Source organism: Cydia strobilella, chromosome 2, assembly GCF_947568885.1.
Source record: "Cydia strobilella chromosome 2, ilCydStro3.1, whole genome shotgun sequence".
NCBI lineage: Eukaryota > Metazoa > Arthropoda > Insecta > Lepidoptera > Tortricidae > Cydia > Cydia strobilella.
The window spans coordinates 17,919,583-18,054,966 of NC_086042.1; the positions used below are offsets into that span (position 1 = coordinate 17,919,583).

The 135,384-nt window shown below is 36.2% G+C and overlaps 4 protein-coding genes and 1 long non-coding RNA gene across 6 annotated transcripts; 1 reads left to right on the forward strand and 4 right to left on the reverse strand.

Annotated features, from left to right (window-relative positions):
- Window positions 1–28,720: 28,720 nt before the first annotated feature.
- Window positions 28,721–34,805, reverse strand: LOC134753126 (uncharacterized). The gene is made up of 3 exons (XM_063688900.1): window positions 34,669–34,805; window positions 33,901–34,113; window positions 28,721–29,360 (listed from the first exon to the last, which is right to left on the reverse strand). The coding sequence occupies exons 1-3, from the start codon at window positions 34,724–34,726 to the stop codon at window positions 29,173–29,175; spliced, it is 459 nt and encodes a 152-aa protein (XP_063544970.1). The 5' UTR covers window positions 34,727–34,805; the 3' UTR covers window positions 28,721–29,172.
- Window positions 34,806–51,908: 17,103 nt separating this feature from the next.
- On the forward strand, window positions 51,909–62,800 carry LOC134755463 (uncharacterized). The gene is made up of 3 exons (XM_063692018.1): window positions 51,909–51,967; window positions 57,314–57,436; window positions 62,231–62,800. The coding sequence occupies exons 1-3, from the start codon at window positions 51,947–51,949 to the stop codon at window positions 62,741–62,743; spliced, it is 657 nt and encodes a 218-aa protein (XP_063548088.1). The 5' UTR covers window positions 51,909–51,946; the 3' UTR covers window positions 62,744–62,800.
- Window positions 62,801–64,374: 1,574 nt separating this feature from the next.
- LOC134753024 (nose resistant to fluoxetine protein 6-like) lies at window positions 64,375–88,994 on the reverse strand. Of its 2 annotated transcripts, XM_063688786.1 has the most exons (14): window positions 88,887–88,994; window positions 84,241–84,402; window positions 83,208–83,425; window positions 82,896–83,104; window positions 82,445–82,533; window positions 82,185–82,366; window positions 78,908–79,071; window positions 78,289–78,457; window positions 75,188–75,381; window positions 73,441–73,588; window positions 69,410–69,593; window positions 68,873–69,012; window positions 68,330–68,439; window positions 64,375–64,504 (listed from the first exon to the last, which is right to left on the reverse strand). In XM_063688786.1, the coding sequence occupies exons 1-14, from the start codon at window positions 88,921–88,923 to the stop codon at window positions 64,426–64,428; spliced, it is 2,085 nt and encodes a 694-aa protein (XP_063544856.1). In that variant the 5' UTR covers window positions 88,924–88,994; the 3' UTR covers window positions 64,375–64,425. The 2 variants fall into 2 exon arrangements, with proteins under 2 accessions (XP_063544856.1, XP_063544860.1); XM_063688790.1 differs by lacking the exon at window positions 88,887–88,994 and having other exon boundaries at window positions 83,208–83,458; window positions 84,241–84,417.
- On the reverse strand, window positions 81,612–82,103 carry LOC134755464 (uncharacterized). Its single transcript, XR_010129048.1, has 2 exons — window positions 81,902–82,103; window positions 81,612–81,835 (listed from the first exon to the last, which is right to left on the reverse strand). It is a non-coding gene; the product is annotated as an uncharacterized LOC134755464 (long non-coding RNA).
- Window positions 88,995–98,298: 9,304 nt separating the features above from the next.
- Window positions 98,299–120,339, reverse strand: LOC134753036 (nose resistant to fluoxetine protein 6-like). The gene is made up of 14 exons (XM_063688800.1): window positions 120,288–120,339; window positions 118,784–118,945; window positions 108,703–108,920; window positions 108,410–108,618; window positions 106,280–106,368; window positions 105,966–106,147; window positions 104,696–104,859; window positions 104,146–104,314; window positions 102,286–102,479; window positions 101,586–101,733; window positions 100,791–100,974; window positions 99,641–99,780; window positions 99,396–99,505; window positions 98,299–98,454 (listed from the first exon to the last, which is right to left on the reverse strand). Exons 1-14 carry the CDS (start codon window positions 120,322–120,324, stop codon window positions 98,376–98,378), a joined length of 2,085 nt encoding a protein of 694 aa, XP_063544870.1. The 5' UTR covers window positions 120,325–120,339; the 3' UTR covers window positions 98,299–98,375.
- Window positions 120,340–135,384: the final 15,045 nt, after the last annotated feature.

Here is a 135,384-nt window from a genome sequence, read left to right on the forward strand (position 1 = left end):
TTTATATTTTTTATATACTAACTTATTTTGTTTATTTGTAGTGTCCTTTAAATGTATTTTTAACAGTTCTTTCTTTTTATCACACATGCTTAATAATTTATCAGTCATCCAGCTACTTTGTTGTCTTTTATTAACATGTATTTTTGTAATATTGTCTTCGGTTACCGCGATAGTTACTCATGAAATAAAACTATGAAAACGGATTATATCGCGTATATTGAATTTATAATACATCCCGACGTTTCGAACTCTTTACAGCGTTCGTGGTCAACGGGTCACCCGCGCGCGATATAATCCGTTTTCATAGTTTTATTTCATGTATTTTTGTCTTATAGGTACAGTTTTTATAAATTGTCTGGAATTTGCCAATAATGAAATCAATTATTTCATTTGGGTCGCTAGAACGAAATGCCGGGCTCCAATCTATTTGACTTATATACCTGGCGTGTCAAATAACTAGTGGCTCTATGAGGCTGTAGACCTCGCGAGCATAGCTTAAGATGGATGTGTGATTGTGCACAGTTTGCGAATTATCACCATCGTTTACAAAACTCGAACATTTTCTAAGACGTGTTGATATTCAACAGTGATATTTTTTACATGCCGATCGTAGCGTATCGTAGTCATATCTCTCTATCACTCTTTCACACTAGTGCGAGAGAGACAGTTGTGTTTCGTTCGCTACGATTGCACGTTGGCTACTCATCCAGAGGGCCTATCGCGAACCACGTTCGACGTGTTGCCTCCCTGTTACCCTTAAATACGAATTTGCAAGTGCGACAGAGAGGCAACACGTCGAACGTGGTTCGCGGTTGGCCCTCAGGAACGTACACGCTCAACGTTGATATGACGGCACAGTGTGCACTGTGTGCAGTGACAGTGCTGTGACGCTCTGTGCGTGCGTTCAGAGGCCGAGGCACAATGCATGCGATACAACAATATTTATTTTTTCCTAAGAGATTGTGTTATCTATTTACATTTTATCTATGATATCTGGAAATTTTCTTTGTTACTATTTACGCCTGTATTCGCATGATGTATCGTCGGTCGTCTCGTTCTCGTTCCCGTAACGATACACCAAAATGTCCCTATTTAAGGGTTGAAAACCTTTCACCCGCAGTCGTAACTTCCGGTCCCACTATTGTTGGGGGTATATTTTACACAACACACAATTTTATGGATATTCTCATACATGAGTCCTGATTTTTTAGGGTTCCGTACAGAAAGGGTAAAAACGGGACCCTATTACTAAGACTCCGCTGTCCGTCCGTCTGTCACCAGGCTGTATCTCATGAACCGTGATAGCTAGACAGTTGAAATTTTCACACGTGATTTATTTCTGTTGCCGCTATATCAAAAAATACCTACTAAAAACAGAATAATAAATGCGATGAATAATATATTTAAGTGGGGCCCCCATAAAACAAACGTGATTATTTTGCCGTTTTTTGCGTAATTTTTTTTTTTTTTTTTTTTACTTTATTTAGAACACAAACAGTCACATATACAAATGGGTTTGAAGTACAAATGTACTTAACATACTTAAGAAAACAGACCTGGAGGTTCATTAGTAAGTACATAATGTTAACATACACACTAAACAGCAAAGATAAAAAGGAGATAAAAGAAAAAGAAAAACATGAGCCTACGGTTGTCCTACCGGAAAGCCGGAAAGTTACATTTATACATTTACTTATTTATATTTATACTTGACATATTAAAACAACTTATGTCTAAGTTTCATTCTAAGACTAGACAGGGAAGTGTGAAAAGGATCAATGTCATGTAGGTGCTTATTATAATAATTTGGGACTCGTCTGAAAAATGTGTGCCGAGCGTAATTCTTGCGGGCAAAGCTGATATGAAATAGAGGTCTAGAACGTAGGGGTTGGTGCGGACAACTGAAAGTGACTAATTCTAAGAGATTCGGACATTTTATCACACCTTTAAGAATTTTAAACAAGAACATTACATCTAAGTAGTGTCTTCGGTTATAGAGGGAAGGAACACAAAAATGCTTCGCTGCTGACGAAGTGCGTTCGAAGTAATTACCTGTCCTGTAACAAAGTGATTTTAAAAAAATATTTTGGATCCTTTCCAGGCGATCAATATGGACTTGGTACTGAGGTGTCCAAACAACACAACCAAATTCTAGTATACTCCTAACAAAGGAATAGAAAAGTAGTTTATAGGTATTGGGGCGCCTGAAGGGCTGTCCAATTCTGAGAATCATCCCCAACTTCTTATAAGCTCGCTTACATATATTATCAATATGTAGACTAAAATTCAATTGCGAGTCTAAGGTAACACCTAAGTCCCTAATGGAATATACCCGGGCTATATTTCTTCCAGCTAAAGTGTAATTGAAAATTAACGGGTCATTTCTACGATTAAAACTGATTATGAAACATTTATCAGTATTTAAGAAAAGCTGATTATCTGAACAGTAGAGTAAAAAGTTATCTAAGTCATGCTGTAATGCACGGCAATCTGCTAATGGTACGGAACCCTTCGTGCGCGAGGCCGACTCGCACTTGGTCGGTTTTTTACTGATTACGTGTTTTCTTGGGAAATGGTCTGTGTGTCCTTTTTTACTGCTGCTCTAAACGGAGTAGTTTACTTTTTTAGAGCAGTACATAAAAAAAGGGGCTAAGTTTGTAAACTTCTTACGAAATATTAGCATATTGTAAGTATATTTGAGATAAAATGATATTTCTAAAATATTCTGCCTAAGCATAGAAGTAAATAAAATGCCGAGCAATAAATAATTATAAGTACGAGTAGTGTAGTGTCACACAAATGATTAAGTTTCCTTGCAGACTAAGTTCAAGATTGCTTTACGCACATTCAAGTCAATGGCCGTTAGTGCCAATAGTCCGGGGTAACGTAGCGGAAGTGACGTCATAAATTCAATATGGCTCCCAAGACAGCCCAGACGTTTCATTTGTTACAGAACCTTCCATGTTCCATAATAACGTTATAAAGCGATTAATGTTGGACTTAGTTGTTTGAGGAGTGTTAGGGTCGGCAACGCGCATGTAACTCCTCTGGAGTTGCAGGCGTACATAGGCTATGGAGACTGCTTAACATCAGGCGGGCCGTATACTGTTTGCCACCGACGTAGTATAAAAAAAAATAGGCACATTGAATAATATCTAACATCTCAATAAGTTGTCACTTGTCAGTATTTTATAAAGTAAAGTACCTATATTAATATTAGACCCAAAATATATTTCGTATTACAAAGCAAATGTAGTTATTTTTAATTTACAAAATTACACTGCTGATTTTTTGCGCTTTGGGGAGTTAGGGGAGAACAGCGAGTACGAGTAGTTTGCCCTACTGTCAACCTCACCTCCATGTGCCCGATGGCGACGGAGGTGAATCTGCTAGATAACAAACGAGTCTCTGGCGACTGTTCCAGTTCCAGTTCGCTGGAAGCGGTATTCATCAGCCTTTTGGTCTAAATAACCAAAAAATGAATGAGAGGAAAGTGAACTCTGGTTTAAATCAAGCGTGGCGGTACGCTTTGTGGCAGCACCCCTGCCATCAGCCTAGGGCACAAAGACTGGCAAAGACGGGTAGGTATATCAACATGTGCGGCATGGCCTTATATGTCATCATGCCATTTTAGCGCAGGCGCAGGTTAGATGGCGCTGACGTCACCGCAAAGTGGATGCGTTCGGCGTGTTGTACGGTTGCGTTCGTAGCCCACAAATGGTGTCGCCGGAAGACCAGCGCTGACTTTAGGGTTAGCATTATGCTGAGGTGGGACCATTTCGTGGTAAACTAGGTATATACTTTTTGTTTTAAATATAATTTTTCTTTGTAATACGTTTGTATGAAATGTAGTTTACCATGAATAAAAGAATTCTATTCTATTCTATTCTAACGTCTTTAAGCTTTACGTGTTAATGGAGCTTTTCGCATGTCATAGAGTCGGTACAACCTAACTCTGCATGGCATTTGCAATGACAAAGTGTGGCAATGTCATCATTAATGTCAAATTTCTATGAAATTAGCTTAAATGGACACTACTCTAGCTAGATTAGGTGTTCACTTAAATAGTTCTAAGTATGCTATGGCTGTCCCTAGTTGAAACACAGCAGCAGCACTCGCAGGGCCCAAATTGGTTTAAAGGTAGGTAAATATATTACACATATACATTTGCTGATAACGGTATTTTACACTCTGTTTAGTTTAAAATACGTACTTAGTCAGGTCATAAGTTCTGTCACAAAGATTATGAGTGTTATGATTGATAAAATGTGATACAAAGCTTTTAAAAAAAAAGTTTGCCTCGATCGCGAAGCTTGTTTTATACTGATCAAAACGTAATATAATTGGTTTAAAATTTAGATTGCGACTTTATTTACTACTTGTTTACTTTGGGATTGTCGCTGTCGTTAGACGCGAATACGCGGTTGGATTGTGAAAAATTATACTTCACAAAAGGGAGTAAAAATCAGTGTCACATTAATAAAATAGGTGCAATTGTTTATTTGTATGAACCTACTTTATTAGAACGTTGTTTTATCACCATCATTTAGTTCTCCGACAAGTCTGTACTTCAGCTAATAAATACCCTTTCTACTTACTTATTTAGGGTAATTTTAGTAACACGCTTATTTTTGACTACCATCCAACGAGTAGGCTTGGTGAGGCATGTACAGTTGCAATTTTGGCAACCAAATACACATGAATTATATATCTAAAGAAATATAAGAGACCCAGGTTTTGTTTTATGTATGGCTCAACCATTTTAAAAATAAAAATAAATAAATGTGGTATTTTCTATAAAAAGGGACCTTATTGTCGATGGCGCCATTATATACGATGCTCCGATATAAATACAATGTCGCGCGACGCTGTGCGGCGTAAGCGCCATCGACAATAAGGTCCCTTTTCATAGAAAATGCCTCAAATAAGTATCAAAATCACCTTGAACAGGCCGCGTATTTTTTGCATGTTTTCTTATATCTTTTTTCCAAACTACATAGACTTATGCAAAACTGAGAAAGTAAATTACGTTAAATTACATTGTACAGTGATTCAGCATTAAATAAGCTTTCAACCCATATACAGGGTGGAAAAAAATAATGGGCCCTGGAGGGAAAGTGCCTTACAACCTTAAGTTAGCTCATTTTATTTAAAGGCAACATTCTTTTATTTAAAAAAAAACCAAACTGCGTTCAGATTTTTCTTTTTTTTTTTCAATTTTGCTTGTCTAAAAATATTCTTGAGTACTAAATATTCGATTTTATGCATATTTTATACAACAGACGAGTGTAAGACCTAATGTTTCATGGAAAAATACTAGTATAATAAAATAGCGATTGTTTATTTTTTCTAATTTTGAGTCGATACGATTCCTGGACGAGACAAGCGAATTTAAAAAAATCTTTGAATGCAGTTTTGTTTCTTTCAAAAAATTAAAAAAATGTTTTCTTTAAGTAAAATGAGCTAACTTAACGTTTTAAGGCACTTTTCCTCCAGGGCCCATATATTTTTCCACACTGTACATGAATATTAAGAGATCTGTACCTATAACTTCTTTATCAGTACCCTATGCCCTATAAATGACACCCTGCTGCTACTTTACTGTAAATTAATTGATTTACTTAAATTTAAAGGTAACATGTTCTGGGATAGCAGTCAGACTGGACGTCTTCCTTCTTTCAATTTCATCTTCTTATTGACCGAAGCGTAGTGAAGGTCTACGGTTTGACTCGGGCATTTTGCTTTTGTATGTCCGGATGTTCTCCTCTACAGGTCGCAATTCTCAAACGATTCTCGTGATATTTTGTGACCAAATTCTATGATAAAATAGAATTTTTTTGTCGACCCGGTTTTTGGAAATTTTTCAAAGTGGCGGAGTCGTGATAGCTCGCGCCTAAACGAATAGTCGTATAGATATCATAACAGTATTTTCTTTTTGAGATATGTTTACAGATTAAATGGCGAAAAATGGAGAAATTTTGTATTGCTGGTTTTGGCGGTATTTAGATGTTTAGTTTTTACTCGAGAATGAGTAGCCGAATTTCGTCAGCTTAGATAAGTACTAGCATGGCGTATTTTGCAAACAGTCGCTTTTTTCGTTTGCAACGGGTGGTCCCTGGTTCGATCCCCAGTAATTGTATGCTCCTACATAACTTTTTGTATTTTTTTTTTCACTTAAATTTCGTATTTTTTTTATTTTTTATTTTTCTATTTTGATTGATCAAGCGCGGGCTAAGCGTATTCGTTTCATTTTTACAAGCATTTATTTAACTAAACCTAAAAATATGTTCTTTTTTTGTTATTTTAATTTTCTAAAGTGTTCTAAACGGTAGAGCTATACATTTATTTAGATTGAAGTAGTCCTCCTTATTCCGAATTTCATACAATTTCATTTAGAGTTTTTCTCTTAAAATACGTAGATTTTTTTCACCATAAACTTTGAGGTTTAGGTAGTATGGATTCGTATGTCTGAGCGGGTTTATGGAGCCAATATTCAATAATATTATTGAAAAATTCAATAAAAATTGAGAAAATTTTGCTCAACGCCTGTCCGTGTGAATGACCTTTACACTATCCATGTCAAACAAGATGGCGATGTTTAATAATTAATAACTAACAATGATGTCACTTTAGCACAGGTGACCTAGCTAAGTAGTGCCTGATTTGCTCGATATGTGGTGACATCGTGAGGTCGAAACGGCCCGATTTTTAGGGTTCCTTATCCAAAGGGTAAAAACGGGACCCTATTACTAAGACTCCTCTGTCCGTCTCTCCGTCTGCATATCACCAGGCTGTATCTAATGAAGCGTGATAGCTAGACAGGTGTTACAAATGGTGTATTTCTGTTGCCGCTATAGCAACAAATACTAAAACGTAAGGAACTCTCGGTGGGCGAGTCCGATCCGCACTTGTGCGGTTTTTAGAGTATCGTGCGCTTGATTTCGTGTGGCTCCCTTCAATATATCTCCACTACTAAGTATTTCAATACTTTTAGAAATTCAAAAATCAGCCAGGTATACAGGTTCGTTTGGGTCAGTGAGGGCAGCTACCAGATCCCGTGCTGCTACGTCAAAATGGCCTTAGAAAACCTTCCCTCAATTCCAAATGAATTAAGATTGGGGTTTACAGATTTTGGAAAAAACATCGCCAATCGATCCCATTCCTATCCACGATCAAAAGCTTGTATGGGAGCATAAAAAACTTCCGCCTAGAAAAGCCACAAATCGAGGAAAACTTTTCCCATACAATTTGATTATGAAAATGAAAAATGTAATTGTTCACATGCTATTTTTTATGGCAATCGATTCCATTCCTATCCAGTATCAATAGTTTCATAGGGTTCAACTAATGGTAATGTACCTACTAAAAAGCCACAATTAGCCACAATTATTTTTAAAGCGAAATTTATAAACCTAGAATATATTATGCTGAAGCGATCAACATAAAAATCTGTGATTTGTTAAAATGGAAATTGTATGAAAAAAGTACCTATTGTCTGTAGCTATTCTACCTTCTTAAACCATCCTAGACACATCCATCTTAAGCTATGCTCGCGAGGTCTACAGCTCACAGAGCCACTAGTAGTTAAGTTAATTCAGGTCAGTTGCAACAAATTTATAACTATAATCTATTACGTTTTCGGCACTGTATTGTCAATATTATATGTAATACTTTTCAATGTCACTTTTCTGTAATGACTGTTTGTGCCAAAATAAAGAGAAAAAAAAACAGTATATAAATATCTTTGTGACAGAATTAACTTATGACCTGACTAAGTAGTAAAGCGAAAATTTTGTAAATACTTTTTTTAGTCTTACAAGTTAAATTGAATCAATATTGCTAAAACTAAAAATTACTAATAATGTATCTTTACGAATAAAATACTTTATTTTAATAATCAATATTCTGAAAATACGGACCCAACTCTATATATACCAAAACGCTCACTAAGGTCTGTTTTTTTATTCCGTACACTAAAATGACGTTTCATGTGTAAGAAGTAGTAAGAACCACATGAAATGTCATTTTAGTCTACGGAATAAAAAAAAGTTCGCCCGATCTTGACTTTACAAGCACGAGCTATAATAATATTATGTAAGCAAGATCCCTCGAGTTTAACATTCATAAATGGATATCTGGATTGATGAATTCGACAATATGACAACAACCGGCATAATTTATGAAAATACAGATTTAAATTAGGCCAAATTATTAACAAGGAACCATCTGTAAGTATATGAAAGAGTAAGTAATACATAACTTTAAAGTTTCGGTTTCACTTTCGGCAAGGCCGAACCTTACGGCCGCGCCGAAACTTACAAAATTATACTTTTGGATTGCGTTCGGCTAGTTTTTTATAATGGTAATTGAAAAGTCTATGACTAATTAATAGACAAGAGATCCTGTAAATAAATGAGGAATTCTTTTTTAGCTCAAGGTTTAGCTCTCCTCGCCTCCCCGGTCTATAGTTAAGCCGAAACTAACATATAAATATCCAAAAAAAAAAAACTCCTAAGTTAGGTATTTATAAGTAAAAATACAAATCTGTTTATATATTGAACCGAGTAATTCCTCCGTCCAAAATTATTTTACCAAATAAGTTATTTGTATGTGATACTAGAAAAAATCTACAACTTTTGTCAAACATGAGAATATTTTTTTTATGATAATTCCTTTTTTTACTCTAATTTTCATCGGAAAATTGCTCTGTCATTTTTTTCTTCTTATATGATCTTAGAATGTAATTTGGCGTAGTGGGTAAGAAAATCCAAAAAAAATGCATACACAAATTTATGTAATTTAGAACTATTAAAACCTGAGAGTGGAAAATTTCTCAGCCTGATTTATTTTTAAATATATACTAAGTAGTCACGTTTACACATAAATCCAAAATATCCAAAAGATATATCATCCAGAACACCGAAATTTTGGAAGCGAAGATAAATCCATCCCGCGGTTACCCTATAATGTACCGTCTTCCTTTAGCAGTTAAGTGCAGATTAGCGTCCCGACCCGACCGCGTGACCCGCAGCCCGCACTTAAGAAGGGAGTTCTGTTGTCCTTGTCACTGGTGCGTGATTCTTTACACTACATTTAGTGATTTTTACAAGCTTTCATTTAACTTGCAATGTACCTATGTATGTAGTTATGTAATGTCTCTCTCCCCACTCTTATTCACAAGATGGAGAGGGCTGGCATAAGAGGTACTCCACTAAATTTGCTAAGTGACTATTTACAGGGGCGAACCCAGAGAGTTAAGATAGGTGACTTTATAAGCCAGGAGGCAGACATAACATTCGGCGTCCCCCAGGGTTCTGTCCTTGGGCCTACATTATTTCTACTCTATATTAATGACCTGACAAACCTCGGAATACAATGTGGGCACATCTTGTCTTACGCCGATGACACTGCCATAGTATTTGAAGGTCCATCCTGGGAGTCTGTGTTTGAAAGGGCTGAGATAGGACTCAGTAAAGTGGCTTCTTGGCTAAAAACGAACCTTCTAACTCTTAATGTTAATAAAACAAATTATATATGTTTTACTAAATATATCAGCTCACAACCTAATAATAATCTTAACTTAAAAATTCATACTTGTAATAATTCTAATCTACCTTCATGTAACTGTATGGGAATTGATAAAGTAAACTCCACGAAATATCTAGGTGTAATGCTGGACCAGCGCATGTCGTGGTATACTCATACTGAATATGTAAATATGAGAATACGAAAACTGATATGGCTATTCAAAAAGTTAAGATACATTATAACAAAAAATCTATTAAATCAGTTATATATAACTTTAGCTCAATCAGTAATGTCTTACTGCATATCAGTGTGGGGTGGCTCAGCAAAAACCAAGTTTCTGGAAGTTGAAAGGGGGCAACGTTGTTTACTAAAGGTTATGTACTCTAAGCCATACAGATTCCCAACGAAAGACCTCTACCACCTAAGTGACTTACTAACAATGAGGAAGCTGTATGTACTGAGTCTAACAACGAGACTTCATAAAACATTACCATTTAACCCACAGCTGCTAAATCGTAGAAGAAAACATAATGTTGCCCCCGTATCAACTACAAAATCTGTATTTGCTAAGAGACAATTTGGAGCGCAATCTGCATATAAAATACTAAATATATACAATTTACAACTATATAAATGTAAAAAAATATTAACCGAGTGGCTTAACTTAAACTCTAAAGTACCTACTTATCAGTTTTAATATAATAAGTAAGAAAATATGACATTTTACTTTACAGTACCTATTGTATAAGAAAATACCTATTGTGTAAGAAAAGTACGATACATAGTTCTATGCTTTACAGTACCTATATATAAGAAGTGCCGATTAGTACATCACCTCACCACCTGCACTCACACGATCTCATACACCTACACACACACATACACACTCACTCACTCACACTCACACACACACACACACACACACACACACACACACACACACACACACACACACCCACATACACATACACACACACACACACACACACACACACACACACACACACACACACACACACACACACACACACACACACACACACACACACACACACACACACACACACACATTTAATGTAGATAAAAGTGTATTAGCTTAAGTTTTCTTTTCTGCTTTTGTTAAACTAAAAACTACTTGTTGCTACGGAGGAGCGGGGCTTCCTGATACAGGTATAATATACTTAAAAGGAAGTCCCAACCTACTACCTTGTAATGTAACTTTTTATTAATGAAATAAAATATTTTCATTTTCATTTCATTTTTCATTTCATTTTCATGTAACTATGTTTGTACGGGTCAAAGTTAAATTTGACCCACTTTCCGGTTTCCGATGAAACTGAAAATTTGCACACATATGTAAGTCGGGTGACAATGCAATATTATGGTAACATCGAGCTGATCTGATGATGGATACAGGAGGTGGCCATAGGAACTCTGTGATAAAACAACGCAACCTAATTGTGTTTGGGGTTTTTAGAATTGTCTCATGGAGTATTAGTTGCCTGTGGAAAGACTAATTTGCGTTTTCTTTGTACCGAATAATATATACTTACGTAGTTATATATACATATAGGCCACCAAACGAAGCCCAAAGATTGCCATTCAGGGGAAATAATTCGTGTGTAAGCGTATTTTGGCATAGTTGTAGATAAAGGTGCCTAAAACAACATACTAAAAGTACTGATGGATGGGGGTGACGCTAGCGGATAGAGGGGGGTGTAAAGGTCCCTTTTTTTAGTTTTTCGTAAATAACTCGTAAACTGTGGCCCATAACAAAAAAATGACCTGTTACATATTTATGTGTTTTAGATTATTTAATCTACATAAAATTGCCTACAAGAAAGATTTCATACACTTTTTCGCTAGGATCAATATTTAAAAAGATATTAAACGAGAAAGTTAATTAAAATCAATTCTATGGTTTTTTTTTATATTTTCGTAAATAACTCATAAGCGATGGCCAATAGCAAAAAAATGTTGTTGGACGTAAATAATCTACACAAAATTTACTACAAAAAAGACTGCATACTTTTTGCTGGGATTAATATGTAAAAATATATTAAAGGGGATGTTAATTATAATCAATTCTTAGGTTCCTTTTTTTTCAGTTTTTCGTAAATAATTTGTAAAGTATAGCAAAAAAATTCTTATACACAAATAATTTACATAAAATTTTCTACAAGGAACATGTGAAACACTTTTAGCTAGGATCAATATTTTAAAAAGATATCAAAGCGGGAAAGTTAATTTTATCAATTTTAAAGTCCTTTTTTAATTTTTCGTAAATAGCTCGTAAACGGTGGTCTATAGCAGAAAAGGTGTCATATCTTTAGAGGATATGGTGGTGTAAATCGAATGCCCAAATACATGCAAAATTACTTTAATAAGAAAAGGATGTTGATTGTACAGAGATCGAATTGGAAGTGAACGATGACATTTAAAAATGTTCCAAGCACTGTCAGCGCCTACTGTTATAGATAACGCAAAGTTTACCACACGCACTTGTATGTTTTTCAACATAGGCTCCAAAGCCTGTACAAAAGGTTCTGGTAAATAAATAATGTACATAAAATTTTCTACAAAACACGTTCCGAAAACTTTTCTCTAGGATCAATATTTAAAACGAAATTAAAGGAATAAAGTTAATTACAATTAATTCACAGTTCCCTTTTTTTAAGTTTTTCGTAAAAATCTCGTAAACGGTGGTCCATTGCAAAAAATGTTATACATAAATATTTTACATAACATTTTCTACAAAAAAGGTTTATTACACTTTTTCGCTAGGATCAATATTTAATGAGGTATTAAAAGGGGAATTTAAATTATAATCAATTCTACACATTATTTAACTTTCCCACTTTAATAGTTTTATAAATATTGATCTTAGGGAAAATTGTTCCACATGTTTCTTGTAGGAAATTGTATGCCAATTACTTGTGGTATTTTCTATAAAAAGGGACCTTATTGTCGATGGCGCTTACGCCAATATAAACGATGCTCCAATATAAATACAATGCCGCGGGACACTGTGCGGCGTAAGCGCCATCGACAATAAGGTCCCTTTTTATAGAAAATGCCCCATTTATGCTTAAGAAGTTTTTTTTGCTATCGGTCATACTTCACAAATTATTTGCGAAAATCTAAAAAAGGGACCTGAAAATTGATTATAATTAACTTTCCCTCTTTAATATCTCATTAAATATTGATCGTAGCTAAAAAGTGTAAAATACCTTTTTTGTAGAAAATTTTGTGTAAAATTTTTTTTTGCAATGGACCACCGTTTACGAAATATTTACGAAAAACTAAAAAAAGCGACCTCCGAATTGATTGTAATTAACTTTATTCCTTTAATTTCGTTTTAAATATTAAATAATAAACAAATAAATATTATAGGACATTCTTACACAGATTCACTAAATCCCACAGTAAGCTCAAGAAAGCTTGTGTTATGGATACTCAAACAACGATATATATAATGTACAAATACATAAATACAAAGAAAACACCTAAGACTCAGGAACAAATATCTGTGTTCATCACATAAATAAATGCCCTTACCGGGATTCGAACCCAGCACCATCGTCTTCACAGGCAGGGTCACTACCCACTAGGCCAGACCGGTCGTCAATATTGATCCTAGAGAAATGTTTTTTGTAGAAAATTTTATGTAGATTATTTATTTACCAGAACCTTTTCTGCTATGGGCCACCGTTTACGAGCTAATTACGAAAAACTAAAAAAAGGACTTTAAAATTGATAATAATTAACTTTCCCGCTTTAATATCTTTTTAAAATATTGATGCTAGCGAAAAGTGTATTACATTTTTCTTGTAGGAAATTATATGTAAACCAATTATTTACGAAAAACTGAAAAAAAGGAACCTTAAAATTGATTTAAATTAACATTTCCTCTTTAATATCTTTTTAAATATTAATCCTAGCAAAAAGGCTGCATAGTCTTTTTTGTAGTAAATTTTGTGTAGATTATTTACGTTCAACAACATTTTTTGCTATTGGCCACCGTTTAAGAGTTATTTAGGAAAATATAAAAAAACACCATAGAATTGATTTTAATTAACTTTCTCGTTTAGTATCTTTTTAAATATTGATCCTAGCGAAAAAGTGTATGAAATATTTCTTGTAGGAAATTTTATGTAGATTATTTATGTAATAGGACATATCTTTGCTATGGGCCACCGTTTACCTAGCAGTAGCGAAGCTCGCCCTAGGCGTTATTCATAATAGGGTGGATTGTGTAGATCTGGTGCGTGAGGTGGTAAGACTGTATGCACCAGATGCGCGCGGGCGCAGGCGACTGCGCAGCGCGCGGCTGCTGGTGCTGGCAGCGCCGCCCACGCGTATCGGGCTGCTGCGCCAAGCGCCGCTACGCAACGCACTCACGCTGCTCAACTCTGTGCTTAATGTGGCACCGCACATTGACGTGTTCGCATCCAAGTGGTCGCAGTTTATACTTATACAACAATGTAAACGAATATTTGAATCGCTGTATTAATTTACGTATTAGGTTAAGTAATATTGGTTAGTATTAAGATTGTAATGTATTGGCGAACGCTATAATTACAATGTTTTTGAATAATAAACAATAACAACCGACATCAAACACAACTTCTAAAATTTTTGCCACGTAATAAAGATTACTTATCGTATGCTTATCATTAATAAATTGCGATATATTAAACATAATAATAATGAGTCACTCACGTATTTTAAGTCGAAAAACGCTCGACATGTTTCACTCCGTACCGAGGAGCGTCATCAGGAGGAGTTTTTAATACGCTCGTTATTTTTTGGATTTTTTTATAATTGAATGGTAAGAAAACTGTGAACTTAATTCAATAAATAAAATGGATAGAGAAATTTTCCACAGGGAGTAAAAAGGCAATTTCTGAAAATAGTATAATAGTTACATGGTAATTTTTTTAGATTTTCATTTTGTAGGTATAAAACGGCAATAAAATTGCATTCCAGTGAAAAAATTAGACGGAGCAATTTTCCGGTACAAGACACGCCCACAAAATTATATTTTATTAATATTGGTATTTCTGTTGGGATATTTTTTTTTATATTTCATATATTGTTGCAATACGTTACATGAATATGTCCGGTGAAGAAAGTTTGAATGGAGCATTTTTCCGTAAAAAGATATTAACGATTTAAGACTTTAGGTATTTACTTAAATCCTATTATTATTATTCTTTGGATATTTATACAATACTCTTTATTTATTGATACTTTATCATACTGTAAAGTTTTTTCTGGCAGAGGAATTACTGCGGGGTCCACTACCTTTATTTCCTACACTGAACGCTACGCTGGAACACGCACCACAAAGTTACCTACTCAATGTTTAAAACAGGACCCTTTCTTTTGGCCTTGCAAAAATAAATAAAAATAAGCATATATTATCTATGTAGCTACAAATAGCAGGCTAAAGAAGTGTTACTACCCAGCTCAGGAAAATCTCATTTAATTTTCTCGACAAAAAAGTTAAGTGGCAGCCACTCCGCAAATTTAAAATTCAAATTGAAAACATTTGTAAGCGGTATATAGACACAAAAAATACACGTCCGAAAAAATAAGTTTTGTTTTGTTGTTAGGTATCTTTCACAAAATGTGGAATTACTCATAAACGCTGCTGGTACCGGGCAATGTATAACAAAACGAGGAGGATAATTATTAAAATTGCACTCAATAATGTAGTCCATGAAATTATCTGATACAGTAAATTCATGCAATCAATTAGACGGATTATACTCTTTGGTAAGTAATACCTATGCCAAATGGCTAGAGTAATATACGGCACGGCACACTCACGATTTTGTAAATCAAATTTAACGAAAATTTTGTCGTTACTTCGCTATTTGCCGAATATTTTGAAGGAGTCGCATGAGAACTTTAAAAATCTCTTATCGATACTGTATGATATTCAAATCACATAAAAATTTAAAAACCTTTTTTAATATAAATATTTCAGCAAAAAGAAACCAAACAGAGCTTAAAATATCGCTCATGACAAAGTCTGACATCTTTTTCAGCAGTAGGGAGTATCCGGACGGGTTCGTAATCTCGCGTAATGGGGCAAGTTGAATCGTTAATGTCAAATAGCAGCGATTGTTATGTGGCCGGCCCGCGCGCGCTACCACTACCAGATGCTCGGGACAAGAGTAAGCGATCATTGAGCGGTTACACACAGTTCGGTTACTCTGGGCTCAGTGTAACTCTATGCTATAATGCAATGAAGAGATATTATCTCCCATGTGCTTGAAACTAGTTGAAACCCACCCAAACGTTCAGTGCAAGTATGTAAGTACTTTGAAAGTCGTATTTAAGTAACGAACATTAGAAATTTCTATTTAGTTGCCGTGGATATTTAGTAGTCGCCATGTAGGTACAAGAAATATGTAAAATCTTTTTTGAGTGATAACGTACGTGGAAATTTAATTCCTGATACATTCAGTGTTTGTATCGTATGTAGTGTCTTATATCGTTTCCCTTAAAAAAACATACAATCCCTTTTGAACATGCTAAAGGGATGAATTTTCCAAAACGATGAAATTACTTTTCTTGTTTTCTATTCATGCGTCTTGCTACGAAGTTTGTCCCTCACTCCAAAAATCATTGAAATCTACGTATGTAGTAGTCTTTCTACAAAGATTCAAGCCCTCTACATAAAAAAGATGTTCCCGATACAAACTTCAACTTTCTACCAAGATTCAAGCCCTCTACTTAAAAAAATTGTTCCCGATACAAACTTCAACTCACTTTTCACCACCTTAGTGGATAAATTTTCAAAAATAGGTTTCTTGTATTTTAATATAATGCCTTTTTAACCAAGTTTCAAGTTCCGAGCTGAAAATAAAACTTGTACCACATACTTACAAACTTTCATCCCCTTTTTCCCTTAGAGGTTTCAAAGTCGCTTCTAATTTCTTGTACACATTATAAATCTAACCTAGTGTGCCAATTTCAACTTTCTAGCTTTTGTAGTTTCGGCTCTGCATTGATGAGTCAGTCAGTCAGTCAGTCAGTCAGTACATAATACGCATTTATATAGATAGTAAAATTTGGTTTTGTTTAGTTATAGTAAAATTGGTTGTTACATATTTTACTTTAACAACAAATTCATCCGCAACATTCTGTATTCTGCACCGAACTTCAAGCTCTTCCGTTTCGTGTGGTTTTGTCAGATTAAAATCCGAAGTTCAGAAGATAAACCTATCGTGCTGCCATTAATAGCAAAAAGTTCTTAGCTGACTCCGGCCGCCGGCCGGACTACGCCCCACTATTAGTTAATGATCTTTTCTACTTTCGCACTATACTAGGGGTGACTATTTCAAACTTCAAATTTATGCTTTCTGATAAAGGTCAAATTTTATAAAGCACTAGAAATATAATGGAAAATGTGCGATCTTTTACCAGTAAATCGAAAATGTTCAGGAACTATACTCTTGAAAAACAACATGTGCCGTCATTGTCACTTCTGTCAACATTAACTAGTGGCTCTGTGCGCTGTAAACCTCGCGAGCATAAAGCTGAATAAATGTATGGCTCCGCCGTTTAGAATAATTTATAAAATTAAAATGACAAAAAGAAAACATTTTATTTAGGGCTAAATAGTTAAATAAAGCTTGTAAAAACGAAACGAATACGCTTAGCCCGCGCTTGATTAATTAACAATAAGAAATTTTTAATTATTAATAAAAATATTAAAGGTAAAAAAATTAATAAAAAAAACTCAGCATACAATTAGGTACTGGGGATCGAACCAGGGACCTGCCTACTTCAAAGCGAATGTTTTCACACTACGCTACTTATTCTCGAGAAAAAACTAAATATCTAAATACCGCCAAAACCTGCATTTTTTGCCATTTACTCTGCAAACATGTCTCAAAAAGGAAAAACCCTTATGATATCGATACGGCTGTTTTGAAAATTTTCTAAAAACCGGATTGACAAAAAACTATATTATATCATACAATCTGTCACAAAATTTCACGAAAATCGGTTGAAAAACATCCGGACATACGAAAGCAAAATGCCCGAGTCAAAACATAGAACTTCGCTAGGCTTCGGTCAACCGGTGGGGATAGAATTATCATTATAATATCAGGATGTTAAAACATTACAGCCACGGTGGCAGACAATAAAAGTGCAACCATAGTTGTACCGCTAGAGAGAGCTCTCAATTTTGACTTACTTTATTGATTCATTATGAGGGTGCCAGGCCAGGCATGGCATACTTTCAATTTCAGAATCCATCCCCTAAACAGGTGAATGAGTTGAATGTGCTAAGTGGGCGAGGGAGGGGGAATTTTACCGAATACCTATACATAAATGATGTCACGGGAAAAGGCTAGTATAAAATAGCAACAATCTATATATATATATGTCGACGCGCAGGTGATATAATTAGTAAATTCAAATAATGGTCGCTTATATGACGTACTTGCGATTTATCATAAAAGCTTGTAAGCGATGTGGATAATAAAGATCGATTAAGTAGAATTACTTCAGGTGCCCTGTAAACGGGACATGTGCGAGTCCGAACTTTGTTATTATGGTTTGATACAAAAAAACTCGAAGGCGCCGGCGTCCCGCTGCGCGACTCTCCATTAAGACTTCCAACAAATAGAGTGTGAACTTGACACCACTTGATTTGGCGGCAATTGGCGCACTTAAAATGCCGATTGGATGTGTTCTCACGGGTCGTGTTTGGTCATTAATTACGTTAGTGATTTTTGTGGCGAAGCTTATCCTATGAGGCGCCAAGCCAGGCAAACCGATGAAGGGATGACATTCTATTCTGCGACTGAGCGCATGAAACACGCATCCGTGAGACTACATCTCGCCCAGTAGTCCTAACTTAGTATTTAACTCCTTTCGGAATACGCATTATGTTGTTGAGTGATCTCGCGTTATACCTAGTTTCGCGTTGAATACCTACGCCTTAAGATGTATTATCTAGTGCATTTAGCCATTCCTGAATAACCTAATACCTAAATTATGCTCCGATATCAGATCGTGGGATCGTTACGTGAAGGGTTCGCGAGGTTTTTGCCTAAAGAGGTTTCGAACGTTGTGATTTATTTTGTGATATCGTGAAATTATGGACTGAAAGGTGAATACATAGTTCAATTTGTGCAAAGACTTGCAAAGAAGGTGAAACTGGTGGTTTCCTGTAAATCCTGTCTGGAGTTTGGACGTCGAATCTGAATCTGGTCAGTTCGTTCCTTTATGTTTGATACCTATGATTTACCATTGTTAATTTGCCCACATGAGATGATCCATAAAAAAGTGGATTGTTCTGGTTTGTTGGTTTTATTTAAAATAAAACCTTAGATATTATTCTTGAGTATTTATTATAAAATTGAATTGAGGATTTTGTCACTATATAGTTAAAGAATATTGTGGCGTTTGTCCGATGGTGATATGGTATGTAGCCTGTTTGGAGAATTTGTAATGGTTTTCCAAGATAATAAGTCGATGTTTTTATTTGATGATAAATGGATCATAATATCTATGAGTGAACTTAAAATTAAAATTGAGATGCTTTGCGATAGAAGTTTAAGATAGTAATCGAAGAGTAATCAACTTACGTCATTCATTTCACTATAATAATAAATAAGGGCTCAAGAGGCCGCTGTTTGGCGATAAGTCCGTCTGCTGTTACGTACCGGTTTCTTTTTGTGCTCGATTGTGTACCAGTTTTTATAGTGTATCTACGGTGAAGCATTTTATTGTTTTTATTATAAACTCGTAGATGGGCTAACACGATTGAGATAATTTGAGATTCTCGATTACCTACTAACATTTTGTCTGTTTCTAGACTAGAGTTTTGAATGAGGTATTTAAAACCGAATATTTTCAAATTATGAAATTGTCGCTTTTATAACCTGTCATGGAGTCCATTGTTAGGATACCTACCCAAAAGGCTAAAAGAAACATTGAAGTTGGTTTCTTGTTTAATCCGCTAATTCATAATGCAATAAATTTCAATGCTTAGTTTTGAGCGAGTAATTAAATTATACGAAAATTGAAAAGAGACTTTTCGTAACAAACTAACGAATTATTTAGTTGTGTCATTTGAACTGACGGATATTGGATGAAAATTGATTTTGAGAGGAACAAGAACTTACATGATTTTGTAACGAATGTTTTGACTGAGTAAAACACTCTTATTTCATCATTAATTAGTATGGGCTTTAAACTGCAGTTATTTACATGATTGAAATTGGGATCGTTAAGGGGAGTTTAGTCAATTATTAAGTGTGACCGGTGTTTTGGTTTTGATATACCCGAATAATATGTTAAATCAGAAAGAATGCTAAGATCAATGAACATGATACAAGAGCAATGAATTTTGTAATGTCAATGGATTGATTACAAGAAAGTTATCCGATTAGTAACATTTTGTAAGGTAATCGTTTTTGTGGCGACTGGAGAGGTCATAGATAATAATCTTTTACATAGTCACCCAGTTTTCAATTAAAGATGTAAGCTCGTGGACCTAAATTAAGATTGAGGCTTTCAATCGGATTATTTTGGTCTAGGTATGGCTTACAACACATTACTTATCGTATAGTCAAAGTATTACAACCGACAAATTACGAGACGTAAGATGTACGCCCATTTCTGTGAAGAATACAAACCTTATTATCGATTGAAATAGAGTCTAAAGTATGTTGGCAATGAATCAGTGTACCTTGTAGGGAGTAGTTGGGTCATGTTGGTACCTGCTGTTTTTTTGTTTGTGGCCGTAAGTTGTTTGGCTTTTTGGAGTACCCAATGATTTGGGTCGTTTTTTTTTGGGTCGTAAAGTTGACGACACTTGACGTTTCTTTGATAAAGTTGTTTAGCAATAAAAAATATTGCAGATATGCTTTGGGAAGACGGCAAAAACATGACCAAAAAAAAAAAAAAAAAAAAACTGAAATCGAGTTAATTTGAATGATGATTAGCCAGTAGTACATTGATGAAGTACAGTGATGTAATATGATATTTGGGAGAGTATTGGCTCTTTTTCACTGTTAGTTTTTTAATTATTTGGAAGCAATAATCAGCGCAATTATTGCAAATTCTGTTTGGATTAACTATTGATATTTTTTTGGAGACATTAATCAATTTGTCCTCACGTAAGGATGTACGTATGTAATGATATAGGTGCCTACCTAACTGAATGAAGGATACCTGGTATGTAGATGCTTATTGTATGACTTGCAGCTCGAATAATAAAAGGGCGGAGTTATAATTTTGAGTTATTAAAACGATTTTAATTTCCGTTATTTTCGGCTTTAAAATTATAGTATTTTCGGCGCGTAAGAAAATTAGAAACTTGCATTGATAGTTTTGTAAGTTGTAGTAGTAGTAAAACCAAGTTTTAAACATAACAGTGATACTAAGTATAGGTACACGAAATCTAAATCGGAATTACAAGTTAAATTGTAGTATGTGCGTATGTTTGTGTACGATAAAGACACGTTTTTGCTTATGAAGTGAAAACAAAGTTTCTGAAATCCGCTCTCGGATTTTTCTCTTTAGACTGATGAAGTCGAAATGCGTAGAAAAAAACCGTTTACTTCAGATCAATCAATAACGTTGCTAGTATAAAAATCTGAAAACATCATCCGTGATAGGTACATTTATAATCGATACCTAACTATAAAAGATATCTGAAAACTGTGAATTTTAAAAACGAATGAAATGCTGTGAATTTTCTTTGTTTAGGTACTAAATCAGCGCTTTCCAGTCATATGAAACTGCTCAATTTTTTTAGAGAATTAACTTTTTGCATTTTCTGGTTTAATTTTTAGTGGAATGGAAATAAAGTTTTCGAGACACTGAAATGCTAATCTAGATAAAGTGAATATTAAAGGTTCGATTCCTGGTTTGGGGCTGCTAGTAAATGCTCTATTTTTTTTTGTTGAGATCAAGTAAGCCAAGTTGCAAAGAACAGTCAGTTATAGCCGTTGTCGACGCATAAGAATGTTTACCTATTCTTTGAATAATTTGGATGGTTGAATATTGGAACTGATATTCAGTTGGTTTATGTGACTTCAATGACTTCAAAGTTATTTTAGAAAGTGAGAGTTAAGTAATTTGAGTACTGATGACTAGTGACCTAGGTGCATCACTTTGTGTCTAATCCGCTGGGCGATCGTAGGTCACATACCCGAATCAGATATATTGTCACGCATACGTAGTGAAAATGTGTTTGGTAAAGGAGGCTGCGCGGCGCCCACAGATGATGATACATTGTGTTAGGGATGATGACACCCGTGGTGGTGTTTATGCCTGGTGTGGCATGGTTTGGGTTCCTGTGTGACACCCGTGGTGGTGTTTATGCCTGGTGTGGCATAGTTTGGGTTCCTGTGTGGAACCGTTGGAGTGATTGGTGTATCACTTTGGAAGTGGCCTGAGTGCTGCTGGATGTGATGGTGGTCAGTGGACCATATGTGTTGTGGCCGGTGTGTCACAGGTGTTGAGATGTGACAAGGTATGTCGCATGCTCATATGTGTTGTGGCCGGTGTGTCACAGGTGTTGAGATGTGACAAGGTATGTCGCATGCTCGCATGTGTTGTGGCATTTGTGCTACAGGTATTAAGACTTTCGAGAGTTGAGATTTGATAGTTGAGACATGACATCTTTGTGACTTGTGATGGATGTGGTCGGTGTACCACACGTGCTGTGACGTGACAAGGTATGTCACAGGTATTGAGACAATTGAGACATGACAGCTTTGTGACGGACGTGGCCGGTGGACCATGTGGTTACGGTGGGCGTGCCGTGTGAGAATGACTATAATAGAGCAGGAGACAGTGACATTTAGTACAAGCCGTAGTGCCTGTTGACTAGTAGACACTATAGCGGAAAATATTCCGTGATGACAAAAGTGTCATATTTTTATGTGGTGGCCGAATGTGGTAAGGGGCATAGTACTATTTTAGAAGTCACATAAATGTTTTAACAACGAGGTGTTGTTTTGATCAACGTAAATTTTAATGAAATTGATGATGTTCTTATAAGAAAATAAACTGAAACTGTTAATTGTTGCTTGTTACTTTGTACGTATGCTAGAGTTCATTCGATTGTAGCATTTCATTGATCATTTATCGTTGTACTCTGAATGATATTCATGGCAGAATAAACTTCGTTAGTTAGGTAGGATCTTCGCCGATCGTTCGTCGAAAGTTAGGTCGGATCTGTAGTGATATTAATAGCCGAATGGATCTTAGTGATCTGTAGTGATGTTAATAGCAGAATGGATGTTAGTGATCTGTAGTGATATTAGTGGCAGAATAGCCGAACGGTAAAGTTAAATTAAAATTTGCTGAGTTGTCATATGTGATGACAATTTAATAGCTCATTGCACACGAGGACGTGTGACAGTCAGGATCGCCGTGTCGACGCGCAGGTGATATAATTAGTAAATTCAAATAATGGTCGCTTATATGACGTACTTGCGATTTATCATAAAAGCTTGTAAGCGATGTGGATAATAAAGATCGATTAAGTAGAATTACTTCAGGTGCCCTGTAAACGGGACATGTGCGAGTCCGAACTTTGTTATTATGGTTTGATACAAAAAACTCGAAGGCGCCGGCGTCCCGCTGCGCGACTCTCCATTAAGACTTCCAACAAATAGAGTGTGAACTTGACACCACTTGATTTGGCGGCAATTGGCGCACTTAAAATGCCGATTGGATGTGTTCTCACGGGTCGTGTTTGGTCATTAATTACGTTAGTGATTTTTGTGGCGAAGCTTATCCTATGAGGCGCCAAGCCAGGCAAACCGATGAAGGGATGACATTCTATTCTGCGACTGAGCGCATGAAACACGCATCCGTGAGACTACATCTCGCCCAGTAGTCCTAACTTAGTATTTAACTCCTTTCGGAATACGCATTATGTTGTTGAGTGATCTCGCGTTATACCTAGTTTCGCGTTGAATACCTACGCCTTAAGATGTATTATCTAGTGCATTTAGCCATTCCTGAATAACCTAATACCTAAATTATGCTCCGATATATATATATATTATATGTCGTGGCCAGATCGTAGAATTGATAATTTCATGATGTGGCAATCATTTCATGAAATAATCGATTGGCCACATCATGAAAAAGTCAAACCTAACCTAACCTAACCATATCATGAAGTGATGAATGGCATTTCTTAAAATGATCAAATTCTATGAACTGGCCACGACATATAGAATGGACGCCTCACTATACTATGTACACAAATCCAACTTACTTATCTCTTTAAAAGTAACTACAAAACCCCCAACCTCTCATTTAATAAAAGCAAAGTCATATTATCTAAACTTCTGACCATTACTACGCTACTGTATTATCATGAAGAGCAACTTCTAAAGAACTTTGCGTAAAACTGACCTTTATGATGTTAAAATGGACTTTGAAAGTACAACTTAAACGTATAATTTTAAACAGGAAATCGCATCGTAAGAACAAGAAACGGAAGACGTCTAGTCCCCTGGAATTACTGGAAGTGCTAAAAGTGTCGCAGAAACTATAATAATATTCTCTCCGTGCTCTGCGAAGACAGGTGTGGTTTTATGCATGTATTCGTGAGAACGATCGTGGTGCGAACCGTTAGAATACGAAATTCGCCACACCGTAGAGGTTTCACTGCATAAAATTACGTGACCGGTAGTTTTTTTTTTTTTGCTTTAACATATTTTTACCTTGTATCTCCCTCTCGAATGTACGTGTACCTCGATATTATATCGGCCAAAGATTTATTGGTTGTAAGTATAAATTGTGTAAAATGTTTTGCTTGCTTATGTTAAATGCTTCAAATATGACACACTACTTCAGGGGGCTGCCATCCCCTTAGCTTAGCTTGCAAGCTCTGGTGCTGTCAGGCGACCCCATTTTTTAAGGTAATATTATATACATACTTTTTATTTTAGTATATTTATTTTACTTAATATCCCATTGATACCTTAACCATCTATGTCTGTCTCCTTGTTGGCGTGAATATCCACACGTGCCGCAAAACTTTGGAGACTTAAAATTGTTCTCTAAACGGCAGCAGAATTTGCATGTAGAGCGGATAGGATGCCGTGCGTAAAATCTTATCATAAAAGTTAGTTTGATAAGAAAAGTTTCCGAGTTCTTGATGTTTATTAACCCGGTTATCCATTTTCATCGCCTTCTTGACCACACAGACTTACCTTTTAAAATAAAGGATGACTCACGTTAGACCGGGCCGTGTCCGGGCCGGAGCTTCCGGCGCTTCGTTTTCTATGGAAAGCATCACGTGATCACCTGTCATGTCATAGAAAAGTAAGCGCCGGAAGCTCCGGCCCGGACACGGCCCGGTCTAACGTGAGTCATCCTTAACGCGTCGAAGAAAGGTAAATTGTACGTAACATAGGTTAGGTAGTTAGTAGTTACATATGTATACCTAATCCTAGTTTCTATCCGATATTTTAAATATGTATATCACAGATACATGATACTGAAAACGTTACTTTAGTGAAATCTGCAGTAATTTTCATAAATAAAAAATGCCGTTATAAGAGTTTTCTTTTTTTAATAAATAAATAATTAAGGAAATCCTTAAGGAAATCGCGGTCCGTTGCATCGCTTAAGGGGCAGTTAAGGAAACTGTGGCTATCGGACCAGAATTAACTGTTTGTGACTATGGATGTATATTTATTATATATAACGTAGGTATTATATATATTTGTTATACTGTTACTTCAAATTTTTATCTTATTTTATTTATTTTCGCCCTCTTTTATAAATTTATTGACTTTCCTCTAGTCTATTGTACGCAGTGCTATATTTGTCTACCGTTCTTCATCAATTCTCATCTACTCAAAGGTTAACTGGAAGAAATCCCTTAAAGGGATAAGTTCGCCTTTGTACTGCCTATTTCTGTGCCATATTTGTGTTGTATGTCTTTGTACAATAAAGAGTTTATACATACATACATACATAATCGTACTTATACGTTGATAATAAACATTCCAATTTCGGTCGGTGGGGGGTGTGGTGGGGGGAGAGGGTAAAAGGTAACTTTTTCATACTTCTAGGAGTCTGTCAGTAATATCGAAAAGTCCTGTATGTACAAACTAAAGTAGATAATATTTCCTACAAAAAAAGGTTATATAAATTTTTGTCATAAAACTAACTATATTTGACTTGTGAGCTTCCGAAGTTGTTTTAGAGGAACGTGGTTGGGTGAGTAAAAGGTACCGTTGACGGGTAGACTTAGACTGATTTATTAAACCATAATCAAGTTTAGTGTTTTATACATCTCTAATCTACGGCGGTACAGACATTATCTTAATCAAATCAGCGCGTGCTCTAACCTATACTAAGTTATCGACACGCGCCGATAATATTTTGCTGACCGCCATAGGAGGGAGCCCTTAGTCAACCGGTAGGGTTGACGACCAGGTCCTTCGCAGAAGTTGATTATTGTTTACGATTACGATAAGATTATTTCACTTCCACGACGTTATAACTTCAATCACGGCCCCGCGCCCGTGAACTTGAAAATGAATCGCTGCGGCATGCCTCGACGCGTGCTGACAACAATTTCCTCGCGCGTGTCGCGTATTGTGCTTGCTTGAATTTTTGAGTGCGGCTTCAAAACAATTATAATATGTAGCTGGCATGACTTCATTTAATTAATTTGCAATTTGGCGCGATTTTCCTTGAATATATTCCTGATGCGTTGTGACAGTCCTTCCCGTTGTATCCTTTCCTTAAACTTGTCGTTCTTGGAAGAAACGGAGACGTGCCGATGTCTTCTAATACGTCTGGGCGGACGTATGAAGAGTGCAGCCAGGGTGCACAGAGCCAGCGTGGCGAGCGGAAATGCTCGAGCCAGGGTGGCGAGCGGAGAATCTCGAGCTATTGTGGCGAGCGGGGTGCTCGGAGCCGACAAGGCGAGCGTTGAGGGCGACGACTAGTAGTGGAGCGTTGAGTAGAGTAGTCGGGTCGCTAGGTTTGCTGCGTGCCACATCAGGATTAATTAGGATCCTCTTGCCATAAAGCGTTGGTGGATAACTGATGTCATAGGTCATGTCATGCTCGTTGTAATTATCTCTTCTTCCTTCTGAAGATATTCTGTGGTCCAAGAATCCGGAAACCGGAATATAATGGGAGTAGCCGCTGTTTTCCCGCGATGTGACTTGACAGTGCCGGTGATGTCATTTGATGGAAGGGTGGCGAAATCAAATTGAGACGAGATCACTTTGTCAGTCCTTCTCGACCAGCAATTGAGTGTCGCAGTCACTTACTTCCGAGGCTTCTTCACTGGAGCTCTTCGTGTAGACATCTCAGTAGGTGCGTGTTCCTTCGGCGGGTTACCACTGTAGCGAAGTGGCAACCGTGCACGTCGGTCCCCGTGGGAACCCCACTCGGTCCAAAAATAGCGTGGCCTTCTTGTTCTTCAGTCGGGGTCACCACTTTAGAGGAACGTGGTTGGGTGAGTAAAAGGTACCGTTGACGGGTAGATTTAGACTGATTTATTAAACCATAATCAAGTGTTTTATACATCTCTAATCTACGGCGGTACAGACATTATCTTAATCAAATCAGCGCGTGCTCTAACCTATACTAAGTTATCGACACGCGCCGATAATATTTTGCTGACCGCCATGGTTGTGATACCACACAATTTTTTTTAAATTTCCTTTCAGTAGTTGTCTTTATTTTCATCTTTCTAATGTATATTAAAAGCATTTTAAAGCATTTCCGGAGGTCAGGGAAAAATGTTACACGATTTTCATAATTATATCCATGCATGAATTTTTTTTAATTTTTGTAATCATAATTTATATCGTTTGAACACTGGAAAAAATAAAAATACTTTTTTACAAAAACCTTCACATTATTTTATTAAAAAATATTTAAAATGTTGAAAATTTTTGAGCGATTGAAACGCTCATAATTTTTGGCGCGAATTCGACAGACCGTGATGACGTCACACGTTTGACGGTCCAACTGACGTTTGCTACTAATGACACTTACCTATATGTGAACTAATCTGTCTAAATTAATTCGCTCCCTAGCTTTTCGCGGGCAAATTTTTGTACTCTTTATTTATTATTTTAAGCAATTAAATGATAATTTAATAATGGAAATGCATTTGTAACATGATATAACGGTAACAAACATCCGAATAAAAAATACTTTGTTCAAATATAAACTTCAGGCATGAGGGTAATTGGCCTGATATGCTAAAATCAAACTTCACCTCATAACAAATTTTCGTTATTAATTTTAATTTAAAACATTATATACTTATGTGTTGAGGAAGTTTATCGTACCTCCACGTGTCGTAAAGATTAGTACAACGTGAAAGCCTACAGTTTCGCACATATATACCTATAGGTAGAAAAGTTAATGATATAAAGGACAGTTCTATTATTACAGTTACATGTACCTATATATCGTCAGGTGATAACCAAAACTCACTTATTACTAAAAAATAATTAAACAAAAATCGACCTTATTTTAGTATTAATATGGTTCACTATGGCTATATAATAAATAAAATAAAATAAAAATTATTTAATTCAGACTTTCAAAAAATCCATATTTTGTTAGTGATACTTAAACTAGGGAACCTATAAACTAAGTGTTAGTCTAATTATTATTGACTTGACTATGGGCTATGAACTTGTGGTGGTAAATAGTGAGTTTTGGGTGTCATCTGACGATATTATAGTTATTCATTCATAGTTACAGTAGGTATTAATTACAGTTTATACAGTCCAATACCGCTCTTGCATGATAGATATTTCATGAGTAGCGACAATCGCTGTTTGCCCTCCAGATCCAAAATCAAATAGGACTGCACTTTCTCGAAACTATTAAAAAATAAGTAGGGTACACAAAAAATACATTAATTTAGCATGATTACGTACTTTTCGCTACTAATGAATCTTTGATAAAAAACTACCTGTTTATCGAGATTTAAAAAAGCGCAAGCTCCGACCCAGCCAATTCCGACTAAACTGTGTAAACAAACTTTCCCGTCCAAGTCAGGTTACGAGTAAAAAGCTTACGAAGCTAACTTTCAACAAATTTCTCATTAGTAACATTTTCAATGTAATCTTTTCGAAATTATAGACTTATATTGACCGGGATCTTTCCGGGGGGGGGGGTAGACCTTGATCACCTTTTCAATTATTCTGGCGGCGAAGCTCAAAAGATACGAAATCTAAAAAGGTAGGCATGAAATTGTTTACATAAGTGCCTAATGTAAATATAATGTACGTCAGCTGCAGAGAAAAGGTACCCCCCCTGCATAGAAGTTTTTATGCAAAGGTACTAAGCGCGTTTTTTATATACTATTTTTTATATATTATTTTAGCGTACTACCTCCCTATGTTCCTTTAAAATGTTCTAAGCAAGAGAGCCAGATTTCTCTGTGACCAACTAACTAGACATGGGTTTTATCTTTTTAGGGTTTCGTAGTCACCTAGAATATCTTATAGTTTCACCATGTCCTTTCCGTCTGTCTGTCTGTCCGAGGCTTTGTTACGTGATCGTTATTAAATAATTTACTACAGTTTGTACTTGCTTTCTTTAGTTTTGTTTAGTAACTGAGGATTATTGGAGAGTATCATAGCATATTTATAGCAGTTCATTTAACACAAAGGTAATAATAGGTGTAAACAGCATGGTAATTGGGCTGAGGGTTGTGGCCGCGTTGCAGCCGTCTTCGTAGCAGGCTGTGCTGTCGCAGGTGCCACGGCCATTCGAACACTCCTTAGAAAACTCACCGTAAGAGCATCCGCGATGAACGATGGTTATCCCATATACTATAAATAAAACATTCTAGATTATAAACATATAACAGATTATTGTACCGTATTGCCAAAATATATAAATGTAATCTATAATTATGAGCTACAATGGACATGTGACATAGGTAATTATTTTTAAGGAACACATACAAATACGAATAGTTTATTTCCAGAAACATTAGAGCATTTACAGTTTATACTGACCCCCACACTAGGCAAAGCCTGTCCCGTGAGGGAAATCATACGATTTACTTAAAGATATTCATAAGCGGCTATAGCAACCATGTAGAACAGAAAAATTAAAAGTAGAATAAGGTAATTCAAACTAGTAAAGCTTAGTAATAAATAATACAACTATAGCTAACATAAAAGAGAAACATGTCGCTGCGCGTACAAAAGTCGCTATGTGATTTTTAACGATTTTTCGGTTTTAATGCCATTTTGAACCTTATTTCTATACGCATATGCTCCAAAAACAGCGTGGCGCTTATTTCAATATTTAAGGATTTATCAAATGTAGGTATGTGACGCCCATACAATGAATGCTCTTTCTATAATCGCTAACTGGAATAAATCACATAACTACATTAGCTTATTTGAACAGCAATTACAGACGTGTGCTCGCTATGTGATGCTTGACACATAGCGATATTTTCTACAAGTTTATTTTAAAATGCTTGCTCCCGATATGTAGTTTCTCGCACATAGCGATATTTTTATACTAGTTGTAGTCGATGTTATGTTTCTAGACTGTGCGTTTTACTATACATAGCGGGATTTTCTTATAACAATCGAGTCTACCGTATATTAAACTATTATCTACCCTCAAGTTGTATACAGGTACCTATATACTAAACATGATTATTTCATGTAAAGCGCTAGTGGCCTAGCTGTAAGAGCGTGCGACGTTCAATCCGGAGGTCGCGGGTTCAAACCCACGCTCGTACCAATGAGTTTTTCGGAACTTATGTACGAAATATCATTTGATATTTACCAGTCACTTTTCGGTGAAGGAAAACATAGTGAGGAAACCGGACTAATCCCAATAAGGCCTAGTTTCCCCTCTGAGTTGGAAGGTCAGATGGCAGTCGCTTTCGTAAAAACTAGGGATTAGTTGTCAAGCAGACCATAGGGTCCCGTATGAACCGTGGCAAAATGCCTGGATAAAGCGAGGAAGAAGAGTTGACCTTAATATTTTTGCCTATATTTTCAAAAGCCCGACTTTTAATTGATTGCAGGTTTATTTCGGAAATTATTTAAAGCTCAACTTTTTGAAATTCCTTAATAATCTTTTTTTGTCACTCCGGCGCTCACCCTTCTGGCCGTTTTCAAGGAGGTGCGGGATACCTGAGATTCTACTCCTTCCGGCGGCCCTGGCTTATCTTACTCCGGAGTACCCACACCGCTGGAAAGGAGTCATTGACGCTTGACCCACGGCCAATCGTGTAGCGCCGTGTAGTGCGGGCCCCCACAGCCCGCTGGCCCTGCTAGGTGTTTAGGCGGACAGCAAATTGTGCCCATCTTCTTCACCGCCGTCTGCGCCGGTTCGGGTGCGCGTCGTCAGCTCCTACTCTCACGCTCCGTTTCCGCGGCCTCCTTCCTTGACATGACGGTTTCGCAGAAGAAGGCAACTGCGTTCTATTTCCTTTCGCTGCCCAACATAGTCATTAATACGTTGCGCAGCGAAACGTTCCCTAATCCAAGAGCCGCCGTCATGGTGCGACACTCTACGGCCCAACGATTGCATTCTTGACTGCAGTGTGCCTCTATGGTATGAGATCCATAGCGAAAGTCCTCCAGGTCGTCCTTCTAGCTTTGCTGCATCCGTTCGTGCCCTTGTTGACGCGTCCTCGGCAGTTCTTCGGGTGCAGGGAATTCATTTAGGGCCCTGCACCTGACCCTCTCCCTGTGCGCATCGGCGAGTACCAGAGCCTCTAACTGTCACCCATTTTTTGACGACTTGAATAATGAAAACAACCTAACTTCACTGTGATTACTTACTTAATAAAGGAATCCAGGAGAAAACCAATGACAGTCCATTATAAGACTGTCATGTGATATTTGACTGTTGAATAAGTATATAAGGGGAAGTTTGAAACTAGCACCGGTAACGGAGAAGATGAGGAGTAAATAGTAGGTTAGCGCCGTGGTATGGGCATGTAATGAGGAAAGATGAATGTCACATAGGCAAAACAATGTTGGGGATGAATGCTGATGGACGGAGAGCGGATGGTAGACCCAAAAAACGATGGATGGATTGTGTGAAAGAGGATATGAGAAGAAAGGAGTGAGTGCTGAGGTGAGCAAAGATAGAGGAGAATGGAAGAAAAAAACATGTTGTGCCGACCCCACACAACGTGGGATAAGGGCAGGAAGAAGAGAGTCCTTAAAGAGATGAGACTTTTTACATTTCAAGTTTTTAAAGGCAACATTTTGATTACAAAACTAGAAAAAAAAGATTTTTATCGTTTTTCTCCTTGCTTCGTATATATGTATATTATTTGATTACTTATTGGGCTGGCAAATAATTATCAAACCAATTTAAATGAGTTTACCTAGGTAAACATATTTAGTTGAAAGATATTGACTGAAACAAATTGATCATAAATGGGTTTAAAGTAATAGTTATAATAAAAAAAGTACGTAGATTATTAATTCACGATTAAAATTCAATTATATTGACTTAAACAGCATTCTTTTCTGTTTTATTGAACGCTCACATCATATTATTAAATAGCCATGTGACGATAAAGAACAAAAAAAATTTAAGGTCCTTAACAATTAAATCTAACCATGTAATGGTAAGACACTTAGAGGTTATTTATGACACAAAAAAAACTCGCTATGTGACATATTTTTGAAAAAGTTTTTTTTTCATATTATTAAAACTAAAATATTTTTTCATGTTATTCCTTAATGTATGTAAAAGTGCAAATACTTTTGTCACAAAAATATTGATTCATTTATGTCCAATAATTATCGAAATAAACAGTTTTTTGTGTCTCCTGTAAAGTAGATTAAAAACACATGGCGACTTTTGTACGCGCAGCGACGTATACTTAGAGCCTAATTCTGATTGAGTGTCAATGCGTTGTGTGTGTGTGTGTGTGTGTGTGTGTGTGTGTGTGTGTGTGTGTGTGTGTGTGTGTGTGTGTGTGTGTGTGTGTGTGTGTGTGTGTGTGTGTGTGTGTGTGTGTGTGTAGAACGTCTGATTTCAAAACTGCCGTGGCTGCTTATTATGGATATGTCTAATCAATTATCAGATATGGACTCATGATCTGGAGTAATGGGATAGATATTATAAGAGTATTGCGATGCCATTAAAAATATGATATTCGTGCAATCTGTGATATTGGACCTCTCGAGCCATCTCAACCGATGTTTCTTAAGCTCAAATCAAAGCTTCTGAAATAGTCAAGTTTGTAAAACAACACCCTGAATTATTTATTACAGCGCGAAACGGTGGAAGACTTGTAGTTTGAAAGAAAAAAAACTGCTATTTTCAACAAAAATACACCATGATGTGTGTGAAAATATTAAATATAAGTTGCCACCTGACATTAATAAATGCTTGACATTTCATGAATTTAAGAAAACACTACATGGATGACTGTTGGATAAAATGTTTTATTAACTCGATGATAATTTTTTTATAATTCATTAATATAATGTAATATATACCTATAATGTGTATAATCTAATAATTAGGTACTTAAAAGTAGTTTTAGAATCAGATCTAATATTTACATACCTACTGTTTGTGGACTGTTGAAGGGGACGGCCGCTTCTCTACTTTGACTTTATTCGATTTTTTGATTAATGTAAAAATTAGGAGCAAAGAACAGATTTCATACAAATTTATAAATGCTCCTAACTCTTATAATAATTAAAATTTCGAAAAAACAACAAACATAGGTTCATAGCTGTGGTTAATATACATTATACAGCAAATTAATTGCGATAAAATATTTTCAATAATGTTAATATCCAGAGAAGAAAATGAGGACTACGTTTGTATAAAAAGGCGATTTCACGCGAGTCCTCCACTTCAATATTACACAACTGTCATCTGACCCTATTCACAAATAAATAATTTACTTACGATTTACGATTGAATGGATCATGTACTTTTCGTTCGCACCTATCATATTATCGATACATTTTAACTTTTAGATTGTCAGCTTGGCTACAACCTCTGGGCGGCGGCAAGGCACCAGAGACGGACTAATCTAAAAAGAGTATTTGACTACTACTCAAATCAGTTTCTTTTTTCGAACTGTCAAAACAATTTTTGCTACTATGAAATTTATATGAAACACTAGCATGTGACGTCACAATCAAATTACCTACTCTTTATAGTTTTATACGGGTTTTAAAATAGAAATTGTGTCTAAAAATAAATGCTGACTACGTTTCTCTATTAATCTTCTAGTGCTTTATTTCGTCCATGGTGTAAAATAATTTATTTTAAATACAGACAAATACTCTATAGGAAGCTCACTCCAGTTTGGTTTCTGAGACATTCTTTACTGTGAGTGGACAGGGTTAAGCTTACCTTGACGAACTGTTTTTCTGCAATAAGGTTTTGCGTCAGGGCCGAATACATGCTCCATGAGGTGTTGGTCCTCCATACTTCCATTAACTATATAATTGTGGTTGCAGTCGACAAGAAAATACTCTGCTCCCGCCGTAAGATCGTTGGGCTTGAACGGATCCTCACAGCCCGGCTCATAGATAGAAGAGCAGGACCAACATTGGAGGGATTCACCTGAAAGTCAATTTATAACTATTTATTATAAGCCTAAAGCGGAAGTCGTGCATGGGGTTCTACCCCATCCCGTACGACTACCTCGAAGGCCAATAAAAGTAATATTTAGGAATATTTTATTTTTTCATTATTTATTTAGTGAGGTCTTACGCAAAAAATAATATTACGCTTTAAATATACTTTTGTGACTAAACTGCGGTTAATTAAGTTTTATTTTACGTTTTGAAATTACAAAAGTACGCATATTTTATACACATATACATATACATATTGAAGTTTTTATACGCATATACATGTCACAGCAACAAAACGGCCAAGCTGTATTGTTTGACCAAGATGATGCATGATGGCTTTATAACTAGCTTATAGAGTTAAAGGCACAGCAGGCGACGTTTTCTTGCGCTTACGTAACGCTTACAATAACTAAAATGTAAAAATACATGAAAAAAATGAGCATTGTATCTAGGTTGTCAGTCTTCTTTATTTACTTACTAGACTGTGGCGGTACTGATATTGTTTAAGGACTATAGTAATATACGCTACTCATACGTTTACCTTCTCTGGCCAGAATAATTATTAAACAAATAATACTTCTACACAAGTTCGCAATCATTGTTGTTAAATCACGTCACTAAATAATTACGCTATACATGTTTTAATGCTTATTACTATGCTTGACTAGTGACATCCAGTCTTTAAATCATTTTTATGAAGGTTATAATATTATTATCAGTCATCCGCTCAGCAGCGGATGGGTGACACAATAATATTTTATGATAAACAATTGGTCATATTTAACCTGTGTTTGTATAATCTATCGTTGCATTGCATCGTTCAGTAAGAGTATGAAAAAGGAGATACCAACAAATTAATTTAGGTACCTCGAAAGAAGAAGAAGGTGAGAAGGAAGAAGCTCCAAAAGTGCGGAAGTAGTCTGGATCCTTACTGAAGATTTTCAACTTGATGAAACACGATATGTATATAAATATTCCCTTCCAGAAAAATCTATGGTAAGTACTCGCACGTTATAAGAAAAACCTTTTGTCCTATTTCTATTCTAGGACATTTCGTGTGGATGATTGGGTGTGGTGTCGCTCATATGTTAATAGGAAACCCGTGTGGCACAAAGGTAAAATAATAGAGAAAATAGGAAACCGAATGTATTTAGTTAAGTTAGATATAAATAATTTAGTTTGTAAACGACATATTGACCAATTGAGGCGTTGCGTTAGTAGCCCAGATGTAAACCTAGAGCGCGAGAAAGCAAAGTCGTCACCCGTCTCGTCTACGCCATTCCAATTGATAGACGACGACCCCGTGGACAACTGGCAAGACGCGACGGATGGGGAAGCGCAGGTAGATGTAGGAGAGCTGCCGCAGCAGCTAGTGAAGAGGGAAGTACCGCCGGCAGAAGTCGGAGAGCCCACACCTCCAGTGACGGTGGAAGCAACAGAATTGCCAGCAGAACCGGCAGTTGAGGTCGAAGGCTTAGGGGATAGAATTCCGAGACCCCGAAAGATTGTTAATTATAAAGTCTAATTTATGTTTACGATTGTTGTTATTTATGTACAACTTAGGTGGAATTGCAATGTATTGATTTTAGTTAAATATGTTTATTTATGGCTCCCGGTTCTTCAGCTAAAGGTGGAGGTGCTGGTATGTATCCTCCCGCATGATTTTCTATGTTGATTCTATGATGCTGAGAATGTCATGTGTCAGAAAATATAGTCTTTTGTACTGACTAGAATCTAGTTTTATTCATATTTATTTACGAATAATTTCCATACATTTCAGTTTCACTTTGACAATTCGGCTGTCACCGATATGAAATCGCCAAAGATTTTTTTTCTATTTAAAATACGAAACGATTTCCTCAATAGGTTATTATTCAAAGAACGTACTTACATAATTCTACAACGTGATACAATACTTATGCTCCAAAATCTAAGGTTAAAATTTGCAGACCATTTATTCAAAATCAAACTAAGACACTAAGTGCTGTTTTGACAACTTTATTGAATCACGTCATCTTCACGTCACATGGAGTGGTAAAGATGTTACCATGACAACCGAAACAAAAGCGCTTACACAATAACTGTTAGCAAAGATAGATATAACTCCGTAATAGATGAATACAGTCTAAGGAAAAAACGTGCCTCGAAAATCACGAAAATTTGATTCCCGATCAGATGGCGCCACTAGTTTTGGCCTACTCTCGTATAGAGGGCGTTGACGGTTTCGTTTGTTATTTATAATTTTAAAGCATATCAGTGAAAGAATAACATGGGTCAAAATTATATAAATATAATTAATGCAAATAAAAAAAATCATTTATCCTAACAGCAACAACTTATTATATCCCTCTTTGCTGTTAGTTAAAGCAAAGAGAATATAATAAGATAGAGCGGTACTGTCATAGTAAATTTTGTAACCACTAATTAATTAATTAATTAGTTAATTCACTGCCATCTATCGACATACTTTAAAACTAAAAATGAAGATTTATAAAAATACGTTAAAATGTATTTAAATATGGATCTGTTTTTTTTTATTTGCATTAATTATTTTTATATAATTTTGACCCATGATCTTTCACTAATATGCGTTAAAATTATAAATAACAAACGAAACCGTCAACGCCCTCTATACGAGAGTAGGCCAAAGCTAGTGGCGACATCTGATCGAGAATCAAATTTTCGTGATTTTCGAGGCACGTTTTTTCCTTAGACTGTATCCATCTACTACGTAGTTATATCTGTCGTTGGTTAAAGGAAGTATTCATTCCTTATTAAGGTTAATTCATCATATGCGATTCACAAACGATTAATTGGCGATAGGTTTAATTAATGAATGACTTAATTTTAAAGAGGGGTTTTCCGGTCCCTGCATCGACTGGAGTGCGAATTGCCACTTCAAACATCAACATGGTTGAAAAATAAAACGCTGCCGTTTTCACGACAATTCGAACGTACACTGACATCAAAATGATGTCAATTAGTTATCGTGCATTTCGCTCGTACTAGTTCGTACATGTATTGGCACGAGTGAGACGCACGATACGTAAATGACATCATACAGATATCGTTCTGATGTCATATTACTTTCGAATTAGCCTCTTTGTTACGATGCAATATTACCGAGTGGCTACGTTTTTAACCCCCGATGCAAAAAGAGAGGGGTGTTATAAGTTTAACGTGTCTGTCTGTGTATCTGTGTATCTGTCTGTGGTATCATAGCTCCAAAACGGATGAACCGATTTTCGTTTAGTTTTTTTTTTGTGTCATAGATAATTTTACCTAACATGGTTTATAAATTGTAGTCAGCTCCCAAAATTTAAATTAGTATCAGGTTGACATCAGGTATCATGTAATTCATGTATAATGTTAATGTATCTACTGTGTTATCGAATTCACTATACTACAGTTTCAAACTAATTTTCCTCACTGATCTGCTTCACAGAGCATGGAGTTCACAACTTTCACTAGTTACTATCTTATCACCTTTTCATGCGCAATATAGGGAAGATACTGAAGAAGACGAAAATTTAGTTGCCGAGCATTCAAAAGGCACGGCCTGATTCGAACTTTAAGATTCGTCAAAAATTTGCTAAAGATACGACATGGATCGGATAATTATATCATATCGTCATGTCCATATCGTATCTTTTGCAAATTTTTGACGAATCTGAAAGTTCTAATCAGGCCGAATAAGAAAACAGGCAATACGATACCAGTCTGAATAATTATACAGATTTGACATACATATTATAAATTGATGTCATAAAAAAACTATTTAATTTTGCAACACAAATACCATCTGAATTGTAAGTATGATATATTTTATTAATGGGATACCTTAAAAATAACAAAACTTGCGTGATACACAGACATATTAACTATAATTAAAACGGGTCACGCACGTATTAAGTCGAAAATTGCTCGACATGTTTCAGCTCCTTACCGAGGAGCATCGGTCCGCCAACCCGTGCTCCCGCTGATGCTCCTCAGTAAGGAGTGAAACATGTCAAGCTATTATTTATTCGTAGATTGTGGTTCGACATCACAAGGTGTTTTGTCAACTACATAAATATAGGTATAACAATTAACATCCTAAATCTTGTTGAAATACTTGAACATAACTTTAATACATTTTTGTTTCAACTAGTTTTGAAGTGTGAATGAATGCACTTAAATTAAACATCATCGTGTTTATTATGTTTGGCAATTTCTTAACTTCCGGCATTTAATTTTTTAGGGTTCCGTACCCTAAGGGTGAAAACGGGACCCTATTACTATGACTCCTCTGTCCAGACAGTTGTAATTTTCACAGATGATGTATTTCTATTAACCCTATATTAACAAATAATAACAAGTACGGAACCCTTGGGGGGCGAGTCCGACTCGCACTTTTCTACTTTCATCTTTACTTATCTGCTTATTCTAAAACAAATATGGGTTCAGGAAACGTGGTTCAGGTTCGTAACGATGTAGCAGTAAAATTTGATTATAAATTTTATTGCTAAAATTTTAAATTTTAAAACAAGTAAAACGACGCAAAGTATCTTCAAATAGTGATCTTGGCTTCGTGATCCGAGTTCAGAATAGTCCAGAATTATCGGTGAGGTCGCGACCAAAGCGCACAAGTTTTAATTCCACTTTTTTCTCGAGCCTTATCGTGTGTCGGCCTGAAACGACTTCGGTCTGCCTTAAGAAAAGCTTAACGCCACAAGTCCGATAACTATACGGGAGAAAAACCAGTAGGTTGGAAATACGTTATTTTAATGTTACTTAACATATTGGTTAATGATACATCATCACAGATCACAATTGTATTTAAAAAAATCTCGACCGAATTTTCATATGATATACCTACATTAATCGTTCCAGTGCAGGCGAGAATAAATACCAACTTTAATCAAAGTTTGCTGTGCCTAATTGGAGTAACAAAGTTATTTAACGCGTATATCAACGTGAAAACCGCTAAGCAAAATATTCCAAAATTCAAAAGTCAAAAATCTTTGCTAATTCGTATACCGTAGCGCGATTTAACTAGCTTTTTGACTTGGCACGGACTTGTTATGAGTGGCGCAGTATTCTGCAGGACTCTTCACTTCAATAACGCACGAAAAGTATGTAGTTGTTCATAAAATATTATGAGCCCGCTTTATATATGTATGTATATGCTGTAGGTCAAGTGATAAGTGGCAATACTTACGCTCAATCCATTCGGAACAGCTCTCATGATTTAACCTACAAGTGTCATGATTTTTTAGTAATTATATCACAAAGTGCAATTTTACTTGGCAACATTCTTAAAATACCTGAATTTAATGTTAGGGTGATGGGTAATATTTAATGAATTACCTGGCAACACTAAGCGGGAGTTAAAGAGACGGGTGTTCAGTCTCGTGCCCTTGTATTGGGGAAGTCAAGCCGACGAGTCGACAACATCTTGATGGTAACGGGCGAGCAAAGTTAAAGAGGTACCTCTATTTTATAATAAGAGCAATCATACAGATGATTATAATACAAGTTAGGTGTTCCATGAAGGACGAATAAAACAAGAAGACTGACAGTTGCTATACAAAGTCGCGTTCCTCCAATATTCATCTATTGAACCGTAAAGCCACCCAACTAAAGTCCAAAGCTCCCAAAAATAAACTTTTTTTTTCATTCAGGTGTGTCTTTTACTATATTTTTGTATTTCTAAGGCAAAGTACCTATGTTTATAAACTGATGGAAAAACTCGGACTACACCAAAAGGAACATTGGTATTGGTGGTGGTGATTTTACGGAACGGAAGTTGAGTTATTTTGACAAGCGGGCTAAACGTCGAATGAAATGGACGGAACCTGAGAATGACTTCAAAATAACTCAACTTCCGTTCATTAGATGGCGCTGAGCGCGAAAGCAGAGTTCTAAGCGCCGAAAAAAGTGATGGAACTGAGACCTGCTGTTAGTGACGCCATATAGCAATAAACTGAATATTGGAGGAACGCGATTTCGTGTTTACGTCGGTCTTATTTTTTATTCGTCCATGGTGTTATACAGCTGTCATACAAAATACGCGCAAGCGCAAACACGCAGTTCAAGAAGACTAAGTCTATTAGGTTTTTTTGAGGGCGCGTATTGTATCCATATTGTCACTATGGCTCCTAAGCCACAAGTCCAGCTTTACCTACCACCAGCTAGAAACTTGCAAGGTAAATGAGACAATAACTTTTCCGTTAAACTGGTTTTAAACTTCTTATTAGGTTACAAATGTAAGTGCACCTACCCACTTCTACTACCTACTGTAAGTAATAGTTTAAACAGGTTGGCTGGCAGCAGAACTGCCTTTTAAGATAAAATAAATAATTATCATTGTTTTAAAGCATGTAGGTATACAAATTAAAGTACAGATTTTAGGTTTTTAAGATAATGTCATTGGAATGTCTTGCATCAAGTTGTCGAGACTGATCGAAACGATCTGGTGACAACATATCCCGCTGCTGCCATGTTGCGCCAGCAATGACGCTGCTGTAGTTGTAAATGTAACCTTTAAGGATCACTTACGCCACAACGGTCCGGGCCCGGGCCGGGGCACCCGTTACTTCAGTATTCTATGATAGCATTAAGGGATAACCGATCTCCTGTCATATAACAATAAGTATCGGAACGACGAGTAACGAGTCCCGGGCCCGGACCATTCTAGCGTGAGTCATCCTTTACGCGAGTTGACACGTAAAACGTCAGTTTTGGAAATCTGCCTAGCGTTTCACGTTCGATCGGAAAATTTTCAATTTTACTCCTCTCGTCAGTTTTCGAGACCGCCATATGGGACGAAGCTGTGCGAAGGTTTCTTGGCTTTGGCCATTCTAGGAGCGATGTCCTCTTCAGTTCCTCCGGTTTTTTACACAACGCTGCCCAGGTAGGCCGCTTTTTAAACGACATTGTTGCTTTGGCACGCGCTCAGACACGGTAGCCCACCACTCGCTTAAAAGAAACAATGGCTTTTGTTTAACAGATTAGGGTCTTAGGTGTTAAAATCATTTGAGAATAATCATACTATAGGTAGGCTTTTTTCTAAAAACAACTTCAATTTCAATTAAATTTAAGCATTGTGAGAATATAGACCCAACATTTATGATTACCCTGGCGGAAATTCAGCGCGCTAAACAATAGCAAACATGGATCTCTATGGGTAGCGCTTTGATGCGCAAATTGGATTAATTTGCTAACGCTATTGTGCGAAAAACAATTTTCCTTGTTCTGTTAATTGGCGGGTTGTTCCCGTTGGGTATTTTTCAATTGGCTAACTTGCAAATATTAGTAAAAGTGAGCAATTCAAATATTTCAGTGAAGTCAATCTAAAATTTTGTCTCGGATTTTTTTTCAGGATTGAATTTACAATTTTCAATATATGTACCTCAAAGGTACATACCCAGTAATCAAACACGCCCAGTATAAAAAAAGGAGATGTATAGTTACGAAAAGGAATAAATAAATAAGTCAATATCATTTGATAGCGTGACGAGACGTACGCGTTTGCGTCGCGCTATCGAATGAAATTTACACTAGCGGTTCAGGATTTATTTAATCGTACATACAGGGTTCCATGGAAAGCATAATTCCTTATCACTTTCACTTATTTATTCATTTTGAATATAATAATTTTATGTGTGTAATATTATCGAGCTGCCTGGCTAGGAACAAAATAAATCGAAAGTCGAAACATCATCATCTGAAGATTCTGAAGCACTACAGCCGCGGGTGTGGGCCTTAGCCTGGTCAAGCAAATCTCTCCAGTCCGATCTATTTGTGGCTTTCCTTCTCCAACTTTTCACTCCTAAGGTCCTTATGTCTTGGTATACGACGTCCAGCCACCTAAGCTTGGGCTTACGTTTACCTCTGCGGCCCTCCGGTCGGCCTTCTAGAAGGCGTTTGGGTACTCTGACCTCGTCCATTCGTAACACGTGCCACGTGAAAATGAAAATAAAAAATGAATATTCCTCATTTATTTGTTTATCAAATAAAATTTTGTACCTAAGGACCGTATCGTTTATTATAAATACAACATTACAGTTTGTTTGGTATTACATTTTTATTTAAAAATTAGACTTGTATTTAATTAGTGCTTAATAAGGTACACATTTCGTCCTGGGAGCTCGACGTAAAGCAAAAAATTAAGACAAAATTTACTTAATTCTCCCGACTAACAATAACGATTTCGGACAAATACTACAAGGAAATTTACGGTGTGCGAACAAAACCATATTACACAAAAAAACGTACTATGCGAACCGCAATTACACATGATTCGTAAAGCGAAACATCTGGGCGTAGTGTAATCATATCTTTATCATGGAGCGTTTCTATCGACCCGCTCTAGTGATAGTTCAACGCCATGAATGTCCGTGAAAAATCGTTTTTATGTAAAAATAAAAATTCACCACATTTATTCCGCAGCTGCTCAATTGAGCAATCATGAGACAATATACAATCCTCAGTTAACTAAAAGGTTATTTACTTTACAAGTTTACAAATCAAATACGACAAGAAACGGTATAAACCCTTATTAAATTCGCTGGACAGGGGTGGCCAAATCGGGCTTATGTGATTTGTGGCGAGGCGGAGTCGGCAACATTTCTCTTTGATATCAAAGATAATATTATTGGTTAAGCAGTCATTTAATTAGCTTCAGAATAGAATCTTACCGTACAAAAATATGTGTACTCTCAGACAATAAAGTCGTGTTCACATATTTTTGAGCCATTTGTCTGGATCGATATTTTTGCCTTCGACTGTACCTATAGTTTTCTTTGTTCTTACTTATTGACAGATTGTGTTTGCCAGACTATAGTATAATACTAAAAACCGGTCAAGCGCGGGTCGGACGCGCGCACCAAGGGTTCCGTACTTTTTAGTATTTGCTGTTATAGCGGCAACAGAAATACATCATCTGTGAAAATTTCAACTGTCTAGCTATCACGGTTCATGAGATACAGCCTGGTGACAGACAGACGGACAGCGAAGTCTTAGTAATAGGGTCCCGTTTTTACCCTTTGGGTACGGAACCCTAATAAAAAAGACATTAATGATCATTAATGGATGTTCCTTTTATTAATATTGTTGGTTTACCTATCTCACAAAACTCGACTTTTTATTTCAAATTTCCAAAGGACGAGGAATAGGGGATATTACTGCAATGTTCTGCCACCAGAGTGCAGCACTAGCTTTTTAGTGCACCGTAGAGTAACTTATTCATTTTTTGACAAGTTTTCAGGGGACCTACCTTATCTAGCTGCCTCTTTGTCGCTCGAATACGCAAGAGTGACAGAGATGTTAGATAACGAAAGTTCGATTTTCTTGTTTCGCGATAGACCCTCAGATTGTGGTAGTGGCGCCACCTACGCCGAGTTTCGCGTAATATTCCCTATTATTAAATAAAATAAAATATTACACAAACGTTTTTTTTTTAATTTCTTATTTGGTACATGACTAGAAACTATAAGTACTTAGTCTTTAAGCATTATAAAAAAAGGTAAACCATTTCCACGTGTCTTATTATTGACAATTTTTTTAAATAAATATAGCAATATTTTACATATGAAAGCAAAAGTATGTAAATGATCGTATATTATATTTGTTGTGACTTATTTTCAAAGTGTTTTTCGATAAAACGACACGTTAAGATCGCTCGCCTTCTTTCTAATGATAAAAAAACGAGAGGTATAGTTAGACGGTTCTGAGTGGTAGACTGCAAATGAGATAATAGTCATTTGTTATACAAGGGTGCAAAGTTGTATTTTACCTGCGAGTGTGGAATTGAAACACGAGCAAGCGAAAGGATTCTATAGTTGAACCACGAGCGAAGCGAGTGGTTCTAAAATAGAATCCTGAGCGTAGCAAGTGTTTCAACACACGAGATGTAAAATACATTTGCACCCGTGTATAACACAAAACTTTTCACCTCACTATAGCGAGGAAAGTGCAACATCCACAGGCGTTAGATCATCTTCATCACTAAAATCACTCTTTTTTTTACGATATTATAACAAAAAACTGGAAATTCTGTATTTTTACGTGAGAAGTTTTTAAGTAAAAATTTTGTTGACAATGTTGACATTTCTGAAGTATGAAATGTCAATGATGCGTTTTGAAATTGCATCGACTCAACTTGTGCGTTCAGAATTATATTTAACATCATTATTAAAAAACAAACTATATTAGGTACATGCATTAATCCTCATATCAGGCGGCTCTTTGATTACAAGGATTGCATAATTTTTATACTTTTTATGATTGTTAGAATATGAAAATTATAAAAAGTATAAAATTTATGCAATCCTTGTATTTAACGAGACGCCTGCTACGATTTTCTTGAAATTGCCGCGTTTTTTCAGGTTCAACTTTCATTAGCCAGATTATTATCAATTTGCCAATTTCGTGATTATTTTTTTACACGGCACATAAACTTGTGCATAATTTATCGATATAAAAATTCGACACAGTTACATCCCTAGCAAATTATCAAACTTGTGACACCCCACAAAAATGAGGAATAACAAGCATATATGCATCTCTTTTCGACACATCTAATTCGTAAGGAAGTAAAGGACGGGTATACATATTTGCGAAGCATTTTTGCCCGGCTTCCATGCTTTAGTTATTATTCTGAGGTTTTCTATCGGAGATATTTTGTGCGTTGACACCTGGTGTCATCTCCATACAATGGGGTTGGCCGGTCGAAATAATTAGCAGATGGCGCCAGCATAGCCCTGCCCTGCCCTGTGAATCCCTCAGAATAATGACTAAAGCAAAGAAGCCGGGCAAAAATAAAAGCTTGGTAAAAGATATCGTATTCACAACACGTTATTACTTTTTGTCTATGAGTGAGTGAGACAACAATCCGCAAGTTCTTTCGTTTTTTTCAGTATTGTCATAAGATAAACTGAGGGAAATGTCAAATGGTCCTATGTGGTTCTATAATATTATCCAGCCAAATAAAATATATGTTCGTTATTTCACAGGTAGGTGTCAACTGTAACAACTTGACATAGTCGTATTATTTTAGTTGAAATATTTCGGGATGTTTCAGCGGTCATCTTGGTTTATTTTAATTATATTTTTGCTATTCCTGAAAGATTGTTGGAAAACGTGCTGAGTTTTTATTTGTAATGGTTTGAAGTTCCCTTTGTGATAATGTCTTGTGTGATCGAGGGCTGTAAATCGCATACAGGAAGAAAATAAAATACGCACGAACCGATAACCTTTAATTGGTGAGTTTTGTTCAATTTTAAAGAAATTTATTTATAGGACCTGACCCTAAACATAGAAATCGATATGTTGTTTATGTAATTATTACTTGCATTCAAGTCTATATAGATTTTTGCATATATTTTCGAACTTTTCTGCTAAGTATGAAAGGTTATATTTTTGGCATAGTGATGTATCGACCTCAGATCAATAACCTATCGACATTTACAGCTTTCTTATAGTTTGGCCCAGGACTGTCTCATTTTCAGTCAAGGGCATAAATATATATACATTCCCAAAGTCTCAAAAATATGTGTACGCTCAGACAATAAAATCGTGTTTGCCAGACTATAGTTTAATACTAAAAACCGGTCAAGTGCGGATCGGACGCGCGCACCAAGGGGACCGTACTTTTTAGTATTTGTTGTTATAGCGGCAACAGAAATACATCATCTGTGAAAATTTCAACTGTCTAGCTATCACGGTTCATGAGATACATCCTGGTGACAGACAGACGGACAGCGAAGTATTAGTAATAGGGTCCCGTTTTTACCCTTTGGGTACGGAACCCTAATAAAAAAGACATTAATGATCATTGATGAATGTTCCTTTTATTAATATTGTTGGTCACAAAACTCAACTTTTTATTTCAGATTTCCAAAGGACGAGGAATAGGGGATATTACAGCAATGTTCTGCCACCAGAGTGCAGCACTAGCTTTTTTAGTGCACCGTAGAGTAACTTATTCATACTGTACCTTTAACAGGTTTTTGACAAGTTTTCAGGGGACCTACCGGAAAACTCGAATCCGAAATTTCGTTATCTAGCTGCCTCTTTATCGCTCGAATACGCAAGAGTGACAGAGATGTTAGATAACGAAAGTTCGATTTTCTTGTTTCGCGATAGACCCTCAGATTGTGATAGTGGCGCCACCTACGCCGAGTTTCGCGTAATATTCCCTATTATTAAATAATAAAAAAATATTACACGAACGTTTTTTTTTATTATTTCCTATTTGGTACAGTCAGCTGCAGAGAAAAGGTACCCCACGTCCATACTAATTTACAGAACTTTGTATGCAGGGGGGTGCCTTTTCTCTGCTGCTGACTGTACATGACTAGAAACTATACTTAGTCTTTTAGCATTAGAAAAAACGGTAAACCATTTCCACGTGTCTTTTTATTGACAAGTTTTTGTATAAATATAACAATATTTTACTTATGAAAGCAAAAGTATGTAAATGATCGTATATTATATTTGTTGTGACTTATTTTTAAAGTGTTTTTCGATAAAACGACACGTTAAGATCGCTCGCCTTCTTTCTAATGATAAAAAAACGAGAGGTATAGTTAGACGGTTCTGAGTGGTAGACTGCAAATGAGATAAAAGCTATATTAGGTACATGCATTAATCCTCATATCAGGCGGCATTTTGATTCCAAGGATTGCATAATTTTTATACTTTTTAATGATTTTTAGAATATGAAAATTATGAAAAGTGTAAAAGTTATGCAATCCTTGTATTCCACGCATTTCATTTCATTTCATTTCAACGAGCCGCCTGCTACAGATTTCTTGAAATTGCCGCGTTTTTTCAGGTTCAACTTTCATTAGCCAGACTATTATCAATTTGCCAATTTCGTGATTATTACTTTACACGGCACATAAACTTATGCATAATTTATCGATATAAAAAGTCGACACAGTTACATCCCTAGCAAATTATCAAACTTATAACACCGTACGTAAATGAGAAATAACAAGCATATATGCATCTCTTTTCGGCACATTATCTAATTCGTAAGGAAGTAAAGTACGGGTATACATATTTGCGAAGCATTTTTGCCCGACTTCTATGCTTTAGTCATTATTCTGAGGTGAATCCCTAGAATTGTGTCAAATTTTTGTTTTTTTAATGCCCTGGATGCCAGCCCTTTAAGCCAAATCTCATAGAAAAAGGGGCAAGCTATGATGGCGCTATCTCTGCAAACCTTTGACAGTTGCCAACCCCATTAAATTAAAACCTACCAAATCAACCCCTACCTTAAAATGCCAAATCTCTAAAAATTACATTGTGATTGTGAAATACTATACAGATTAAACTTGTTGACATAGGCGCGTGTTGCCATATTACGCACAACTATTATATCTTTGTAAGGAAACAGTATATTAATATTATTAGGTATAGTATACACTTTATTAGGCTGTTGGCGATAAAGAATTTATTTCTTTTAGTAAATCCGCAAGTTCGTCACTAGTATTCTCTTTCCAACTCTTTCTTTTTCTCTTTTGAGCTTACTTATTATTACTATGAGAATATTTGTTCCTCATATCTACCTATTCTGACTTTAAGAAGAAAATTTAACTCATTCAAGAACTAATAAGGTGAACCGACTCAAGTACTTATTTAGGTCATTTGCGCTTGAGACCAATTTAACAATGTCGATTTCATCTCACTTGGACAATATTGGCCCGTTCAACTTACTATTGTCACCATTTTTGGTGGAGCTTTGTTTTTTGCGTCTAAAGTACAGGTACTCTTTGAAGTATGTATGCTTATTGTAAAAAAAGTATACTTTTAGTTATGTAAGATGTATTCCTTTTACCGGAAGACCATTGTACTGGTTAACCGTAGTGATTGTTGTTCATCTGGTAATGTTAGAGATGGCATGATTAGAATGCTTTGGCTTCTCTTTAATAGGCTAAGAGGCGGTGTCGTACATAGTAATGCATTGCAGCATCGATACAATGAAACACAATTAAACAATGTCGAAATTTTCATTGCTGTCTCGTGTGTACATAAACATTAATCGTGTTTACTGAGACCACCCAATAAAAACGGGACCCTCTTACAAAGACTCCACTGCCCGTCTGTCTGTCACCAGGCTGTATCTCATGAACCGTGATAGCTAATTGACAGTTGAAATTCTCACAGATGATGTATTTCTGTTGCCGCTATAACAACAAATACTAAACACAATAGACAATGCTACTTAACCCTTCGTGCGGGTGTTTTTAACATTCTAAGAAAAAATATTATACCTAACACATATATTAATAAAACACGACCATGACTACAAAAAAAAAATCGCAAATGATAATCTCCATAGCAGATTCAAAAATAGAACTTGAGGCTTATTCTGATTATAATAACAGTATGAATTTAACCTGGATTTGTTATGGAAATTATGTGTCACTGTCAACAAGGACATTTCTGGCTAAATAAGTAATTTCTTCAACCAGAATCTCTTTCATATAATAATAGACTGATAAAGACCAATAAGGCTCTTCATTCTCGCAGTCGTGGCCGCGAAAGTCTAGAATATATGTAGTTTAATGCCTCTTGGCCTATTCTAATTATGTAACGCTTGGTACGGGTTTGTTTTGCTCTTTTTACACCACGCGTCGTGGGACTTGACTATTTTTTGCAGATCTTTGCACTTTGTCGACAAAAAACGAGGCCGATGTTGCACTAGTTATTCACTATGCTATTACCAACATCACTGGATGCTGTTGCATGTACAGCGGTAGTGTTTGGAATGTGGCAGTCTTCATTATATAAATAATTAAATCTTATGTATATTTTTATTTCTAATTTAATGTGTCTTTACTAACAATAGCATATTATCTCCTTAATTTAATTGTATTACTAATAAATTATATGGGCCTTTGTCTGCATTAAATAATTGAAATTGAAATTACGGTATACTTATTTGTAATAAAATAGATAAAGCAAAAAATAAAGCTGCATTTTATTATTTATTTATTTTTTCAATGATTAAACATGTATACAATATTACAATTTGGACAGAGTATTTAAGTTTACTTAATCCTGACTCATCTGTATGCACAGGCCTTATTTTATGTTTAATTGTTACGGTGGTTATAATATTAAAAAACAGTAAAAAACCCTAAATATAATGATATGTTATCAATTTGCATAACTTCACGTTGCATAATGGTGTTGCAGGAGTCCATGGGCGGCGGTAATCGCTTACCACCAGGCGATTCGTCTGCTCGTTTTCCTCGTATAACATAAAAAAATTAACATTCGGTGACGTCATCAAATGATTTATTACAAATACAGCCAGGACCCGCAAAAAAATTGACGAAGCCCAGAGGGCTACCGCGATTGCGAACCACGTTCGACGTGTTGCCTCTTTATCGCACTTGAAAATTCGTACGTAAGTGTAACAGGGAGGCAACACGTCGAACGTGGTTCGCAATCGCGGTAGGCCCTCAGTTCCACTGAGCTTCTATTCCCGCTCTGCGGGGCAAAAGATAAATAACTAACAAACTTACCTCGCTGAAGCAATGTTCAGTTTATGTTTGCAAATCGTATGTTATGACCAACTGAAGACGGACATGTAGGTACATGCAAAGAAGTATAAAAGCTGTTTTGTATGTTTTAATCTTTACACTAAATGCATATTATGAAAGTAGAGATTAATCAAACTAAACGATATATCAAATATTCTTATATGATAAACGAGTAGGTACATATTTAGTTAATTGAACGTTATTATTTTATGGAGTGATTCTGTTTTTATGCAAATCGTTCAATATCAGGAACCCGAGTTCGTACGAGTATTTTGTATGTAGGTATGCAACTTTAAACTATTACAATTTGTTTGTGTGACAACTGAACGGCGCCCGTGATGAGATGACGCACCTTTAACATTACTACCATTAGGTACTGACCAGTAATAATTAACCCTCGGTTTTACTACAGTGACCATTCCACTCCGTGATCACGGAGATATTCATATTTTTTTATGTAATAATTATATAATTAGATATTAATAATTTAATAGAGTTCCATTTTCAATATTGTACGATCGCCATCAATCTATATCGGAGCGGGCAGTGCTCAAAAATATCTGAGCACGCTCTCTAACGCCTTGGCAATAGAGACGTGTTCACATATTTGTGAGCGCCTTGGCCGCTCCGATATATCTGGTGGCGACTGTACGTATGTTAATTCATTTATCCACACACATATGACATATCATAAATACCCTCTATGATGCCTTCAAAATCCGTAAATAATGGCCAACATTAAGATAAACTGTTTTGTTACAGCAAATTTTTTATCTGTGAAAATGTTATTATTGCTAAATAACAAAGATAGATATAACTCCGTAATAGATGTATACAGTCTAAGGAAAAAACGTGCCTCGAAAATCAAGAAAATTTGATTCTCGTTCAGAGGACGCTACTAGCTTTGGCTTACTGTCGTATAGATGGCGTTGACGGTTTCGTTTGTTATTTAACAATTTTAACGCATATCGGTGAAAGAACATGGGTCAAAATCATAAAAATAATTAATGCAAATAAAAAAATGGATTTATCCATATTTAAATACATTTTATCGTATTTTTATAAATATTTATTTTTATTTTTAAAGTGTGTCGACAGATGGCAGTGAATTTACTGGGGTTACAAAATTTACAATGACAGTACCACTCTAGTATAAGTTACTCTATGCTAAATAATATCATCGATTTCGATAACATTATCTTATTCAAATTTCGAACATCTCTGAAAAACAAAGAAATTTGATTTGACTTCTAATCTATTCTAATATCAGTCGAGATGACGTTTTATTCGAAATGAAATGTCAATTGCGTACAAATTTGAGAAATCTCGCTTGTTAGTTGGTAATGTTGGTATCGAACGATATGGCAATCGACCTTCACTCTAGTTTGTCTCTGAATTTAAAAAAAACTACGGATGCGTGACATGCGTGGAAAAAGTTTTCTTTGCCGCCATTTGACGTGCAGTTTATCTTTTAATTAGTTTGTAAGTAAAAAATAAAAGTAAATATCTGCCGGATAAAAAATATTATGGAAAGCATTATAACCAACCTTATGAAAGTTCAACTACAAAAACAAATTTAATTTTATCGGCTCTTTTAAAGCCTATCTTAAACTACCAGAATAATTAAGAGCTAATTGCAACAAACAACCGATTTCAATATCTATTGGTATCCATCATTATCATCAATGCATCTTTGCAGATGATTGATCTGCGGAAATACATAAATAGTACCTATTTAAAAAATTAATGTAACCCACCGCGATGTCACATTATTATGCAAACACTTTCACATTGCAATACCTGCTGCAAAATCCTTCCGTACATTCATACATTTTTAAGTACCTACACTCACTTTGAAGCAGTTCATTCGGTCAGAGGCAAATAAACAAAAAAAGGTAAGATAAAACCACAATGAACACTACGTATTATAAAAGTAACCTGATAAAGCGAATTTCTTAGTCTACAAAATCCATTACTGCGCCACAATCTATATAGAATAGTAAGCGCGATATATATCGAGCAATGTATCTTAAAACATGGTGAAAACTCACTTATGTCACATTCACAAGCATCGATGATATAATAACTTGTCCAAATAACGTAGAACTATCAAATAGTTTGGTTACATTGAGCTGATCGATCTTGTTCACTGGATTGTGATGAAAAATAAAATGATAGGGAGTTACCTAAAATTGGAACGTACTATGATAGACTATAAAATGGTGAGCTGGCTATTGTGACATTACTTTTACTTGTGACACCGGGGAACTAGCAACGATGTGTGTTATTCAGGCATATGTGAGTTTTTATTTTATATTACAAGTGAATTACACAAAACTAGTGCATGCGTTATTAAAAATTAATACAAAATTAAAATTTTAAATTAAAAATCCCAAAAAAATAGTGATGATTTAAAAGTGAATTTTGAACGGTAAAAATAACTTGTGAAATATTCAGCAATTTTGTTCACGTACCTACCTAGGTGTTACCGGGGATGGTGTGGGTGAATTTATTTTTATCATTATTGCTGAATAACTTGTTTTATAGTCACAACAAATAAATATGTTTTTAAAAATAAACGCTTAAATCAGGCTGAAAAATACACTAGTAGGTACAAACATTTGTCTTTTAAGTAGTATCAATTATTTCTAAACTGCACAAATCTGACCACTGTATGTAGTAAAACCTAATTAAGTGGAATCTGGGCATTGGCTGCACGCGCTTCCGTCGCGAAACCGTGGCTCTACCCTAGAGCCACCAGTCTTGCGAATCACTGTTTGCCTCCGCCTGGGTTTAATTTAAGGTATGCCAGCCACACGCGTGTAGTCGATGCACCCAGTCGGTGGATGCACTGGGACGGCACGGTCGCCAAATAAGTGCAGGGCGACTTTACCGACATGCCACTCTAAATGACCAGCACCGGTATCATGGTCGCGTTTTTGTCACTTGTCATATCATGCGTCACTTTCGCACTTACGTACTTGTTAGAGCGTGACAGGTATGGTGACAAATGATAAACAGCCGTCCATCTTAGCCCCGCTGATCCGCCGCGCTCTTAGCACCACTTCCTTACCCGCGAATACAGAGCCGTCAGTCCTCTCTGCCACCAACGGCAAGAAACCGAACGGCTGCACTCTGATTCCTTGGAGCCTTGGCCGTCCTTTAGCGTGGGATGCTACCTGCGTTGATACGCTGGCCCCGTCCCACGTAGAAGGGTCGGCTCGGAAGCCCGGGACCGCCGCGGACCAGGCCTAGACTCTCAAGCGCCGCAAATACGCTTTCCTAATGAACGAGTACGAGTTTGTGGCGCTTGCAAGAGCAACACTGGGTCCATGGTCGACCGACATAAAAAAAATCATAAAAGAAGTATCGGTCCGACTAATAGGTGTCTCAGGCGACCACAGAGCAGGCTCTTTCTTTGCCCAGCATTTAAGTCTGACGGTACAAAGGGGCATTCCGAAAGCAGGAGACTTTAGTGAGGTTTTTTTATATTTAATTCGTAGTTTAATTTAGTTTAGAATAATTTACTTGTGTGTGTAAAAAAATGTGTATGATTAAGTGGTTAATCGGAGTTAAAATGATGACAAAGTAGGTACTTATATTTTTCGCAACAATAAATGCAGGTCAAATGGGCAGCAGGCAACAATACTATATATCAGCCTATATCCGACAACGTAACCACGCTGCGAAAAGATTTACTATGCTGTTGTGATATTATTCTGCTCACGGTGAAAAAATACGGACGGGAACATGCGTTTTTGACCACTTTTTTAATGTTGAGAAAATGTGTTTACCTACTCATTCCATAAAGAGTGGAGATAATTCGGCATTTTCTTAATTTAAAAAAACTTTTAATATTAAACTTATTGATTAGTGATTTCATTCTATTAATTTCCGATGAAAAACTTGAGCTCGCTTGCGGGTTGTATCCGCCTTGTAGAAGAAGTTCTGCATATCGCTGGTAAAATTCGACTCCATGGAAACTTTAACTGTCAAATAATGATATTTTCATCTAAATATATACATAGATAAAAAGGGGTAGATATGTGACGTTAATAGTTGACAAAACTAAAATCTGGTCCAGCACCCACACATTTGCAAATACTACACACCGTTATAATGTATATGTGCACAACGAGCAACAGGGATAACCGAATACAGTTAACACAACTGTGCAAGCGAGACCCCTATATTTTACGTATTGCTCGAGGTACAATAGAGATAAACTTATAACACATACAGATGTGTAGGCGAGACTTACATACTTCTTACATTGTCGTCTTAAGGTGACATTAAGTTATTTAGATTTTTTTTAAATATCTCGATTTGATATTATCTAATCTTAGTCCGTCTCTCTCACGCAAATATATGAGCGAGCGAGTTGCACTGAGATTAATATCGAATCATTGAGTATCATATTTTAAAGCATGAAATTGACCCTCGTTTTATACTTCTGAAACCCTGGTCAAGTATTCGCCATGTTAAACTTACGTAGCGCCGCAAAAAACCAGTATAAAGATATGATCTCTGGTTACGCATAGGCAGTAGGGATCTCGAGGTTTCCCTTGAAATGGTTCGACCGAAAAGACACGCTTGGGAAGAGATTATACAACTGCAGCTTGTTCCTGAAGCGGGCATGCCTAGTTGACAGTTTTGACACTCGGATAAACGTGTTTCTCACATGGGTAATGCATTATTTAGCTATCTCTCTCACTCAATAACAAAGATAATTTTAAAATTATTTACAAATAATAATGTTTTTAAATGTTATAACAGTACTTACGAATGGAAAGTGATTCCGTGCGATTTGTTTTTATGTTTCGAGCTGTTAAAACAGTCGAAAAAGGCGCAACACGGCATTTTTTCGTATAATTTTCTAGATGGTTGTGACAATGTTGACACATTGGCGTCACCTGTACGACTAACTCAATATAGGTTCCGGAACCTATATTTGATGGCTCACGATCGTGCGCCTGGTACCATATCTACCTCCCTTTACTTACATCCATGAATATATATCAAGGTTTGTCACCCAATCATGTCAGCGAATAAACTTTATGACATTGCATTATTTTAACGTAACGAAAAATCCTTTAAAGCTAAGATGCCTTACACGAGATTGAAAGCTGAAATCAGAGGAAAGGAAACATCGCTGCCGTTCGTAATATACCGCTGCCGCCGTGTCTTGAACGTAACGAGAAAATACGAGTAGACCAACAATGCGTAAGATATACGAGTACAATACCAGCTTTAAGACGGCATCCACAGGGCTAGGGTCTAAAATACTTGAGTGCTATAAATTAGATAATACATAACATTTGTTTCCTAGCTACACTGCACTGCAAGTATACGCATAATGTCTATGTGCAAACAATTGCGACTATTTTGCGGCACTTACGTCCTTTTACCAAGATACCCTTTCTATTTACGAGATATCTCAAACTAATAAATAAGCGGCTGCACTGAGCATGTTTAAATAGATCATGAATAAATAAATGAATTATTTGAAAGTTTTATGATGGTTTTTTTATATTTGTTGAACACAATGTCCAACAGTTAGAGATGGGGAAGCATGTTCCAGGATTTCGGACTAATTACTTTTTTTTGTTTTTCACTTCCATTTTCGTGTTTGTTTCCAAATGGTACCTTCGCTTTATAAAACCACTTCCATTTTGGCGCGGGTTCAAATTTCAAATAGCTAAGCCAATTTGACCTGGAAACTTGCTTTTCTTGTTTGAATATTTATCATGCCAGCGATCAGTAAAGATTTAAAACTTTAAATCGGCTTTATTTCGTTTCGATCTGTGTAGTATTTATTATTTATCTAAAATCTGCTTAATACTGAAATGTCATATAAGTATTAAGCTTAAATAATACCATTGAAATGAAGTTAAATCTCGGTTTACAATTACAGTACTGTAGTACTGAGACCACGCCAATGCCGTGTCAATTATGAAGTAAACTGATTCCGATAAATTCGATAGACCTGCAAATTTATTTTACATCACACTTGCTCGAAAAAGATCTTATTTCATTCTTATTTCTTATTTAAGATTTTATTTGAAGGACAAAGGCCTATATTGTTCCCGCGGGAGTTATGGATCCTGAAAAAATAAAGCTATAGGTAACTCACTAGTTTTTTTTTATTATGTCATAAATTCATACGAAACTAGTAGGTAGGTATAAATGAGTTTTACTTTGAAAATACTGACGTTTATAAATTATTATTTTTGTTTATGCTTTAAAATATTTAACTTGATTAATTTAATAGCCGTTTCAAATATTTTTACACAATTTTCAATTGTGGCTGAATGCCGATGGGTCTGTGCCTTCGATGCCTAAACTGCCGATTTTTTTTAAAGTGGCCGACGAATGTATGGAATGTATTTAAGAAGGATTTCCCTTAAAATTTATTTTTCTCTTCGCAAGTGTGATGAAAAACATTGTGTGTAACTCCGGGAGTAAGAATATTGTTACTCGAGTTTTTAATTATATAGACTCTCGTTCAATATTAAACTTACCCCCCACGTTGCACAATGTACTATTGTTACCTTTATTTCCGACGTTTCGAGACAGGTTTTTCCACCCGGTTATAAATATGATTTAATATGTATTCAAAACGCGAAAGTTTTAATTGTTATATGATTACTAGCTGTCTTTATCATTCACTAGGCCGAATATAAGAATCAACTTGTCATAATATATATTTAAACGGTTCAAAGAGCAGGCAACAAACAGTAAAACAATATTTTATTAAACTTTTCCTGAAAATAGGTACGCATCCGAATGCCTTCTTGTCGTTTAAATCATTTATATACTTTAATAATCATATGCCCATGGTCCCGACGTACACCACCGCACTATCAGAAGGCACCACATGATTTCACACCAGCTTACTCCGTGATGGAGTGGCTACTTCACGGGCCACTATCTATAGGACGCAGGCTAGTTCGCGAGGCGTCATTGGGTAGGTACCTACTCGGGCATGAAGTCAAAGTGCGTGCGGCGTTCTTGTTAGTTGGTTACGATAAGCTACGAAATGTTGTTACTCTAATGACAAGGCGCAAAGCAAAAGGGGTTCAATCGTTTTAGTTCCAGCTTTTGGTAGTGTTCAAATTCCACCTATTGAAGCTGTCATAGAAAAATAAGTGTCGGAAGCCACGTCCCCGGCCCGGACCGTTCTAGCGTGAGTCATCCTTTATTTTAAAGGTTTTTTTAAAAAAAAAAAGGTGACGCAGCTTCTTATGGACGCTGAAAAATGAACATTTATAATAAAATTAATATATGATAGTACGTAATATTTGTCTACATTTTTATGGCACATTTTCAACATTTTACAAATAAGTACGACGTTTGTTTGTAAAATTATACAAGCAAGTGTGTGTGTGTGTTAAGCCCCTTTAGTGTAAAGCGAAGGAGGATGGTGCGTTGCATATGTTTAGTTTTACGTAGCCGGTGGAGTAGCAAAAAGAAAACTGTTAAGGCTACACACTTTAATTTTATTAAAAATGCAGATCTTGGTGTAGCGAAAGGTTTTGATATAGCACAAGATGTTTTAATATTGTATTATTTTTGCATGAACTGTGTAATTTATTGTTTGACTAAACTAGTAAGTACCTGACACCTGTTTTTTTTTTGTTACAGTTACTTAGCGCGCTGGTGGTGGCGTCTTCAGCACATTACGCCTGGGACCCGTACATGCAGTACAGGCAGTACGCACAGGCCAGGCAGTACGCACAGGCCAGGCAAGACCAGGCAGATCAACAGGTATACATGATGATTTTTTTCAACCCTTTATCATAATTAGTGTAATTGATGGATGATTAATGCGCTATACTCTTAATACAAACCTTACAGCCGGCATCTCAAAAACCGTAGACAGAGTTAGTTGAAATTTTTATGTTCGTTTACGACAATTTTTTTTAATTTCTTTTATAGCAACAAACAGAACAAATAACATAAATTGAAATCTTTAAACTCCCCCACAGCAACTAACAAAAGAGCTGATGACCTTGAAACAGACTAAAAGATTCAGATAAAACATGCTTAATATTAACCACCGCTAGAAAACCTGCTTTCAAATAAAAAAACTCAACCGAATAAATGCAATGATTCTGATTCTGATTCATCCAAATCGATGCACCAGTTTAAGTGCTACGGTGCAGCAGACACATTTATGGTTAACAAAAATCAAACTGCTAACTATACAATTTCTGTAGTCGCATTTACTTTCAAATTCCGTGAAGACTAATAACAAATTGTATGCGAATAAAAATACGAGCATATAAGTATTATACTTATAATAACCAAAAGCCCATTTGTGTGTGCCGGATATCAATGTATTGGTTTCTTTCCAACTAAGAAAAAGATTAAGCGAGGGTCCTCTTGAATAGTTAATGTACCGGAAAGTCTCACTTTTCGGTGCGCACATCAAAAGATCTCAAATACTATCCTTTTCTCAATAGAGAAATCCATTTACTTTAATACCTACCTACTTTCAAATCCCACTAGTTTGGATTATCCCGAAATCAAACGGATTAATGGGCATTTTTTGCACTTCGCCGAATATATATAGTCATAATTATTACATACTTTAAAGCATATTATTTGTTCTAACAAGTGACATCACATAATTATTTGTGTTGGCATAATTAGTTGCATGACATAAATGGGTTAGGTTAGGTTAGAACTGCAACTCCGCACAACGATAGGTAGGTATGTACCTAGCAAAAGTTGGGGTAGGTTAGGTTAGAACTTCGACCTCCCGTAGAATATAATACCTTGCAAAAAAAAATTTTAGCTATGGTAGAACTGCGGCCCCCGCAGAATCGAAAACCTTGAAAAAATGGGTTAGGTTAGGTTAGCACTGCGACCTCCCTAGAATAAAACAGCTAGCAAAAAAGTAAGATAGCATAAACCACATAACTGAAAATGACGAAAGATGTTACACAATATATTTATATGTATATCAAATGGCATTATTACAAATGTAAGATAGTTTTTTTTGTCCTGACATCTGTAATAATATATTTTCGAGCTAGGTGAGTAAAAAAAAAACAAAGTTTTATGTCAAAGCAATACGCTTGTCTATGTTGCATGTCAAAACAACACTCGCGAGGATAGAGCATTCCCGTTGACCTCGTAACGTAGCATTTGTCTTATAAAAGTTATAATATACCTATAGCTCAACTGCAAGGAAAATTCAGAAAACTGTAAAATAAGGGGGGCAATATAGTTTACTCACCGCCAAAGTGTGTTCTTGAATCCACCTGTTTATCTTTTCATTAAGAATTTGTCAGGTGCTTTCATAGTTTATAACTTTGCGAATGGTACCTATACGGAACCATCAATACGTGGTTAGGACTTACGACTTGCACATTGGCCGGGTTTTTTAATTAACTTCGCTCCCGTACTATTTACGCTGCTGCCAGGGGGCGCGAGTAGTCAAATGTAAATAGCTCACTTAAGCAATAACAAATATAATAATGTAGAAATTAAGCCATGGATGGCGTAAATAAAGCAAAAAACGATAAAAATATGAAAACGATACGCAATGGCACTGCGGAATTATTTTTCACCGAGCGAGCGCGAAGCGCGAGAAAGTTTTAGCTTGAGAAAAAATGATTTCGTATGTCCGAATGTTCTCCTTCACAATTCGCCTGAAATTTTGTGAGCAGATGTGATAATTAGGTATAGATGTGGATTTTCTTTTTGATTCACTTTTTTTTTTCAAAATGGCAAGTGCTGGGGGGTTCGGTATGAGGTAACGCTTATAGAGCCACTAGTAATTTTATTAAGTAATGTATGCTTAACTCGTTCGTGTCTCTCCTGTAGACATTGAAAAGTTAAGAGAATCAAAAGCAAATCTTTATGCTTCACCCTTATAACTCTTATAAGTGTGATAGGTATATTTTTTCAATATTTAACTTAAATAAAAAAAACGTGATATGTATGTACCTACCTTGGTCATTAACTTTTATTGTATTGTGCACAATAGTGACCTTTTTCTGAAATGTGTTTGACCCGTTTAATTATTTCTATCGAAAATATAGGCATTTTTACGCATGGTGTTATGTGGGCTCCAATTATATTTTATAGAAATTGTTAGTTAGTTAAGGCCGTAAAGTAGGTTTACTGAATTAAACGCAAATGTTTGACACTGAAGAAGAGTGTCCATTTACGAGTGTGAAGGGTTCAGAGGATGTTGTGGCCTTTACATTTTACATGATTTATTACTTCATTTCGGCTATCAAACGCTGCAATCTTGGCTATTTTTCTTGAAGTTTTAAAGGGACTCTCTATGAATTCTTAAGTGTCGTTCAAGCAGGTTATTTTATATTTATGTTGGTTCTTTAAAGCCGATCACATAATGGACATTTTACGGAAAAAGATTTTATAAGGTACACGCATGTACAAAAAATTTAGGAGGAATAGTTTCACTTGGAAAAATGTATATTTCGGATGTATTTTAGAGGGTAACGTTATATATATATTAACTTTTATATATTATATTTAAGGACATTTAGATAGATAGCGTTTAAGGAAGGTATTTTTTTCACATAGTAAAGATGTCCCGTCATATTTTATAATTTTAATTCTGAAAAGCCGACAAGCAAATGTCCTATTAAGCAAGTACCTACCTATTATATTTTCAAGAAACTATGTAAGAAGTAAATTCAACGGACTGTCTAGATTAGGGTAGTTATAATAATAACAAAGTATTAAGATTGGAACGTGCAACGACGAGTTTCTGTATTTAGTTAGAGTTTTGCAAGTGGGACACTGCTTTATCTCCAAGTTACCAATTGGGTCAATCTACCGACAATCGACTGGCCAAGTTCTCTAGTGAGATTACAGATAGGCAATTAGACAGGTCTAAACTATACCGGTCATTGAGTTAGCCAGTTCTTGTTGGCCGGCTTCTGAATTTCACGTGTCAGTAAGTTAGCTACTTAGGTAGTTAACTTAATTATTTTCTTAGGTATAATAAATTAATTTTATTTAAAGAGACATATGACATAGAAATTATAAATCTAATTACAATTAAAATATTATACTTGCAAACAAACCGCTCCCTGTCGTTCCCGGTGCGAAGCTTAGTAAATACCTATGATACTTGCAGCAATTCCATGGCGATACTTTTGATGGGTAAAAATATATTAATTGCGAGTAAATAAAGCTTGCAAATAAATGTTTAAATTAACAATCGCAATTGTCATAATGGTAGGTAAAATTTGTAAAATATTATATGGCTACAGTTTTATCAATTTTAGATTATAATCCACTCCCGTTCATTTAGTACGTTTCTGGCATGTTTTAATTACCATATTAATGATATATTTACGGCGTTATTAAATAAACCTAAACTTTACCTTCATATATAGGAGGGACGCTAGGGGTATAAAGCTAGACTGAACACTAATTAGTAATAACAGGTACCTACCCAATGTGGTGTATGTATATCTACAGCCTCAGAACATGTAAGGTATGCCTATAGTTGATACGGAAATTAAGAACTTAGATGTATTATAAATGCATAAGTAATTAACTCTACACATTCACCACACCAACCTCTATGTGTATAATGTGTAACAAAGGTACCCAAATTTGGCGGATTGGTTAAACATGTGATACTAAATTAATTGACTTTTGACGTCTGTATGCAATTACCATGTTTAAGCAAATAAATATTTCTATTTCTTATTAAGGAACTTTGCAAGGCAACATTAATTGGCAAAGATTAAGTGAACTACTTTCGGGTTTTAGAAGTTGGCTAATTTCCGGGAATTCGATTCACTGACGTAACTTCGGTTGTACGACGGAGGAAGTGGAACGAAGGTGAAAAGTTAAAAAACAAGTAAAAGTGAACTTTCGCCGTTCTGATAGTTACGCGAAAAGATAATAAACTTTTTGCTACCTTATCTTTTGTTATTTATGTAACTATGAATTTAGGTATTATAGTTTTATTTTGGTTAAATCCATACTAATATTATAAATGCAAAAGTAAAGTATGTTACCTCTTCACGCTTTAACCGCTGAACCGATTTAAAAGAAATTTCTTATGTAACTATTTTTAAACCCGGGGAACGAAATGGTATAGTTTTCATCCTTTAAAGAAGTGAAAATGACGGTGGATACTAGGCCAACGAAGTCGCGGCAACCACAGAACAACCTCGAACAGTACACTTCATAAATTGTAGTTATCATTGTTTTAATATTTAGGATGAATTCAGTGGCATGCAAACATTACACGATCTTTCATGTTGCACGCAGCCGAGTAAAATGGTTGTAATGGATGTTGCACGAAACAGAGTCCTTTTATCCGTTTCCAAGTTTATGTTATGTTGGTTCATTATTCTCTTTGGAAAACGAAATAGGTTGGATAGCCACTTATTAGTTTTTGTACTTACATTCAATTCAGGAGTTAAACTTAAGAGACCGTTTAGATTAATTTGATGACATTAATATTACATGTATATGTTATTGTCACATATTATTTGACCACAGAAAAAATGGTTCCTTATGTGAATTAGGTATTATTAATAACCTATTTTTGAACAGCTGCAGGCATCAGATTTCACTGGCGGCTACGAACAAAACTCCGGCTCGGTTGGCCACGACTTCGAAGGCCAAAGTGACTACGGCAGTACTCACGATTTCGCTGCGCATGGATTCAGTGGGCACAACCTGAAAGCCCACTCATATCCAGTTCACCAACACGTGGAAGAAGAGAACCCAGAAGAGATAAAGCATTACAAGGAAGTCGTTGTACCAATCCCTAAAAACGTAGAGTTCAAAATCAACCAGCCTATCCTCATTCCGGTGCCGCACCCCGTTCCTATTCAAGTGCCAGTGCCAAAGGCGGTCGTAATACCTATTATTAAAGAAGTTTCTATTCCCGTTGAGAAGTCGGTACCGTATCCCGTAGAGAAACAAGTACATGTACCAAAAATTAAGGAAGTGCCGTTCGAGGTAGTAAAGCATGTTATTGTGCCAGTTGAGAAGCCTGTGCCTTTTAAAGTACCTGTTTATGAAACCATCATACATACTAAAAAAGGTTCCCATAAGATTTAAGCCTTCTGATAATTTTAGTATTCTTTCTACTACTTGGCTAAAACTACAGTCTTCTAAATACTTATAGGTACTTACACTAAATATTTTCTTTTTGAAAAATGATGTAGATACCTATTGTATTGACCGTTTGAACTGAACATTTTAATAGCTATTAGAACAGGTTAAATGCATTAAATAACAAAATATTTACCGATAAATCTTGTTATGAATGAATGCGTACCAATATTATTTATTTCATTACTTTGTATTAATTTTTGTGTACAATAATAATTATATTATTATTGTGATTGTGATTGTGTCATGTTTGTGTGGATATTATAGCACTAAGATAGAATATAAAACATTGTTACTGTTTTTATGCTTTTATTTTCACCTCAAAAAGCCCAAAAACACATATATATTAACTAGCGTCCCGCCCCGGCTTCGCACGGGTGTAATGCTGATGTATTATACATACGTATAAACCTTCCTCTTGAATCACTTTCTATTAAAAACCGCATCAAAACCCGTTGCGTAGTTATAAAGATCTAAGCGTGTTATGGAGATAGTTTGTCCTGAGAAAGCACATAGCATAGTTTTTATTCAGGTTCATTTCATTAAGTGCATTCCCGTTGTCAGGGAGGTTTCGGGATTATACTGAGCAACTTTTACTATGGGGCCAAAAACAAAATCGCAAAAAAAAAATTTACCCTCCCATAGAAAATGGACCAGCCAAAATGTATGAAACAGCCAAATTTTTTTTTCGCGATTTCGGGGTTGGTCCCATAGTAAAAGTTGCTCAGTATAATCCCAAAACCTCCCTGGTAACGGGAATTCACTTATTTTTTTGCCACGCGTATCTTACATCATCTAAAAAATTACACCTAGTATAAATAAAATGGGCGCGGGGGGACCCGGGTCGGAACCCCTGCCCCTTTTAGCATATATTAATCCCGCAGGCGCATGCGCGACACGTTGGCCAAACGCAACGCAAATACATACATACAATTTACTCTTCTTCTTCTTTTAATACTAAAATGGCATAATACCCAAAAGGTCATTACATCATGTTTAGGTTCCTAAAACGAACGAAACTGACCTAATTCATATTAAGTCAAAGGATAATAAAGCAGTTCGGTCAAAAAGTGGCCTTATAGTGACTAGTTTCTGAAAACCGCGATTACTTCCTATTTATAAAATTTAACAAAATTTTTATCAATGGTTATTAGGCTTAATAGTTGATTAAAACTTTTCAGTAACAAAAGGCCAATTTACTTAAATATTTTAAACTAATGCAAAAATGATTGCTTGTTTGCTTATTTTGCGATTTCTGAAAAAAAATCGATTTTGTATTAAGTTTCGTAAGGTGCGTACGTAGTGTCTGTTACGACAATGATAAGATTAATTGTTATAAATATGTTATTTAAAAATAATTTACGAAATAGTACATCTATCCATCTACTACTCGAAAAATACAACTAATAGACTTACTAATAGCAACATTGTTCATTCCGAAATAATTTACAAGTTAGACGTACATCATCAATGAACTCCTGTTTTATAGTTAAAAAAAGTTAAAGCTTGGTAGATAACACTATTTAAAAAACTTACACTGTTTAATAGACAGAATGTACGATATAAAGAAAACGTACCTAATACAGAAAACTGCCACTAATAACAATAGAGCAATGAAGCTGAATCAATCACAAGCTTTTTTGTTTACTTGTGTCGTTGTGATATGCACCGTCCCTGGATATTTCAACTTTCTCCTTGGCAGGGCCTCTGAAAACAAAAGAAGGCTTTATTTGTGTGTGGAAACAATCGTACATGGGTCTTTATTGTTTCCCATATAGTTTTAAGTCATAATGTATTGTTTGTACACATTTTCGTTAGTAATATTTTGGTTTTTCTCAGAAACGTATAACTTTTCAGGATTGCCATAAAACAAACCTTTTTTTTTTGACGGAGTGGTAAAATGCGTTACGCATTCCCCCGGCCTGAGGAGCCATTGGGGGATATGTGGGACCCCCTCCTGCAGCCATTGTCTCCTAAAGAGAGGAGGAGAGGAGGTATACCCACTAAAAGCCCCTCCGGCGTCACCCGTCTTACCGTTTTGAAGTAGCCATGGGATGCCTGAGATTCTACCGTAACTCCTGTCGCGACAGTCGATCCGATCGAGTCAAGTCGAATCGGTTCGACAGTGTCGCGAAGGTTTAAATAAGATATTGTCTATGGTCTAACATTTCGATGAGACAAAAGTTTGCATATAAAGTATTAACGGCCATTCTCCCATGAGAAGAAGAAGAAGATAGATCTAATACAATTGGATCTGATATAATGAGTGTTATCAAGTGTTATTATCAAGAAGCCAAGACCGGCGACGCGCAGAGTCGGTGACCACATGGGCTGGTTTACCTGAAAGCTAAGTGTTTACTGCTTTGTATCCATTGTCTTATACTATTGTACAATTATCTTGATTTATAATTTAAAGGCCATCTTACTGGTTGCCACGAGGCAATCCGTGGATCCAGTAAGTTTGTACCTATGAGTCCACGATGAAGGTCGTGGAAGCTCTTTGGAGGCCATCTTAGGTAAGGCGGTACCTAGTACTTGGTTGGCGTGCAGGAAGACAGCGGCTCCGTCTACTGGATTTCCTTTATCAACACGCAGCATCTTCTTTATCTATATGTAGGAGTGCAGTAGCAGCGGCATCAGCCCTTGTAGATGCGCGGCTTCTGCGATGGTTGGCGCTAGGAGTTCTGTGGTTTGGCCACTAGGTTCTCCTTTATCAATGTGCAGGAGTGCTAGGTACTCCTTTATCAGCACGAAAGGGTGGCGGCTTTGAGCTTCGGCCGCCAGGCGCCCCCTTATGATTATCAATGTGCAGCTACGTAGGTGGTTGGCACTTTGTAACCTACATCCGGCCGGGTAAGATGGTTCTCATATATGCTATAGTAACTAATAGATATCATTTGACACTTATTTATGATTGATGGAAGATGCCATCATCCTTAGAAACATATAGACATAAAAGATAGAGGTTTAAACTCTCATACTTAGTGGTAGACACTTAGTGATGCGTCATTTCATATAAACCCTTTTAACCACAGATGGTGCATAAGGCAGATGAGCGAAGCAGATTATGAAGACTACAACTGGACTGTGAGGTAGGACTAACCACTCCTATCAACCCTCACATACAATACCATTTATTCCTATTGTCGCGGCGTTCTGGACTATTATGGTAGTCTAGTATATTTACTTGTCTATAGTGTTCATTATGAGAGCGTCGCGACAACTCCTTCCGGCGGCCCTGGCTTATCTTGCGCCAGAGTACCCACACCGATAAAAAGGAATTTTTTTAATATTAGTCTAATATCGTTCGAGAAACGGGCCCCAGCAGTCAGCCACGATTAAAAATTGTGTAAAAATATTTTAAATGATTATAATGTGTACAAATAGACTTATTTTTTTATGAGCTGTTTTTTTGCATGTTGCACTTTCCTCGCTATAGTGAAGTGAAAAGTTTTGTGTTACACACGGGTGCAAATGTATTTTACTTCTCGTGTGTTTTTTAAACACCAGCAAGCGAAAAGATTCTATAGCTGAAATAGTTCTAAAATAGAATCCTGAGCGTAGCGAGTGTAGTTCCATACTCGCGGGTAAAATACAACTTTGCACCCTTGTATAACAACTCTTCTCTCCTTGTATACAGATCTTTTTCGAGCAAGTGTGATGAAAAATTATAAAACAAAGGTTTTATTGCTTCCGTTTGATTTTATTCCTTCGATGTTATATTTAAACAATTCTTGTAATTACTAAATTATTATCTCGCTTTTATTACTGACTTTACCTTGATACGGTTACTCGATACGGTTGTGTTTTTTCATCTAGGAATAAATTTGTCTACCTTTTGACTTTATTATCCTACGAGGATATAACCAAATAGAGCCGCCACGTCTCTAATTTGCTGTACAAGAAATTTTTGCGGGGGAGGGGAACGTCAAATGTATACGTAACGTCAAAATAGCCATGTCGGATAAACGGCATTGTGTATGACCATTGGCCGACTATTTTCGACAGAGGGGAATGCCTGTTAATGGCTACTCCGTTTGGTTATATCCTCCTAGGTCCTAGGTATCATTAAATCACCTCTACATATGTTAGCAAATTATTGAATTGTTATCAACATGGCAGAAGTGTCCTCAAAAAACCATGCAAAATAACTTCGACTTACTATGCAAATGGGCTCATGACGTAGGCCTTACAATAAACGCTAAAAAAAACTAAAGTTATCCACATACGATCACCGTACCCTAGAGAAATATGGGTCCCTAACATCATAGCACATGCACATCACTGCTTACACAACCCTAGCAATAACTGCAAATGCGAAACACTTGAACTTGTCAAACACCACACCTATCTAGGCCTAATTATAGATAATAACTTCAATTGGGGACCACACATAGATCACATATGTTCAAAACTTAGATCCGTCATGGCCAACTTATCATTGCTTAAATACAAACTCCCATATAATACACTACGTATGCTATACTTATCACTCGCCGACTCAATTATATGTTATGGTATCACAAGCTACGGGCGGACATTCAAAACCTACTTGAAACAAATCTATAACCTACAATCAGCACTTTTAAAAACAATTGTACCAAATAAAATTAAAGGAAAGTATAAAAATGATAAAAAGGGTCTATTTAAACATTGCAAAGTTATTAACGTTTTTGATAGGTTTTGCTTGTCCTTAGTTACAGAGGAGTGTGAAATTATACCATCATTAGATAAAAATACTCGCTCCAGCAATTTGCGTACCTTAGATTATCTACCTGCATATACAACTCCAAAAAGTAACAATGTATACGGTAAAAGAGTAACTGACTTTCTACTCCCATGTATACTAAACACCTTACCTAAAAATGTACTGTATGATCTCATTAACATTGTTGAAAACCACGGCAGATGTATGCCAAGACTAAAAAAATTCTACCTAAGTCTAGAGTAATGTATAAAATAGATGCAGAGATTTGATGTGTATAGATTAGTTTTATATATATATATATAATAGTATAATATAATTATATACCTAATAGTATTAAGCAAACGCGGATCGGACCGCGCGAACTCGCCAACTATTACATAAAACCAAAGAGGTTTACAATAGTGGTAAAAGTTTACTGGCAAAAGTTGTATGAATATTTAAAGTGAATAAAAAAATAAATAAAAATAAAAAAAGTACAAATTTTAAATCAATCAAACACCGAGAAGTGGTTTAAATTTAACTTTAAGTTTGGAATACCTATTTATATGCAGATTAAAACTGGAACGTGTATAAACTGTTAAAATGGACCATGATCTTGTTTAAAAGTGTATGATTACATATGTTGTTTTATTAACTAATTTAGAGTCGGACCAAACTAACTCTGCATGGCATTTCTAATGACAAAGTGTGGAAATATCATAAATCTTAATAATCTTTGAATATATGGCGTTTCTACATTGCTCTGTCAAAGTCAGTGCAGAGTTAGCTTAGACGGATATTCTAGCCCCTATAGGTATTACGATAAGCTTGTTTCTTAAGCTTACTTAGTGTTGAGGTATGGGTTCGTGATGTTGACGAGAGGCGCCTCAGCCAGCAGCCAAACCATCAGACTCAGCAGCAGCGACACGACCACCAACCCAAGAGAATTCATCAGCTAAAATTAAAAACATACCCATTATGGACACTGTTTAGCAGAAATGTCTCGACCTACACATTAGGTAGTTTTGCAATAAACATCTTATTGCAAAATTGATTTGGGTTGATACGTTATTGCTTATCAGCATCCATATAAGTTAGACGTTCGAGTGCTTAAGTCACATCACTGCCCCGGTATAGGTCATCGTTAAATTAGGTAGGTACGTCATTAGCAATAGGTATGACAATAACAATAAGGTATCAACTACCAGGCATTAGCATATCGAGCACTGGGACGTTTACATATAAAAACAAAGTTTTTCAAAACTGACGCGATCGCTAAGGTGTGCGATAGAAAGTAATAAGTATCGAATATCAAAGAGAAGGAATAAGAAATTTTATATAAGAAAAAATGTGGAAATGCATTTATCAATAACTAAAAAACTACTCACAGTTTGAAACAGGTGATGTTTCATATTATCTCTCATGGAAGAGGTTTGATAGAGAAGCGCTATGTGTATGACATATAAGCCGTACGAGAGCCTACTGAGCGGTGCGAATACAGACCAGCTAAGGAACGGGTTGATGAGGGCTGCGGACAAGTATTTTCACATGTTCAATTATTTATTTATCATTATAGATGTATATATTGTATATATCTCGTATCTCTAAACCAGGTACAGTAGTTTAGAAACTCACGCTTTTATATTTGCAACAGGCCATTCTTTTTGCCTCATGTGAGACAAAATTTACGTAAGTAAATTGAAATAAATACCTAAATCACACGTTAGTATTACGTAAAATTGTTAAGCATAGGCCAAAGGTCACGCTCAATGTTATAATAGGCGTGTATGGATAAGGTAGGGTATTTGATATGGTAAAATTGTAAATCAAATTGGTCGTAGTAAGAATGCAGTACTGTCTACGTAACACAATACCCTTTAACATTAAAATTTACGTCATTTCATTAGATATAATGAATCACTTACGAACTTGGCCGTAAATGCAAAAGATGACGACACCTAAAACGGCTACGGCAAAGAGATTTCTTTCGAAAGTCGCGAAGATGCAGGCCAACCATCCGTGGACTCTGTACACCAAGCACAGATGACCTAACGCCAGTATGACGAGCATTAGGTTCAAGGAGACATAAGTACCTAGGAATGACACCGTCTGAAATGGGTAAAAAGTAAAAAAAGCTAGGTACCTAGATTAATAATTAATATTTAGGTAGGTACTTGACTGACCAATATGCTTGACAGACAAATCTCTTATCGTGACAAAAATCACTACACCTTGTAAGACAAAGTCCCCCGTCGCGTCTGTCTGTGTGTATGTCTGTTCGCAATAAACTCAAAAACTACTGAACAGATTTTCTTGTGGGTTTTCACCTATCAATAAAGTGATTCTTGAGGAAGGTTTAGGAGTATAATTTGTTAAGGTTTTGCGTAACTCGTGCGAAGCAGGGGAAGACAGTCATTTTATTATATACTCTTAACTTTTACATTTTTACTCCATTAGACAAGCAAGGTCGAACTGTTTTTTTTTTTTTGTTTAATTTGTCTAGGTAAGAATTAGAATAAGGATTTAGTAAGCTTGTTTGTCAGAAGCAGATATTATTTATACAAGCATCATGTCGCTGCTTATCTAAAAGAACGCTCTATCGCGAAATAGTTCATTTTGCAACTAAGTATACAGCTAGACGCGCAATACGCCAAAGTTTATCGTGAATAAAACTCCCGTGGAGTTACGTTAAAAAATGACCAGATGGCAGCTTTGTGCCGTTATGACATTGGTCTGATTGTGACGCCATCTTATGAGCGAGACCGGCCGCTGACCATTTGTGCCACGGCTGTCCGCGTCGTTACTGCGTTTGTTTGGTAGATAACGGCTCAACACGAAATAATACACGAGTGGTTATTAATTTTATTGTGCAACAGAGTAGTATTCACAAATCGTTTGATGCAATAGTAAAGAAAATCTGTGCAACAGTGTATCATTTATGGATAGGACACTGTTCAAGAAAAAGTAAGTACAAATATTTTGCAGTAAAAACAAATGAACTTGTATTAATTAAAATCATAGTTATAGGCGCGGTCGCCATTGCAAAATAATCCCCTTTACTTGATAAAAATAATTAAGTATTGTTATTTAATATGAAATAGTTCACTGTTATTCATAAAATCACATTTAGTTGCCTGACGTAAGACAAATTCAAGAAAGTGATAACTAGCATTTGCATGAATAATACTACTTTTAACTTAGCTGTGGGGCTTGTTTATTATCTACACATAGCTGAAGGTTGACGGAAACATAGACGTCTCTATAGTTTATGTCTTTTTGCATTAAATGGAAGCTTTGTTAACATAATTTTTTGTTCATGCCTGTGTATTCTTCTTTGTACACTGCGTGTCAGTATTTTTATCTAGTCCCGCACGTTTGTAACTTCTACTTTTTTCTTGTTTGTGCCTATTTGGGGGTGTAATCGGGAGTGTTTGTGTTCCAATGATGTCACTCGACCACAAGATGTATTCTCTGAGCGTGCGCGCGTGAAAACTCTGACGCCGATCGCCACATACTTACCTACCTATTGGCTATAAAATATGTAAGACATCGGGCCGCTTGCATTGATGCATTCGTCCGCGGCCTAAATGTATGGCGGTCTGAATCAGCTCTGAACGTATTGTAGGTACACGTTTGGAGCATTACGTGTAAGTACAATACGTTATTTCAGTGTACAAAACATTAAAGTCGTTTGTTTTTCACTCATGAATACGCAACCAGGAGAGTTGTTTCAGAATCTTCACATCAATCTGAATATTTGTAATAAAAGACGCTGTACAGAAACGTCTACTACAAACGTCGTAGATGACCGCCATGTAACCGACTATAGTAACTATTCTTCTGACGATAGTGTCAAAGACCCCACTTGGAAATAGCCCACATCGAGATTCGCTGCGATCTTGTTCGTCGAGTGACAGTGATAACGGTGCCAGTAGACCTCAAAGAAAACGAAAACCTTACACAAATAAAACCTGTACACTTTTGAGTGAAACACGCATGATTCACAAAACCTCATGGAACTTGTGAACAGGCACAGCCCAAATACAGTTACAGTGGAAACTAGAAAAGAACATAACATGTTGATGTTAATTGGCACTCAGAAATTAGATGCCACAGAAACAGTTTAACAGTAAAAAAAACAGCTCCGAAAATTTTACCGATCCCTATTTCTAGTGTATGTCTGGTTTTATATGAGCACTAAGTAAAAGTAACTGAATAGTAGGGCTCATAAGAACACAAGTAGGTACTATAATAATTATGTTCATGTTCTCGGAGGACCTGAACTCCGCTAGAACCCCATAACTCGATATTCCAAGCTGAGTGCAATGGGCATCATAAATGCGGCGGCTGCCATCACTGCAAGGAAGGTAGTAGGATCCTCCATCCGCATACTCTCCGACAATAGAGCAGTCTTAAAGGCTCCAAAAAGCCATATAGTTACATCCAAACTTATACACGAATGCCCCGAACGACTAACGGAGGTATGTCATAATAACAATATCACCCTACAATGTATCAAGGAACACAGTAGATCCCGGGCTAACGATGCTGCGCACGAGCTTGCCAGGCAAGGATCGAGTGCGAGAGCGATTGGCCCGGAACCAATTCTCCCGATACTGTTTAGCAAGGTACGCTCAATGCTGCTAGCACGTACAGGGAAACTACACACAGAACACTGGCTAAACCAGACTGATTGCAGACAGGCCAAACAATAAGCCATGCCTGGCATCAACGAAAAAGTCACAAGGGCACTCCTTCAACTAGGTAGGGTCCGAATGAATATATGGTAACCACTAACCAGTGTCATAACAGGTCATGGACTATTTAACGAACATCTTTTTATAACAGGTGTCACAGACAGTCCCCTATGCAGAGGATGCATGGAGACGGAAGAGACGCCTCTCACGCTTTTGGAATGCAGCGGAGTGGCCCATACAGGGCAAAACATCTCGTATCCACGAGAGACCTCCCCGAGGTCCTACTCAACATCAAAGGTTTGATAGGATTCCTCGAGGAGTTGGGCTGGCAGGACTAGCCCACACCCCTGTCACGCAAAATAGGCGCCAGTCGTCTATTGCGGGAAATCTCCTGAATTACAATACAATTAAGACAATACAATACAATACAATACAATAAATGTATGTTTAAGTAATTGCTGTTTTATCATTTCTTCATATTATGACAAGTTTAATAAAGATTGTTTTTAAATTTTGTTTACTGTTTAAGAAAAAAAAATACATTAATTTATAAGATATGTAACACAAAAAATATTACAGTTATGTTTGTAATAATGTTTAGAAAACAAAATATTGCTTTAAATACTATTTAGATTTTTTGTTTACTGTTTAAGAAAAAAAAAATTACATTAATTTATAAGATATGTAACACAAAAAATAATACAGTTATGTTTGTAATAATGTTTAGAAAACAAAATATTGCTTTAAATACTATTTAGATTCGTGATAAAGGAGATTATTCTTATGACGCAAGCACTGAAAAGTCATTATAGTTGATAAGTAGAAAACATTTTTTTTATATAAAACGTAATACTACGGTATTGCTCATAAACTTATAGTTACTTTTATAGTTAAAGACGAATATGCCGATATTCGACATAAAAGTAAACCATTTCGTAGAACTATTTTGTGTTGTGTCCATATTGCTCAAAAACACTCGATCATACCTTGAAAATTGCACGTCACAATGCTAAGTATGTGCAAATATTTTTGATTTTGAAGTATAGTTTTTGTTATTTTTATTACTATTTTTGACTTTCCTTGTACTCTATTAAAAAACAAGAAGGAAACAGAAAGAAATTTTGATTTTAGTTTATTACAATACAAGTTATGGCATGATACATTTTGTTTTTTTTTTCAAACCGCTCTCCTGAAAAAATACGTTTTTTGAAATACTGCGTTATTTTAGATAAGCAGCGTGTTTCAATATGGTAACTCACTTTAGACCAGATTTTCCTGTAATCCTTGGGCTTGTATATAGACATGAGATAGCCGGCAGCCAGACCAATCGCGTAAGGGCAAATCCTGTTGTGTGTTTTGATGTAGAAGTTCCTAAATGTGGAGTTAGGTCTAATGTTTATATCCACCCTGAAATATAATAATATTTTAATATTAACTTTATATTTAGGAGATGAGACGCGAGTGAACGAACTACGAGTAAGGCATACTCATGGATTAGAGTAATCCTCTTCCAAAACTGATGGCAAACAGATAAGGGACATTATTCAATTTATTTACTTATACATGCGGTACTCAATCACATCGCCTGAGAATGGTAACAATGCAATTAACATATTATAGAGTAAAGTAAAATACATATTATAAGTAGCATTTTACTATAATCTCTTTTGAATCGTCAAAAATACATTATAAAATAATATAAAATTAAACTACATTTATAATGCACTGCCCATACAAATACATTTAATAATTAATTCATTTAGGTACCTACTTATAGAAGGCCATGCGTCTTTATCATTCATTTACCTACTCTTCGACGGTGTAATATGCCTTATGCAGTAGACTAGATTACAAGTGTTATTTTAAATGGAAATGGTAAATCCAGCGCGTCCCTTGGTAACTTAATGAAAAACTGTATACAGTGTCATAGAAAAGATTTTTTTACTCCTTATTTCTATCACTACATTTTCTGAAAGTATTTTATATTTTTAGAGAATAATTATATGTACTGTGAAGCCATTGTTAAAGCCAGTTGCACCAACCAAAATTGGCGGACTGATCAACATCAAGAAATAGTGAACTATTATATGAAACCTCCCATACAATAAAATTTAGCAAACATCTTAAGAGTCCGCAGCAAGCTCGGCCGAATTTCACCTTCCCATATAAACGAAGTTTCGTTCTCATTTTAAAACTACGAGTTGGATTGTAATGAAACTTTGCACATACAATGACATGAGGTATATCTTTGCCTGTAATTAGTTTATACAGCTAGAGCTTATAAAACAAACGAAATAGAGCAAACATAATGTTGTATGAAAAACTTGAATACGCTGTATTATTTTAACTATGGTATCTGAAGGTACATAAACTAATATACGATGTTGCCACATTATAATTATTATTCAACTGCTATCTGTCATGTAAACATAAATAAATCGTGACATTATTTAATATCGTATTACCTAAAGCTCCGTAGTTCTTAAAAATATGGGTAGATATTTTTTTAACATTATATTATATTAAATTCGGTGCAGAAAAAGTAAGGGCAAATCGCCTAGCGTGGTACGGTCATGTGATGTGGAGGGATGAAAGTCATGTGACGAGAAAAGTATTACGAATGAATGTGGAGGGAGGTACGAGGAGAGGGAAACCGAGGAAAAGGTTGATGGACTATGTGAGGGATGATATGAAACGAACCCAAGTGAACGATGAGATGACGGGCGACAGACAGGTATGGAAGAAAAAGACATGCTGCGTCGACCCCAAGCGAATGATGATGATGATATTCGGTGCGTTCTAATGTATTTATCAGAGATACCGCCACATAATTTGATTTATGTAGCGTTTCGTATCTTATCACAGTGACAATCAATACGAATGCCACTGGGTATCTCATACTATCTGTCCCTGTGACATTGTACAAGATGGTACAGTAATCAAATTCCTTGTCCTTTACGTGCTCCAAGCATTAAGATTGAAAATTAAAATGAACAAAAAACTTACCCAAGATTATAAGCTAGAATTGCTGGTAAATCATAGACGTATATGGTGATCATGGGCATTATGAAACTGATCACGAACACTATGGCGGCAGCGGCTGTGCCGATCCGTGAATTTTTGCGGTACATGTACAGAAGGACCAGCGTCATTACGTACATATGGAAGTCGCAGGGGATGTACCAAGTGGCTGGTTGGCACTGGAAATAAGTATACCCAGGTTTTAATTATTAATTATTTTGAATCAATGCTCGTATCGTTTTGAATATAAATATTTGTTTATTTATGGCATTTTGTATGCTCGTAAGCCAATATTATAAGACCTGATGCTATTAGTAGGGTAAACTCGCATTATTTGGTGACACGCCTAATTCGGTGTTACAAGTTTTGAAGCATGACACCGAGGAAAGCTAGTGAATTAGGGCCTTTCAAATGGGCCTCACGGCAAAGCCGCCGAAGCCATGAAGCCGTGAGGTCCCATTTAAAAGTCCCTAATTCACTAGCTTTCCTGGGTGTCATGCTTCAAAACTTGTATCACCGAATTAGGCGTGTCACCAAATAATGCGAGTTTACCCTACCAGGTCTAAAAGCCGCAGGTAGTTTAAATTGGTAAATTGCTAAGTGTAGTATTCCTTGATTTCTGCCAGAAAGATTGAGTCTGAATATAAAAACCGAAACTATGAGAGATATAAGATATGAGATAGGTTGGAAGCGAAACTGCCGTTGACGTCATAATGACGCAAATTGATTGTACAGATGTTCTTATTTTAAACAGCATTGCGACAGTGTGACATCCCAATGATTCTTTATAATAGGTACATTAATGGTAAGTGATGTAAATTTTATTGTTTATAAGTACCTATTTAAAAGTATTTTGTTTGTATTATTTGAATTTTTTTATTAAAAAAATTGACAGTAATTTAATAATTACAAAAACGATAGGCACAAATAAAATAATGTATAGGTTATAATACAATACAATGAATAAGCTATTTTCTATCAAGCTGCTTGATAAAGAATAACTTACTTACCTACCTTTAATTTAGTTTTGATCGTATGTCTGCAAACGTAAAATAAATTAAAGGATAATTGCTCAGGCGCACAGGAGGTGCGCGACAATATCTCGCCCGCGAGATAGACTACCCGCCTTTTTTTAGCTTTATTAATTATTGAGGGACGGGGGACGGGTAGTCTATCTCGCCCGCGAGATAGACTTGATTTGCTGATCAGCTGAATTTTCAGCTAACCAATTTTTGCGGATAAGTTAAATTGTAATCCAAAATGAAATAATCCGCTTACCCACTGACTGCTTAACAAAATTTGATTAATGATGGATCGCTTACTGCCGATCAAATAATTAATTTGCCAACCAAATCAAATCAATTTAGAGCAGCTCATTATGACATTAATTGCGAAGTGATTTTGAAATACTTGCTAACCTTAAGTTGCTGATCAAATACACATTTTGGCCGACCAAATATATATTTTTGTTGATCAAAATAGGAATATTTTTCAGATCGATTAAATAACACCCTTTTTAATTTATATATTTTTTTACCTTATAGCGAGGTCTACTTTTTTTACCTTATAGCTTACAGAGCCACTAGTAAATTTTAGTATGTTGTGTAGAATATAACTTTTTTGTAATAGTCTACTCGACAAGTTCAAAATGGTGCAAAATAGATGTACTACTCCTAAAAATACGTGTGATACCTCATATTTATTGGAATGATGTACATGCAGTAAAATATATTCGAAGCGTTTATTAGCACACAATAAAACCGGCCAAGTGCGAGTCGGACTCGCGCACCGAGAGTTCCGCTTTTTAGAATTTGTTGTTATAGCGGCAACAGAAATACATCATCTGTGAAAATTTCAACTGTCTAGCTATCACGGTTCATGACATACAGCCTGGTGACAGACAGACAGACTGAGAGAGGGACAGGCGGACAGACGGACAGCAAAGTCTTAGTAATAGGGTCCCGTTGTTACCCTTTGGGTACGGAACCCTAAAAAGGGAGGAAATGGAACGGATGCACAACAAGTACTGAAATGAAATGAAAACATGCAGGCAAACCAAAGATTAAATTAAATTAAAATAAGGCAAAAATTCATATACTAAACCTGCTAAAGTCCTGGAACTGAGGAATCAGAAGAAATTCTGAAACCTTCCCACGAGACTCCTAACACTACATATTCATATGATTTCTTTTTCGAGTTCTTCTATTCACTTTTTCATAACGCGCGAACACAATTAATACATTACACTTTTAGATTTCACACAAACACACACATCTCACTCCTTCCTCACAACAAGCTTACACACATACAAGTTCACACTTCACACTCCTCTTTTTCTTTTATCTTTATGTTTAATATAATTATGTAATATAACTGTAATGACCTTGAACCCTGCGATACAGGCCATGCCTAGTGCGGGGTTCACTGCAATGTGCCTGTTGTTGTGTTGTTTTAATTGATAAATAAAGATATTTTAATTTTTTTTTTTTTAATTAAGCGTATACCGGAACTGAACCACAAGCTCACCAAAATACTACTGAAAACACCGAGAAGCCAACTACGTAAAATAGTAGGATAAATAACAGGACATAACACGCTAAACAAACACCTACATAATATGGGTAAAACTGACAGCCCCATGTGCAGAGCGTGTATGGAAGAACAAGAAAAAATAAAACATATTCTCCTATAGACTGTAAATAGGTAGAAGTATACAGGAGCAAGTACCTAGGGACTTCGTGCACACTGAAGGAGGCAGTTAGCAACCTGAAGACCTTTTTCGTGGAGGAGCTGGGGTGTTTAGAGTAGCGCTACCTCGTTTCACGCAAAATAGGCACATTGGATGTCGATTTGCGGGAAATGCCCAGTAAAACTAACTAAAGGGAGGAAATTTCCAATAAAAAAGTCCTGGACCTGGTATAAGGACCCTTCTCAAAAATTTGACTAGGAAAGCGAAAGCCTCATATAGTTTTCATATTTTACGATACGATATTATTCACATCTAAATCTAAACCCTAGTGGAGAAACCTAAATATATACGTTCATACATGAAGCCTCGTGTAAAATCATTAATTGTTAATACATACCATTTCTAATGCATTGTAATAATTCCCGACCATTAGTAGTGCCGGCAACCAGTTCTTCTCGCACATCTCTTGCTCGTAGAAAGCTATCTTGGGGTAGACAGGGCCGTCATCAGTATGTTTTGAGATATGGGCCACGTAGAATACGGTCACGGCTAAAAGCACGACCAGTCTGTAAAAAAAATCATTCTGGAAGTTTGGTCTGAGGATTATTGTATATAATACATTGTCTAGTGGTTTTTATTCGCACTATTCTATGATAGCGATTGAAAAGATACCACCCTTATTCATTGCGTTGCCATCTATATAGACGCCCTAGACGGCCATGAATTTCTCTCTACACAATATTTGCCGATACCCAGGATATTGTGAAGGGAAGATATGAAATAATTATGCCTTAAAAGTTGAATCTGAAGCAGCAAAAAGGTATAAGCATACCCCGGGGTTTTCACTAGGTGCGGGAATGATTTCGTTTATTTATAACTTTGTTTATTGTAAGATAGTTACCAAATATAAAACACTGATACATGCTTCGAAGTCAAAAGGGCTTGCCTGCCTCATCATCCGTCTATACCTATTCGGCCGGCAAGCCCAGCCCTTCTTTGCAGTAATGTACTATTACCTTATATATCGTTTTATAATATTCTTCATTAAAGTGTATGATTTGGTTATATCCAACGTGGCAAGGCTTTTTCCCACTAAAAGTCCAGACAATGAGAAGAATGTGTCCACTAATACATCAAAATGAGTCGTAACAACCGCCATTGCTGGTTTATCCGTAGTCATCTGAAAATACATGGTTTTTTTTAATCGTCAGTAGGTAGGATATATAGGAGTACCATTAAAGCTTGTATGTATACCTAGCAGTACATGGGCGACATTAAGAGTCCGCATTAGAACTCTCGTAATGACGAAAATGTTTGCGACTTAGTTTGCGGTCAGTTTTAGTTATTAGTTCTGTTTCCAATATGATACTGATCTGTCAGTGTCAAAAGCGACATTTCTTCAACCAAAAGCGTCACTTTTGACACTGACAGATCAGTATCATATCAGTATCCTATGGAAACAGATCTAATAACTACGAGTATAACTGGAATTGACCTGTTATTTTATGTTTACTTTAAAGCTTCATTTAGTTGTTTTCTATGTATTTAAGTATTTGTATAAGCATAAGTATTATATATATCGTTGTCTGAGTACCCACAACACAAGCCTTCTTGAGCTTACCGTGGGACTTGGTCAGTTTGTGTAAAAATGTTCCCTGTCTCTACATATTAGAAACTGCCATTTTTGTTAGAAAACATATTACCTTGTACGAACATGTTAAAAGTGCCCGAAGACAGGATAAATTATTGTTGCCAGCAAAACCAAATCTACAAATGTTCAGAAACAGCCCTCATTATAGATCTGTGATAATTTATAACCAATTACCAAAAAGCGTAACTAATGAACAAAAAACGCAATCATTTATTAACAAACTGAAATCAATTTTAATACGAAAGGCATATTATACAGTCGAGGAATTTTTATCAGATGATGCAATAGATTAATTATCAGTCCAAAGAATTAGTTATTTTTATTTTTATTTCATGTTATTATTTATTAATGTTGGGCTTTTATGATGAATAAAATATACAATTATAAATGAGTAATAATGCAATATGAATGACATTTAACCAAAGTTTTTGTTTATTATCATAATTTATTTAGCAATTTCCTAGTTCAATAATGTATTATTTGTAAATAGTTCAGTACCTAGTATTAAGATTGTTGCAGTGCCCTAACGGGGTATCATGTACCTACTTCAAAATGTTTTGTACCATCCTCTGTAATGAACATGATCGCAATAAAGATATATGAAATATGAAATATAATATTTATTTATTGAATATTCAATTTTTTTTTTTAAGTTGTTAACGATGTTCTGACATTTTGAGTAACAAAACGCTCAGCAATTTACTATTGAGTTATTATTACTATAGAGACGACACACCAAACAATGAAATTGTCGCAATCATAACCCGTACCACGCGACCAAAACGTCGTAAGCGTCGTAAAATTCATGGCGCTTATACGTTTATTAGGTCGCGATATTCACGCTCCGCTTCTATGGTTTGATGCCAAAACGGCAAAACTCATGGCGTAAAATACTGTGTGCCGAATAAATTATCTGTGCCGGTTCTATACGTTAGTAATAATTAATAGTTCAATGCAATTTACCCTTAGAAAGCGTATTAAAAAACATAGATTTACTAGATAATAATTCATTTACCGTTATTTATGACTTTGAAACATTAAATAGGACTTTTTTGATCTCGTTCATATAACATATTATTATATCTGTCTTATGTACAATAAAGTGTTTACATACATACATACATATTAAGAGCATTAAATTATTTTTTTGAAACCTCAGAACACTGATTAGATGGCAGCCCTAAATAATAATATGCCTAAAATGCTTTTATTATGCTTTCATTGTACTTAGGTATGTGCCTGACAGCGGCCAGACAAGTCCAATGTAAGTATGTTCAAAAGTCTTAAATATTAGTAGTGGCAGTTTTTATACGCGCAAAGCTAAAATAGAATAAAATAGAAAAAAAAACCAGCCAAGTGCGAGTCGGACTCGCGTTCCAAGGGTTCCGTACATTACACAATTTAAACAATGTATTTTTTATGTGGAAATGTCTTTAAAAAACCCGTAGGGGTCGGATCAAAAACTAAGTAATTAAGCTGCACATTTCTAATAGGTTTTCCGGTGATCTATAGGTAAAGATCTATTTTGTGTATTTTTTTCAAAATTTTTGAGTTGGTAGTTTCGGAGATCGAAAGGGGGGAATGGTCATTTTTTGCCTATTTTCTTGAATAACTTCTAAAAGGTTTATCTTAAAATTATAAAAAAAAAAAATTAAGATTCCCACAATGAGCTCTTTCATTTGATGTATAACACGATATAGTTTGACAAAATTTATTTTTTAATTTCCTCATTTACCCCCCAAAAGTGACCCCCGTGTTTAAAATTAATTTGTTTACGTTACATGTCCATCTTTAGGTCACAAACTTACATATGTGTACCAAATTTCAACTTAATTGGTCCAGTAGTTTTGAAGAAAATAGGCTGTGACAGACGGACAGACAGACAGACGCACGAGTGATCCTATAAGGGTTCCGGTTTTTCCTTTTGAGGTACGGAACCCTAAAAAACAGCACCACCTACAATAATGATAAAAAACCGGCCAAGTGCGAGACGGATTCGCGCACCGAGGGTTCCGTACTTTTTTTTATTATTCGAGTTGATTGAATGAAAGGTAAATTGCGGTTTACGATTTATGACGTATAAAAAAAAACTACTTACTAGATCTCGTTTAAACCAATTTTTGGTGGAAGTTTGCATGGTAATGTACATCGTATGTTTTTTTTAGTTTTATCATTGTCTTATTTTAGAAGGTACAGGGGGGGACACATTTTACCACTTTGGGAGTGTCTCTCGCGCAAACTATCAATTTTAGAAAATAATGATATTAGAAACCTCAATATCATTTTTGAAGACCTATCCTTAGATACCCCAGGGTTTGATGGAAAAAAAATTTGAGTTTTAGTTCTAAGTATGGGGAACCCCCAAAATTTATTGTTTATTTCTATTTTTGTGTGAAAATCTTAATGCGGTTCATAGAATACATCTACTTACCAAGTTTCAACAGTATAGTTCTTATACTTTCGGAAAAAAATGGCTGTGACATACGGACGGACAGACAGACATGACGAATCCATAAGGGTTCCGTTTTTTGCCATTTGGCTACGGAACCCTAAAAAGGCGTGCGCGGAACGGCTTTTCAAAATCTTAGCCCTCGGTGAAACTCACAACGTTAAGTCTTCAGTAAGTGAACAAGTAATATTACCCTGTCAAAGTCTATAGCATTGCTAACAGAAGTCCCTTGTGATATTGCTAAGCAGTGGGCGAATGCGATAATGATCGCCGTCAGGAAGCGGATGCCGTGCAAGCATGGTAGTTCATCCTCGTCTGATTTGAACACCGTATTCCAGTTGCGGCGGAGGCAGAACGATTTTGCAACGTGATTAACTAAAAAAACGTATAAATGAGTATAATACAGCTGGGCACTCTGAAATAATTAATTCGCTTAATCATTACATGAATTACCAAATGAATTAGAACTAGCGGTGACTGGGTACTCGCTAACATAGAATGTTGAAGCTACAGCTATGAACAGCAGCGCTGCAATAGTGTACCTGGAAGGATTGGGTTATAATTATAATTATAGGTACAAAGATATTACAGATAATTATTTAAAGCAAATACAACTAATTTAATAAGTTTTCATATGATCGTATCGTCGTTTTAAATGGGGAAAATTAGTAGACTCGGTCACTTAGACGAAATTCCTTCCTTTTTATTCTTATAAAATTAACAAAATGTGTATGAAAAGAAGCCACCCATCGCTCCCCGATTTGTTTTTAATGGGTGTGTTATTTTTAAAATGGAACTAAGTAGGTGGTTTCTACGCTATTTATTATTTATCTTTTGATTTAAAAAACTAAACATATTTTATCTGTAGGTAGTCGGAGTGTAAAGATAATATGTAAAATCTTACATAAATACGTAATATCCCGTAGAATATTCCCTCGGGGCCGCTGCTTCCTCACAGTGGTGTATAGAGACGGCCGCATCCCTGGCCGCGCGCAAATGCCCCGTGCTCATGAGCGCCTGCACAAACTTCACCGCGGACTTGGTCGGACACCCCGCGGGAAGGCAGACCCCGTGAGCTATGTATGAGAAACTACGACCGAAGTGTGATGTAATCTGAAATTACAAATCAAAATTAGGCTAGCTCATCTCATTTCAATCAAAATCAGCTATTGTGTGAAAATGAATTACTTTTCGAATGAATAATCTTTTAACTTACATCAAGGTAATAGTCCTCAGCCCTAACATAAGGATCGGAAATTTCTTCCATTTTCTTGATGCCATCTTTATTCATCTCTATTTCCGCTAAACAGTATTGAGTGCGTAATTCCGGGTGTGTTGCGAGCCAGGGCGGACGCAGGCACTGGTCGTAGCTCCCCAAGTGGTAGCGGGCGCCGAAGAAGATGCCCGTTGGCGACTGGTCGATGGAGTTCCATACTGTAACAGCAGACGGCCATCAACCAGTCGTGCCTAAAAAGGCATGTAGTCGTAATTACAGATAGCGAAACACGACTGTTTCGCATATAGAACCTTATGTAGTTACATACTCGTACAGATAAGTAGCCATAGTTTAGGTACATACCTATTAGGTTTCAGGTTACTAAAACGTTGGTTTTCATTGTAAAATTTTGCTTAACAATTATGGCTCGTTTTATATAAAGCCTCCACCCGCAACTCCGTCCGCACAGAAGTCGTTAAAATTTTCACCCCATTAAATATTAATTACAAAAAATTCTAACTTCACATTTTAAGCTTGTAGTACCTATGTTTGATGTGTGTATACAGGGTGTAATCGTTAAGTGTAGCCAGTAACAATACCCATGGATCTCAATTAGTGTTATTAAATATGCTCCTTCTTAAGACTGATGTAACTGAAAAGATTGATTACAGTTAAGGTCTAAAATAATAAATCTTTATATAAGAAACATAGTATTTGGTTTTTATTTACGTTTGAATTTTTGGTACTATTGACCCGCACTGGGGGTCAATTGTAACACAAGGAATCATTGACGAAAAACGGGATTTTCTGCCATACTCTTACCGTTTATTAACAATTACTCTCAAACATACGTAGATCAATAACCTACTATTTCATAGTACGTACAGTTTTGGTTCAGTTCCTATACATTCTGGACTAGGAACCATTATCCAAAGACTGGTTCGATTGCCCCCGGTCTACCCTGTAACTGCTGCAGCTGCTTCCGGTGTGTTTTACATGGAGCCTATGTATCTGTACAATTTTACGTACTTACCCCATGTGGCCCATAACGTAGAGTTCTTAACATTTTCCAGAATGTTAAATATTTTGTCACGGCAGGGCACCTCATCAGCATCCCATTCATTCTTTGACAGATTGTCAAATATGTGGTCCAAGTTAGGGATCTCTAATATTGGTTCCTTGGCAAGAACATTGACTGAAAAAAATACTGAAACAATGTCTTACTGGTTTTTTGATACAAATTGAATCTGGTACTACTCTTATATTGAATTATATATGTAGCAATCAGTCTGCTGAAGGTATTCTGGGTGAAACCTCTCTCCGTTCTCCGTACTTAAATAAAAATAGGTACAGGTATAGGTATATGAAGAAATCAGTTTTATTATAAATATATGTGACATCGCTCTATATTCTCACTTCAATTTTGTCCTTCTAAAATTGTTTGATGCTCATGTTCCTATTCGACCAGTTCGACTAAAGAGGCCACCAACTCCCTGGACTTCAAAAGAAGTTCGTATGGCGATAATGAGGAGAGACAGGGCGTTCCGTTTCCGTGCATACAAACGGGATCGGGAGCGACGAAAACTGACGGCTTTTTAAAGTTTCTAAAAATCGCTGCAACCAAATGGTAAGAGCAGCGAAACGACGTTAAATACATGACAACGTCTCGACTTCTTCCCCCGCGGACACGTGGAAATTTTTCCGGTCACTCGGGATTGGTAAAACCAAGGCCGATGTCGACTCACTTTCTTTTACTCTGCACCACTTAAATTTGCATTTTATCAAAAGCGACAATGAAAGTAGTGATGGCGATAGTGAGATATCTTCAGACTAAAGCAGTGATTAGATTTAAGCCTTTGATATGATATGATAATCATATTTATTTTGTACGATTTCAGGTAAAAAAAATAGGATGTTACATAAAAAATGTGTCCGCTGGAATCTGCCATACATGGCATGCACAGTTAATTGCTTACAAACTAGGTCTTAAAATATCTTAAACTAATATTTACAATTAAGTATGTACAATTAATTTTAAAGATAATTAAAAACATTGATTTATTGGATGCAATAAGTCCATCCTAGAGGAGCTGAAAATAACCACACGGCTCTCTACAATATGTCAAGAACGCGCACTCAGCTTTTTTGGTCATATCATGCGGTGTAAAAAGCATGACCTAGAAAGGCAGATTACCTTGGGTCAAATGGACAGCAAGCGTGGGCGAGGAAAAACACTCACAAGATGGTCTGATGGTGTGAAGAGGGTGGTTGGCGGCAAGATGTAGTGCGTGACCCATATGGCTTATGACCGCACACTATGGAGACGGAGCATACAAGGCCGCGATCCTCAGCAATGAGGGACCGAGGAAGAAGAAGATATTTGTAAGGAGTGCGTTTCCCAGGACATATTACTGTTGATGTAAATACCTAGAAATTTAGTGTAAACCGTTTTACTTATTATCTCGCCATTATACTCCGCGTCTAATTTTGGCACGGATTTTCTTTGTGTAAATTTCTTTTTAGTTTTAGTTGATTTTACAAGAACACTTTTTTTTATTTACTTAAATACAAAAGTGTAAACCTTAGTTTCTCCACATTATATACGTACACAGGGTCCGTCTTAACTAGCTAACTTTTGTATTGATTTGAACAGAACAAAGTGAGAGAGTGTCATTATATTTATTCTATCGTATGGCATATTTACATGCCACTGAATTTCACATAATTAAGAAAAACTTATAGTTAGAATTTAGCCCGCCGGGGGTCGATGTTACTCCACGTCCGTAGGAATTAGCTTAGATAACCCTACACCCTACACGTGATCACCGGGTGGCGCTAAACGAATAACAAATTTTGTCTGCTGCACTGTCGCTCCCGTGACCGCCCAGCCCTCACTGGATTTGTCACATATTTTTATATTTTTCGTAACTTGATCCAACGTATATTGTTGGCTATTCAACGCAGGAATACCATTGGTATTTTGGGGACGTCTGTGCCAGGTAGGTACTTACTAGACTAGGATATAGGAATATTCCTTTATTTTGACGACCTGTCTGGCCTAGTGGGTAGTGACACTAGTGACCTTGCTTATGAAGCCAATAGTCCCGGGTTCAAATCATGGTAAGGGCATTTATTCGTGTGATAAACACGGATATCTTTTCCTGAGTCATGGGTGTTTTCTATGTATTTAAGTCTTTATAAATATTAATATACTAGCGACCCGCCCCGGCTTCGCACGGGTAGTTCAACTAATTTACACAAAACCTTTACAAATTATACATATAAACCTTTCTCTTGAATCACTCTATCTATGAAAAAAAACCGCATCAAAATCCGTTGCGTAGTTTTAAAGATCTAAGCATACATCGGGACAGACATACAGACAGCGGAAAGCGACTTTGTTTTATACTAATACGAGTATATATATATTATATATATCGTTGTCTTAGTAACCATAACACAAGCCTTATTTAGCTTACTGTGGGACTTCGTCAATTTGTGTAACAATATCCTATAATCATAATTCTTTTTTTTATTAGAATCATTTATTTGTTCTTAATTTTGTCATGTGCACATTTTATTTTGACAAAACCTAAGGTGGATGAGCTTTTTGTATGATAACGAAGCCTGTGCTGTGGATCTAAAGGCAATTTCTTTTTTTAGGGTTCCGTAGCCAAAGGGTAAAAACGGGACCCTATTACTAAGACTCCGCTGTCCATCTGTCCGTCTGTCTGTCACCAGGCTGTATCTCATGAACCGTGATAGCTAGACAGTTGAAATTTTCACAGATGATGTATCTCTGTTGCCGCTGCTATTACAACAAAAAAGTGCGGAACCCTCGGTGAGCGAGTCCGACTCGCACTTGGCCGGTGTTTTTTATTCAATAAAGTTAATTCATTATTTATTTCTACTAAAACTGATTTCCTTACAACGGTACCTACTTTTATTTAAGTACGGGGGAAAGAGTTTCGACCGTCAGCAGACTTGGTATGGGGTTATTCAATATACGATGAATACCTAACATTTGCGACTTTTTCATCTTTGTTTCAAATGCCGCAGATGGGGGGCCAAACCCCCGTTACCTTTGAAACATTCTGCCGAGCACTTCCGATCATACAGGAACTGGCAAACAAGTTTTTTCTGTAACTAGCAATATAACTATTGCTATTTGATGCCACAAGTACAAGTACCATCTCGGTATCAAATAAGGTTTAAAGATATTTTATTCTCATAACAAGACAATACACGAAAACCGTAGAAGGTAAAAGTAATATTATTTACGGCAAATGACGTAAATCCCATCAATTTTGTTCACCGGAAATGGTACTTTTTTGTCCTTTCGGCCAATTCTAATTTATTTACTAATTTTTCGAAACTTATATGAATATGTGAAATGGTACCTTACGCTGCGTCTTATACGCCAAGCAATAAGAAGGTATAGAGGGAAATGCTAGGAACACAATTTTTGACTTCGTAGCTTTGGACTAGTTACGAGATGAACATATCAAAAATCCCCGACCGTAACTCTGGTGCTGGGGGGGGGAGAGGGGGTTTGAAGGTTCAATTTTTCGGATTTTATATTATATCTCGGAAACTTAACTCTATTTAAAAGTTAATATTTTTAAATGTATCCTTTGTGAGGTGAAAATAAATATATTTTATTTTATTACTATATATTATAAACTATATGCGTCTGAGCGACGTGGCCACTTATACAAAATGAAAAATGATTTAATTTGTCACAAGTTTTATTAGGTCAATTTTTTTGATATCTTGTATAGGTTGTGAGATATCCGCTCTTGAAGGTTTATTTAGGGCTCTCATTTTTATCTTGATTATCTACATCAGTGAAGCTGCTATAGGCCGGGTTTGGTAACGTTTTCGTATAAATCGGGGGTGCTGAATTCATTTATGGTATCAACATTGACACCTTTCCGAAGTACCCAGCACCAGAGTTACGGCCGGGGAGTTTTGATATGTTCACCTACTAACTAGTCCAAACAAAGCTACGAAGTCAAAAATTGTGTTCCAAGCATTTCCCTCTGTAACTTTTTTTGGGCATTTTCCTAGCCTTTTAAGGGGCCCACCCGTTATCAGTCCGCCGGATGATATCGGCCTGTCAGTTGTTCGGAACTGTGGATGATATCGTCCGGCGGACTGGTAATGGGTGAGCCCCTTTACGTAAGCGAAGAACTCGGGAACGCGAAGCGAAGCAGCGCGGCGCGGCGGGCCCACGGCGTTCGCGTTCGCAACGTGCGATATCTCGTTGCGAACGCGAACGCGAAGCGAAGCGTACTAACGCTTCTACAGGTATCAAAGGATTGATTCACCCCGCGCCGCATCGCTTCGCTTCGCGTTTGCGTGTTGTTCGCCTACGTAGTACGATGCGTCAGTATCAGAAGACGTAGTGGATCTTGCGGTCTCCGCCCTTACTATCAAACGAACTGAAAAAACACAATACATCCCTCGCATAGCTCATTATTTTTCGATTATCATTACTGATTCCATGCACGGCTGAGGAATGTTAGGAATGTTGGGCGTCATGACAGAGTGATGGTGACTGCTGTCATTTTGTACGTACGGTCGCGGCGCACACCCCCCCACTTCCTCGACCTCCGAATGCACGGAATTGGCACGCGGACAGTAGGTGTATAACAAAAAAATGCTGTAAAAACTTACCAAAAACAAAAAACAACACTACACTTTTAAACAACATTTTAAACTTATTTTAACTATTTATCATAAGAGCTATTTGGTTTCGTTTATTTACATAATAAGACGTGCGTCACGTTCGGCGTTTAGCGACGACTTATCCTGTAGGTACATAAGTACCTAACATTTATAAGCGCGACTAATAACTTGTGCATCACGCAAGTAATTTTCCCTATCAATCGTTATTTAAACTTGATAGAAGAGTTCATTCGGGCGGGAATAGGCGTCGGCGTCGCTCCGGGTTGCTAGACGATACCGACAAAATAAGATACAAATAGAACAATTGTTATTACTGTTAAATAGCATACACATGTGGCATAGGATTTATTTTGAGAGAAAGATATAAGTACGGCCTGCGATACCTTCATACTCGTACGCGCCCCGGCCGCCCGGCGGGTATGGTCAACGACACCTCCTCGTAACTCATGAGGCTCTGGTACCTGCTCCTTGCTAAATTCAATTTTTAGACAGTTTTTTTCTCAATTTTGGCCACTGTAGCCTATGTAGACTAACAAGTAACGCTACGCGGTTTTCGTAGTCTATGGATGTTGCTATATTAAGGGTGTCACATGCGCGTTTCTGACTTATGAAGCAATTGTTTTTACTATACAACCTAAAATAAGTTAATTAATTTGAGCTATCGTTTTGTTTTATCCTCTTTCTTGACCGAGGCGAGCTGTGATTGATCAATTTCATTATAGTCGACTAAACCGTTTCGAAATGAATATTATAGTTGGGTTGGGAATCCATACATGAAAACTACCCAATTAAGGTTAATTCAACAATTACAGTAGACGAGTAGAAAAACTATTTGCTTGGTAATTGAAACGGTGAATGGGTTTAGTAAACATTATATTTGTATGAATGTGCGTCATGGCAGCAAGTCCAGTTAGCGACATTGATTTAATAATATAAAGTGAATTTTCCTTACTTTAATCCATTAACAGTATATACAACATCCTTTTATTACGACACTATCGCCTGAATCGCCTCGCATAATTGTATCAGAACAATGGATTCATTATTACTACTACATAAAATACCTTGCAATCAACATTGTTCGCTACTAGAAAATGTTTCTCACGTATTTAATTTCTTTTCTCGGATGTCCTTAGCCATGCCATGGGCCATTTTTAGGGTTCCGTAGTCAACTAGGAACCCTTATAGTTTCGCCATGTCTGTCTGTCTGTACGAGGCTTTTGCTCCGTGATCGTTCATGTTAGAAAGCTGAAATTTGGCATGGTTATATAAATCAATAAATCCGACAGTCGTATAATAAAATCAACAAAAAACATTTTATTATTTACGGTACCTCCCCTACACGTAGTGGGGGTGTAGTTATTATTTTTTCGCTTCAACCCTACAGTGTGGGGTATTGTTGGATAGGTCTTTCAAAACGCATAGGGGTCTTTAACAAACATTTTTTAACAAAGTGAATATTCCAAAATATTTAGATCAGTACGGTTGATGCGGAGTTGATGGTGAGTTTCGATGTAGCCTCCTTATTTACGAATGTGCCGGTAGCGGAAACGATCGAGATTATAAAACGAATGGCAAGCCGCGACGACTCACTCGCCGAGTACATGAAGCTGATCGAGTTTTGCCTTACTAGTGGATATTTTGTGTGGCGGGGGGAACACTACCTGCAAATAGAAGGGGTGGCAATGGGTTGTCCGATAGCACCAGTGGTGGCCAATATTTTTATGGAAGATTTTGAGCAAAGGGCTTTGGAGAGTTGCCCACATAGACCCAGACTGTGGCTGTGATATGTGGACGACGTGTTTGCTGTAGTGCCACACAAAGATCTGGACCCGTTACTCGAACACCTGAACGCGCGGCATGCCAAGATTAAGTTCACCATTGAGAGGGAGTGCAATGGGGCACTCCCGTTTCTGGATGTCTTGGTGCAGTGGGACGAGCATGGCCGGTTGACTCATAAAGTGTATCGGAAGCCCACACACACTGATCGGTACCTGCAAGCTGACTCACACCATCACCCCGCACATTTGTCTTCGGTTCCGAGCGCGCTCATCAATAGGGCTTTACGGCTATGTGACCCGCAGTACGTGCAAGAGGAGCTGCAGCATGTAAGGCAGGTATTAGAGAGCAATGGGTACAATTGGAGACAGAGTCAGCGAGCAGCAAGTACAAACGGTCAAGAGAGCACCTGTCGTCTTGCCTTTTATTAAGGGGATAATGGATAGAATTGGACGCCTATTACACCGGAGTTTTAGCATTAGGACAATCTCCCGTCCCCATACTAAAGTCAGGCAGTTGCTGCGCTCTCCAAAGGACAAGGACCCGCTGGGGAGCCCGGGGGTATACGAGATACCTTGCGATTGTGGTAGGGCGTATGTCGGTGAGACCGGAAGGAATGTCTCCACGAGGTTGTGGGAACACATACGCAGCGTAAAGAACATGGACACCAGGAACTCAACGGTGGCAGAGCACGCGAACGATATAGGCGCGTCCCATTTCATTCGTTTCGATAAAGCGAGATTACTGGTACGGGAGAAATGTTTTGTGCCGCGTAAAATTCGCGAGGCGATTGAAATTGCACGCCGCCCTAATTTCAATCGGGACGGAGGCTGGATGTTGCCACCTGCATGGAAGCCTATAATGTGTTATGACGATCGCGGGGACATAGTGAGTGCAGTGTGTTGACTTCGTTCGATACAGCCGCCCTACCAGACCTTCACTTGACGACTCCATCTGCGGACTGCCCCGCGCCCCCCGCCCCTGCCCCATCAGCGCGTGCACAACGAGCGACGAGGCGGGCGGCGCGGGCAGTACACGACGTACAACCGCCGCGGACACTCGTGGCTGAGGAAGGATTCCCAAAGAATCCGAAACATGTCGCCAAAAGCGACTAAAAATAATAGTGAGTAAAAACCGTACTGATCTAAATATTTTGAAATATGTCTCACGATAGTTTAAAAGTAAATATTAATCAGAAATAATCGCTCCGAAAGAAAAAAAAATGTGCCCCCCCTCTAACTTTTGAACCATGGGTCCAAAAATTATGAAAAAAATGGTAGAAATAAAGCTTTTTTAATAACAAAACTTAATATATTTAAATAGAGCTTTAGAACTACATTAAACGAAAACTATAGCGAACATGATCAGTTTAGCCGTTTTTGAGTTATCCCAATAATCTCCCCTTCATAATAAAAAGCCACATCTAACCTACTTACCTACCTACGCTTTTTTTCCCCAGTGTAATGTTTTCACGGACGTCACATTAAATCAATAGGTAGGTAGGTTAGGTTTGTTAGGTAGCTTCAGATGCCCGAAGGGCAAACCGCCCAGAATAGGAGCCCCGCCCAGCGGGGCTCCGTCTAGTTAAGTTTTTTAAGCCATGGTCACCCTAACGAAACTCACAACGTTTGACGTTGACGCTATTAAGCGCACTAACAAAGCCCCGAGCCCCGAGTGGCAGCTGCAATTTTGAAGACGTAAGAAAAAAAACCAGACAAGTGCGAGTCGGTCTCGCCCACCGAGAGTTCCGTACTTTTTAGTATTTGTTGTTATAGCGGCAACAGAAATACATCATCTGTGAAAATTTCAACTGTCTAGCTATCACGGATCACGGTTGATGAGATGCAGCCTGGTGAAAGACAGACGGACAGAGGAGTCTTAGTAATAGCATAGAGTAACTTATACTAGAGCGGTACTGTCATAGTAAATTTTGTAACCACAGTAAATTCACTGCCATCTGTCGACACACTTTAAAACTAAAAATAAATATTTATAAAAATACGATAAAATGTATTTAAATATGGATAAATGTTTTTTTTTTATTTGCATTAATTATTTTTATGATTTTGACCTATGTTCTTTCACTGATATGCGTTAAAATTGTTAAATAACAAACGAAACCGTCAACGCCATCTATACGACAGTAGGCCAAAGCTAGTAGCACCCTCTGAGCGAGAATCAAATTTTCTTGATTTTCGAGGCACGTTTTTTCCTAAGACTGTATCCATCTATTACGGAGTTATATCTATCTTTGGTAATAGGGTCCCGTTTTTACCCTTTATAAAAAAAACCCTTTATTTCAAGCTGCAAGGCTCATAATCAGTTTTTACATGTCATAAAAATAATAAAAATAAATATAAAATTAAAATTGAAATTGACAAAATTGGTACCTATTATTTATTTATCGTATGGCATTTACAGTTACTGGATTTAAATTGAATTCTAATCTAAAAATTGAGGTTTGCACTCTTCAAATACTCGATGGCCCTTTCACTGAGGTTCGCGAGGTCTTCAATCCGTCCCTTGAATTTGGTGAGAGGGCATTCCAGAACGATGTGTTCGACCGTCTGCTCGGGGTCACCACACATGCACTGAGGGGAGTCACACCAGCCCCATTTATGCCAGTGGTAAGCACAGTTTCCAACGCCTGTTCGAATGCGGTTTAATTGACTCCATACCCGGCGCGGTTTGTCGAAGCCAGGTGGGCGTCTATTTGGGTTGAGTGTGAAAAGATGTTCACCATTGGATTGTTGGGCATTCCACTCAGCCATCCATGAATCATGTATATCCCACTGTCAAAGTCGGTTTGAGGCAACCAGTAATGAGCCGCATGGTTTCGTTCAGCTGCACATCCACGGCACCAGCATGTGCGCTGTTCATCCATACTGGAGCACAGTACTCAGCCGTAGAATAAACCAGTGCCAGTGCCGTGGTACGCAGACAGGACGCAGAGGCTCCCCAAAAGGATCCAGTAAGTTTCTGGACTATATTGTTCCTGGTCCTTATTTTACTTTTCAGCCTATTAATACCTATTAGTACCTATTAATAAAACAATAAAAATTCAAAGCATACACTAAGTCCCTATCCTGTCCCTTTGACACAGGGCGGACACGCTATACATCAAAAATCACTTGCGTTTCTCTGTGTGAACGGCTCGTCTGTACAAGCGTCATGCGACTCATGCGTCATAGTGTGAGTAAGTTTTTTTATTATTATTTTTTTTTTTACGTGGCCGTTCTGTATGATAATACTATTACTTATTCTGTGCCTTTGGGTACGGAACCCTAAAAAGGAATATTTTGAAAAGAAAGGCAAGAAGAATTTGGATACAAAAAGTTGATTATTTTTCAGAAACTGAACTACGAACTGTTCTACGAGTTGCAAAATGATCAATTTCGTATGATTTCGTTCATATTTTAGGATGACAAGATGAGAGATGAAGAATAAATTTAATAAGAAAGAAATTGCGAGAAATTGATCGCTAGTACCAACTCTCAGCGTAAGTTCCGACCGCCAAGCGAGAATCGCTTAGCAAGTACCGCTAATCGATTTTATCGTTGATAGCTTTTATCGCTGCGAGTAAAGAGTGTAAAGAGAGTCCTCGCCGGCAGTCTGAAGAGCCAGCAATGAACTATGAATATACTCTCTCTCTCTTTTGCCGACACGGAATCTCTATCTTTTGTTTGTTTCTTGAGCGAGAAAATAGTCGATAGCTTATCGCTTCCTCGCCCTTGGAGGGAATAGTGACGTCTGTGACGTAGTGAATTTTGTGACGTATTAAATTGCAATAATTAATTGCAGAAATAGACTTATATTGACCGGGATATAGACCGTGATTACCTTTTGTATTGTTTTTGAGCTCCCGATATTTCGACGCAGTTATATGCATCTTGTTCACGGGTAAACTGAAGATAAAGGGTGGGTGTCAAAGTTGTGTAGACCGCGCTCGGTCTACCCTCATTTCGTGCGCGTCGACTGCGTTCGTTATCAACGTTACCACCGGTCGCATTCACACTCGTTGGTCTGTCCAACAACAATTCAAAAAGTAATCACGGTCTATATCCCGGCCAATATGAGTAGTGAAACTAACCGTGAATCATTCAAAACTGTAATTGCAAAAATGCTTTAACAACGCAATCATTGTAAATAAAGCAACTGACGTCAGTTGAACAGTAGAAACTGCCTTATATTAGGGTATAAGGCAGGCAGAGAGGCAGTTCTCTCGGGTACTCTAATCAAAACCAACTTTAATTATAATCCGAGGCCTCTGCTAGACACAGCCAAGACACGACGCTAATGACTGCGTCGCTACATCCCCTTGCTATGTGAAGTCGTGTCATTGGGCCGTCTGTCTCTCACACCTCACACTGTACAGTAACCTGGCTTGTATAAACACAAAAGCGATCCACACCTCGTCTTATTTCTGACCGCATTTTTCCTTGGCCCTATTTCTGGCTGGTAGAGTAGAGAAGTGGTGGTAATAGTATGGAGGCTGATGCAAGAGTGATTAAGCTAATTTTGAATGGTAAAAAGGTAGTCTAAATTTAGGTGCCTCTAATTGGCCGCGATACAGGTTATGTGGAGCGCTCCTATTGGTGCTTTTAAATAAGCCTCCGCATAGTAAGCGAGCCCGGCGGCTGCGTTTAACTACTGCATTATACAAATAAAAGGTTGCGTTCGCAACAATACTCTATTTTTACAAAATTAATTCATTAGCTCAAATCCCTCTCCTTTAACCTGTATAACTTTACGCATTCTACCATAGAATGAGTTGCACGCGGCACGCACTACCTCATATGTTATATCGTCCCATATCTTGACCAACCGATGCTTGAATGAATTTAAATTAATTCCCTGTGTGCTCCCAATCCCGCTGAGTATGTATCTTCATATATAAAAGTCCAACGGATTCAAGTATAAGATCTGTCAAATTTGTTCGCCACCAGTAATAAGTAGTCATCCCCATACAACTTTAGGATATTTTCTAGCATATGACCCTGCAACACGTTCTGAGTATAATGGTCTAGGTTAATTTTTACTCCCCGATTAATGAAGAGCAGTGGTAGTTAGCCTTTAGGTCTGGTGACATGGCACCCCGTACCATCACGAACGCTTTTGATTATATTTTTGACACGAACTGATGGTTTTCGACCAGGTTTGGGCCTGATTCTTGAAGATCCTGTTTTCTTAAATCGCTTAATGGTCCGAGATATGAACCTTACATACCCTACAGGCTGAGCAGGAAAATTAGGTCTAAATACAAAATTCGAAACAATAAGAGATAAGGAAATATTTTCAAAGGCAAAGAGGGTGACGCCGCAGGGGATGTTAGTTATTTGGAACGATTGCCCGAATTATTTTATGAAACCCATTTATTTGCGTATAATGGCAGAACCTGAATGCTAAGAGTTGGTCAATTGATAGTCCTTTGATACGTACGGGTTCCTATTTTTTGCCGTTTTTGTAAGTAATTGTGCAACCAATCCTTAAAAAAAACCGGCCAAGTGCGAAACGCACTCGCGTTCCAAGGGTTCCGCACATTACACAATTTAAACAATGTATTTTATATGTGAAACGTAAATGAAACGTCTTTAAAAAAACCCGTAGGGTTCGGATCAAAAACAACTAAGTAATTAAGTCCGACTCACGCTTGACTGCACATTTCTATTAGGTTTTCCTGTAATCTATAGGTAAAGAACTATTTTGTGTATTTTCTGCAAAATTTTAGACCTAGTAGTTTCGGAGATAAAGGGGGCTGTCATTTTTTGCCTATTTTCTTGAATAACTTCTAAACTGATTATCCGAAAATTATAAAAAAAATATTAAGATTCTCACAATAAGCTCTTTCATTTGATATGTAACACGATATAGTTAAATGAGTAAATTAAAAAATAAAGTTTTTCCACTTAATTCTTTAATTTACTCATTTATCCCCCAAAAGTGGCCCCCATGTTTAAAATTAGATATTTACATTATAGAAAATAATTTTATGTGATTTAATGTATATTAAGTATAGCTATCATATCATCATCATTTATTTTTTGTCATATCATTATTATTTTAAGCATACTTGTAGTCGCCATGCAGGTCTCGACGACAAATAAAAAGACTTCGATTTGAAGTAAACGTGTAATCTATAGGTGCTGGTTACGAGGTACAGTTGACGAAAACGGTTAAAGGGTGTAGAAGTGGTGGTAATAGTATGGAGGCTGATGCAAGAGTGATTAAGCTAATTTTGAATGGTAAAAAGGTAGTCTAAATTTAGGTGCCTCTAATTGGCCGCGATACAGGTTATGTGGAGCGCTCCTATTGGTGCTTTTAAATAAGCCTCCGCATAGTAAGCGAGCCCGACGGCTGCGTTTAACTACTGCATTATACAAATAAAAGGTTGCGTTCGCAACAATACTCTATTTTTACAAAATTAATTCATTAGCTCAAATCCCTCTCCTTTAACCTGTATAACTTTACGCATTCTACCATAGAATGAGTTGCACGCGGCACGCACTACCTCATATGTTATATCGTCCCATATCTTGACCAACCGATGCTTGAATGAATTTAAATTAATTCCCTGTGTGCTCCCAATCCCGCTGAGTATGTATCTTCATATATAAAAGTCCAACGGATTCAAGTATAAGATCTGTCAAATTTGTTCGCCACCAGTAATAAGTAGTCATCCCCATACAACTTTAGGATATTTTCTAGCATATGACCCTGCAACACGTTCTGAGTATAATGGTCTAGGTTAATTTTTACTCCCCGATTAATGAAGAGCAGTGGTAGTTAGCCTTTAGGTCTGGTGACATGGCACCCCGTACCATCACGAACGCTTTTGATTATATTTTTGACACGAACTGATGGTTTTCGACCAGGTTTGGGCCTGATTCTTGAAGATCCTGTTTTCTTAAATCGCTTAATGGTCCGAGATATGAACCTTACATTAATATCTATCTAAATGTAAAGCTTCTTAAATATCTCGCACGGTCGGAATTTTTGATTGAAAATATACCAATTTTTAAGAGACATTAAAGAGTTAGCCTGCTAGATAAAAGCGAAGTAACAATAATATCCTAGAAATACATGAGAGAAATATAAAACAGCATACTCGACACGAGAAGATTCAATCACCACATTAGCGTCGGTCTTTATAGCCGAGGTACTGTATCGGTGTGATAAGCTTTCCTACCACCGGACGGTTCTAAATCAGGGCTATCTGCTAATTGACTACATGCGCGTGTCAATTACTGAGAAGCTTCTGAAGCCTGACACATTGACATCTGATGGAAAGAAATGCTTGTTTATTAGTGAGATACCATTATGTTCCGGACGAATCGGACTGGACAACAAAATATACTAGTAGTTCGCCACGAACTGAGAACTCGTGATTCGACAAAAATAGTTAGTTTAAAAAATGGACTAAATAGTAATTTACAGGTAGGTACTTCTATCCATCTACTACTCAAGACATACAAGACTAACTAATAGCAACGTTGTCCATTCTGAAATAATTTATGACAAGTTATACGTACATACATCTTGTTTAGTTAAAGTGAACTCTGTTTTATTAATATAAATAAAAAAAACCATTAAAAGGTAATACTATTTAATAAAACATATATACCTATTTAATAGACACAATGTAAAAGAAAAACAATACAGAAAACTGCAACTAATGAGACAGCAAGGTTGCAGAACCAATCACATACTTTTTTGTTTACTTGTGTCATTTTGATGAGCACCGTTCCTGGATATTCCAACTTTCTCCTTAGCAGGGTCTCTGAAAACAAAAGCAGGCTTTAATTTTATATGTAGAAACAAAAAAAAAACATTTGTGCCTTCAATCTTATATGTATGTATGTATGTATGTGTGAGACATACTAACATTAAATAATTTTACGGTTTAGACTCACTTGTTTATAGTCACTCGCGCCCTCGCGCGGCATGTTTCGGAGAGCCGTTGCTCGCACTGTTAGTGCTTGAGAAAGGAGACCCAGGCCCTCCGAAACATGCCGCGCGAGTGACTAAAAACTAATGAGTCTAAACCGTAAAATTATTTAATGCAAACGACTCTTATAATAAACAACAAGTTACTGTCTCGTTTTAATTTCTGATTTACCTAGTTTATTGCACGTCTGTCAATTCGACCTGAATACTTTTTTTAAACTCAATACGCTTGTATTTTTTCAACCAAGAAATCATCATTCAGCCACCTTTCGACTGCGTTATCAGATCAAAGCTGGGGGTCTAGCCAAGATGACAATGGTTCACAGAGAAACGAAACGAACCGCTACCTGTCTGTGTGTCTGTATCGCATTGAAAGCTGATAGAGAGACAATAGCGTGTCGTTTCGTTTTTTGCAAAAGATTGTCATTATTTATGTACATCATTAAGGTAAGTAAAAACATGTACGTAAAACTGAATTATAAATGTAAAAATGTACGTGTATATATTGCTAAAAGAGGACCATGATTATTTTGTTTAGTGCCTAAAGGTACGTAATAATGATAAATTGACTCAATATATTTTGGTTAACTATTTTAGAATCGGAGCAACTAAACGCTGCATGGCATTTGTAATAACAAAGTGTGTTAGTATGAAGTTCAAAGTGACATTTCCACATTGTTCTGTCGAACACAAAGTCGGTGCAGAGTTTAGACGGACACTAATAGGCTTAATATTAATTTATAGCCCTTTTACCTGTATAGTTATTGAACTTACTTAGTGTTGAGGTATGGGTTCGTGATATTGACGAGAGGTGCCTCAGCCAGCAGCCAAACCATCAGACTTAGCAGCAACGACACGACCACCAACCCAAGAGAATGTATCAGCTGAAATTAAAAGCATACCCAATATAAGGTAGACGTCCGAGTGCTCGTCGCTCATTCGAAAGATGACAATGACAACAAGCTATCAACTACCAGGCAGGCATAGGTAGAAGTAAGTAAATTATAATAATTACTTACAGTTTCAAACAGATGATGTTTCAAATGATCTCTGATGGAAGAGGTTTGATACAAAAGCGCTATGTGTATGACATATAAGCCGTACGAGAGCCTACTGAGCGGCGCGAACACGGACCAGCTGAGGAACGGGTTGATGAGGGCTGCGGACAAGATTGTCACATTGTACAAGTATTTTATTTAGGTAAATCTTGTATCTCTAAAATAGGTGCCGTATTTCAGAAAAATCACACATTTATGTTTGAAACAGGCCGTTCGTTTTGCTTCATGCGACACAATACCTTAATCAAACGTAAGTGGTACGTAAAATAGTTAAGCAAAGGCCAAACATCATAATAAATGTTATAATAGGCACGTACATGGCTATGGATAAAGTAGGGTTTTTGATATGATAATATTGTAAATAAATTGGTCGCAGTAAGAATGTAGACCTACGTATAACAAATATCCTTCTACATTAAAAGTACATTATTGTCGAGGTTCGGAAGTAGCTACTTGCTGGCTGAGGATTTGTTTTGAATCCGAAGCCAGCAAGTAGCCTTCCAGCCGAGTCATATATAGTGCTTTTCTCAAAAATGGCGCAATGAATGCAAATATAATAGAAATATTTTACAGAAGCAACATTCTTATGTATATATTTTCACAGAACAAAAGTAAAAAGATTTGCTTTGCCGCCGTTTTATTTTTTTAATTAAAAATGGAAGTGTATTTTTCTGCTGAAAATACGCCAACCTATTTGAGACACCTAAATAGTCGCGGTACCAACATTGTAATAATAAGTACTGATCATCTGTTTGGCTGTTTAATGGACCTATGCCTTCATTTGATATGGTCACTTCAACTTTTAAAAAGTTTGGAACTCGACAAATAATGGAATTTGTTTTAACTTTTTAAATTTTTGACTGACCATAAACTACGCACTTCGCGCTCTACTTTTTAACCGGCAACGTCGACTTTGCCGTCCATTTTTGAGAAAAATTATATAATTTAATTAGATATAGTAAATCACTATACTTATACAGACCGGGATATGGACCGTGATTACCTTTTGTATTGTTTTCCGATATCCCCCACCCCTCGAAAAATCCCGGTCGATATAAGTCTAGTGAAACTAACCGTGAATCATTCAAAACTGTTATAGTGAATCACTTACGAACTTGGCCGTAAGTGCAAAAGATGACGACACCTATAACAGCCACGGCAAAGAGATTTCTTTCGAAAGCCACGAAGATGCAGGCCAACCATCCGTGGACTCTGTACACCAAGCACAGATGACCTAACGCCAGTATGACGAGCATTAGGTTCAAGGAGACATAAGTACCTAGGAATGACACCATCTGAAATGGTTAAAAAGTAATAAAAGAGGTAAAAAGCATCAATTAACCTATATGCTTGACAGATAAATAAATAAGCCCTTCTATTGTTTTGTAACGCTTAAGTACCTGCGTTTTCAGCAGGAATGTGAATGTGAAAGTGGCATGTTGTAACTTACAAAGTAAACTCTGGCAAAGTATCTTATAATTTGTAGATTGTTAACCAAGGGTTGAAAGGCACCCATTTCTGTCTACTAGTTTCGCGCTCGAACGCCGCGCAGTGAGAGCGCCAATAGTCCGAGACAGAAATGGTGCCTTTCACCTGAGTTAAACACTCTACTTTTCATATCGAATGCGAGGAAACCAAACTAGACAAGGCAATTTTGCAAAAGCAGTAATTAAGTACCTAATAGACCTACGGCCATGATTTTTTTCCTAAGGACTTTCTTGCAATCGGAGACTTTTCATGTGTGAAGATAAATAACCCCTAGCGAAAATCATTTAGATTGCAATATTTTTGAAAACGCATAATAGTTTGTTAACTGCACAGTAATTTTAAAATGATTTGTTCAATATAGCATCAAAATCAGCGGGATTGCATCTTACAAGCATCTTGTTTCAGTATGGTAACTTACTTTAGACCAGACTTTCCTGAAATCCTTGGGCTTGTAGATAGCCATTAGATAGCCGGCAGCCAGACCAATCGCGTAAGGGCCCATCCTGTTGTGTGTTTTGATGTAGAAGTTCCTAAAGGAGAGGTTATTTCTAATGTTTACTTCCAACCTGGAATAAAATTATATTTTAATATAACTTTATATTTAGATGATGAAACGCGAGTGACCGAAGTACTTGTTGCTTAGAATTATCTACCAACTTCCAAAACTCAAACAAAGCAAGCAAACAAGGGGCATTGTTCAGTTTACTTCTACCATATACATTAAGAATAAATATTAGGTAGATTATTCTTCAACATTACTCCATGCGTTTTATGTATTCCAGAGGTACAGTCACCATCAGATATATCGTACCGACCGAGGTGCTCAAAAATATCTAAATACGCACTTGACCATAGAGGCGTGCTCAGATATTTGTAAGCGCTTTGACCGCTCCGATATACCTGATGGCAACTTTACTGTACAGTCACGGAATTTGATTTATGTAGTATTTCGTATCTTGTAATGTAACAGCGAGAATCAATATGAATGCCGCTGGAGATCTCATACTACCATGGTATTGTCACTGTGAAAAGGTAAGAAATGATACAGAAATCAAATTTCTTGACAGTAGGTGCTTGTAGCATTAAAATTGAACATCAAAATAAATAAATAAACTTACCCGAGATTGTAAATTAGAATTGCTGGTAATTCATAGACGTATATGGTGATCATGGGCATTATGAAACAGATCACCAACACTATGGCGGCAGCTGCTGTGCCGATACGTGAGTTTTTGCGGTACACGTACAGAAGGACCAGCGTCATTATGTACAAATGGAAGTCGCAGGGGATGTACCAAGTGGCTGGGTGGCACTGGAAGTTATTATTTCTAATCAACGCTCTTATCGTTTTGTATAGTATCATTTGTGGCCTTTTATGTGCTGCTTGAGCCAATAAGACGACCAATAATGGCCATGGGTAGTTTAAATTGGTAAATTGCTAAAGTGTTGTAGGTACTTGGTTATATTCTTGAGTAATACAAAAAAACATGTCTTAAGTTTATTGTCTGCCGTAACTAACTACAGGCTGAGCAGGAAAATTAGGTCTAAATACAAAATTCGAAACAATAAGAGATAAGGAAATATTTTCAAAGGCAAAGAGGGTGACGCCGCAGGGGATGTTAGTGGGGTATTATCTTGCCCTCCCTCTGGCTAGCAGAGGATGTTACGGGAGGAGCGAGTCCCACATACCACCAATGGGCTTCCCCAGCCCGGGGGTGAGATGCGTAAATGCAATAACTTCTGCGTCAAAAGAAAAGTACTAGAAGTTCTATTTAGCTCTGGTGTTAAACAATATCTAAATTTACACAGATATAAAAAACATTTATCTCTAAATAGAATGGTGTTACGTGAAAAGAAACTGAACAGTTGTTAAGAAACTTCTATTTGGTAGAGTTCTTGTACTTCCAACCTAACAGGAATCGCTGTCAAATATTTCTGCTACTTCCACCAAAATGCGTCCATAAAAATTATTTGGAACGATTGCCCGAATTATTGTATGAAACCCATTTATTTGCGTATAATGGCAGAACCTGAATGCTAAGAGTTGGTCAATTGATAGTCCTTTGATACGTACGGGTTCCTATTTGTTGCCGTTTTTGTAAGTAATTGTGCAACCAATCCTTAAAAAAAAACCGGCCAAGTGCGAAACGCACTCGCGTTCCAAGGGTTCCGCACATTACACAATTTAAACAATGTATTTTATATGTGAAACGTAAATGAAACGTCTTTAAAAAACCCGTAGGGTTCGGATCAAAAACAACTAAGTAATTAAGTCCGACTCACGCTTGACTGCACATTTCTATTAGGTTTTCCTGTTATCTATAGGTAAAGAACTATTTTGTGTATTTTCTGCAAAATTTTAGACCTAGTAGTTTCGGAGATAAAGGGGGCTGTCATTTTTTGCCTATTTTCTTGAATAACTTCTAAACTGATTATCCGAAAATTATAAAAAAATATTAAGATTCTCAGAATAAGCTCTTTCATTTGATATGTAACGCGATATAGTTAAATGAGTAAATTAAAAAATAAAGTTTTTCCACTTAATTTTTTAATTTACTCATTTATCCCCCAAAAGTGGCCCCCATGTTTAAAATTCATTCATTTATGTTACACGTCCGTCTTTGGGTCACAAACTTACATTATTTATACCAAATTTCAACTTAATTGGTCCAGTAGTTTCGGAGAAAATAGGCTATGACAGAAGGACAAACAGACAGACAGACAGACAGACAGACGCACGAGTGATCCCTATAAGGGTTCCGTTTTTTCCTTTGAGGTACGGAACCGGAAACGGAAAATTAAAAGTTTTTTCGCACACATCTAACTATATTCAATAGTGAAGAATTAGTGCTTGTTTACAATCGGGATGCAACTAGGTACGGTATTATCCAGATACACGAAAAACCCTAGTGGAGGTGCAAATATGTATACGTTCATATTCACATGAAGCCTAGGGTAAAACAATTGTTAATACGTACCATTTCTAATGTGTTGTAATAATTCCCGACCATTAGTAGTGCCGGCAACCAGTTCTTCTCGCACATCTGTTGCTCGTAGAAAGCTATCTTGGAGTAGACAGGGCCGTCATCAGTATGTTTTGAGATATGGGCTAGGTAGAACACGGTCACGGCTAAAAGCACGATCAGTCTGTAAAAAAATGCATTCTGGAAGTCTGGTCTGCGGATTGTTGAATAAAACATCTAGTTCTAGTGGCTCCTCATCACACTAGTCTATGATAGCGATTGAAAAAAAATCATCCTCGGTCATTGAGTTGCCGTGTAGATGGTCGTGAATCTCTCTACACAATCACGGGTGGTACCTATCTATTTGCTGATAATGGGGCATTGTGAAAAGGAGATATGAAATAATTTTGCCTTAAAAGCTGAATCCCAAGCAGCAAATAGTTATTTGTGCAACAAGAGAGGAAAGTTGGTTTTTCTTGCGAGTGTTTATTTTGAGTCCCGAGAAAGCGAAAGATTCTTGAGCGTATTTTTTATTTTGAAAATATGTAAAAAATCTATGTTTTACCTTATATATCGTTTTAGAATATTCTTTATTAAACTGTATGGTCTGGTTATATCCAAAGTGGCAAGGCTTTTTCCCACTAGAAGGGCAGACAATGAGAAGAATGTGTCCACTAATACATCAAAATGAGTCGTAACAACCGCTAGTGCTGGTTTATCCGTTGCCATCTGAAAATCCATGGAATGCTTTTTTTTTATTTTATCAGTATATAGCATATATTGGAGTAGGTACTATTAAAGCTGGTAGTATAGCAGCACACGGGCGATATGTGTTCGCATAAGAGCTAACGACGAAAGGGTTTGCAACTTATTTTAAGTTGACTTTAAGTAAAATATTAAATATATCTGGCAATTCGTTTTTATTTAATTTAAAGTATTGTTAACGATAATATTGTCTTCGGTTACCGCGATAGTTACTCATGAAATAAAACTATGAAAACGGATTATATCGCGTATATTGAATTTATAATTCATCCCGACGTTTCGAACTCTTTACAGCGTTCGTGGTCAACGGGTGACTGAGGAAAAATTACAAAATGCAAAAATACCCACATACTAAAAAAAAAAAAAAAAAAAATAATGAACAATCATAGACTACAAACTTTAAGGCTGGTTGTACATGCAAAATCGGTTCATAAGGCTAGTTATACACTATAATTATTATTTTTTTTTTTTTTTTCAAGTAAAGATATATATTATATACGCGATAAAAACTATGCCGGCTCCAACCCTACACCACGGACCCGAGAAGATTTAATTCCCTCCTAAATTGTAGGAGGGTATCCCAATATGGGACCGGCAACAAAAAAATAATTATAGTGTATAACTAGCCTTATGAACCGATTTTGCATGTACAACCAGCCTTAAAGTTTGTAGTCTATGATTGTTCATTATTTATTTATTTTTTTTTTTTTTTTAGTATGTGGGTATTTTTGCATTTTGTAATTTTTCCTCAGTCACCCGTTGACCACGAACGCTGTAAAGAGTTCGAAACGTCGGGATGAATTATAAATTCAATATACGCGATATAATCCGTTTTCATAGTTTTATTTTATTGTTAACGATGTTCTGACATTTTCATTAGAAGAAATTTCATCCGGTAAGCGACCAATCGACCATGGGTAAAAAGTAGAGATGCCCTGAATAGGTAGTGATTTTGGTAGAATACCGAATACCTTATATTCAGCCCCTCTCTCGGCCGAAGCGCGGACTATTCGGCATGACATGCAAACATTTTGAGTCTTCATCTTCAGCAAGTAAATAAGTATTATTACCCGTTCGAAATCTAAGGCATTGCCAACAGAAGTTCCATGTGGAATTGCTATGCAGTGGATGAAGGCGACAATGATCGCCGTCAGGAAGCGGATGCCGTGCAAGCATGGTAGTTCATCCTCGTCTGATTTGAACACTGTATTCCAGTTGCGGCAGAGGCAGAACGATTTTGCAACGTGATTAACTAAGAAAACGTACAGATAATAAAAGTAATATAATACAGCTGGGAACGCTAAAATAATTCACTTTTGTTATCAGTTTATTGTATTGTAAATCCAATAAATTGTAAAGGTTTAATCATTACATCATCACGTACCGAATGAGTTAGAACTAGCGGTGACTGGGTACTCGCTAACATAGTATGTTGAAGCTACAGCTATGAACAGCAGCGCTGCAAAAGTGTACCTGGAAGGATTGGGTTATAACACTTATAACTATACAAAGGTAATAATAGTTATTTTCACCTCAGCAACTCGAACAAGCCTACTTTCGTCACTCCCTGGAGTGAGGAAAGTGCGACTTTCCTCACTCCAGGGAGTGAAACAAAGTAGTTTTTTAATTTACTGAAGGCCATGAACTGCCACTTCACACTTTTATTACATTTTTTTTTCTCTGTATTATTGTGTGTAATTCGAAATACATTTTAACCTTTAATATGTTCTCACTACAGGTGAAAAATTATGTATGCAACACGAGAGCAAAGTTATTTTACATCTCGTGTTATTGAGTCCCTCGCTGCGCTCAAGTTTCTAACTTAGAATCACACGCTTCGCTCGTGATTCAATTATATAATCTTCCGCTTTCTCGGGACTCAAAATAAACACTCGCGAGGAAAACCAACTTTCCTCTCTTGTTGCACAATAGTTATTTGTTATACAAGGGTGCAAAGTTGTATTTTACCCGCGAGTGTGGAATTGAAACATGAGCAAGCGAAAGGATTCTATAGTTGAAAATAGAATCCAGAGCGTAGCGAGTGTTTCAACACACGAGAAGTAAAATACATTTGCACCCGTGTGTAACACAAAACTTTTCCCCTCACTATAGCGAGGAAAGTGCAACATCCACAGGCGTTAGATCATCTTCATCACTGGAATCACTAATTTTTTTACGATATTATAACAGAAAACACTAGAAATTCTGATTTTTACGTGAGTCGGTGAGAACAGTAAAAATTTTGTTAACATTTCTGTTTTGAAATTGCATCGACTCAACTTGTGCGTTCAGAATTATATTTAACATCATTACAAAAAATCTAACGTTTCTTATGGAATTTTAAGGTTTATGACTTAAAATTATTAAATAAAGCTAAATTTGATATTTTTTATTAGATTCTCAAACCATTTATTTAATGATAATTAATATCGAACGAACCATTATCATGAGCGTTTTACGTTTCTTATGGAATTTTAAGGTTTATGACTTAAAATTATTAAATAAAGCTAAATTTGGTATTTTTTATTAGATTCTCAAACCATTTATTTAATGATAATTAATATCGAACGAACCATTATCATGAGCGTTTTACGTTTTGTTATCTGTCAAGCTACTTAAAACACGCTCCATCCAAGGTCAAATTACTTTCCCCACTAGTGGATAAAATGCGTTTTTCCCCGCTTGTTTTAAAGGATAATAGACGGCTTTCCGAGCTAGTGAGGGGAAAATAACTATTGTTTTACAAGGGGGCAAAGTTGTTGTTTAACCTCTCGTTCTAATATTGGTACGAGCGTAGCGAGTGGTTCGAAAAATGGAATCTTGAGCGTTTCGAGGGTTTTAAGACACGAGGGTTAAACAAATTTTGCCACCGAGTGAAACACAAAATTCACCACACTAACACAAGGAAAATACTAACTGTAAAATATCAAACAAAATTAAAGAAAATCGATACAAAATGAATGTTATGAAAGATTTATCATTCAAAATCATCATTTAAAAGTCAATTCTACCAGCAAATACAAGAAAACAACTTAAAATTTGCATTTGATTACTTTGCGTCACATGTGAACAAAATGTAACCTTCTTACCAGTTTTTGAACAATCAAGAGAGCCTTTACCAGCTGGTGAGGTTAAAAGATATTTAAAGCCACCTCACAAAGCAAATACAACTAATTGTATAAGTTGTAAAATATTAAATCAGTTTAAGTACTAGAAAGTACAAATCATAGTAAATGATGTGAATAAAAAATTAATACTAAGTCTAAAATATAATAAAATAATAAAAAAGATTATTAAATAGATCTAGTATGATCGTATGGCGAAATTTAGTAGTAGACTCGGGCACTTATTAATTAGACGAAATTGCTTCCTTTTTATTACTTCTTATAAAATTATCTTTTTATTATTCTTTTAATTCTTTTTTTTAATATGTTACGATTTAAAAAGCCAATTTGTCTAAGCCGTATTTTATCTGTAGATAGTCGGCGTTTTAAGATAATGAGTAAAATCTTACACAAACACATAATATCCCGTAGAATATTCCCTCGGGGCCGCAGCTTCCTCACAGTGGTGTATCGAGACGGCCGCCTCCCTGGAAGCCCGCAAGTACCCCGTGCTCATGAGCGCCTGCACAAACTTCTCCGCGGACTTGGTCGGACACCCCGCGGGAAGGCAGACCCCGTGAGCTATGTATGAGAAACTACGACCGAAGTGTGATTTAGTCTGAAATTACAAATCAAAATTAGGCTAGCCCAATCAATCGCGTGAAAATGAATAACTTTTCCAATGAATGAAGTTTTAACTTACGTCGAGGTAATAGTCCTCAGCCCTAACATAAGGATCGGAAACTTCTTCCATTTTCTTGACGCCATCTTTATTCATCTCTATTTCCGCTAAACAGTATTGAGTGCGTAATTCCGGGTGTGTTGCGAGCCAGGGCGGACGCAGGCACTGGTCGTAGCTCCCCAAGTGGTAGCGGGCGCCAAAGAAGATGCCCGTTGGCGACTGGTCGATGGAGTTCCATACTGTAACAACAGACGGTCATCAACCAGTCGTGCCTAAATAGGTAGATGCTCGTAATAACCATAGTTTAGGTTTTAGGTTACTAAAAGATTGATTTTTATTGTGAACTTTTGTTTATCCGTTTTTTTTTATTACACACATGCAAAACCACCAGCGTTAAACATTTCTACAAACTACAATCATAGAGTAACTTATACTAGAGCGGTACTGTCATAGTAAATTTTGTAACCCCAGTAAATTCACTGCCATCTGTCGACACACTTTAAAACTAAAATTGAAGATTTATAAAAATACAATAAAATGTATTTAAATATAGATAAATGATTTTTTTTATTTGCATTAATTATTTTTATGATTTTGACCCATGTTCTTTCAGTGATATGCGTTAAAATTGTTAAATAAACGAAACCGTCAACGCCATCTATACGACAGTAAGCCAAAACTAGTAGCGCCCTCTGAACGAGAATCAAATTTTCTTGATTTTCGAGGCACGTTTTTCCTTAGACTGTATACATCTATTACGGAGTTATATCTATCTTTGCTACAATTAAATTACAGAGCCAAGTTCTCACTTATAAAAATTGAATATATATGTATAACCTAAAGATCAAATAAAACTCAATTCAGTTACACCACAGATTATATAGTAGTTCTTACGAACAGATACTTATATCTCAAAGAAAACGCAAATACTTGTACCGTTTTGATACCTACACAAAATTATAATTGAGTGACATTTAACGCGCCGCTCCCCGCACCGCGCGCGCCGACACAACGCTAGGGTTGCCGACGCTTTTTTCAAATACTTAGGTGCCTTAGGTAGTTAGTTATAGATAGGTAGGTATATTAGATAGATAGTTAGATATCTATTTAACTATAAATGTGTCGTAATAAACATTACCTACATCTTTAAAACAATTTAATAGTACCTACGTAACTTGTAACTATCGTAAAAAAAATAACAGTAGGTGTAAGTACCTAATGTACCTATAATGAATACATAAATAAATATTTTATTTGTTTTGTTGTTTCCGCATACATCCACACTACAAGCTGTGTTATTTGTTCGTGACGAAGACATTTCTTTGGCATAGCGCGCGGTGACTTGCTACTGGCTTTTGATTTGTACCGCCGGCGAGACGAGATTCGTAGGTATATATCTGAGCCGACAAATGTATAATACTATATAGTAAGACGAGCCCAATTCTTCTCGTACTATTACGTACTATTAAGTACTGACTTAATACATCTTAAAACTCAGTAACATTGTAGATACTTATCAAATGAGAATAAGAGTTGTACTGGCTAATTAGTGTAATAAGAGAAGGGATCAATTTAAGAAACACTTCTGCTTTAAATTCTACTATCGATTTTAATACGTCATTGATTACGAATCTGGAATTATTCAAAACTATATCACACCACTTTGACGTAAAACTAAACGTTAATTAAAAGACGAATGGCTAGTTGATTAAAACAATTGTATAACGCTTCAAATTACCTACCTACTTAAAAATCTGTTTCCGTTTTTACCTGACTACGGGAAAGGTCATGATTTGAGTTGTTGCATATCGTCAAAAGTATCAAAACTACTAAGTCGATGTGTATGTTTGCTGTCTGTTTCTGTTAGTATAGATATGTCTGAAAAGGACATACAACAGAGTCTTCGTTATAAGGACTCCACTCGACTTTGTCACACAAGAAATCCAGTATTTCATTTCAAGCTAGATGAAAGTATTTGCATTAAAGATCAGATAACCAGCAAGTGCGAAACAACTATTGCAGGATGCCGAAATAGTTGGACATAATTAAATAAGTTGAATACTTTCTTATTTGTATGTTCTGATAACTGCACTATACGAATCATATGCGAGGATCAAGTTACTGCAGCACAGGCAGAAAAGTCTGGGGTTATCCTAGATAGGTACTCGGCCGGAGCTGCGTCATCAAGGGCGACGACTTCACCGTATTCTCACATAATGATCGATAGAGTGATAGTTATCTATTCTATACAACAAGAGAGCAAAGGTTTATATTTCTTCGAGTGCTTATTTTGAGCCCCGTGCAAGCGATAGATTCTATAATATCTAATTTTACGATATATTATATACGATCTAATTTTGAATCTCGAGCGTAGCAAGGGACTCAAAAGCGCACGAGATGTAAGATGTAAATAACTTTTCATTTCTCATGCTCTGAAAGAGGGTCATTGTTGTTCTAAAAGGTGTGCAGAAAATGATACATGTCTGCACTAGAGCATTTTACGTTCGAAGTACGATTTTTTGAATTTTTTTACGATAAGCAATTGAAATTTGAATTTAACACGTTCCCTGTGTAACTGGGAACAAGAAATCGACTCCTCGCGTGCATTTTTCTTTTTTTGTAAATACCTTTTATACAGTATATATTAATATATTTATGTATAAAAACACCATTAATGAGGACCGATTTTCCTATTTTCCCATTTTCCCGAGTGCCTCACATGTGATGCATACACGTATGAGCTTTCAAACTGGTGCCCACATGTGATGCATCCACGTATGAGCTTTCAAACTGGTGCCCATATGTGATGCATACACGTATGAGCTTTTAAACTGGTGCCCACAATGTAACGCATGCACGTACTAGCTCATTGCTCAGTGCATCACACATATCATTCATACACGTTTTAAGGCAATTTGTAATTTTTCTTGGATTTATATCTGTGGTCTACATTAGTCTATGCCATAAAAAGGAAAACTATGACAACAAAAATTGTATTAGGTTATAATCGCGCCAAGAAAGGCATGATATAGCTAGCTGATCAGCTGACAAGTCATCACCTCATCACCTGTTCGCAAGACTTGTTTTTGGTATAAAAAATTGCGGCTGATTTGATGTCTGTTGCGATTTGTAATGCAGTCTCTCTTGACAGGCCACGAAATAGTCATCAGCTATCTTCTTGGCATTAAAGATAGGTACCGAACCTTCGGCTGGACCAACGATTAAATCTACCTTATCCCGCCACCATGAACTGACAAAAATTCCACGCCGTAACAATAGAATTTTTAGAAAACGCGTTGAGTACTATAAATTGATGCCTGAACACTCAGTGAACAGGGAGGACACCTACAGAAGCTAGCAAAAAGGCGAAGCAAACAGACAGTATTTGATGAGTAAAAAGCAGTGTCTCTTCGATGCTACAATGTTTGCCATTATTGTATCTTGGATTAAAACTACTTAATTTTGTAGATTTATTTTATTGGAGCGAAGCAATACACAACACCCGACACTGCAGAAGAGAGCGTTCCGTTTTACACATACTACACTCTCCCGGACTAATCCTAAAACTAATCTAGTTTTACTTAAGTCTAATTACATGGCAGAGGATTATTTATTAATCCTAGTGTAGTCCTAAATGAACTACATCAGTCATAGTGTGCTTTGAACCACTCTACATAGCTTGGATAATGAGTTGTTCAAAACAAGTACATATCTTGGCATCATTTATAAATAAATACAAGTTAAACTTGGCCTACGATACAAAACTTAACGCTAATTACTATCGACATCATCATTACAATACACCATTTGATCAATATGACGTTTCCACATCATACCTTGAACCTCAATTATATAAGTTAAATCTGGAACAGATTCTGACACAATTTTTCCTACACACCAAGGTTTATGGCCTTTTCTATAGTCTCTTACCATCACTTTTTGCCCTGTTACAAATTTAACTTTTCTTTTACATGCTTCTCTCCCCTCCCTTTCAGATAAACTTTCAATTATAGGTGGAGGTTTAAGGCAACTAAATCTATTCCTTAATTCCCTCCCCAGCAACAAACGAGCCGGCGTTTCACCTGTAGTCCTTTGAGGTGTGGTTCTATAATCAAACAAAAATAAATTGATTGCCGAGTTGATACTGCATCCACTCTCTCTTATTTTGGTAACGGCTGATTTGAAAGTTTGTACAAATCGCTCTGCGGCTCCGTTGGTCGCTGGGTGGTAAGGTGGCGCAAATGTTTGTTTAATGTTATTCTCTTTACAATAGTTATTAAATTCCGTACATGTGAACGTAGTCTGATTATCTGTGACTAGTTGGTTCGGATATCCAAACCGGCTGAATAATTTATCTAGTACATCAATTGTTTTAGCGGCTGTCATGTTTGACATTTCAAAGGCCTCGGGCCATTTACTGTAGCTGTCTATAATTACTAAATACATTTTATTATAATATGGCCCCAAAAAGTCCGCATGAAGTCGATACCACGCTGTAGGTGGCGTTGGCCATGTTTGCGGGGATTTTATGGGATTTTTAAGATTTGATAAACAGATTATACATGACTTTCCAATATTTTCTATTTCTGAATTTAAATTAGGCCACCAAAAATATGACCGTGCTATTTCTTTCATGCGAATAATGCCAAAATGTGTTTTATGCAAACTTTTTAACACTGCTTTTTGATTTATTTCTGGAATTATTACTCTATGTCCCCAAAGTAAACAGCCCTGATCCACACTTATTTCATTTTTCCTATTATAAAATGGTAAAAATTCAGCCTTAATATGATTTTTATTGGGCCAACCTGTTCTACAATATTCAATTATTTGACTCAAAAGTAGATCCTTTTCTGTATTTTCTTGTATTATTTTGAAATTCAAATAGTCTATTTCAGAGCTGTTTGTATATATTACATGCATAAAATTATCTACATTATATATTGAATGGGCATGTTGGCTGGTACATTCTTTATTGTCAGGATTTCTGGACAAATAATCTGCTGGATTATTGTTAGTTTTTATGTGTTTAATTTTGTAGTTAAAAGCTGAGAGGAATATAGCATAGTGTTGTAGCCGCTTTGCAGCCATTTTTGGTATACCTTTAGTTGGTCCAAAAATCCTGACTAGTGCAGAACTGTCCGTTTCCAATTCAAATTGTCGGCCATAAATATAGTTGTAGAACTTGGTGACCGCAAACACTATTCCCATGGCTTCTCTGTCTATGGCAGCATATTTTTGTTCAGTATTGTTTAATTTTTTGCTTGCATATGCTATGGGCTTAACTATACCATTTTGGTCCCGGTTAGATAGAACGGCTGCTAGTCCATAGTTTGAGGCATCACAAGTTACTATTATTGGGAGGTCCGGGTTGAAATGTCTTAAATTGTCTGCGGAGGCTAATTTATTTTTTATTGTGTCAAAAGACTTTTGACAGTCCGCTGTCCAGTTAAATCTATTTATTTTAGTACATTCATATAATGGACTAAGAATCTTGGCCATGTCCTTTAGGAACCGGGAGTAATAATTAACTTTACCTAAAAATGATTTTAACATTGTCAGATTAGTTGGTGCAGGAACATTTAACAATGGCTCAATATTTGATTTTATGAGACTCATTCCCTCTTTATTTATGCGAAAACCAAACACATCTATGTGGCTAGTGAAGAGCTTACATTTTTCTGGTTTTAATTTAAAATTACATTCTTGTAGTCGTTTAAGCACTTTGACCAGGGTTTCATAAGTTTCTTGCAAACTTTTCCCTGCCACGTAGATGTTATCAATAAACACAATTGTGTTTGGTATACCTATCAGTTTTTTACACATTAGTCTTTGAAAAGACCCAGGCCCAGTATTAACTCCATAGGGTAAGTATTTGTACTTATATGTTCCAAATTCTGTTACAATGGTGGTTAGCAATTGGCTCTCCTCAGTCAAAGCAGCTTGTAAGTAAGCTTCCCGAAGATCGAGCTCGCAGTAGTATTCTCCCTGTTTTAAAGTTTCAAAAATGTCCTCCACATGTGGGAGGGGGTAATGGTCTATTTCCAAATTTGGATTTAAAGTGACTTTATAGTCCCCACAAAGTCTTACAGAGCCGTCTGGTTTTATAATTGGTACTACCGGCGTACCCCATTGACTCTGTTCGACTGGCACTATGCGACCATTTTGCTGTAATCTAACAATTTCATGTTTTACCTTATCTCGCAGTGCATACGGCACACGACGAACAGGCAGAAACTTGGGTACGGCATCTTTTTTTAATTTTAATGAAATCGCTTCACCTCTGAATGTACCCCACCCAGGGCTGAATACTGTTGCGAACTCCTGATCAATTAGTTGTTTGGCATCTGAAACATTTTTTACCAATATATTAGGATGACAATAAGCTACATTTTTAAAAGTTGGAGGCCACATATTTAATTGACTTAACCAATCCCGACCCATTAAACAAGGTGTCGAGTCATGCGACACATATATATTTAATTTTTTGTATTTATTATTATACTGCACTGGTACATTACAAATAATGCCCAGAGGCTGGGATTCTGATTGGTCGAAATTTCGAAATATGGCTTTTGATTTTTCCATAGTATATTCTTTTAAATATTTTTTGTGGAATTTAAGAGGCATCACTGACACTTCGGAACCAGTGTCCACTTCAAACTGTACTTTCTGTCCATGACCTATGGTCAGCTCTATAAAATGTGGTGGTATCCTACTTACTCTGTCAAAGGTATAAGTTGGATATTCTTCGTATAAGTTTTTTATGTCTTCCAATCCTTGGTCCTCCGTTTTTTCTTCATTTGTTACCTCCAACATATTTGTCTGTCGATACTTCTTTGGGCACATTTTATATATGTGACCTTGTTGACCACATTCCGAGCAAAACTTTGTCTTCAGTGTACAATCTTTTTTCATGTGATTATCTTTTCCGCAGCAGAAACACTTACTTTTCGTGTTATTATTATTATTCTTCTTTGAGGGTGCATACCTCTGTCTTGGCATTTTGGAATTAGGTTTGACATATGAAATATTGCTAGTTTCTTCTTCTCCATTGGCTTGCTTATATGCAGACTCTACTGTTTTTGCTAATTTTATAAGGTCTTCTAATTTAGCCTCGGCACTTTGTTTCATCAATTCAAATTTAATTAGCTTAGAGTACACTCCGTCAACAAGTTTTTCTTTAATCTGGTCCTCTTCATCTTTGAATTGGCATTTCCGAGATAATTTTCGGAGATTTAACACATAGTCATCCACTGACTCCGTAGGGAGTTGGTTGCGTCGTCTAAACTCGGCCCTGTCTAATAGTGGGGTCTTAGTGTGTTTATATTTTTCTCTTAGCGTGTCGCATAACTCTTTGTAAGTTAATGTTATTGGTTTTTTTGTCTTACATAGAATTTGTAGTGTTTCAAACACATTTGAGGTTATTTTAGTAATAAGCAATGCCACTTTTTTTTCTTCTGGTACATCATTTAAGAGTATTAAAGATTCTAACTGTTGCTCGAAGACCTCCCAATTGTCTCCGTTAAATGGTTTTATTTCGTAGTTTGTCATGATTTTGTGTTTTAAAATTTTAGGTTGGCTTTGCACAGTTTGCACTTGATTTTGGTAGTAATCACTTAACAATTTCCTTAACGCGTCCACAGTTGGATTTTCCGGGCACTGTAAACCTTCTTCACTTATTATTTTTATTAAAATGTCTTTTCCACACCGGTAAATGTAACTCCTTTTTCCTTGTTTTACCAAAGATATTAGAACATCGGCGTCTTCTGCTTCTGCCAAACTATTATCATTTTTATTCTTACCCTCAGTGACACCTGTCATAATAACGTTTCATTACACGTTCAGTCGGTCCATGAATGTTAGTAACAACGATTTATCAAGGTACCTTTTAATTTGTAGATAACCTCAAAGTGCGTTTGCCACCGCCATTATCATCACATATTTTGAAGTAATTTATTTCTTACTTGTGACCGATTTTATGTTCTTCTGGTTAATTTAGTCGTTGCACCGTGCTGTCCGAGTGTCCTCGTCGCCAATATTGTATCTTGGATTAAAACTACTTAATTTTGTAGATTTATTTTATTGGAGCGAAGCAATACACAACACCCGACACTGCAGAAGAGAGCGTTCCGTTTTACACATACTACAGCCATTAAAGAAAAATTCCAGGAATTTCTGAGTAGGTTTTTACAAATTTATTTGATTATTATTTTATTTAAATTATCATGTGCTTTAAATGCAATTCATTCATTGTGTTTTGTTATTTAAAATAAAAATGTATATTTTTTGTGTTAATATTTGTAACAGCCATAACCAGGAAATATTATAGAAAATGTCATCCGGACACACGTGTTTTCTGTCAAAGTTTTCGTGGCCAGTATGTGCACGCAAATAAAAAACATCTAGCTCACACGTGTAAATTTTGGCAATGCTTTAAGTTTACAAGGGGTCGTGCATCATCCGTGATGCATGCACGTATCATATATACCCTAAAATGCTACACATATGATGCATACACAGGGAACGTGTTAAATGGATTTGTTATACAATTTCCATTCTGATATTTGACTCTCCATTCTATAAATAGAGACACTTTTGCCTAAATTGTTAACTGAAGGTAGGGTACCTAAAAATACTATAAAAAATTATACTTGGTCATGTTTTAAAAAAGACATGCATTTTACTTTCCTCGTATTCGAAATGAAAAGTAGAGTGTTTAACTCGGGTGAAAGGCATCATTTCAGCCTCGGACTATTGGCGCTCTCACTGCGTTCGAGCGCCAAAAATACCTCGGCAGAAATGACTCCCTTTCATCCCTTGGTTAACAATCTACTATTGATCTCGTGTAGTACACAAGATTTTTCACCTCACCAGTAAGAACTGTATTTGGAAGAAAAAATCGAATCTGAAAAAATGTAATCCTTCTTCATCACTTTTTCACTCATGTTTTCATAAGGTATTCTAAAAATTAAGTGTGATTACTGCGATAAAATACAATAACAAAACGAAAGAAACTTCAATGAAATAGGAAAATTCCATCGACTATTTTTTTTTTTTAAATTGTAAGATACGGTCCGAATTACGGCGGCTATTTGTCAACTACAGTAGAGATTGTTAAAATTAGAATTATTAATATTTCGTGATAAACTTCATTATTCTAATTTTACAATAAAATACGTAAAATATAGTGTTTCTATCAAATTTTAAACTAATTTTATTAATTAAATATTACGAATTCATACGCGTCTGTTTTGGAACGTTGCGTTCTGACCCTGACACTCTGATAGAGAAAGATAAGATAAGAGGAAAGAGAAAATAGTGCCATGCGTTGTCTTTATCACCGACCGGGCATTTTTTCACGGTCGGGTTATGGCATCATAGCAAGGAGGCTATGGCGATATACCGAAATTTATAAGAGTGAAAGAGAAAAGACATTGGACATGCAAACCGGTTAAATTGCGTAGTTACATTTTATATGAATATTCTCTCTTACCCCCGGTCGCTCGGTGGTGCGTCTATAACTACTTGTATATACTATGTCTATAGTTTTGACGTATTTCAGGGGTCTATTATAAACCGTTAATATACCGTTGAATGACATCTGAACTTTTTTTGTCTCTTTCTTTTTGCTAATGGCGTGAAAGGGACAGAGGGAATACAATTCAAGTATTTCGAACTTGTATAGGTCCCTCACGTTGAAATGACATTCGAATATAAAGGTCACTAGAATGACATTTTGTCTCACTCAGTGAGCAAAATGCGATTTTGCTCTCTGCTTTTAACAAGCAAGGTACCCTAGTATATATAACACAGATAACAGAGTTGAACTCGAACAAATTCGAACTTAAATTAAACAAATGAAGACAGAGACAGTACTACAAGGTGACATTTCATATCACGACGTGCATCAATTCTCCATCATTTTATCTACTACCTACTCTTCGCTGCGCTCATAGCAACAGGATAATCGTCTGGCGCCACTTGCGTCGTCGCCGTAGCGGAAGCGCCGACATTAATTCGGAACTTCAGGAGCAGAGAATACCAACTCCTCTTGTGGTGTTTTTTAAATGTAGACAATTTTTATGTACTTAGTACTTACCCCATGTAGCCCATAACGTAGAATTCTTAACATTTTCCAAAATGTTAAATATTTTGTCACGGCAGGGCACCTCATCAGCATCCCATTCATTTTTTGACAGTTTGTCAAATATGTGGTCCAGATTAGGGATCTCTAATATTGGTTCCTTGGCAAGAACATTCGCTGAAAAAAAAAACTGTAGCAATATTTTACTGGCAGGTGTCAGGTTTTATATTTTTAACCAACTATCGAAGGAGCATTAATGTCATGATAGTTATAAAGTTAAAAAGTAACTTTTCATCACACTCGCTCAGTAAATGTGGGATTGCACGCAGGCTTAGGGAGAACTATAGAAAAAGCGTTTTCCCTAGGGAGTTATGAAGTTTCTAGTATCATAATTAACAGTTTTTGGATTTATACTTCATTTTTGTATCGCAAGTGTGATGAAAAAAATTGTGTGTGACTCGGGGCGTAATAATATTGTACTCGAGTCTTTAAATCGCACCGGCAAGCCGTCGCGATTTAACTATACTCTCGTTTGCAATATTTAACTTACGCCCCATGTTGCACAATGTACTATTACATATATAGTAGTTTTAGACTTGCTGTGTAATTCCAAATTTGAGATTTGGCAGTTTTGTTTAGTGTCACTATCAAGCGATACTTAAGGGTTATACGAGTATGCTGAAAAAAACCTCTCCGGAAATCCAAATAAGTAATTCACAAGAGGGCATTATTTTACTAAAACATTATGAATACCTCCATTATTTATCAATCCATTATTTTGTAATCATTATTATCATCTTAATACTCCGCATATTGGAACTAACTATTTACCTACTTGATAAGATATTGCGCTTGTTCAAATAACACAATATAAACCGAAGTATATAGGTATTAGTTTCCAAATAACGATTGAATGTTATTTAAGTTTAATATATTTTGTTTACTTATCACATTGCATAATGAACTCTCGGGTGACCGGGTGTAATTTCACATCGACGATGTACGAAAAGTAGATTTTTAACCAAGGGATGAAAGGCACTCATTCCTGCCGAGGTAGTTTGCCGCTCGAACGCAGTGACTGCAGTGAGAGCGCCAATGGGCTGAAATGATGCCTTTCACCCGAAAACACTACTTTTCATGTGTAATATGTACGAGGAAAGTAAAATGCATGTGTTTTTAAAAAACATGACTAAGTACTTATAAATTTTTGGGTCACAACACCAAAGATTGAAGACTTAGGTATATTGACCGGGATATGGACCGTGATTACCTTTTGTATTGTTTTCGAGCTTCCGATATAAGTCCCCCCCCCCCTCCCCTCCCGCCCCATATATCCCGGTCGATATAAGTCTAGTTAAACTAACGGTGAATCACTCAAAACTGTTACACCAAAGATTACCCGCGAAATACCATTAAAAGAACAAAAAAAAAAACAATCCTCGCATAACTCATGATTATTTTCGATTATCATTAAGTAGTATTCACTTTTAACTTCAGAAAAAAAAACGTAAAACCTTACCAAAAACAAAAGACAACACTACACTTTTAAACAACATTTTAAGCTAATTTTAACTGTGTATCATAAGAAGTATTTGGTTTAATTTATTTACTTAATGAGACGTGCGTCACGTTCGGCGTTTAGCGAAGACTTATCCTGTAGGTACATAAGTACGTACCTAATTTATACTTATGTGCGACTAACTCTTGCGCATCGCATACAAAGAAATACTTTGTTAATTAGGTGAACCGACGTTTACACACCCAATTAATTTTACCTATCATATCAATAGGTACATATTTGAACTTGAGAGTTCAATTCGGGCGAGCATAAGCGTCGCTCTGGATTGCTAGACGATACCGACAAAATACCGATAAGACGCACCGATAAAAAAATAGGGCAATCTAATAAAAACAAAAAAATAATTTATAATATGTATTTTTTTTTTCTTATAAACTAGGGCATTGTTAAATGAAGACATAAAAAAATACTTGTCTTTCAACTTAACAAAATAACCTAATTTTTAGGGTTCCGTACCCAAAGGGTAAAAACGGGACCCTATTACTAAGACTGTCCGTCTGTACGTCTGTCACCAGGCTGTACCTATCTCATGAACCGTGATAGCTAGACAGTTGAAATTTTCACAGATGATGTATTTCCGTTGCCGATATAACAACAAATACTAAAAACAGAATAATATAAATATTTAAGTGGGGCTCCCATACAACAAACGTGATTTTTTTTGCTGTTTTTTTCCGTAATGGTACGGAACCCTTCGTGCGCGAGTCCGACTCGCACTTTGCCGGTTTTTAAGTCTGATTTTGAATTTGTTTACCTTGTCTTGCAACAAAGAATATTTACTTTACTTACTTAAATTGAAACGCTCAATAGTGTTAATGTTATTTGACTTGCGTTTTTAGGGTTCCATACCAAAAAGGTACAAAAGGAACCCTTGGTGCGACTGTCCGTCTATCTGTCACATTGCTAAACATCTCGAGAACTACTGAAGCTATCGATTTGAAATTTGAAATAGCGAAGCGTAATTTTCGAAACTTTTGAAATTTTTACATAATAACAAAGAGGATATAATAGGATAGAGCGGTACTGTCATAGTAAATTTTGAAGCCCCAGTAAATTCACCGCCATCTATCGACACACACGATTAAACCTAAAAATTAAAATATAAAAAAATGTATTTATGTATGGATAAATGATTTTTTTATTTGCAATATTTGTATTAATTATTTTTATATTATTTTCACTGATATGCGTTAAAATTGTTAAATAACAAACAAAACCATCTACGCCATCTTTACGAGAGTAGGTCAAAGGTAGTGACGCCATCTGATCGAGAATCTAATTTTCTTGATTTTCGAGGCACGTTTTATCCTTAGACTGTATCCATCTATTACGGAGTTATATCTCTTTGATAAAAATAACATTATCATAAATATTACAGGAAAAATATAATCACATATCTATCTTAAAAACTTTTTTTAATTATCAAAAAGCATTTTCTAATTGAATTTGCAATTTAAGCCCATTTGCAGGTGTTTGTTGTACTTGAAATGTCTATGAGATTATACTAAAAATACCTTCCTTCAAATAAAACAAAAAATTTTGAAATCGGTTTACATGATAAAGAATTAAGTATCCTTAAAAACCGGCCAAGTGCGAGTCGGACTCGCGCACTGAGGGTTCCGTATTTTTTAGTATTTGTTGTTTTAGCGGCAACAGACGTACATCATCTGTGAAAATTTTAACTGTCTAGCTATCACGGTTACAGCTGAGCTGAAATACAGCCTGGTGACAGACAGACAGACGGACAGACGGACCAACGGACGGACAGACGGACAGCGGGGTCTTAGTAATAGGGTCCAGTTTTTACCCTTTGGGTACGGAACCCTAAAAACCAACATACATAGTCGCGTAAATTAGTTAGCCAATTTGCCGATAGATGGCGATGTACACAATTACGCTTAGTATACTTCTGGTCAAGTCTTTCGTGATTCTATTTATAAGTTATAGGTATATATAGTTATTTATAGTTATTCGTAAGAAGACAAACCACAAGAGTCGAACAACGCTAACTCTTCAGACTTCTAACAGACTGACACTGTTTGTATGGTTTGCTTGGAAGAGTTAGCGTGATTTGACTCTAAACGATAATATGCATATTTTGTTTTATATTTATTTATTTCATACGTACAATATTATGTACCTTTATGTAACTTTATTTTTTGTTGACTAATAATACAGATTTGTATAAATGTTTTACTAAATGTAGTCTATTGTAAAATTATATCTTTATTTAGTGTACATAATTATAATATATAGGTCTATTTTAACATTAGTAGTAGGGGATTGCTCTATACATATGTATATATTTATTACTATTTTAGCATTATTTTATTGTGTATTTAAATGTAGCCTGTTTAAAGTTTAAAATTAGCAAACAACTGTTTAAACAGTTGATTATAAAAATGACGAGAATATCTCGTTATTATTGTAATTACACAAACCTATTCTGTTGGATGTGTACCTTCTATTTAAATAGTGGTATGTTTTATCTCTTTAAATTAAAGAACGTAAAACCACCCAAATGTATTTTTGTGAAAATCCACCTGCTATTCGAGAAACATAGCATTGCGAGCGCTAGCTAGCTGAGCGCTCGCATTACCAGTGCAAGCAGGGTCCTCGAATACGTATCTTTGTTTCGGATCGCAGTGTCACAAGTTAAGCTGGTTTTAGAGCGTTTAGTCGTCTACCTTAGACGCACCAGTAGAGAACAGAGAGCTATTCTGTATTAGTTCATAATGAATCTTATTTCGTGCTCAATAGAGTAGTAATTCAATAAACGCTACCTATGCGGCCTGACCATTTTTTCATAGTGGCACGCGCGTCTGCGGTTTTGTAAACAAAATATAAGACATAAGACTGTAATCCGTAGAAGCTTACGGAAGAAAATAGAAACTATACATGAGAAAATTGAAATATTAATTAATTATTTACAAATAACGCAATAAGCAAGCACTTATGATAATGTTTAACAATAAGCAACTGCATTTTCATGTGTACTAAAATTAAATACAAGAATAAAACTAAGAATCGACCCTAATGGTCTTAACGTAAGGTTTAGATTTAATTGGTTAGTAATAGGAATATATGAGGGTATATTTTTTGTTCGACTCATGACTGCCAGACTTGTTTACGAGGCAAGTTAAACGAGACCTTTAAGCAGTAGTTAATTATTGGTTATTGACAAGAGACAATTATGTATTTTAAATATTTATGTTTGTATGTAAGTTAATTATTGTCGTTTTAAGAACATTTTTTAATTTTACGCTTTTTGGTTTTTATTGTAATAGAACCAATGTATATGTATTATTTGAGATGAAATGGTTTTTATTGTAATAAAACCAATGTATATGTATTATTTGAGATGAAATAAGTATTATTTAGCCTGTTTTTAAATTATAAAACTAGTTTAATAGGTTAAGTGTATAAAAACTGAGCGCATCTCGCCATCAAACGTAACAGTTTGGCGAGAATATAAATGTTTAGTAATTAAGTTGTAAATTAGAATATATAAATAAATTTAAAAAAAAAAGTGATACACGCTAAAGCTAGCCCGCTTGAATTTTACGCTTATACATTCCGATATCAAAATTATGTCCTTTTGTTATTTTTCGTCCGTGCGTCTCGCTCGCGCCAATACAGGTACAGTAAGTGCCTCAAATTAAGTACCTACGTAGGTAGCCATATTAGCTGTATAGAAAAGTGGATACTTACGAGTATATAAGGGCACCGAGAGTACGAACAAGTACGAGCGAAATGCACGCGCGAATGATTACAAAATTACATCATTTTGATACCCGGAATGTAAGACCGAATTGGCCTCCATACCACGTAGTCAATTGTAACACACGCAAATTGATGTGCATACGACCGACCAAAATTGAGACGTATTTACAGTACAGGCCAATAATCACCTTCATGTTTTTACGGTATAACTTTTTTATTTATTTGTGAGTGACTTCCACCTCACTGCCTTGGGTAGTCTAGTAGTATTCCTTTGTACAGTCGCCATCAGATATATCGGAGCGCGCGAGGTGCTCACAAATATCTGAACACGCCTCTATTGTCAAGGCGTTAGAGTGCGTGTTCAGATATTTTGAGCACCTCGGGCGCTCTGATATATCTGATGGCGACTGTACGGGCGATGAGAAAAATTGGCCTCATGTAATGGTTTTTTCATAGAGGTTTTTTTAAAATGTATTGTCAACTTCGGTTTTTTTACTAGAGGTCTTTTAATAATATGCTGAGTATCCTATTGTAATTCACAGTATTTCATTGCAGTATTCATCATATATATATATATAATGACTAGTGAAATATGCAATCTACAAACTAACCTATATATATATACAAGCTCATACAAAAACACTCAAAGGTGATATATTATTGGCCGGTACTGTATATCATTGTATATGTCTCAATGTCATGGGGCCGGTTACGGTCCGGGGTGGCACCATAGCCTAATTTAATTTAGTGGTTAAGATTGACAAAGCCTGTAGCTGATTTGCTTTTTTTTAATTTTATTTATTTACACAAAGGGTACATGCTTACAAACAAAATTTATGCGTCGCCAAACTGTAACCAGTTTGTTGGCGATTGAAGCGCTCAATAACAAAATGGAATGTAGGGCAATAATGGCTTGTGTGTCCACTTGACGAAGCCTGCGTTCCTGATCACGAACTATGCATGGACATTCTATTTACTACTTGCTTACCTGAATAAATGATGCACTGTTATCTTAATGGTTACTTAATAACTGGAATTTTGAACAGCATAGACGAACGTTTGATTTTCTTAATAATGTTGATAATGTCACAGTCTATAAAACATTACAGTCATTCGAAGAAGCCGTCTAGACAGGGCAATTGTGCGGGGTGCGAGGGGTGAAACAAGACGGAGGTCCTCTGTCATCGTTAATTAAAGTTAGGTACATAAGGGGATACCTTTGCATGGGCTTGATGGGAAAACAAATATTATATTCACACATAAGACACATGTGACATCATTAACTAAAGAATTGGATGCATGTTTGTATGCGGGATAGTAATACATGAACTGGGACTGTAAAGAATTTGATAGGAGGACAAGTCTTCATATAAAACCACAAGTTGAATTGAAAGAAAAAAGGCTGCGGATGCGAAGTATGATTATTATTTGTTTTGTAATTTTCTCATGTTTAATTGTCATTTGCTATATTTTACATATATGCAGTTATAAGTTTTAGCAGTAAGATCATAACTATATACTTACACATAATTATTCTATATTTTTTTTACAATTTTTTCTTTATTTATTTAGTCAACACACATTTATAAGTACAGAATCAGAATCAGAATAGTCATTTATTAAATTGACACATGCTTATCTTATGTACATTGTTTCATTATTTACAATCATTGCTTATTATTTAATTAACGAGTTAATTCAAATTTGAAATGACCTCTCCTTCAGGGAGAAAAAGGACGATTATTAGCAATAATAATGCTATAAGTACAATACATAATAATAAAAAAACAAAACTTAAAACTAATTATTACTAATTAAACCTAAGATCATTAGCATAAAAGAAAAAAAATACAAGTAAAGGTTATCGGTCAAGGTTTTATTTTATATCCCGTCTGGACTAGTAGGTAACAACCCTGCCTATTTTGAAGCTATATAATATAGATCCTGGGTTCGAATCCTGGTAAAGGTAATTATTTGTGAGAACAGCACAATATTTGACACCGAATTTTAGAACAGAAGTTATATTGTATATAGAGTTAGACCAAGCAAAGTCTGCAGCGATTTTGATAGCACACTCAGGGCAAGTTTTATTTATACGTCATAATTTCATTAGACGTTTGACGTTTAAAATAACGCACTGCGTTTGCTATCAAAAATCGCTGCAGACTTTTCTTGGTCTAACTCTATCTATATATATATATATATATATATATATATATATATATATATATATATATATATGTTATATATGTTAGAACAAAAATTTGACAGTTCCGAACAACTGGCAGGCCGATATCGTCCGGCGGATTGATAGTCAGTGGGCCCCATTAAGTATGTTATCGGGATTGTTGTGAGCTTGTCATGACATGCCCATGGATTAGCTCTATTTATATACCTATGTAAGTAAAGCCTGACCAGTAATATACCTATGATCATTGTCAAGAGGGCGCTGTTTATTCTCATGTATAGGGTGACAGTACAGTATAGTATGAAAAAATTAGTTCCAGTGAAATTCCGCAACATGGCGCGTGATCATATATTCCTGGTCAGGCTTTATATAATAATAATAATAAAAGACGTTTATTCAAGAAGTTGTAACATAGGTACATAATAAAAGTACACGATAATACATACTAACTCAGTATCCATGGTAACAGCATGCATAGTTTGGGACTAGGTGAAATGGCGCTAAATTATCCTCACAATTCAAAATTCTATAAAATAACCGACTCGTAAAAACTAGTGCCTACGCCAATTCTCAAGATTGGTTGCCAAGCGGACCCCAGGCTCCCATGAGCCGTGGCAAAAAGCCGGGATAACGCGAGGAAGATGATGATTCACCTATAAAATAACCAATGTTAATGTTAATTAAAAAAAAACACCTATCAATCACTTACGTAAAAACAGATTTAAGTGAAATTAGATTCAAATTGGTTATTGCTTATAGCAGGTAAATTATACTCTCGGAATTATACTTATGTTCCTTCAGTTGGTTACCGTACTGACAGCTGTACGCCGGTTGATATTTACATACAATACCTATATGGGAGACCTACATAAATAGTTAACATTTTGAAAGAAAATCTTGTAGGTACATGTCTTTGAGTTACCAGGCATTGATCGAGTCTACACGTGTTGAAAAGTCAAGCCAGGTGACCTAAGCCAAAGTTCGACTAGAAAATTAGTATACCTACACGTAGAGCCGGAACTCTCACACATTGTTGCGTTCTTTAAGAGGTAAGTGTCTTACATTTATTTAAATCACGAAAATTTTAATAATAGGTAAAACTATTCATAATGTACTTTCAATTGTGTTCTTCAAGTGGTTTTAAAACTATTTTTTATCCATCAAAAACATAAAGCGAAAAAATTGGCATTTCCTTTGTTTTATTTTGCTCAAATTCAAATTGGGAGTCCGGGATTACGGAAGACGTTAATAAGTTTTAGAAATTGTTTTTGGTACAAGCTTATATCTAATTACAATATCGTCTTACACTACAAGTACAAGGAAATATTTCAAAACTATATTTCTCTAAAAGATAAAAAATAAATAAAAAATACGTTAAATTTGTACGTAACCCTCAGTGGGCGAGTCCGACTTGTCCGGTTTTTTTAAAAGTAATTTCTAACTCCATACTAAACAGCTTTCAGTAAAAAATACATAATAAAAAACTATTAACAACCTCTCTGCTTAGCCTTAAGGTTGACTGGTAGAGAATGCCTTATGGCATTAAGTCCGCCTTTTGTACTGTAAGGTTTTTCTCTTTTGTGCAATGAAGATTAAATAAATAAATAAATAACATGTTTTCCCGGTTACGAGATTACTAGATAGAATAAATAATATAAATCATTATATCGATTAAACGCATTTGTTCCGATTAGCGTTCTTTTCACATTTTAGAAGTTCTTAAAAGCTCTGTTTAACTCTACATCGAAAAAAGTTAAGTAAAGTTAAGTTAAGTTACCTGTATTAGAATTAACTTTACCTAACTATAACAATATAGTCATAATTATTATCACTACCTATTCTTAGTCGTTAACTTCCATCTTAACATCGCACATGTTTAGATGACATGATTGTTAATAACGCTATTTCATCACCCTTTGACTTGTCGATCGCAGGAAATTAGACGCTCAAAGTCATTAGGAACCGTTTAGCAAAATATTTGAGGGATAAGGCAACATCAATGCCACTCGACCGCAGTATGAGATGTATTTTCTTATTATGCGAATAAACTTTTTTGGCGCTATAATTTGAGATCTATTAAAAAAATCATGATCTACCTTAAATCATACCTGTAGTGTATTGACGCTTCGAGCGCTTACGTCATGGTGACGTCACTGACAGTTAGGGTCAGTCGATATTATGCGGTGAGCAGAGCCGGACGTACCGCGTGATGTTTGTGTTGGCGAATCGTTGGAAATACATTACATCGTATGATATACTGAGGTAAATACAGTACATTACATGTGGCGACGAGGAAAACAAGAAAAGAGGAAAGGGAAGACAGGTCAGTCGATCTCGATTAATTATCAAGTTTTGTCAGTGTGCAAAAAATTGGTTTAAAATCGAATCCACTGTTTCAAACAAGTGTTAAGTGAGAGTACGCACTGGTGGTACACCTTTCACACTCACTTCTAAAAAAACAAAGAAAACAATATTTCCATTCGGTAACGCCATCTAGCAATATGATCTTTGAAGCGTTGAACGTTACAATTATAATTGTAGGCTTTAAAGTTGGATGTGCGACTAACAACAATTAGATCTACCTACAAATAAAAAAAAATCATCTCGGAGGCAGCCAGTGTTAATAGCACTGTTTAAAGCTTATAGCCTGCCAGGCATCAACACTGCAAATAATTGCATGTTGACTTCCACTTTTAAACGTAGGTAGGTAGGTACAATGACACTACATTCATGGTTGACATGTTCACACTGGAGCTTTATTATTGCAACTTAGTTCCATCAGAACGCAATTGTGTGATGCAAATGTAATACATAGTTGGTTTATTTAAATATTATTGTAGTGAGAGGAAGAAAATATTTACTTTGCTACGAGTAATGTGAATATGTAAGGTGATTCCCAATCAGGAGCCCAAGTGACTTGATTATTTTGAAACAGCAGATTACAGAATCTGGACATTAAATTGTCACACGTAACATTATGGATGGCATAATGAAACCGATTTATGAAAACATAGCGGATAGATTTATCTGGTTATTAAGCTTCTAAGCGTTTTATTGTAAGGTAAAACGCTGCTATTAGATTGACATGACTGTAACAGCTGTAGCTAGCAGATTACCGAATCTGGACATTAAATTGTCATGATTTATGAAATCATAGCAGATAAATTTATCTGGTAATTAGATAGACATAAAACAGCTGCAGCTAGCAGATTACCGAATCTGGACATTAAATTGTCACGCAAAAACCAGTTACGATAAAATCAGTTACGACAGATAATTTGATCTGGTCATGAAATTGACATGGCGGGTTACCGAACCTGGACATTAAATTGTCACGTTAATAACCAATCTGATTACAAAATCAGTTACGACAGATAATTTGCTCTGGTCATGAAATTGACATGGCGGGTTACCGAACCTGGACATTAAATTGTCACGTTAATAACCAATCTGATTACAAAATCAGTTACGACAGATAATTTGATCTGGTCATGAAATTGACATGGCGGGTTACCGAACCTGGACATTAAATTGTCACGTTAATAACCAATCTGATTACAAAATCAGTTACGACAGATAATTTGATCTGGTCATGAAATTGACATGGCGGGTTACCGAACCTGGACATTAAATAACCAATCTGATTACAAAATCAGTCACAACAGATAATTTGATCTGGTCATGAAATTAACATAGCGGGTTACCAGACCTGACATTAAATTGTCACGTGAACAACAAATCTGATAACAAAATCAGTTAAGACAGATAGATTAATCTGGCCATTAAATTAAGATAGCGGGTTACCGTATCTGGACATTATATTGTCACGTAAATAACAAATCTGACAACAAAATCAGTTAGAACAGATAAACTGATCTGACCATTAAATTGAGATAGCAGGTTCCCGTACCTGTGCATTAAATTGTCACGGAAATAACAAATCTGATTACAAAATCGGTTAATACAGATGAATTGATTTGTTCATTAGATTGACATAGGTGCTTAGTACCCTAGCAGGTTCCCGATCCTAGACATTAAATTATATTAAAATCTGATTACTAAATCGGTCAATGCAAATAGGCATATCTTTTGTCTGCTCATTAAATAATATAAATATAGACTGAAAACACCAGGTTTTTAAAGCCAGGACTAAATAGTCATGCTGTGTATAGCAAAATTGATGTCAATCGACAGGTTCATTAAATCGGCATCGTACGTACGGCCTATTGTTTAATACATTGATGTTGTATTATATCGTCATACAATTGACAGCAAGGTCACACGTTGTATTAAAATAAATGGGTATACCCTGTAATAGGTCATCCAATAAAGCGTTTCTAATATGACGCAAGAAATCGCTTGAAGACCTCAAGAGCGGGGTAAAGTTATAATCCAAACGAAATTATATATATATATATATTTGGAAAAAAAAACAATAATAAGTGAACTGTGCAGATATAATAAATTATCAGCGAACGCAAATAAAGTAAAATGTATCTGGCTTATTTATAGATTTGATTTTGAGGTACTGGCATGACCATCCATCCAGTTATACTGATAAAAAAAACTGGATAGTCTACAATCTAGTCAGTATACTTTTGATTAAATTTATAAATAAATGAGGTGAGGTAAAATTTATTTGTCTACCCCGAACATTTATATAAACTAATGTCGGGTAGTTTAGTGTTGTTTACCAATATCTCAAATCTCAATTGACATTTGCTGGGACGTCAGTCTTCCGTGACCACAGCTAGTGCAACCTAGTTGAAACGTCGGAAAAAAGGTAAAATAATGACATTTAATCGCGTTAGACCCGGTATAGACATTAATTATGTGTACAAAACGCGAGAGTTTAAAGTGTTAAATGAGGTTAGCTAATCAAACAGCTACCTAATACAGTAATATGTAATAAAAAAAGGAGTATTGCCGATATAAAGATATAAATTAATTAAACAATGAGTTAAGTAAGCTTATTCCATAATCTAGTGGATATCAATTGCAAATACTTTAACTTGGCTGCTAGTCAGCGACATCCAATAATTATATAAAAAAAACGGTTGCAGGAAAACACTTACTGGTCATTCGTGACGTTTATATTACATAGCTAATAAGCTTCGAAGATTTAAACGAAATTCGCAGACCTTTACATGGACACTGCATTCATTTGAAAAGGAAGGGATGAAGGTGTCTGCTTGAAGTCGTGATTATTTAGCAAATTCATAATAATCACTATAATTAGTTACTAGTGGTTATGTGTGAAACACTTGGTTCGTTGAGTCATTGTCATTATCATAGTGAACTCACAAGGGTCTTAAGCGCCATGGACGCTATTGGCACTAGTTATTTAATGCCAATCTACGCAGTTTGAAAAATTACCAAAACCTGGATCGGAAAAAATATATTTAATCTGGTCACAAAATTTCATGATAATCGGTCGAAAATTGTGACCTGTAGAGGAGAAACGAAAACATTTGGCTCAAGTTAAAACGGAGACCTTCGCTGACGCTTTGGTCAACTTTTGAATACAGTCTATAGCAAAAAACTAAATTGTGAACGTTTCATTACACAACTACGGTACATAAATGGATACTTGTAAATAAGTACCAGTGATATTAAAATAACATTGTGACTTCAGACCAAACGTCACATGTCACACGGCTACTATAAAAAAAAAATGAAATAATAAACATTGAATGTTTTATTAGTAAACCTACGTCCGATATCTTCCATAGGCATATTGTTAGCTACCTACGAGTTGGTATGTCAAAGGTTGAAAATGTGAATATATGTTTAAATTTAAGTGGATAGCCATAAAAATAAATCCAACTAATATATAAAATAAAAACTAAATAATTAAGCTATGCAGCTAGCTTATGTATGTATGTAGTTCGTAGTTTTAACCGTCTGCACGCGCATACTAGACTACATGCGGGAAAATAAAGAATTCTAGAGAAAACATGAAGTCCATTTTAGTGGTGAACGATACCACACGATACCATGTACAATATATTTATATGTATGTACAAAGAACATAGCGAACAGTGCAGTCATTATCATATATAGGTATGTAATATGGGTAATGAATAAGCAACTGCCTGGTTTCACATTACCACAAGCCTCTAACGAATTTGCTCTCGATTGATGGACGTTGCGTTGTATTGTAGATATATATATATATATATATATATATATATATATATATATATATATATATATATACATAAACACATTTGCAGGTCTATAGATACTATGTATATAACTCGTAGTTAATGGACGGGACTCATACATTTTAAAACCGATTTATAAAGCATCTTGTGTATAAAACATAAGATTACAATAAATAAATATTATAAAATAAGTTTTTATTGGTCTAAAATGTAGGTATACATGTTATTTGAACATACACAGAAAATTGCACAAGCTAGCAATTATCATTGACCTTCTGAACGTGATAATAAAAATAAAACTAATGTTGGTTCAATATTTAATGTATAACATGCTGTATCACTGACTCAGCACAAATTGCATAGGAAGCTTATCTTCGTGAATTTGTATAAATGTTGCACATAATAAAGTAAACAGAAAATGTACGTGCACAAAGCGTATGCAACTAAACAATCACGTTTCAAAATAAAAAAGGTAAACATGAATTTCACCAGAATCAATGTGAGATTGATGTAAGTGATACTGATGGTTGTCAATTAATTATTAATTCTATGTATAAAAAAAAAGAAAGAGATGTGCTACAAACAATCACATATGGGTTCTTGATTTTCTGAGAGACAAGGAATTTGGAATTTAAATAGCTAATCCGTAGCACTGAAAGAAAAGATACAGCTCCGTAGCTCCGTTCTGTATTCACTATAAAGATGAAAGTAGCAAGGTAATTACACTGTACTGTGGGTACTGTGTAACTTCTAATGTGGTTATAATATCTCATATTATTAGTGTAAGCATAATTAGATCTTTTTATTCGGATGATTTGTCATTCGCTTCTGTAAGACTGTTAATTGTGTCAGAAGTTCAAACATGCAGTTAGAAAAAGGAGAATAAAAACTAGAAGTGGCTAGCGTAAATGGAGTCCTGTAAGGCCTCTTTTACTCACACAGAAGTATAAGAGTGACCTTGCCTGCTTGCCTTTCTTATAAAAAACTTCCAAGTCTTGAGGCCCACTTGAAAAAATGAACTTTTGAATTTTGTAATTATACTGTTTAGTCCACAACCCTACCTTGTCAAATCAAAGTTGGTTGGAGTTCTGTATATTGTATTAATAATAATGCATTGTATATAAGAACAACTTGGTTTAGGTTGGCAGTGTAGCTTATAGCTTAAGTGGCATTGTAACCTGTAAGTACACTTGTACAGTATTGAAAGTTGAAAATAAGCAAAAGAATGAGATAAGATAGTGAGCCATTATCGAGTACTCAAATTGGATTCGTTAAATCACTTTCGGGTCGTAGAAAGCTACACAAGGTGTAGAAAAATTAAATTTAACAATAGGAAATGTAAATAAATAACAAACGGACCAGAGATAAACCAAAACATGATCATCATGTCAGCATTCAATCGTCATGGGTTATAGAAAAAAAAATGAACCGTCATTGTCACCAAAATTGAAGAATGTCATTAATACTGTAATGATTGTTCAGCTCTTATTGTCTAGCTAATCAAATATAAAGAATTGGGGCCACAGTTTTATTTGGTAGAACTGTTTTGGACAATTAGGCGAAGAAAAATTAAAGGCCTTGCATCATCTTGTATTTCCACACAGACCACTCCCAAATGATAAGCTCATTAGCTCATGCAGTGACTTAGATGAGAGGTTTCTAGAGGGAAACTACTAACTCTTGGAGCAGTTGGAGCTTCATGAAATCATTTCATAATTAATACAGATAATAAACTCAGTACCTAAATAAGTTAATTATCACAGACTGAGTTGGCTACGAATTGTTTTGTTAGGCATTACCCGATGATGTAGTCCACTATCCATATCACGAACATTTTAGGAACGGTTTTGACGATTATAAAAACAAGGGGATTAAGTATAAGCACTTAGACTTTACGGAAAAAGGGGGAAAGGAAAAGGGATTCAGGTATCAGACTTACAGGAGCTATCGACAATACAGTAGAGAAATTGAAGATTACAAAAGTCCCAAGTGGGGTAAGTCATAGATCTCGGAGTCTTGGAGATGTCCACCCAAGGCAATGGTACCAGCGCATTCATAGAACGTTGGGTATGTATTGTTATGATTAACTTAGTTCTCGAAAAATAAACAACGGAAGGGATGTAGTGTATTGACGCTTCGAGCGCTTACGTCATGTTGACGTCACTGACAGTTAGGGTCAGTCGATATTATGCGGTGAGCAGAGCCGGACGTACCGCGTGATGTTTGTGTTGGCGAATCGTTGGAAATACATTACATCGTATGATATACTGAGGTAAATACAGTACATTACAATACCTATCCTTATTATTAAAAATGGATGAATAGCCAAGTACCTACGTACTTGCATTTAGAATCCCGCCACTAGTAGTAGGTGCATGGTAGGTTTAAGTTTTCATTGTGTACAGCAAACGTTTCACGCGGTGCTCTAATTTGACTCCGCCTTCAGATGTCGCTCGCTGCCGTATCTTTATAGTAGTATTATATTAGTAAGTTAGCGCGGAAACTTGCAATCGCACGTTAACCACAGAATACAACCCAGCTCAGCTGCTTGTGCTTTAAGTTTAAGCCCCATTAGAACAATGCTTTAAGAAGTCACAGCGGTACGATATACGATACCGGCCTGTCAGTGTCAAAAGTGACATTTATTCAACCAAAACACGTCACTTTAACACTAAGGCCAACTTGCACCATTCCACTAACCCGTGTTAACCGGTTAAACCTGGAGTTAACATGGTTACCAGTACAATTTGACACTAGGTTAACGGTTTAACCGCTTAACCCCGGGTTAGTGGGATGGTGCAAGTGGCGCTAAGTAGCTACTGGCGCTACTGCTATGGTTTTTTAACCTTTCCAAAAAATATACTTACAGGCATTTAGGTCACAAATTAATGTTTGTATTTACTAACTGGCATAAAATTATATGGGTGTGTCAATGCAATACCACGATACCATTGAGCAG

Coding starts and splice junctions, on each gene's coding strand:
- LOC134753024 (XM_063688786.1), bottom strand. CDS start 88,923: ATGTTGTTTAAAAGTGTAGTGTTGTTTTTTGTTTTTG. Junction 75,382..78,288: donor ATTACAATGCATTAGAAATG/GTATGTATTAAC, acceptor ACTTATTTCCAG/TGCCAACCAGCCACTTGGTA. Junction 69,594..73,440: donor ACAGGAAAATCTGGTCTAAA/GTGAGTTACCAT, acceptor TACCCATTTCAG/ACGGTGTCATTCCTAGGTAC.
- LOC134753126 (XM_063688900.1), bottom strand. CDS start 34,726: ATGATTGCGAACTTGTGTAGAAGTATTATTTGTTTAATAATTATTCTG. Junction 34,114..34,668: donor AATTATTCTGGCCAGAGAAG/GTAAACGTATGA, acceptor ATTGACTTTCAG/GTGAATCCCTCCAATGTTGG. Junction 29,361..33,900: donor CAGAAAAACAGTTCGTCAAG/GTAAGCTTAACC, acceptor TTTTATTTATAG/TATATGGGATAACCATCGTT.
- LOC134755463 (XM_063692018.1), top strand. CDS start 51,947: ATGTGTGTTATTCAGGCATAT. Junction 51,968..57,313: donor TGTGTGTTATTCAGGCATAT/GTGAGTTTTTAT, acceptor TTTTTGTTACAG/TTACTTAGCGCGCTGGTGGT. Junction 57,437..62,230: donor AAGACCAGGCAGATCAACAG/GTATACATGATG, acceptor ATTTTTGAACAG/CTGCAGGCATCAGATTTCAC.
- LOC134753036 (XM_063688800.1), bottom strand. CDS start 120,324: ATGTTGTTTAAAAGTGTAGTGTTGTCTTTTGTTTTTG. Junction 104,860..105,965: donor ATGCCTTAGATTTCGAACGG/GTAATAATACTT, acceptor ATGGATTTTCAG/ATGGCAACGGATAAACCAGC. Junction 101,734..102,285: donor ATTCTAATTTACAATCTCGG/GTAAGTTTATTT, acceptor ATTTTATTCCAG/GTTGGAAGTAAACATTAGAA.